This window comes from Notechis scutatus, chromosome 15 (genome assembly GCF_049901735.1).
Source record: "Notechis scutatus isolate UNSWTSFEM ecotype Mainland chromosome 15, rNotScu1.2, whole genome shotgun sequence".
NCBI lineage: Eukaryota > Metazoa > Chordata > Lepidosauria > Squamata > Elapidae > Notechis > Notechis scutatus.
This window is the reverse complement of record NC_142023.1, coordinates 162,576-272,890: the sequence shown is the minus strand read 5'-3', so window position 1 is coordinate 272,890 and position 110,315 is coordinate 162,576. Positions and strand designations below refer to the sequence as shown.

General features: G+C 44.0%; 1 protein-coding gene across 5 annotated transcripts; it reads right to left on the bottom strand.

The window, feature by feature from the left end:
* Positions 1 to 6,190: 6,190 nt before the first annotated feature.
* On the bottom strand, positions 6,191 to 74,107 carry ADAMTSL2 (ADAMTS like 2). 5 transcript variants are annotated; one of them, XM_026688660.2, is made up of 19 exons: positions 73,981 to 74,103; positions 67,423 to 67,537; positions 63,093 to 63,235; positions 60,387 to 60,462; positions 59,228 to 59,330; positions 47,111 to 47,256; positions 46,893 to 47,016; positions 46,670 to 46,750; positions 46,052 to 46,227; positions 40,603 to 40,942; positions 35,743 to 36,127; positions 15,809 to 15,912; positions 13,148 to 13,274; positions 11,896 to 12,109; positions 10,652 to 10,807; positions 9,608 to 9,778; positions 9,352 to 9,528; positions 7,928 to 8,072; positions 6,191 to 7,175 (listed from the first exon to the last, which is right to left on the bottom strand). In XM_026688660.2, the coding sequence occupies exons 2-19, from the start codon at positions 67,534 to 67,536 to the stop codon at positions 7,057 to 7,059; spliced, it is 2,901 nt and encodes a 966-aa protein (XP_026544445.1). In that variant the 5' UTR covers position 67,537; positions 73,981 to 74,103; the 3' UTR covers positions 6,191 to 7,056. The 5 variants fall into 5 exon arrangements, with proteins under 5 accessions (XP_026544445.1, XP_087800317.1, XP_087800318.1 ...); XM_087944190.1 differs by having other exon boundaries at positions 6,985 to 7,207; positions 73,981 to 74,107; XM_087944191.1 differs by lacking the exon at positions 67,423 to 67,537 and having other exon boundaries at positions 6,937 to 7,175; positions 73,981 to 74,055.
* Positions 74,108 to 110,315: the final 36,208 nt, after the last annotated feature.

Below are 110,315 nucleotides of genomic sequence, written 5' to 3'. Positions count from 1 at the left end.
TGGCCCTCCTCGACATTTACTTTTGGACACTCGCATATTCTTGCAATCTTGGAAGGAGGGAATCCCTGCCGTGGCACTGGTGGATTTCAGGGGCTACGACTAGCTTTATGGATTATGATTTTGTAAAACATTTCAAAGTTCCTTTAGTGCCTGTGAATCCCCCCATGCAGGTGGAAACCGTAGATGGGCGCGAACTCAAGTCGGGAACTATTCGCTTTGCCACCCAACCACTGCGTATGCGTATTGGGGATCACGAGGAGGCGATAAGTTTTTATATCACTTCGAACCTCCATCTTCCTTTGGTGCTCGGAGTATCCTGGCTGCGTCTACACGATCCGTTGGTGGCTTGGGCGCAGAACGCTGTTTCTTTTCCAAGCCTGCAATGTGTGGACCACCTGAGACATGTCTGCGCAGGCCAACATATTGTCGCTTCTGCTGCCTCGATTCCTTCAGAGCTGTCGGATTTCCCCGATGTTTTCAGTGAACAGGAGGCAGATCAATTACCACCACATCGTGTTTACGACTGTCCCGTGGATTTGATACCGGACGCTCCATTACCAAAGGGGAGGTTGTATTCTTTGTCTGAGCCTGAACTAGTTGCACTTCGAGAATTTTTTGAATAAAAATCTAGCTCGGGGATTTATTCGACCTTCGTCATCCCCTCTTTCAGCACCCGTTCTCTTTGTCAAGAAGAAGTCGGGAGAACTTCGTCTTTGTTGTGACTATAGACGCTTAAATGCTATCACTGTGAGAAATAGCTATCCTTTACCGCTCATCTCCGAATTGTTGGAGCGGTTACGGGAAGCTACAATTTTCATGAAACTTGACTTACGTGGAGCTTACAATTTGGTTCGGATGCGTAAGGGAGACGAGTGGAAGACGGCTTTTGGCACTCGTTATGGTCATTTCGAGTACACCGTTATGCCATTTGGTTTGACCAATGCTCCTGCTGTATTTCAACATTTAATGAACGATATCTTTCAAGACATGTTGGATAAGTTTGTTGTCATATATTTGGACGACATTTTGATTTATTCAAAATCTAAAGAGCAACATCTTCAGCAGGTGCGTCAAGTGCTTCAGCGTCTTCGGGAACATAAACTTTATGCTAAATTAGAAAAATGTTTCTTTTTTCAGTCGTCTATCGAATTCTTGGGACACATTATTTCTCCTGTGGGCATTGCTATGGACCCCAAAAAGGTTGAGGCGTTGTGTAGTTGGGAAGCTCCTTGTCGGGTTAAAGATGTGCAACGACTTTTAGGATTTGCCAACTATTATCGGACTTTCATTCCAGGTTTTGCGAAGATAATGGATCCCATAACCCAGCTTCTTTGTAAGAAGGTTCCATTTGTGTGGGGGGCCTCCACAACAACAGGCTTTTGACACTTTGAAAAAGCATTTATAACTGAACCCATATTGAAGCATCCTGATCCGGATCGCCCATTTGTGGTCGAGACAGATGCTTCTAATGTCGCTATCGGAGCAGTGCTGTTACAAGCTTCGGAGGATGGCGCTCTTTTTGTTTCCTTGCGCTTATTATTCTAGGAAGCTTACAGCTTCGGAACGCAACTATACCATTTGGGAAAAAGAGTTGTTAGCTATTAAGGTTGCTTTTGAGACTTGGAGACATCATTTGGAGGGAGCTCGACACAAAGTGGAGGTTCGGACAGATCATAGGAACCTGGAACATTTGACCACGGCTAGGAAATTGAATCAAAGGCAGATTCGTTGGTCGTTATTTTTTGCCAGATTTAATTTCTCAGTTACTTACGTTCCAAGTGGTCAGAACCGGAGGGCGGATGCATTATCTCGGAAACCGGAGTATACTTGTGCGAAGATCCTCTTCCTTTACGGACAGTGTTACCACCGGAATCTCTAGCCGTACTGCAGGAACCGGTAGATTTACGGGCCCAACTACGAGAGGCGCAACGTTTGGATGCGTGGACGCAGCAGAGACGGGAGGACATTGGCCCAACTTCTCCATGGTCTTTTGAAGACGATCTGCTTCGATATCGGGGTTTATTATATGTGCCTACCAGACCGTTGAGGGCTCTCATCATGACACAATGTCATGATAACCCAGCCGCTGGTCATTTTGGATTACACAAGACCTTGCATTTGGTCACTCGGACTTTTTGGTGGCCTCGAGTTCGTCATGATGTGTCTTCTTACGTCGCTTCTTGCGTTCAATGTAGGCAAGCGAAAGCAGCATCCGGTGCACCTCCTGGACTTTTGCAACCCTTGCCGACTCCAAGTAGACCATGGGGAGCGATCTCTATGGACTTTCTGACACATTTACCGTCTTCATCGGGGTTCACAACAGTGCTTGTGGTAGTGGATATGTTGACTAAAATGGCCCATTTCATTCCCTGTCGGAAATTACCATCGTCCCGCACTCACGGCTCAGTTATTTTTGCAACATATCTTCCGTCTACATGGACTGCCTGATAGAGTGGTTTCTGATCGTGGGGTCCAGTTTACGGCAGAATTTTGGAAACAGTTAATGGCGGCTTTGCAAGTGAAAGTATGTTTAGCGTCAGCGCACCATCCGGAAACTGATGGCGGGACGGAGAAGGTGATTGGGATTCTTACTCAATATTTGAGATGTTTTGTTAATTTGCGACAAAACGATTGGGTGAAATACCTCCCGTTAGCAGAATTCGCGTTTAACAACTCGCAGCATACCTCCACCCGTGTCACGCCATTTTTTGCAAATATGGGTTATCATCCGCGTTTCTTCCCATTAACTATGATGGATTCCCGGTTCCTGAGACCCGAGAGTTTTTGGAAGAACTACACGCAGTTCGCCGTCTACTGATACAACAATTGAACAAGGCAAAAGAAGATTATAAGCGGTTTGCAGATCGGTCCCGTCGAGATACACCTCCGTTAGTTGTGGGTGATAAAGTGTGGCTATCTACAAAACATCTGAAGGTCGATCGCCCTATTAGAAAACTTGATCATCGGTTTATTGGTCCGTTCCCGATTGAGGCAGTTATTAATCCCGTGGCATACCGCCTCACTTTGCCACGATCCATGCGTATTCACCCGTCTTTCATCGATCTCTTTTGATTCCTGATTCTTCTGTTTGTCGATTACGTGATTCTGCTGAACCGGGTCCGTTATCATTGCCTTCTGAGGAGCCTGCTGTTGACGATACGGTGGTCGACGTCCTTGATTCCCGTTGGCTCAAAGGTCGCTTCCAGTATTTGGTCAGGAGGAGGGTAGATGACTCGGAGGTTTGTTCCTGGACGGATGCGTCTACACTTCATGCTTCGGATCTGCTTCGAGACTTTCATGCACGCTTCCCTTCGAAACCGCATCCGGATCGCCAGACCCGGGGGAAGGGCCCTGCGGTGAGGGATAGTGTTGTGATTCCGGCATCTGCTACAGGTTTTTTGAATGACAGCTCCAGCGAGGAGGACTTATATGAATCAGCAAGTTCTAACGATGAGGAGGAGATGAATGCATTTGATTTGCAAGATCGGCTTGAACCTTCAAACTCCTCCACCCTTCAATTAGGTGGTCAGCCAGGAACGGGTGATAATGAGGAACCAATGATATCTTCAGGTGAAGAAGATGATAATTTGGATGATTACTGGGTAGATGTCAGGACAAGACGTCTCCTGACAAGGAGGAACCAACGAGGATACAGTAGGAGAGCAGACCAGCAATTAGACTAATTAGTTACTCTATAAAGGGAGAGATATGACTTTGCACTTTGTCCGGAACAAAGTGTCTATTTGCAAGGAGAACTGAAGAGCACAGTTTGGAGGATTTTGATCTGAAATATCTTGTTGGGATTTGGATTTAATTCGTTGGAACTTCTACTTATTGGAATTATTTTGTGAAGGATTTTGATCTGAAGAATCTTGTTGAGTCTTGGATTTAGTTCGTTGGAACTTTTACTTATTGGAGCTATCTGTGAAAATTCCTGTTTGCTGCCTTTCTTTACAGGGACTGTTGCTTTCAGCCTTATCTGTTTACTTTAAAAGGTGGGACATAACATTTTCCTGTTTGCTGCCTTTCTTTACAAGGACTGCTGCTTTCAGCCTTAACTGTTTATTTTAGAAGGTGGGACATAACAGCCACCTATGCAAAGAAGCTGAAGAAACCTTGGTAAGCTGCTGCAAGAAGATTGCACAAACTGACTACAAGCAGCAGCATGACAAAGTAGCAACAATGGTGCATTGGAAGATCTGCAAGAAATATCAGTTGCCTGTAAGCAAGAACTGGTGGGACCATAAAATACATAGAAGAAGTTATAGAAAATGAAAAAGTTAAATTGCTCTGGGACTTCAGAATCCAGACAGACAGGCACCTTCCACATAACACCCCAGACTTAACAGTTGTCAATAAGAAAGACAAAAAAGTCTGGATAGTGGACATGGCAGTGCCTGGAGACAGCAGAAGAGAAGAGAAAGAACTGGAGGAGATAACAAAGTACAAAGACTTACAAATAGAAATAGAACGACTATGGCAAAGGCAAGCAAGGGTGGTGCCAATAGTAATAGATGCCTTGGGTGCAGTCCCAAAACAACTGGAGCAGCACTTGAACACCACAGGCATTGACAAATTTGCCATCAGTCAATTGCAGAAGGCAGCTTGACTTGGAACAGCTTCCATCCTGTGGCGATCTCTGTAACACCATCAAACATCCAGATTTGCCTATCTCAAGCGGTAAGGACTCAATAGGTAGACAAAAATGCCAAACCCAGCCCAGATGGCTGACTGTGCAATGAAGAGTAATAATAAAAAAATACAGCCCTACTACATGGGTAAATAGACATAGACCAGTGATGGCTAACCTATGACACGCGTGTCACTTGTGACACGCCGAGGCACTTTGACTGACACGCCTGTTGGTGTGGGGAAAACCTGCACATTTAGAGGCTGCCTGTGCTCTGCTCCAATCCCTGCTCCCTGCTTGTTGCGTGGAGGCGTGGTGTCACTGCTGCCGCGAGATCTTTGCAGAAGAGAACCAGTTTTAACCGCCATAAACTGAGGTTTGTCAGTTTCATTACCTCAGGAACGCTACAGGAGGAAAGGAGATCCATGAGGTTCACAGCCCTGTAAGGTGGCCTTCCGATCCCCACATCCTGCACCTGCAGCCCTGAGACCAGGGAGACGAGTTTCACAGCCCTGTGTGATCACCCCAGCCCAGTCCATCATAAACCAAATTATTGATATTTCTTGAAGTGACACATGACCCGAGGAAGGCTACACTTTTTCCCGATTTTCGACATACCAAGCTGAAAAGGTTAGCCATCACTGACATAGACATTAGACAGCACTGAGAATTAGGTGTTCAGCAGAGTGATATCATGAGAGGAAAAAACTGTCCTTGTGTCTAGTTGTTTTGGCATGAAACACCCTATAGCGCCATCCCAAGGCGGTTTATGTTCAGAATGTGAGGGGTCTGTCGATATTTTCTCAGCCCCCTTCCTGACACCAGGATTCTATGGGAGGCAGCAGGGGTGGTATTCAGCCGGTTCGGACCAGTTCTGGAGAACCGGTAGCGGAAAGTTTGAGTCGTTCAGAGAACCAGAGTTCAGAGAACTCTGACTGGCCCTGCCAACCCCATCTATTTTCTGCCTCCCATTGAGTCCCAGCTGATTGGCTGGGTCTTCTTTGGTTGCCCTGCACAGGAGAACGGAGCTGGAAAGCAGGTTAGTGGGATGGGGAGGGAAGGGGGATTTTGCAGTATCCTTCCCCTGCCACGCCCACCAAGCCACGCCCACAGAACTGGTAGCAAAAAAATTTGAATCCCAAATTGCAGGAGACAGCCTGCATTTTTTTTTCCTGCCTTCCTCTGTGGAGTCTTTCCCTGTCCTGTTTGGTTGCTGTATCAAACCAGACAGTTTTAGAAGCACAAGTGAGACTCAACCATTCCTCTGTAGAACTGGATCAGCAGCTCCTGGGGCAGCCTGAACTTCCTGAGTTGACGCAGGAGGAACATTCTTTGTGGTGTCTTTTTAATGATGGTTCTAATGTTAGGTGTCCATTTCAAGTCCTGGGAGATTATAGAACCAAAAGCTTGAAGGACTCTACTGCTGATACTCTGCTGTCTAATATAATCAGAGATGGTACAATAGTTTCCATTTGCCAAAACAAATAAAAAGTGTACAGAGCTGTCACCATAAATATCAGAAACCTTATTTAAAGTACACCTTCAAGTGCCATTCAACAGTAAAAGGAATAAAGTTTATTGTTTTGTAAACAAATACATTAAAAAAAGAGTCCAAGGCCCCTTTGAGTTATAAAGTGCAACTATGTTTTCCTTATCCTATACAATATGCTGGCATTATGTATTTAAGAGTTTGATTACGAGATAAAATATTTTTGCCAGATGTGCACTTACACCTTATATTTAGTGGACTTTACTATCTGCCCTTTGTTAACTTATATTTACTACTGAGTGTGAATAAAGACAAAGTGCCTACGCCTGAAATGGGCAGGGTTCTTCTGCCTTTAGTGACTTTATTGCCATTTTCGTTATCTAAAGCTGATGCAAACGTCATTCCCACCAATTCCCACCAAAATGGATGTGAGTCCTGAAATATCCTTCATTACAATACATGGGGCAATTATTAACTGCAGGACTGGAGAGAAGGGTTCAGCATCTCTTTTATTTGGGGTGTTTCTTACTTAAAGCCCCACCCCTGCCTCGAGGGAACCATGAGACAGACTCTTAAGGCAGAGAGGTGGAAGGGAAGGTGGGGGGGGCATTCTGACTAGGCCCCAGTCCTGCAACAGGCAACGTACCATTACAAGGAAAGCCAAGCCAGTCTGGCAAGATGTCAATGGATGCGGAGGAGGCAGACAGGAAGGAGCAGCTAGACAGACACGCACAAAATCACTTGCAGGTAGAGAGTCACGTATAGGTAGATCAAAACTTTGCTAAGTGAATTAAAAGAAAAATCCAGAATTCTGCAGGCGATGTTGGTGGTCAAGTGGAGTCCCCATCATGGCTGGAGGAAAAGAGGTGAGAAGGGGATGCCGGATGGCGCTAAGCTCTGGTTGCTTCTCCTCGGACACGGAGGCCGTGGCTCCCCTCTAGGAACGGGGCACTCGGCAGGACCGGCAGCAGGCCTTGCTGTAGTACCAGTGGCCGCAGAGGTTCACCTTAATCGCCAGGGCACAGTTGGTCCCCGCCTGGTCCTGGCAGCTGTCGTCTGTGGGAGGGCCACAAGGTCAGGGGGGCCATCTGAGGCAAGAGGGAGAGCTCAGCCTCCACCTTCTCTGCCCAAGTGCAGCACCACCAGCAGCAGCAATGATGCCTCAGCAAGGGAGGTGGGTCCCCCCCCCCCCACTTCCAGCTCTGGGTCACCAGCACAGAACCAGCCCCACTGTTCTCTTTTGAACGTGGCCTTTGGGGGTGGGGCGGGGCAAAGAACGGGGGGGGGGGGGCTTTCCTGAACCTTTGATCTGCACCCATGCTGGGTCTGACCAAATGGCGCAAATAAAATATTTCCATTAAAACAACATTCCTTGAGGGGAAGAGGTGCTTTCTTCCTGAAAAAGAAAAGCTCACAGGCCACCCTCTTATCGAAGTTGCCCAAAGAATTCCAAGTTCCATGGAGGAGCTGGGCGTTCCCGCTTCTTCCACCGGCTGAGGTGGACATTTGGCTCTTTTGGCTCCCAGCTGAGTCTGCTTCCTTTGAGCTGCTGCCCCCTCGGGGTGACGTGGCACAGCCCCCTCCCGAAACCTCCCTCCACCGCACACTCCCAGGAAATCCTTCTTGGAGGGGGGCAAGGGAAGTCCTCTTCTGGAAAGTTCATCCGGAAGGTTATGGTGTGACCAGAGGACCAGGGCAGAGACAGAAACGGGGCCTCGTAGTGCTGGAGCTCCAACACTGCCGGGCATGGCTCACTCGGGGCCCTTAAGCTATCCCACCCACCCCATCTGCCAGGTATCCCAGCTAACCTGGTGGCTCTGTTGGACAAGGATGGAGGTCACAGGTCTGCTTCGCAACTGGTTTCAGGAGTGCGTCACACCCGCGAACAAGATCCTTCCCTTGATAACACTTCACATCACGCATCCGCACGCCAATTCCGCAGGTTTTTGTGCACTGGGAAGTAGGATCAAAAGCTCTTTTTGGCAACTTAAGACAACCAGAACCATTCAAAAGGACCTCCAGTCCTTCAGAAAAGCCAGCAGACCAAGGTGAGGAGGAGGAGGAAGAGGGGGAGGGGTGAGGAAGAAGAGGAAGAGGGGGAGGAGGAGGAGGAGAGGGAAGAAACTATAGTTTTGCAGCTGTTTTAAATACACTGAAGTTGAGCCAACATCCCCTCTCCTGAGTTCTTGGCTGCAGTTGATGAGCTGTTGCTGCTTTCAAATTGGCACAGTATCCTAATGCAGGAAGCCCAGGAGGCAATTCCACCCCCTACCTGCCCCCCCCCAAGCCCATCCACACCAGCTGGGGGAGGGGAGTTCCACCTCCACATTTCATTTCTCAGGAGTTTCATTTATTTTATGGGTTGGGAATCTAAACATTTTGCTTGCTGCTCTCAGTGTTCTTGACACAGCACCCCAGCTTCCTCCTCTATGTTGTAGACTGGCAGTGGGGTGGGGTGGGGTGACGGTTGTAAGTGCCAAGAGGGACTATTTGCTCCTTTGCCCCACCTATTTATAGCAAGACCTGCTCCGCTTTTGCAGGAGCATCTGCGGCAGAGGAGGCTCCACAGAAGAGGGACATGCCAGGGGGCATCTCCGCTACCAAGAAACCCCACCAGCTCTGGGCAGCCTGGCGAGACCTGCGGGAGCTCCGACTGGTGACCAAGCGAGCCGCCGTGGCTGCTGAGGCCAATGCGAGCCTCTCGCGGTCTGGAGCATTAGGCATAATTGGAACCGGCTTTGCTTTCTTGAAAGCCCCAGAGACGACGGATCTGTTGAGCAGGGAGAGAACATCAGGTTCCGGGCAGGGAGCCGGCCAGTGGTACATTCGTCTTGGAACATGAAGGGCCTTAATTGGGGTGGTCCGTTGTGAACTTTCCCGGTTCTTAAATTCCCATGGCTGCTAAAAATCCCCCCGCTTAACTCTGCCCTGCACGGGACCCTGGAGAGGACGGTTCCCTGGGGTGGGACTGGGGGAAGGACTAGGATCCAGTTGGCTGGTTCAGCCACGGCAGGTCACCACAGCCCACATTTCCTGGAAGCTCCTATTTGGGCTTTGTGTCCCACCAATTGAATGATCACAAGCCAGGCTAGCCCTCCTTCCGCCAAAGAGCCACCACCTCCAGGTTGCTGGGGACATTCTTCCCTCACATGAAGCCTGTGACACGAGCTGTGTGCCCCAGGTAGATTCACAATCCTCCTATCGCCAGGACCAGAAGCCCCCTGGCCCTCACCTCAGACCAAGGGGTGGTGTACCACTTGAAGCAGGGGCGCTCAAAGCATGTGGCTTCCTCAGCCTCCTTCTTGGTGGCATCGCAGGTGGCAGGGGGGCGCGTTTTGATCTTCCCGCTGACAATCTCCAGGCAGAGCACGGTCCGCTTCTTCAACCCTCGGCCGCAGGTGGCGTTGCACTGCCAGAAGAAGGGAGGGAGGATCCAGAGCCAGCCTGGGCAGCCGCAAGCCCGCAGAACCCTCCCGGGGACTCCTTACCCGTTCCCAGTCCTGGGCGAGCCAGCCAGCGGGGCAGTTCTTCTCCCCACAGGGATGGATGGCAAGGGGCTTGGCTTCAGGGTTGCACTGGGACTCCGGCACCACGCGCCCATCGATGCTCTTGCAGTAGACCTGCCGGATCATTCGGCCTGGCCCACAGCCACCACTGCACTGCAAGGGAGAGAGAAGGGCAGGTGTCTATGCAGGCCCGTGTCTGTCATGGCCTCCGCCTAGGCCTTCTCTTGTGGCCTGCATTTGGCCCCTGCCTCACTAGGGTTTTGGAACGGCTTCTTTTCTGAGACCTGCTTCTTGTCCTGACTGCCCTTGCCTCGTACCTGGACTCTGCCTGGTGGGTTAAAACCTGGACTTTGCCCTGTGAGCAGGCTCCCATTTGATGGGCTTTCTTTTGTACCACAGAGGCTGTGTTTTGGAGTCTGAGAGTGGCTACCTGCAGGGTGGAGCCTCTACTGGTTGTTGGAGGGCCTTTGGCTGAAATATGCGTTCAGGGGGATAAAGAACTCTCTAGAGCAGTGGTCCCCAACCTTTTTTATGCCGCGGCCCGGTACCGGCATCAGCTGGGCGCCGCCATCTTGTTTTGATGAAAAAGTGCTTCCGGTGAGCTTTCTACCCGGAAAAGCTCACCGGAAGCACTTTTTCATCAAAACAAGATGGCGGCGCCCAGCAAACCAGCGGCCCGGTAGGATTTGTTCCACGGACCGGTACCGGTCCGCGGACCGGTGGTTGGGGACCCCTGCTCTAGAGGCCTACTTTGTCTTCACCACCTGGGTCATAACAGTGTCTTGTGAGGGCAGCCACCATCAGCTGTGCCTTGGCAAACAGGCAAAAGGAACAACTCAAGGTCCTTTTGGCTACTGAACAAGGTGATTTTACAGTTTTGTAAATTTCCCAAGCCCCCGCTGTCTTTCTCTCTGTCTGTCTGTCTCTCTCTCTCTCTCTCATGACCCACGCCGTATTTGCTTCTGCAAATACCCCAGCCTGCCCCTCTCCTGGTGAGCAAGTTCCTCCTCTGCCCAAGAGACTTACTGGGCCCCAGTCAGAGACTGTCCACTGCCGGTCGCAGGGCGGCCCAGTGCAGTTCTTATCAGCCGCTGGCTTGGTGGTGACATCGCACAGCCTCTCTTCCTCGGAGCAACGGATGTCTCGGCTCACCATACTCCTCTCACCACACCTAGCTGTGCACTGCAGGGGGAAGGGTAGAGAGAGTCAGACGTGGCAACCCCTGGATTCATGGGGGATGGTAGGCCTGAGAGGCTTGACCCTCTGCCCCTAAGGAGAAGCACAAAAAAGCAGCAAGTCCCCCAAAAACTGAACCCCAGGATCGATTTGTGCAATTTGGGTAGGTGGCCTCTGTTCCTGGGGGGGGGGGAGTACCTTTCACAAAGGACAGGAGAGAAGGGCTGAACGCAACAGCCAAAGGGTTAGCTCTGGTTAGCTGGTTAGCTTTAGCTCTCATCATCTTCTTTTAATGACCCCATAATCCCTTGCAAGGTGGAATCTGGGCAACTGAATGGAGCTGAGGGTTTACTGGCTGGATGCCCTTCCTGTCACCAATGCGGAGTTTTATTCGGCAGTTATATTCTCATCGCGCCGAGAGAGAAATATCTGCCTCTACCTAGGATCAAACTCGCAACCTCCTGATTGTGAGGCAAGAACTCCACCATGCCACTCACAGGGCTAGCATTAACCTTGCCTGGAGTAAATCTAGGGCTCTTTGGGAAACCCTCAACCCAGGAGTCCTGTGAGCCACGGCCAGCACATCAGAGTACACCATTGTTGGCCGTCTGTATTCAAAACTACATATAGGAACAGCTGTTGGAAAAGACTCCTGGGAATTGGCCACTGCTCCTTCCAACTCCCCCATAAAGCTTGCCCCCACAGCTAGGTCAGGGGTCTGCAACCTTAAACACTCAAAGACCCATTTGGACCCATTTCCCACAGAAAAGAAAACAGCGGGAGTCAATAATTTAACAATCGGTGTGACTGGGTGGGCGTGTGGCCAACTCGATGACACTCCATTCCACCCAGTCACTTCCTGCTCTGGAATATGGATATCCATTCCCTACCATCCCACTTACCTTCTCAAGCCAGGTGAGGAGTGACAGGGAGGGGAGGGGCCAGCCAATGGTGGGATCAGCCAACAGGGAGCCACAGCAGAGGGCTGAAAGAGCCGCATGTGGCTCCAGAGCCGCAGGTTGTAGGCCCCTGGGCTAGGTGATCCACAGAGCTTGCTGGGATCAAAGCACAGAGGCCACTCAGCCAGAATTTACCTCAGACCACTCAGACATTTCCCATTGTGGCCCGCAGGCCGGGTTCTTGCAGACTTTCCTCTCTTCCGGCCGAGCGATGTCGGCTGACTCGCACAGGTTGCTGTAGACGGAGCTGTCCAGGCCCGGTGAGAGCATCTTCCAGCAGCGGACAATTCGGAACTGGTGGCCTTCTCCGCAGGTCCTGGAGCACTCGCTCCAGCTGCTGGTCTCCCACCTGTCCAAGGCAAGGTGGTGTTACAGGATGAGGAACAGTGAGATGAGGATGGCCAGGCCAGGATGACCAGGATTGTGATCAGGTTTGGTTTTGCTATCCTTCATCTCCCAAAAGGGATGGGGGTGTCTTGGCCCATTTAAGTGAGGTTGGCTCAAAATGTCATCTAAAGCAAAAGCCGTTTTTAAAAAAACACTCATGCTCCAACTTCAGAGCATGTTGGCATCATTCAGATGTGCCTGCTTCTGTTGCAAGGTGCACGGATTTGATATCAATTGCCAAAGCTGCCTTTTGACCAGACTCCAATCACAGGCCCCCTCAGTGCCCAGTCCAACACAATACCACTGAAAAAGAAAAACAGGAAATCCAAGAGGAAACCAGCATGGTTGCACAAAGATCTCTCTGATAAACTGAAAGCCAAAAAGGTTAAGTACAAAAAGTGAAAAAAGGGACACATAATTAAGGCAGAATATCAGCAGATAGCCCGAATCTGCAAATCTGGTCAGGAAAGCAAAGAATGACCAAAGACAGTTTTGGTCACCACGTTACAAAAAAAGATGTTGAGACTGGAAAAAGTGCAAAGAAGAGCAATTAACATGATTAAAGGAGGCCTAGAGACTAAAACATAGGAAGAACGGTTGGGATAGCATTTTATTTCTCTAGTTACCTTTGCTTTGCAGTCATGAACTCCAATAATCAACCAAGCTCCCTCCCTCCGTTTCATGGTGGTGCTGTGGCTGTCCAATATTGACACTCCAGAGGGAGAATCTCTTGACTTCATGCAGGAAAGTCTATCCTAGCCATCAACCGGGCTATGTCCTCCTCCCCGAGACCTGCCTCTATGGTCAATCCACCATTCCTGCCAGTGGTCCATCTCTGGCTTCTCATGAGGGGGACAGGCAGAAAGCCTGGCATTGCCGCCGCCTTTCTGTTCACCGGAGGGGCCAGGCAATATTCTAAGCACAGAAAGACTGCTCCTGGGAATAAAAGCTGCCCAGCTGCCTCTGGGCTTTGGTTCCCCAAGCAGGGAAGAAGACAAACCTGGGTTGGCATTCTCTTCCCGCACAGAACTCATGGATGGGCTCAGGCCGCGTGGCTGCGTCGCAGAAAAGGTCCTCCACCTCTGTGCCATCATAGCGGATGCACATGGCATAGGTGGACATCATTCCTGCAGTCAGAAAGACCAAAGCAACCAGCCCTTCACTGCCACGGCTATCTATCTGCACAGATGTCATCCAGAAGCCCCCACACACACACACACAATCACCACTGCACCCTCTGAACCATAGCATCAGTGAAAGTCAAGGCACCTCCTGTCCCCTTTTATCACCTTGCATGACTAGCCCCGGTCCCTCTAACCCCTGCAGAGCAGTGATGGACTCTGAGCTCATTCACCAAGAGGAGATAGTGGGAAAGAGAGCGTTCTGTTTGTTCACACTGGGGGAGAAGAAAACCTTGCCTTGTTTTTCAAGTCAGCCAGCTTGTCTAGTGGTTCGGGCATCAAGGAGTCCCACCTTGGTCATGGAGCCCACTGGGAGGATCTTGGGCCAGCCCCGCTCCTCAGCCCCAGGTAGAAGTAGGCACTGGCAAACCACCTCTGAAAACCATGCCAGAAGGGACCAGTCCAGCCCATTGCCAGGGTCCAAAACTGACTTGAAGACCCCCTCACTCCCAAATCATTTGTCCAGGCATTCACAAGAAATCTTCCTGGGGTGGGGAGCATGGAAGACATAGGAAAGATCTTGGGAAATTTAGGGGCATGGCATACACAACGAGGGAACATTTTTCCTTTAATGTCAGTTATGGGAATTTTTTGGGGCAAGACCACCTTTTTTAATACTTTTGGCAATTTCATCCAAGAAAATAAGAGAAAGGAAAATTGCTCCTGTACTTTATACCCAAAACTCCAACAATAAATTCTGTTATTACTATATTCAATTCACTCACCCACCTCTAGCAGTTCTTTAAAGTTCTTTAAAAAGTTAATCTAACATGATTAGAAGAGTAAATCAACTGATCAACTCTGAATCCCTTTTCCTTACATAGAAAGGACCTTTTCAAGAAATGACCCAGGAATTCATTCATTATAAACGAGCATGTTACAAAATGACCAGAATAATGAGCACATATTCTGTCCAGCACTTATGGAAATGCCTGGTGTTTGTCTCCAATGGGAAGTGAGCTTCCTATAATCATCTCTGTTGTCCTCACCACTCTCCGTAGGGACTTTCTATCTGAGGCACTGCTGCCACCAGACCAAACAGGGATGCAGTAAAAAGTGGCCAGGACAGAAGGAGAAAGAGGTGCTCTCCTCACCCGAAGGAGGAAATGCAAAATCACAGTTTAAATCACAGTTTCAGGGAAAGAAAAGTCCAAAAGAGGCATCCTTGTTTCCTGAGCCTGAAGCATCTGGCAGTTCCCAGACTTAATCTGACTCAGGTGGGCTGTTCTTGAGCTTCTTAACAGGAATTCTTCATTGAAAACAATTATGAGGTTCAGTTTGTACTCTGAGAAAATTTATTCACCATTTCTGGTCTGCAGCATTATTTATGACCTCCATTCTGTCTGAAAACAAAGTAAATCTAACATCTCTTAAGAGAGTTGGTAAAAACTTAAGCTGTTGCAACTTGAGAAAATATTGCCTCTAAGCATGACTACTGTGCTCCTTGCACAGTGAATTATTTCAGATCAGGTGGCTGTGTTGGATCCATTTCCAGCATGCAGACTGTTCTGGTCTGCATAAGGCTTTTAGTAGAAAAACACAATTATATATAAGCGCTTGAGGTCTTTATGCCTGACTCTGGATATGCTTCCTATGCCTCCTATTTGGAGTCTGAGTTTGTCTTCCTTATTTCCTTACATCCCTCCTTACTTTATTATTTGACTTGCTTTCTGGGGGTTTTTGCTTGGAATTAGGTCCTGGAGATCCTAAAAATCGGTCTGCCCCCACCCCCAATTTTAGTTTAAAGCCCTCCTGATAAGTTGAGCCAGTCGTTTTCCGAAAACATTCTTCCCAGTCTTTGTCTTACCAAAAGCCCATCATGGAGATAGTATAGACCATAGTCCAGGAATCCAAAGTATTTTTGGCGACACCAATCCTTTAGCCAATGGTTCACTTCTAGAATCCTCTGTTCTCTTTCTGGATGTTGTCCTTTTGTTGGCAGTATAGATGAAAAACCTACTTGTGCACCTAAGTCCCTGACTTTCTTGCCTAGAAATATTGTTTTCAAGTCTTTGTTTTGTGTCATTTGTCCCTACATGCCCATGATGGCGAACCTATGGCATGTGGCATGCAGAGCCATTTGTGCGGGCACACGAGCCCCAGCCAAACTTACCTGCACTGGCCAGTTTGAGGCCTTTTTCACCCTCCCGGAGGCTTGAGAGAAGCCTCTGCAGGCGTTGGAAAAACGGGCCCATTTCGGCCTCCAAAGGCTGCAGAGGCTTCCCTGAAGCCTCCAAGAGGGCGAAAAAGGCCTCAAACAGGCAAAAAATCAGCTGGGAGGGGCGTGTATGTGCTCCTGTGTGGAAGTGGCTGCTTCCATGCTTGGATTCTGCCATGGCACATCAGCTCTCCTTGAAAGCCTGCACACTAAAGTTGCAGGTTGGACTGTGGGCCCCTTCATGAGGCTAGCTGGGCCTGCTTCCCTTCCCAAGCAGACTGGCCGAGGGTTCCCCCCACAGGCCCTTTGGAGAGCTGCTCACCTGTGGTGCATGTGGAACTGCAGGGCTCGTGGGAAGAGAGCTTCCAGCGGTACATGTCGGCTGGGCTCATATTCTGGCCCTTCCGGAAGAGCTTCAGCCGGTTCCTAAAGAACAAAAAGGCCCAATGAAGCAAGGAGAGCTTTTCTGGCACAGCCAATTTTAGAGAGAGAAAAGTTTGGGGCCAAAAGTTTGAATTTAGGAAGGTATTGTCTTTAAAAATAGTGTTTTGGATTGTTTGGTTGTAATAAAACATACCTGTCCTGTTCCCCCAGCAGAATCCCCAGCCCGGTTATTGGCAGAGCTTCCGCTGTCTAGAAATAGAGAGAATGGGATAAAAATACCCACAAGCAGAAACAGTTCCATTTATACACACACACACGTTAACTGATTTGTCTATTATATGCCCAAAACAGCTGATTTCATGCTCTGATGCCACTTCACATAATGACTCCTTTATGGTCTACCTCAAAGACACCCCTTCCAGTTGGATGGGTCCAGACCAGCTCTATAGAATAACGGAGTTGGAAGGACCCTGAAGATATATTCTAGTCCAACCTCCTACACAAGTAAGAGACCTTATATCATTTCAGACAAATGGCTGCCCAGTCTCTTCTTGAAAATCTCCAGTGATGGAGCACCCACAAGTTCTGATGTTCTGAATAGAGCAGAGGGAGGAGTCCCTGTGGAGGAGGGGTGTCCCAAGGTGGAGACCCCCTCCCAGAAGGTATATTACTGAGAGCTGGAAAAGGGTCTGTTCTAAGCCATTCAACCATTTCTGAGAAAGAACTTAAGCTGAGAAAAGAGCGCATTTTAGGAAGTGAATTCAATTCTGTCCAGTCCCTGAATAAAAACTGGTCATTACACCAAGTGGCTTCATGTCATGAAACGACCTGCCAGTCATGGGGGTTTCTGCTTAGAACCTCCAGGAGTAGTAGTAGTAGTAGTAGTAGTAGTAGTAATGGTAGTAAGAGGAGGAGGGGGAGGGGGAATGAAAGAAGAAGATGAAAAGGAGATAGAGGAGGAGGAGGCATGCACCAGAAGACAAGACCAATGCAACAGCCCTGGTGCCTTCAGGGTGCATCTCCTTCTGCTTTCCTTCATTTAAGGCTCCTCTCACTTCACTGGTTTATATGGTAGATGTGGGGAGGGTAAGCTTGTAGCTGTCTATACACCAGTTCCTCTCTCCTTCTCCTTTGGGGAAGATAGTCAGTTTCTGGTCAGGATGCTATAACATTCTATCAGTGAGGGGTCCTTGGTGCTCTCTGTCTAGCACTGATGATGTTACCTAGTTGGGTAATGAAACATCTGCAAGAAAACAAGCAAGCTCAGAGAGAACCGAGGATCCCTCATGTCAACCCTGAGCTACAAATCTTCTATCAGTCACTGTTGCTTAACTGTGTTGATACAGGCACAACATCCTCACTTTATACGTGTAACTCCAGCCAGTGGTGAACTTGTTGGTACTTTCTAGCGGAATGGACCACATGCTCCTCATGCAACCCTGGTCCTCCCTCCTCTCTGAAAGTTCTGCTCTGAAGGGATGAAAGGCCAATGCTGACCGCTATCTGAGAGATGGCACACAGGTTTTCAAAAGGACAGGAAGCAAATTGGAGAAGCCTGAAGAAACCCAGGTCTTTCCTTTGGATTAGCAAAGCCATAATAAATATACGTAGATGTATATTTGCAGGAGTAAGATAAGGATATTAAGAAAATATGTACAACATGCAGAATGTTACACAATCTGCAGAAGAAGAGTGTGCATGTCCATCCATGTGGACTCTTGTAGGTCTTTGTGTATTACAGTTCTGCTTCATACTCTTTGTTTTAAGCAAAAATAATACGGTATATAGACAGCACAAATTGTGGAGTAGGAATACATTTTGTGGTGGTGTAGACTTTTTTGATGTGTGTGTGTGTGTGTGTGTATACCTGTGTTCCAGATTGTCCACCCACCCCAGCTAATGGGTGGGTCATGGGCTGAAGTCCAAGGGTTCCTCTCCCAGGGCAAGAGCCCTGCACTTTTCCCACAACTGATGTTCACAGATACCCACAGAACTGCTTCACTGCTTGAAAACTGGCCCAGGATGGAGTGCAGAGAAGTCCTGTCTCTGAATTGCCAAATCAGGGCTGATCACATTTCTTGACAGCAGAAGCTCTGGAATAATTCCTTTCCCCTCCACAATGGGGTTCTTCCTTACCCCACCCCTCCCCCAGCCATTGCAAAAGTTGTAACCGTGTTGGATTTCCCCCTCTCAGTCTTGCTTTTTAGGCTTCAATAGCTCGGCTGCATATCTCCCTGGGAGTAAGTCACATGGAACCCTGAGATCAACATCAGAGTAAACATGGATGCAATTTCACTGCATGAAGTTTTTCATATCGGAGTCAAAAACATTCCAGAAGATCCCCCAAAATCTTCAAACTAAAAACTGCCTGAGCATAATCCTGAAAAGCTCCACGATGAACTAAAAACGCAATCAGGATTATACAATCAGCTTATCCAGTCTGCAAACTATCAATGGCAAGAAAATAAAATTTTAGCTATTGAAACACCAGTGAAACAAACACATCCCTGCACAAGGTAGAGAAATTCTTAGAAGAATTCTCCCGCCCCACAATTTTCATTATTTATCCCCAGAGTTAAACCACTGGGTGGGGCCATCTGCCAGCACAAGCTTAAGTACAGTCTGTATGCTGGAGATGACCAGTTACACATCTCTGCTAGCCCTGGCCAACCAAGTGATGCTGTTGAGGTCCTTTCTTGGTGCCTAGAGGAGGACCCAATCCTAGCAAGACCAAGTGGCTTTGGGTTTTAAGGCCCCATGGATCCAGAGTTCTTGATTCATTCTTAGTTCTTGGTCCAGGTACAGCTTGTACAGAATTTGGGGTCTTCCTGGACTCATGGCTCCTGTTGAAGGAACAGGTGGCAGTGTTGGGCAAGAGGACTTTTGCACAGATTTGTTGTGCATCAATTGCAACCTTTAGCAGTAGCATTCAGAGTTATATAACTGCTCCACAGCACTCTCTGAGCAGTTTAGAAATGTCAGCCTATTGCCCACAACAGCCTGGCTTCTCATTTTACAGACCTCGGAAGGATGGAAGGATGAGTCAACCTGAGCCTGTCAAGATCGAACTCCTGGAGCTGGGCAGATTTTGCCTGCAATGCTGGTGAGGCTCCTACAGCCTTTCCTGAATTGGGAGGACTTACTCAGGGTGACTCATGCCTTGGTCACCCCCAAATGGACCCCTGCAATGTGCTGTCCTCGAAGACCACTTGGAACCCCAGCTGGTTCAAAAAGATGTGGACAGTTGTGGATGCAACTCCCATAAGCTACGCTGCTTCCAGTGGGCTTCTGGGTGCAATTAAGATGCTGGTTCCCACCTGAAGCCCTTCAGGGCTCAGGGCAGGGTTATTGTCAGGAATCTCTCCTCTTCTCTCCATTCACCTTCTTCAGATACCTGACTATTGGCACTTGCTTCCTGGAGCACCAGCGACTGAAGGGAGAAAGTCTTTCAGGACTGGTGAGAAAAGGGTGAAAGGCAATGCCATAGGCTCATTCAAGAAAAGCAACAAGGAAAAAGAACAACAAAAAAACTGGAGGCATGTCAGCCCAAGGCTGAACAGAAAAGATGTGGTGGGAGAGGGAAGGCAGTAAGAATGATGGCCTGCACAAAACTCTTGAAGTCTGTAGGGATTCTCCGTCATCCATAGTTGTCCCAAAGGTGCTTTTTCAGGAGGCAACTGGACTTCCTTATTTTTTTCTTTTGAAGATGTTCTGCTTCACATCCAAGAAGCTTCTTCAGTTCTGAAAGGATAATGGGGAATTGAAGGATTTATATTCTTTTTATATGCTGTCAGCAAGGAATATAAATCCTTCCATTCCCCACTATCCTGTCAGAGCTGAAGAAGCTTCTTGGATGAGAAGCATAATGTCTTTAAAAAAAACCAGAAAGTCCAATTGCCTCCTGAAAAAGCATCTTGGGGAAAACTTTTGAAGAGAAGTCAGTCCAGTGTTGCTGCTTTTACACCTTTTCCTGGAAACTGTGAATGCCTTGAATTGTTGAGCTGAGTTACAAGGACTATCTAGCTTAATCCTCTGCAAAGGTCAACAAACCAATCAAGTCATCCTCACCAAGTGTCTATCCAAACATTTCTTAAACTCTCTGGGGAAGGAAAACCCAGAATTGCTATCAATAGATTGAATACCTGCAAGGTTGGGTTGTTTGACTTCTTTGGTTCCAGGGACCCTCCATCATCTACCATATAAGGGTCCTCTTGGACTCACAGCTCCTGCTCAAAGAGCAGATATAGGCTTACCTTGTGCCTCAGTTGCACCCATTCCTGGCCGGAAGGGCCTTCAAGTACTCACTCATACATTGGTCACCTCTCCACTGGATTGCTGCAGTATGGGGCTGTAATATTTCATGGGGCTTGCCCATGAAAATCACTTGGAAGCTATATCGGTCCAGAATGCAGGGGCACAGGGCAGTGATGGGTAGTCTGTGGGATGCACACATATCCCCACTGCTTCATGAGCTGCACTGGTTGCCAATTAGCTGCAGGGCATCAGGCCTGATAATTTGAGGGACCATCAATCTGGCCATCTGATCAGGTCAGCTAGAGTGAACACACTATTGTGCCCCATCTATTGTGGAACCTAAGAAGAGGACCATTCTTGGCGATGGCTCCTGCTCTGTGGAATAATATCACTTTAAGCAATCAGACTAGAGCTGGAAGGGACCTTGGAAGTCTTATAGTCCCTAAACTCAAGGGTCCCTATACGGTTTTAGACTTTCCAGTCTCTTCTTAAAAACCTCCAGTGATGAAGCACTCACAACTTCTGAAGGCAAAGCTGTTCCACTGGTTAATTAACTCACTGTGAGGAAGTTTCTCCTTAGTTCCAGGTTGCTTCTCTCCTTGGTTAGTTTCCATCTGTTGTTTCTTGTCTTGCCCTCTAGTGCTTTGGAGAAAAAGTTGACCTCCTCCTCTTTGTGGCAGCCTCTCAAATACTGGACTATTCATGTTATCCCTAGTCTTTCTTTTCTTTAGACTAGCCATACCCAAATCCTCCAACCGTTCTTCATTCATTTTAGTCTCCAGGCCTTTAATCATCTTACTTTCTCTTCTTTGCACTTTTTCCAAAGTCTCAACATTTTTTTTGTAATGTGATGACCAAAACTGGATGCAGTATTCCAGATGTGGTCTTACTAAGGATTTATAATGTGGTACTAATACTTCATGTGTTTGATACTATGCCTGTTTATACAACCAGCAATTGTATCAGCTTTTTTGGCTGCTGCTGCTTACTACCGTGTTTCTCACAAAATAAGGCTGGGCCTTATTTTTTTTTGACCCCTGAAAAAACCGGTAGGCCGTCTTTTCGGGGGTGACTTTATTTCCTCCCCCACCTAGAGCGGCCCATACGCACGTACCTCGCCGCAAGGCTGCTTCTATCGGCAGATGAAAACTCCCTTGAAGGCAGAGTCCCCAGCCGCTTCGGGGCGAGATGTGGCTGCCCGTGTCCCCTCGTCTTTAGGCAGTCTTTGTCAGGCGATGGAAGGTCCCCAAATGCAGTCACCAGCCACTTCGATCGGCCGGTAGAAGCGGCCTCGCAGCGAGGGGAGTGTGTGTGTGCCATGCCTCGCCCCGAAATGGCTGGTGACTGCATTTGGGGAGCTTTCATTGCCCAAAAAAGACTGCCTAAAAGGCACGGGCAGCCCTGCCTCGCCCTGAAGCGGCTGGGGACTCTGCCTTTAAGGGAGCTTTCGTCTGCCGATAGAAGCAGCCTCGTGGCGAGGGATGTGTGTGTGTGTGTGTGTGCTCGCCCGAGGCCGCTTCTACCGGCCGATCGAAGTGGCCGGTGACTGCATTTGGGGAGTTTCCATTGCCCAAAAGAGACTGCCTAAAGGTGAGGGGACACGGGTAGCCATGCCACGTCCTGTAGCAGCTGGGGACTCTGCCTTCAAGGGAGCTTTCGTCTGCCGATAGAAGCGGCCTCGGGGCGAGCACACACACTCCCCTCGCCACGAGGCTGCTTCTTTTGGCAGATGAAAGCTCCCTTGAAGGCAGAATCCCCAGCCGCTTCAGGGCGAGGCGTGGCTGCCCATGTCCCCTCGCCTTTAGGCAGTCTCTTTTGGGTGATGGAAGCTCCCCAAATGCAGTCACCAGCCACTTCGATCGGCCGGTGGGAGTGTGTTTGTGCCACGCCTCGCCCCGAAATGGCTGGTGACTGCATTTGGGGAGCTTTCATTGCCCAAAAAAGACTGCCTAAAGGCGAGGGAACACGGGTAGCCATGCCACGCCCTGAAGCGGTGTGAGATGTGGCTGCCCGTGTCCCCTCGTCTTTAGGCAGTCTTTGTCGGGCGATGGAAGCTCCCCAAATGCAGTCACCAGCCACTTCGATCGGCCGGTAGAAGCGGCCTCGCAGCGAGGAGTGTGTGTGTGCCACGCCTCGCCCCGAAATGGCTGGTGACTGCATTTGGGGAGCTTCCATTGCCCGAAAAAGACTGCCTAAAGGCGAGAGAACACGGGTAGCCATGCCACGCCCTGAAGCGGCTGGGGACTCTGCCTTCAAGGGAGCTTTCGTCTGCCGATAGAAGCGGCCTCGCGGCGAGGGGAGTGTGTGTGTGCGCTCGCCCCGAGGCCGCTTCTACCAGCCGATCGAAGCTCCCTTGAAGGCAAAGTCCCCAGCCGCTTCGGGGCGAGGTGTGGGACACACACACTCCCCTCGCTGTGAGGCTGCTTCTACCGGCCGATTGAAGTAGCTGGTGACTGCATTTGGGGAGTTTCCATCGCCCGAAAAAGACTGCCCTAAAGGTGAGGGGACTCGGGTAGCCACGCCACGCCCTGAAGCGGCTGGGGACTCTGCCTTCAGGGAGCTTCTATCGGCTATCGGGGTATTCTAGCCTAGGCTACCTGCGGGGCACTCCTAAAGGCATCCCCCATCCCCCCCCGCCCATTTCTCTTCACCTCGTGTAGTTCTAACGAACGATGTGAGAAATGGCGGGGAAAAGCGTGGTTTGAATAGGCCTAAATTTTGGGGGTGGGGCTTTTAATTTCACCTCATGCCTAGAAATTGTGCTGGGCCTTCCTATTGGTGGAGGCCGTATTGTTGGAGAAACACAGTACTAACTCATATTTAAGCTGATCATTCACTAGGACTGCTAAGTCCCTCTCACTGTTTCACTATTTTTGAGCCAGGGTTCACCTAATCTGTGAAGTTTTTAGATATTTTAGATCTTGTCTTCTGGAGTGTTACCTATTCCTGCTAGCTAAGTGTTGTCTGCAAATGTAATGAGTTCCCCTCATCTAAGTTGTTTATGAAGATATTGAAGAGTATTTGGCCTAAGACGGAACCTTGTGGTACCCCGCTGCTTACTTCCCTCCATGTAAGATCCATTAAGTACTCCTCATTGAGTTCGGTTTGTCGGCCAGTTACAAATCCTTCTGGTGGTGATGCTGTCTATCCCACTTTTTTCTACCTTACCAAGAAGTAAGATACTTTGTAAGGTCTACTTTGTCAAATGCCTTGTTGAAATCTAGGTATACTATGTTCACAGCATTTCTACTAATCTACTAATTTAGTCACTTTGTCAAATAATGAAATGAGATTGGTTTGGCATGATCTGTTTTTAACAAACCACTGCTGGCTATTAGTTATAACTTGATTTGTTTCTAGATGTTCATAGATCTTTTCTTTGGTTATTTTTTCTAGTATCTTCCCAGGTATTGATGTTAGATTGATTGGTCTGTAGTTTCCTGGGTCTGTTTTTCTCTCTCCTTTTTTGAAGATGGGAATCACATCAGCTCTTTTCCAACCTTCAGGTACTTTCCCCGTGCTCCAGGATTTTTGAAAGATATGATACAATGGTTCTGAGATAATATCTACCAGCTGCTTCAGAACTCTGGGATGTAATCTGTCAGGTCCCAGTGATTTATATTCACCAAGATCAGACAGGTGTTCTCTTACCACTTTTTTGCTTATTTTAATTTTTATTTCCAGTCTGTCATAGGTCATAGGGCTATAATTTCTTTTTACGTGAAGACTGATGCAAACAAAGAGCTAAGCAGCTCTGTTTTCTCTCTGCTGCCTGTTACTTCTTTGCCATCTTCTCTCTTTAGTGGACCAACAGTTTCCTTTACTTTTTTCTTGTTATTTATATGTTGAAAAAAACTTTTTCTTTGTTTTTTTGTTATCTGAGCCTGTGCTTTCCTGACTTACCTTTGCAGATTGAGCCTATCTGCTGATATTCAGCCTTAGTTATGTGTCCCTCTTTCCATTTTTGTAACTGTCCCTTTTGTCTCTTGTCTCATTTTATGCCTTCGTTATGTGTCCCTCCTTCTATAATTTGTAGTGCTTTTTTGTCCTTTAGTTTCAGTTCACCTGAGCTCTTGGGAGCTGCCTGTTCAACCATGTCTATTTCTTTAGAATTTGCCTTCCTTTTTGTGCATTTTCAAGAAATTCCATTTTAGCTTTTAAGGTTTTCTTAATTGTCTGCAAGCAAAAACAGAGCTCAGGAAGGCCACATGCAGCCCTCCCAAGCTCCATTTTTGCTCACAGGGCACACGGGCCACCACAGATGTCCCCAACATGAGTGTCATTGAACTGGCCACTTTGGCTGCACCCCCCCAGTCCCCCCCAGGTAAAAAAGAACCCTGATGTGGCCCTCAATGAAATTGAGCTTGACACCCCTGTATTGGATTGTCTCTCTCTGCACAGTCTGCCCCTTGGGTCTGGTCCCATCACAAACATGGCATCACTCAGTTGCCTGCATATATAACCCTCTTCTGACTGGTTTCATAGTCTGCAGCAAGACGTATTTTCTATTAGTTCATCCTTTGATCCAGGTAGTTTCAACATTTGTGTTGTCATCAGGTTGATGCATTCCTTCCTACAAGGAAGTTTATTCTTGATATACAGTATGTTCCTCTGAAATAAGGTGGCCCCATCAAAACCAAATCCCTATGCTGTATTTGGACTTGGCAAGATAAACTAGGTGTCATAAAGTATCTGACAAATAAATAGTAGAAAACCTCTTTTAAGAGCCACAGTGAGCAGTGGTTAGAATGCAGGACTGCAGGCTAATTCTGCTGACTGCCAGCAATTTGATCCTGACCAGCTCAAGATTGACTCAGCCTTCCATCCTTCCAAGGTGAGTAAAATGAGGACCCAGATTGTTGAGGGCCATAAGGGGCTATAATTGTGAAGCAGTAAGTCTAAATGCTACTGCTATTTAACTGTCCCTTAGGGCAGGGGTCCCCAACCACCGGTCCGTGGACCGGTACCGGTCCGCGGAACAAGTCCTACCGGGCCGCTGGCTTGCTGGGCGCCATCTTTTTGATGAAAAATTGCTTCGGTGAGCTTTTCCGGGTAGAAAACTCACCGGAAGTACGTTTTCATCAAAAAAGATGGCGGCGCCAGCGCTTCGGTGAGCTTTTCCGGTAGAAAGCTCACCGGAAGCACGTTTTCATCAAAAAGATGGCGGCGCCAGCGCTTCGGTGAGCTTTTCCGGGTGAAAGCCATTTCTACCCGGAAAAGCTCACCGAGCGCTGAGCGGCGCCATCTTGATGAAAAAGTGCTTCGGTGAGTCACCGAAGCACTTTTTCATCAAAAAGATGGTGGCGCCCAGCTGATGCCAGTACCGGCGCGGCGCCCAGCTGATGCCAGTACCGGGCCGCGGCGTAAAAAAGGTTGGGGATCACTGCCTTAGGGTGTTTTCAATTCAGTGTCCCCCCCTCCTTTGGGTTACAAGGGGCCCCTATGGTTTTCTTATAGGTGATAAATGAGGTGCTGCATGAACAACTGTATAAGAGCATGTTGGTCTAACTGAATGACATATTGATCTATATGGAATCTATGGCAGAGCATGTGAAACTAGTTAAGAGTGGTACTCAAAAAAACTTAGGGCTCCTAAACTTTTAAAGTATGTGTTCCATCAGAGCAAAATTGACTTTTTGGGTTACTGCATTTCCTATGAGGGGAGAGAGATGGACCCCGAGAAAGTTAAGGCAGTGCTGGAGTCGGCCCTGCCCTGTATCAAAAAGCAACCTCAAACTTTTTGAGATATGCAAACTTTTACTACCAATTGATCCTGTCATTCACCCAGATCGCCCTCCCCATCACCAATCTGCTAAAGATGAAGGGGAGCGGAAACCCAAATCAAAACCAGCCCTTGAAGTGGTTAATAGAGTGCCAGGCAGAGTTTGAAAAACTCAAATGGTCGTTTGCTGCCATGTTGGTGCTAAAAAAACTCAGTCCCTTATCATTCAGGCAGATGGCAGTGATATGGTGGTGGGGAAGTCCTTCTACAAAATAACAGCCAGCGTGCCCTGTAGTGGTGTGCATACATCTCCAAGAAGCTAACTGATACTGCATGGAGGTAGGCAGTTTGGGAGAAGGAGGCTTATGTGATGCACTGGACACTCTTAAAGTGGAGGCACTTCCTGGAAGGGAGCAAGATCCCTGTTGAGGTGTGGACTGACCACAAGAATCTAGAAGCCCTAAATATGCCCTGGCAGCTATCACCCAAGCAAGTCTGGTAGGCTCAGTACTTTCATCTGTTTAATTTCACCCTCTGCTAATCCTGTGCCACTGGTGGGAATTTTTTAGCTGATGCACTTTCAAGGATGTCCCAATACAACAGCTCCAAACAGGAAATAGTGAGACCAGTTATTCCATCTCGCCAGCTTGCAGCTCTGGTTACCACCCGAAAGCAGGCAAAGCAGAACCTCAGGTGAGAGAAGGAATAGCGAGCACCCTAAAGATGGCATTAGACAAGAACAAATGCACATTGCAAGGAAGTTTAGCTTGGGTGGGGGCAAAGAAAGAAACCTACAAGTTACTAATTCTGGAGAAAAGCCATGACTCAAAAATAGCTGGACATTTTGGCTTTGTAGAAATGCTACACCTGATTAAATGCCAATTCTGATGGCCATCCCTTCAAAAAGACATTCAAAGTTACGTGGCTATCTGCCCAGGTTGTGCTTCAGCCAAACAGCAGCAAGAAAACATCAGGACTCCTCCAACCTGTGGAAGAGCCCAACCTGTGGAAGGAAATTTCTATGGACTTTATAGTGGAGCTCCCAGAAAGTTCCAGAAACACCATAATTTGGGTGAATACTGATTTGTTCTCCAAACAAGTTCATTTTGAGCCCAGCCTATTAGACAGACCTCTTGCCATTTACTGAGGTGGCCTATAATAGTACATAGCAGCACCGGATTCACCCCTTTCAAAATGGCCACAGGAGAAGACTTTGCACCCATGCCTGAGCTGCCCTAACCAACCCCCACATCTCATCCCTAAAGGATTGGGTTGCCCAACTACAAGACTCATGGCATGTTGTCAAGGAAATCATTGGAGGAAGCAAGAGAGATTTATAAAAAAACAGGCAGACAAAAAACGAACAAAGCTCAAAGACTTCAAAATAAGAGACTGGATCTATCTGTCTATCAAATACATACAATCCAGGCAACCTAGAAAACTGGCCCTCAAGCCCTTTCCCCATCAAGAGAATTATCAACCCGGTTGATCTCAAACTGCTGAAGGCCCTTAGGCTCATTCACCCAATTTTCCACTGTAGCCTACTGAAACCAGAAACTCAATCCCTGCGACACCCAATTCAGCCACCACCCTCACCCAAACCCCTCATGATTGAAGGGGACAACATTTTGAAATTAAGAATATTTTAGACTCCCGTAGTCACCGAGGAAATCTTCAGTATTTGGTAGTGTGGAAGGACTTCCCTCCTTCAGAAAATGAATGGGTGGACTTTAAACATATTAAAGCAGCCAAGCTTCTCAAATGCTTCCACAACCAGTATCTCAATAAACCGAAATAGTACCCTACTCTAATTGTATTTCTACCTTATTTCTCTTTTATGTTGTGTCTTTCCATTTGTTTTGCAGGACTAACGTCCCTGTCAAGGGGAGACAGGCTGTCAGAACCATCAGCTTTGGCTTGGCAACTTGCTGGTGCCAGGGAAAGGAAGCGGAGAACAAATGGGCACTTTGCTGTATACCTTTAGGGCAGGAAACTGGGAGGGTGGAATTGCCAGCTGAGGAAGAACAGAGCTGTTTGGAATCTGGTTCATGCTGGTGCATTGGCATCTTCAAGGCTGTTTGCCCTGAGTGTGGAAATTCACCAGCCCAAAACATCTCGGAGCTTCCCTAGGCGATAGTGGATTGGCTACACATTGATGGACCACGGGGGTGTGGGGGGGGGAGGGAAAACCAGGGGTTTTAGTTTTGTACTAGTGCACGGGAATTTTAGTTTCCGCTTGAATCCTGCAAACAGGATTCCTGAGTAAAAGAGCCTTTTCACTTCAAATGGCATCAAGAGTTTTACTTCCCTAAGAGATCAGACTGGAGCAGGTCTGAGAACCACGATCTATATCAGAATAAGACCTGAAAAAGACTTGAAACACCTATTTTTGTGGAAGTTACATTGGCTGCCATCAGGGATCTGGGTATCTATTCAAGGTATTATTTTTTTTACTTCTGATCCCTTATATGGCTTGTAAGATCATCTGTCTACACATTCAAGCAGAAGGTACATACTCAATTTATTGCTGTGGGTGACCACTCAAAAAAATCAAATCAGAGAATCCCCCAAAGGGACATTGCTAGTAGCAGCCTCCCACAAATAAATCACAAGGCTATGTCTTATGTGATATTTCTCAATAATTACACTAGGAGTACACTAGGAGTTAAAAAAGAGATTTCTTTCTAGATTGCTAGATATGCAAATGGTGATAGATAGGCGTCTTCAATGAAAGCCAGCTGGAGTGACCAAGCTAAGCAAGTTCTAGGAAAGAAGACACTAGTCTTATAATGTATGTCTGAACTCAGTCTGGCTTAAGAAGGTCACAGAAGACACCACACCCTCTGTGGTTTTGGTTACAGGGCTGTGGTATAAAAAGCAGACCCTTTAATTTGCTGCTGAGATTATAGGGTAGCCCCACATGAGTCAGACGAGGTCATGCTCCTGCACCACAGACCGCCTGTGACACACCGAGCCACAAAATGCTCACTTCCTTCTCAACTAGGAAGAAGAAGAAGGTACGATGACTCAAGAAGGCAAATGTGAGCTTGGAATGAATGACAGCAGCCCTTTCAAAATCAAGAATTGCATTCTGAGTTGGGCTGAAAAATTGCTGGTAATCATCCCCCAATTTCAAACCAGCATCAGCATATTTTATGCCAAGTTTGGATTATTCTGTCTGTTCCTTATATTCTGTGCCTTCAGGGTCTGACTCAATTGCAATGCAGTCTGCCCCAGGCACACACTTACCCCTCACCCCAGAAATTCCTCCAGGGATCTCTGCACCTCACCAAAGTGTACAATTTGTGAGCAAGCAGCCGGACGCTGAGCAAGGCTAGACTACAGCTGTGTATATTCAGCAGAAAGAAAGTTGTTCTGGAAACAAGGGTGTCTTACTAAGAAGCAATTCCAGCATCTGGCTTGTGTAAATCAACACCAGCATGTTGATTTACTATGACCTTGTCTCCTTTGATTTGGCATGTAAATCTTTGGCTTGACTTTGAACTGCTTGGCTTGGAAATTCGCCTGGCCTAGCTAAGTCTCCTCTGCAATTAATCTTTGCCAGTCTTGCGGTTTTCCCCTTAATACTCCAAATGTCTTAGGAACTATATCCATCTTTTGATGGAGTGCTTAAAAAAGCCAGGATGCAAAACCCAGATTCTGGTTAAGGCCCAGGTTATCTGGGACTGAAAGAGCTTCAATTCCAAATGACTCCAGAACCCCCACCCAACAAAAGAACCTACCTGTTCTCTAGGTTCTGTTCCAGCAAACAACCAGAAAGATCATTAATAGCAGTGTATCTTTCTTGCTTTTTATTTGAAGAAAGATTTGATATTAAAGAACCTCATTGTAATACATTTTCATTTAGGGGGTCCTTAGTGCTCTCTGACTTGGTTGTTTTCTTGCATTTTTCATTTACTTTCAAAATTACCATAATTACCAAAAGGAAGTCTGTTATGTTTGGAGAGTAATGGAGACCAGACATCTGACCAGTGACTTCAACTCTTTATTAACAGTAAATAGAACAGAACAGAGCAAGCTATGGGTAGCAGTAACCCCTTTTATAGGGTTGGCTGCTACCCTATTAACCAATACTAAGTGCATCAAGTTCAAACTAATAACCAATAAGAAGTGTCCTAAGCTTGGCCAATCAGGGGCTTGTTATGAACCAATCCTTGTTCATTGTTTAAGGACCAATCAAATGTGCAGGCTTCCAAAACCTGCTTTGCATTTAGGCTTAGTAATTTTATTCATTCACAACACCCCTCCCCCTTGGGTTCTGTTTGAGGGGAGCTGTAACAAAATCTTCAAGGTAGACAGGCCGTTTGGTCTGTCTGGATGATTTCCGTGGCTCCACCGGGTTTGTTCTCAAGTCCGGTTCCGGTGGAGCATTTGGATGATCTTTATTAAGTTCCGTTTCGCTGCACGGTGATTCCGTGCTGCTTCCGTTGTTGTTGTCTCCGCCAATCAGTGTTTCTTCGGGGTTTCGCAGTTCGGTTTCCCCTGTGTTCAAGTCCCATGGAAAAGTCAACTCCCTCCCCGCTTCAATCCCCGGTACTTCGCTGGGCCGTAGGTTTTCCATTGGCCTGCTATCCGTCATATCGAAGTCAATTTCCTCGATAATTCCTCCCCCCTCAGTTGGTGAACCCGGGGAGCCATGGGCGCTGGGTAGTAATCTCGAACGGAGTTGGTCTATGTGGCGTTTCCACACCCTCCCATCGTCTGTTAGCAGGCGGTAAGATTTAGGCCCAGTGAGGTGGGTAACGGTTGCGGGTATCCATAAAGGGTCGCCGGAGAAGTTTTTGGCAAAGATTAAATCGCCTACCTTAAATTCCGGCATTTGCTGCTGGAGCCGAAAGGCTTTTCGGGTGCGTATGCGGGGTGGAGCCGGTCGAGGTGCGATCGTAGTTTCCGCCCCATAAGAAGTTCGGCGGGCGTTTTGTTGGTAACAGCTGTGGGGCATGATGTGCTGCAACAATAAAATCCGATTGATTTTCTCATCGATGTTTCCGAATTCCATTTTGTGGAGGGTCTTTTTTACAAACTGTACCATGCGCTCTGCACGCCCGTTTGCCGCAGGGTGCGCGGGCGAGGTCAGCGCATGGCAGATGCCCCGGTCAGCAAGATATTGTTCAAATGGTAATGCTGTGAACTGTGGGCCGTTATCCGAGACGAGGACGTCCGGAAAACCATGTGTGGCAAATAACCTGTTTAATTTGTTGATAACTGAGTCCGTTGTAGTTGTGCTCATTCGATGGATCTCGAGCCAATTTGAATAGGCATCGACTGTAATAAGGAAAGTGTGCCCTTTTGTAGGCCCCGCAAAGTCAATATGGATACGGGACCATGGTCCTCTCGGAGTTTCCCATTCGGTTGGGCTTGCTTTAGGTGGGGCGTTGCTGGCGTCTTGGCAACGTTGACAAGTAGCGACCCAGGCCTCGATTCTTTTGTCGATTCCGGCCACCAGGCGTAGCTCGTGCGAGTGCTTTCATCCGCACGATGCCGGATGTCCGTCGTGCAATACCGCTAAAACAGTTCGTTGCAGATTGCTCGGGATTACGACTCTATCGCCCCACAAGATGCAGCCCTTTTGAGAAAACAGTTCGGTTTGGCGTGCTTTAAATGGCGCCCATTCAGGTGATAGCTGTTCTGTTGGCCAACCACGCTCAACCCAGCGTAGGAGGTGTTGCAGGACCGGATCTCATTTTGTCTCGAGGGCAATGTCTCTCGCCGTCAATGACGGTGCGTGTAGAGTCTCAATTTGCAACGTTGTGATGGTTGGGGCTGGATCTTCAACCGATTCTGGAAGCGGTGTTCTGCTCAATGCATCAGCGTGGAGAATTGATTTCCCGGGGCGGTGTTGCAAGGTGTAGTTGTACGCCGCCAAGAATTCAGACCAGCGGGTCATTCTGGGGGACAATATATACGGGGTTGGTTTATTACCCGCAATAATCCCCAGTAGTGGTTTATGATCAGTAATTATTGTAAACGCACGCCCATACACATATTCATGAAACCTTTTAACTGCCGCCACAATAGCTAAAGCTTCTTTATCCAGCTGACTATAATTTCTTTCAGCTTTAGCTAAAGTTCATGAAAAAATGCGACAGGAGCTTCTGCTCCATTCGGTATCGTGGGCCAGGATTGCTTCAACTCCAAAAGGTGAGGCGTCACAAGTAATAGTTAACGGCAGAGTCTCGTTGTACTGCATAAGTACAGAATCAGAAGTTAGCAATTTCTTTACTTGTTGGAAAGCGTTTTGTTCACGTTGTCCCCAAACCCACGTTGCTTTTTTGTCTAAGAGTCTATGTAATGGTTCAGCTACGGTTGCTTTATTGGGTAAAAAGACGTTATAAAAATTGATAAGTCCAAGGCACGCCTGTAGATCTGCCTTGTTCCTTGGAGTGGGGGCCTTCTTAATTGCCTTTAATTTGTCCTCAGTGGGATGGATTCCTTGACTGTCCAGGAGGTATCCCAAAACTCCACCCTTTCGGTACATAACTGGCATTTATTTTTTTTAACTTTGAGGCCTGCGTTTTGGAACCTTTGTAAAACTATGCGGAGTCGTTTTTCTAGAATGTCCCTGTTCGGGAGGCGATGAGCACATCGTCGAAATACGGTACGACCCCTCTTATTCCTTGTAACAGCCTTTCCATTAAGCTCTGAAAAATTCCTGGAGCGACGCTCACCCGAACTGGAGCGGTTGCATTTAAATGCGCCCCTATGCGTGGCGATAGTTTGCGCCTCCGCGGTGGCCGGATCTACAGGCAATTGTTGATATGCCTGTGCTAGGTCTAGTTTAGCGAAAACTTTCCCGCCACCCAGGGAATGGAGCAGGTGTTGCACTACCGGCACTGGATACGCACTTTGCTGAAGTGCGTGGTTTAGTGGCCGGTAGTCTCCGCAAATTCTCAGTGACCCATCAGGCTTGATAGGCGTCACTATTGGGGTTTCCCATCAAGCGTGGTCGGTGGGTTCCAGCACGCCCTGTTCTATTAGCTTATCGAGTTGTTCATCGATTTTAGGTTTCAGAGCGAACGGCACCGGCCAGCGGCTTAAGGCGGATGGGTGCTACCTCGGGTTCAAGTTAAATGAGATCGGGGTCCCCTTGTACTTGCCTAGTCCGTTCGCGAAACGTCTTGGAATTCTTGCACGAGGGCTTCCTCCCAATCGTTGCTCTCGGCACGGTGGACTCCGGCTACAGTGATTCCAAGCGGTCTGAACCATTGAAGGCCTAAAAGACTAGGCCGGTCACGGTCCACGACAGTCAGTGGCAGTGCGACGGTGCGGTCCTTGAAAGAGACCTGGAATCGGCGGGACCCGACAACGGGAATTCGGTAACCCTGGTAATCTTTGAGGATAACCCTTTGAGGGTTTAGGTCTTGGCGGCGAATCGTCGGAATGAGCTGTTGAAGCGTCTTCCAGGACACCATCGAGAGGGATGATCCTGAGTCCACCTCCATTACACAAGGTTTGTTTTCGATAGCGACCTCTACTCGGATTTTCCCGGCATCAAGGTAATTGTTGGTAATTGTTTGGTGGGTCTCTTCCCACCTGGTTTCTTCACGCCTGGTGGAAGTGGTGGACGGTTTGTTTCTGTAGGAGTGGCTTCCCCATTGGTGATTCAGTTTGTTTCGGGTGTGCCGAAGAATTCTGAAGACTGGCATTTGGCCTGTCGGGGTTTGGAGTTTTGTTTGCTTCTGCAAACCTTTGCGATGTGACCTCTTTTCCCGCAAACGCGGCAGAGTGCATCGAGGAATTTGCAGCTGGATCGGGGTGATTCGCCCCACATCCTGCACAAGGTCGAGATGAGGGTTGTGTGAACTGGTCTCGTTCCGTTCGGAGTCGGTTGACCTCTTCCTCATCGCTTTCGGATGGGGATTCTAGGTCTTCGTGGTGAGTCGATACTGGGTGTCTCTCTGAGCGAGGCGAGGTATCTTTGGCGAGTTGACGTAGCGGTGCGTTGGTGCGGCGCATTCGGGCTGCCGACTTTTTGGTCGCCTCCGCTGCAGTGGCTTCTTTGAGGGCATCGGTGAGGCTGATGTCCCCCTTAGCCATAATTTTGCTCTGGATCGTGCCGTCTTCTAGGCCCAGAACCAGGCGGTCTCGGAGGGCTTCTTCTAAATCAGAGAATCCGCAGAGGCCTCCAAGGTTGCGGAGGTCTGCGATGTAGTTGGCAAGGCTTTCACCTTTCCGTTGGTCCCTCTGGTAATATTCGTGTCTTCTGACTAAGGTTGGCACGGTGGGCGCATAGTGAGCCCGTAGCAAAGGCTCGAGGACGTCCCAGTCCATCGCTTTTACTTCGGCTGGCTTGGCAAGTGATTTTGCCATTTTAAACACGGTAGGCCCGCAATGGGTTAGAAATATAGCTCTTTTTTTGCTGGTTGTCACGTCTTTCAAATTGTTGGTCTCCAGAAACATCTGGAACCGATCCATGTATGACTCCCAGTCTTCGGTTTCTGGGTCGAATGGAGCGGATGGTACGGCACCGCTGGTCATGTTGCCGTTGATGGTGCGTGTTCGACCACGTGCTCTGTTGGTTGCTCTGTAGATCAGTCAGCTCTTCGGTCTCCGTATCCCATCCTCGTCGCCAGTGTTATGTTTGGAGAGTAATGGAGACCAGACATCTGACCAGTGACTTCAACTCTTTATTAACAGTAAATAGAACAGAACAGAGCAAGCTATGGGTAGCAGTAACCCCTTTTATAGGGTTGGCTGCTACCCTATTAACCAATACTAAGTGCATCAAGTTCAAACTAATAACCAATAAGAAGTGTCCTAAGCTTGGCCAATCAGGGGCTTGTTATGAACCAATCCTTGTTCATTGTTTAAGGACCAATCAAATGTGCAGGCTTCCAAAACCTGCTTTGCATTTAGGCTTAGTAATTTTATTCATTCACAACAAAGTCAATCCTAAATTTAAGGTGTTCCTCTTCAAACAAAGAAAGAGAAAAACAAAACATAAGAATCCTATGCAATGTTCAATTTTCCAAACGTGTTAACCAATGGTTTGGATCTGTCTTAAACCAAATTAACTGCCTATAAAATAAGGCATTCCATAATGTAAATTTAATCTCCCAGTAATATCTACACATATATTTCATACACAAGTTCCACATACTCAAAGCTACATATGTCTCCTTCCTCCTTCTTGTGGGAACAGAACAGGAAAGAAGAGGGAAGGCTTAGTGCTCAAATAAGAGAAGGAAAAAGAAAAGGAGAAATGAAATGAAATGAAATGAAATGAAAGAAGATAAATTATGTAAAGTTCAAAGATTTGTGTGCTGGGCTCAAGCAAGCATCAGTCCAACAGCTCTTCCTGCCAGATCACCATGTTTAGACCTTTTGAGGTCTGGTGGCCCTTTCCTCCTCTTCCAGGAAAAAAAGTACATGCCCTGTATGTATTAAGATAGAAGAGAAACAAGTCTCTCCTAGGTCTACCCTCCCAGGTAAGCTAGATCGGGAACACGGCCAGATGAGACAATTCTACTTTTTGTAAAGCTACATTAATAGAACCAAGCAAGTCTGTCAGTTGGGGGGAGGTTTGTCCTTCCTAAGCTTCTTCCTCTGAACTGGGGAAGAACCACTGGGGGCTGCTGCCTTGCTTGTCTGATCATTCCCTCCTTCTCTCTTCCTTCAAGGCCATCCTCATGTATCACGACTTCTGCCTCTAAGGAGGGAAGGATGCTCTGAGAACAGAAAAGGTCTTCACTTGGAGTAAGTTTATATGGAGGTAACAATAAATGTGCAACAACCTTCTCTTTTCACACCTGGTTATTTTGGAACTCAACTTTTTTTTTTAAATAACAGTATCCATCCAATTTACTGTACAAGCCTTCATCTTGAAATGCACCAGAAGCAACCTCAGAGCAAAATTTCACTCCCCAAGTTCTTACCTGGCCTTCTGGGTTCTGTTCCCCTGGGCACCAGCATTAGAAATAGTAGCATTGGAGAGCTGGATCTCCGAAGATGTGTTGCTGGCCTCCTCATGGGTCAGCTCCATAAAAGTGCCATTAGCAGCATAAGCCAGCAGCTCATCACTGTCATCGTAGTCAACATACAGGCGGTCTATTTCAGGCCCAAAGGTGTTGATGGGGTTCATGGGAGAAAAAATATTGTTCAGGGTCTTGTTCCAGATGGATTCTTTCGAATCTGATCTCTTATCCCCAAAGCTGTGGATGATGGCATTTTCTGAAAGGAACTCTTCAGAAGAGAGAAGGGAGTCCAGTTCGCTTCCATTCTTTCCTTCCACCTTATAATTGGTTTTAGTTGTGTTTGATTCTGGAATGAAAAGGGGAGGGAAAAAAATCAAAGGCAACTGAAGTGAACAATTGGTCAAATTCAAAAAGTGAAATAAAAAATGTCAGTTGGGCTCACACTCCCATTGTTCTACTGTAGTGATCCACAAAACCCTTGAGGTAAGGATTGTAAATCCAATTTTTATAATTCCACAATGTAGATGGAGACTTCCGAGGTTGAGACATAATGCTGGGTCCACACAGTATATCTGGTTTTGGTCACCACACTATAGAAAAGGATGCTGAGATTCTAGAAAGAGTGCAGAGAAGAGCAACCAGGATGATGAGGGGACTGGAGGCTCAAGCATATGATGAACAGTTGCAGGAACCGGGCATGGTTAGTCTAGGGAAGAGGAGGACCAGGGGAGACAGGAGAGCAGTCTTCCAATAGTTGAGGGGCTGCCACAGAGAGGAGGAAGGGGTCAACCTGTTTTCCAAAGCACCTGAAGGCCAGTCAAAGAATAATGTTAATACCGGAAGAGATGAAACGGGCCTCCCTCAAGCCTGGGAGGCTGAAAAGCCTGGGAGGCCGAAAATCAGCTGGAGGCGCAGTGCAGGTAAGGGGGTGGGGAATTGCACGTGCATGCGCAGGGGTGTGTGTGAGGCACGCACATTGCCTTCTGGGTTCTGGCACATGAGCGCGCGCACAATTTTTGGCACAGGAGCCCAAAAAGCTTAGCCACCACTGCTGTAGGGTCTCCTGCTTGGGTGTATTCTGACCCAACCGGGTTCCCAGAGAGCAAACACAAGACAAAGGCAGCAGCCCCCACATTTTAAGGTTTAATCACGAATTCTGTTCCCTTACAGATAAAAGGCTGCTTTCCACTTTCCACTTTCCAACCAGCTCTGACAAGAAAGAGCCTTGCAAGTTGTTTGTCCGTGCTGCCAAAAACCGAAAAATAAGAACTAATTTATAATATTTTCCAAACACGAACTAAGATATCCACCAAGTTGAGCTTCAGAGCTTCTTTGCTGTCTGCAAAGAATGCTTTTCCAAACTAGGCTTTTATCCTCTTGAGGGAGGGGCCATTACCTTGCAGCCTTACTCCCAAGTCGCCTGTGCTGCTGTAACTGCTCTCTCCTACTATCAATCCTGTGCAGATGCGCACCTGGCACAGGCTCCTCGGGAACCTCCTCATCACTGCTGCCAGCCCCCACAATCTCTGAAGGCAGCAGTCTACTCCCCGATTGTCCTGGCCCCTCATCAGAGTCCTCGGTCTCCTCAGCCATCTGCACCTGCTGCTGGCTAACCACAACAGGGCGAGGGTTTGGACTAGATGACCTACAAGGTCCCTTCCAACTCTGTAAATCTTTATCTGTATCCCATGGTTGTGCTGTAAAAATAAAACTTGATAATCTAGAGTTACTTGGCCCAGAGAATCTGGAGTTCTGGACATGGCCCAATTTGACCCAGTTACTTCAATGTGACTCACCCAGATTTGGAAGAAAATTTAACAGACAGTTCTGTTTCTTGCACAGTACAGGAACAACACAAACAGCAGAATTTTTTTTTCATTTAAACTCTTCAGACTGTTCTAAGGGTGTTCTAAGGGGATAATAAAGCATAAAATTCATGGAAATGCATGCAGATTCCCACATTTGAAAAAGGTGCCCATAATTTGCTCCAACAAAGAATATGATTGTTGTTTGCTATACAATACTAGCCATTAAGATGAAAAATATGTTTGCTAAATATTGTACAAATGGATTGATGACATGGGCAAAGGAATACGGGTTTTTTTTTTTTTTTACAAGGAATACTGTGTCCCTTCCTGAATGAGACGACAAAGATTCTTCTGGGATAGGGTGACATATGAGGAATTTGAACGGCTGCACAAGCCATGGAGGCCCTCAGTAATGGCCACTCGAGTGTAAGAAGAGAAATGTAATGTTATGTGTCCCAAGGATTCCAGAAAGATGCCCAGAATATGGGAGAGAAGCGGGGGGGGGAGTGGAAGGCAGGAGCTGAAGGGTGCACTTTGTTCAAAAGGACGAGGTCACACAGAAGAGAAGGAAGCATGGCGTTACATGTGAAGGAAATGCACTGAGATCAGGAATCTGAGGGTCCAGCCAGAGCACCTAGGTAGGAATAGAAGGAAGGGGAACATATTCTTGGGGTAGAGTTAGATATTGCCAAACTAGGCAGATGACCTGGAGGAAGTCCTCCTGGATTCATTTCCAAATGTTTGTGGAAGGAAGACACAGTAATAACAGTCAACTACTTGGACATCTGTTGAGAAACCAACTCAGCCAAAATGGCAAAGTCCCAAAATGTTCTTCTGTGGCCTTGCTGGCTTTTATTCTGTAAGGAGGCTGGTGAAAAACAAGGAGACAGATTGTCCTAAGATCTGACTGTAACCCCTGGGAAAGAAGTAGGATTCTTGCAAGAAAATGGTTCTCTTTTCTTAGGGTCTTAGAGAAAGGGGAACTGCTCATACCTCCCCCTCAGATTTAGGAGATCCAATTTCAACAGTTTTTAAAAGTACTAAGCAGAATCCCAAGGGCTGCCAGAACTGTAGAGGCTTGGATGGGATGCAGGAGGCTTTGCCTCACCCAAGCAAGACTGAGTGGCTCTGGAAACCTTCTGTCTTTGGTTCAGGATGATGTGGCACACAATCTGGGGATCCACCTGGCCACTTGAGTGTAAGAAGAGAAAGGTAATGTTATGTGACCAGAGCTGAATAAGCTTCTTGGATGAGAAATGAAACGCTTTCAAAGGAAAAACCAGAAAGTCCAGTTGCCTCCTAAAAAAAGCACCTTTGGGACTAGAGATACTTAGTTCCCTCAGCCATTCGTCATATGGTTAGGCTCCGGATCCCTTAACTTCTTGAAGATTATCATACAAAATTATGAGGAAGCAGATTTCAATTGGAGATAGGAGGAATTTCTAAGTGGTAAGAGGCATTCAGTGGAATTAAGTGCCTTGTCAGGAGAGGTGGAGTTTCTGTTGCTTCAATTCATTTTGGCAGATATTGAAGATGCTTTAGAAATGGATCCTGTACTGGGGAGTCGAGGGAGCTCCTAATTTCCAAGGTCTGTCCCATTGCATTCTGTGGCTCCATCTTTATATACTGTAGTCTTATTTCATTTTTAATTGGATAACTTTCTTAATAGATGACGGAATGATTTACATAGATCTGGACTTCACCAAAGCATTTAGTAGTGCATGCTGTGAGAGAGATCTAGGGCTCTAGTGGACAACCATTAAATGTAAGCTAGCAGTGTGCTGCAGCTGCCAAAAAAACCAATTTGGTTCTAGTTACATCAACAAAAGGATCGTTTCAAGATCATGAGAAGTTATAGTACTGCTTTATGCTGCTTTGCTAAGGCCACACTTCAAATTCTGCATCCAGTTTTGGTCACTATGATACAAAAAAGATGTTGAGAGTCTAGAAAGAGTGCAGAGAATAGCAACAAAGATGATTAGGGAGCCTAATCTAACCTAGGCTAAACCTTATGATGAATGGTTGTAGGAACTGGGTACGTCCAGACTAACAAAGAGAAGGCCTATGGGTGACATGATAGCAGTCTTCCAATATTTCTGGAATGAGTGGAACAGCTTGCCTTTATAAGTTGTTGGGGCTCTACATCACTGGAGGTTTTGAAGAAGAGATTGGACAGCCATTTGTCCAGAATAGTATAAATTCTCCTGATTGAACAGAGGGTTGGATGGATGAGAAGACCTCCAAGGTCCCTTCCGACTCTTGTTATGATGACATGTTGATTAGCAAGCAAATTAAATGTGATCTGGATGGCATGATGATTGAATGGGTGGCTCAAGATCTGTACCAAAAGAGTCTTATCAATTGTTTCTCATCAAACTGGGAAGAGGCATCCAGCGAGGTCGCCCAGGGCTCAGGACTACTTTTCAAGCATTAATGATTTGGATAAGGAGGTGGAGGGAATACGTGTTAGATATATAACGGGTAGGAAAGTGAATGGTTGGATTAATACATGGATAGCTTAGAGCAGTGTTTCATGCTAGTTGGGAAATTCTGGAACTCCCCACACAAAATGGCCATAGCTGAGAAACGCTACCTTCGAGAAATGAATTGAAAGCAACAGAACAATGGTTAAATGCTTTCTACTTGAAAAGAGAAATCAAACCCTTGGCTTGCTAATTCATGAAAATCTTGGAACAGTAGTTGATGGCCAAATGAATTGCCAGCTGTGCAATATGGTGGCAAGGAAGGCCAATATACTTTTGGCCACATCAATCCAGACAGTTTCCAAAGCTCTGAAAGTCCCTGTTCCTTTGTCCAAGGGAAGGTTGGACAGGCGTTTGTTTGGGATGCTGTAATTTGGATTCTCTTTTCAAGGGCCATCCAGCTTGAGGGCTCCCTGAAATTTACACCCATGGAAATTAAAAATGCAACTTGTAGAGCTCACAAGAGTTTCAATGGCCATCAGGCAAGACCAGGACAAGAAGAAATCTGCCCTTAGTTGTGGGTTACTCACCTGTGGAGGGCTTATTGGGGAGGGCAGGGCCATACTCAAGAGGGTTCCTGGGGTAAACTTCATTGGTCTGTTGCATCTTGCTCAGCTTCAGTTCATCCCCTCGCCCTTGCTGGCCAAAGAGCAGCTTCTCCAGGTGGCCCTTTTCTTGGGAGAGGGTGGCCAGCAGGCTGGCATTGAGCTGAGCGAGCCCCCAAAGGAATCCTTCTTCGAACTCCGTTTTTTCTTCACTACCTGATTCCGAGAAGCCATAGTAAATTGGCGGCAGCTTTTTCAAATAAGGTCTTGCCTGCAGGATGTATTCGTATGTAATTGATGGTTTTTTACCGTTTTGGTTCCAAACCTGGAGAAAAGGGGGAAAATGGTGCACCCTTGTTATATAAAGCGAAGGAGGGGACACTGCTCTTTAGAAGAAATGTGCCCGCTCCTGTGTACTCCACACTGAACTCAAAAAACATCTAGACAATGGAGAGAAGGACCTGTACATTGACTACTGTGCTGACTATATCAAAAGTAAGTCACACAACCCACAACTCAGCTGTAACCTTCAACCACAACCCTATGTCAACCAATCCACCATCACCCAAGACTAGGCACGCACACCCCTAACTACCTCAATTCCAACTACTGCTGGCCTTAAATGCAAGCTACTCAATGCAAGAAGCCTTGTGAATAAAATACCTGAATTTCTCCTCTTACTAAATATGGCTAAATTCGAGATCATGTTTGTCTGTGAAACATGGCTCAATGCATCTCTCCCTGACTCCATTACCACAGTAAGAGACTATCATGTTTACTGATCAGATCATGAAATTCGTAGAGGAGGTGGTGTTGCTACCTTCTATATTTGTAGAGGAGGTGGTGTTGTTATCTTACATCTAAAAAACATCCAAATTACCCAGGAGCTTGCTCTTCCTGAGACCATCATATGTGAACTATCCTTAAATATCACATTTCAATTCTTACTATGTTACAGAGCATCTGATTATGACATCGAACATGTAAACAAGTTAAATTCACTACTAAATGGGCAACATCCTGCCTACACGCTTTTATCTTTCTTGGTGACTTCAATCTACCTCATATTAACTGGACCCTAAATGAATGTACAACTGAACCCATACACGCAACCTTCTACAATGCTGTTACAAATCTGGGACTGGAACAACTAGTAACCAACAATACTAGACTTAACAACTGCCTCAATCTCATCTTCTGCAATAGTTTGAATTTAATTTACGGAATACAAACTAAAGAACCCTTTTCCAACAGTGACCACAATATGATTGACTTTTGTCTCAACATACGCCCACACAAAAATCATCATAATGACATAATCCCCAATTATAACTTCAAAAAAGGCAACTATGATCTTATAGCCAACAATCTCTCATTCCTTGATTGGCAATTTCTATTCACTGGATGCAATGCTGTTGAAGACCATCACAACATATTTTTACTTGAAGTCAAAAGAGTCATCAAACTATATGCACCAACAACAACTCCCAAAACAAAACAAAAAACAAAAAAACAGATTACCCGTAACAATAAGGAAACTTCAATCCAAAAAGAGATCACTCTGGTGGAAAAACAAATCTGGTCACGTTGCCAATTTCAAAAGCCGATACAAAAATTTATGCCACCAGATAAAGGCTGAATGCACCAATTATCACATTAAACAAGAGGAAAACCTTCTACACACCAATTCCACCCGCGCTTTTTACAATTTTGTAAACAACAAACTAAAAGACTCAAGGTCCATCCCACCCCTGATAGGACCTAATGGTAAAGACTGCAACGACAACACCATTAAAGCCAACATATTTAACACATTCTTTGGCTCAATATTTGTAAACAGCAATGGATCATGCCCACTATTTCCTAGCCGAACCACAGAAAACTACAATGATCTAATACATATCGATTTTACAGAAGACAATGTTGAAAAAGCACTACGCAATCTAAAACCATCTCTATCTATTGGACCGGACGGAATATGTGCCTACCTCTTAAAAAAGCTACCTACTGCCATAGCAGAACCTCTAAGCATAATCTTTGAAAAATCTTTCAGGACCAGCTCCTTGCCTAACCTATGGTCACAAGCCATGGTCATCCCCATCTTCAAAAAGGGAGACCCCAGCCTAGTTGAAAATTACAGACCAATCTCCTTATGTTGCGTCACCTGTAAAGTCATGGAATCAATTATTAACCAATCCGTTATCCTCCACTTAGAGACAAACAACCTACTCCAATAAACAATTTGGTTTCAGAAAAAAAACTATTCTGCAATCTGCAGCTCTTACACTGCAAAAACATATGGACTACACAATTCGATCAGGGCAAAACAATAGACGCAATCTACATAGACTTCTGTAAAGCCTTTGATTCAGTGGTACATGACAAACTACTCCTAAAACTAAAATCTTATGGTGTCTCTGGACACCTGCATAACTGGATAGAAGCATTTCTGTCAAACAGACAACAAATGGTCAAAATTGGGAGTGTCCTATCAAATTCTGTACCTGTCAATAGTGGTGTCCCCCAAGGCAGCGTTCTAGGACCAACTCTCTTCATACTCTACATAAATGACCTCTGTGATCATATTAAGAGCAACTGCATTCTCTTCACTGATGATGTAAAGCTGTTCAATACCACAGACAATACTGCTACCCTTCAAAAAGATCTTGACTATGTATCAGAATGGTCAAACAAATGGCAACTTCAAATCTCAACAAATAAATGCTCTGTTGGCAAAAAAAATATATATTGGCAAAAAAAATATATTGGCAAAAAAAATCAGAAAATAAAATACAAGCTGAATAGTCAAGACCTTGTTGATGATCCAAGCTCTGTAAAGGACCTTGGAGTACTTATTTCTAATGAGCTAAGTGCTAGAGCCCACTGTAACTACATAGCCAAAAAGGCATTAAGAGTTGTTAACCTAATCCTACGTAGCTTTTTCTCTGGTAATATCAAACTATTAACTAGAGCATACAAAACATTTGCTAGACCAATACTCGAATACAGCTCATCAGTCTGGAGCCCACATTACGTATCTGATATTAGCACAGTTGAGAAAGTCCAGAAATATTTCACAAGAAGAGTTCTCCACTCCTCTACTCGTAGAATACCTTGTGCCACCAGACTTGAAATTCTAGACCTAGAAAACCTTGAATTACGCCGTCTTCGGTCTGATCTAAGTATGGTATATAAAATCATACATTGCAATGACTTACCTGTCAATGAATACTTCAGCTTCAACCATAACAACACAAGAGCACACAATAGATACAAACTCAAGGTTAACCGCACCAAACTTGATTGCAGGAAATACGACTTCAGCAAGAGAGTGGTCAATGTCTGGAATACTCTACCTGACTCTGTGGTTTCTTCTCCAAACCCCAAAAACTTTAACCTTAGACTGTCTTCTATTGACCTCACCCCTTTCCTAAGAGATCTGTAGGGGGCATGCATAAGCGCACCAACGTGCCTACCGTCCCTGTCCTATTGTTTCTTTTATTTTTCTTATATGTACCTGTTATGTCTCACCTTTACAAAGGAGGTGAGAAGTCCAAATTCCAACTGAATACAAACAAGCAAGCAAATCCAGTAATTATAGAGTTAAATCCTTGAGCCGATAAAGTTCTTGGCAGTCTCACACATGCTGTCTGCCAAGTCCGACAAGAAAGCAAGAATATAAATCACACAAGCTATCACAACACAGAATAATCCGGAGCTCCTCTGAATAAGTCACACGTTGTCCCGTACGAAACTCTCAGAGCGAACACATCCACTTTTATTCCCTGTGGGGTGTGTCAGTCCCTCAGCTCAGTCTCTGATTCGTCCCTTCCTCCTGCGTTGCAGCTCACACTTTTGCCTGCGACGCTGCCTCGCATCAAGCCAGCATTCCTCTGCTTGATTCTCAGTCAGAGACTCTGATATGCTCTCCTCCTTTTCCTGATTAGCCTCAGGTTTTCCCTCTCGGTTATCTGCCGACACCTGAGACACAATCAGGGAGGAAGGCATTGCCAAAGAGGAAGGTCCTGGGGAGGAAGGCATTTCCAAATCCTCCTCTTCTCCATTGTCCGAGTCTTCATCCTCTAACAATGCAGGCTCAAACCTCAGAGCCACAACATGTACCCATTTCATGTATTCATAACTATGTATATACTTATACCTATTATCTTGTAGGCGATTGACAAATAAAAATAAATAAAAAAATAAAAAGGCAGAAGCTCAAAGGCCCCAAAAGCCACAGACCCAAAAGCCAAACATCGCTCTCATCACTGAGGGATGCAGGGTGACAGGCTTGTCCTGGAGAATGTCCACACTGTAAGGGCTGCCCACCCTTGAAGGGACCCGGGCAGCCCCTTTGGGTAAACCTGTCTTGTCCTCAGCCTTTTCACAAAGTGAACTGGGCTTTATTTTATTGTGTGAAAAGACTATAGAACTGGAGAACCAAGGAAGAGTGGGGTAATTCTCTGCACACTTTCCAGAATCCTAAGGTACATCCTGGGGGTACCTTAGGGGCCACTGTGCTGCAAGGTCTGTTAAAGGCTTTTGGACTGATTGTTTAGTTCTGTTCAGGCTTATATGTCACTGCTGTCCTACTGACTGTGAGTGGCTAACAGCCACACAGAGTAAAACTAGACCAAGCAGTCGATTATAGTAATTAATACCCCATTAATACCCCTTGGTCCTCCAGTGCTCTTCTGAAGAGCCAGGTTTATCCCAGTCTCCAAAGAAATAATAAAGGGGGAGGGATACCAAGGCAGGCTGTTCCACAGGAGTGTGGTGACCCAGGGCATGGCACAGAGAGAACAGTTCAAACTTCCCCTTTATTGCTCCAACTGTGCCCCCAAATGTTCCCACATTCACTACAAGTCCTGGAACAAAGCTCTCATGTGCACCTTCAGAAGCCTCTGGCTGCAAGTAGTCCAGTAAGCCAGGTTAGCCCAAACATTAACCAGAACAAGAAGTTCAGCGAATCAGGCAAACTGGCAAGCCCCATAAGACAGAGCCCAGCAATCTCCAGGCTTTGGTAAGTGCACATGAGGCTCCACAGATTCAACACTTGTTCCCAACAAATGCCCCTCCCACCAGCACCTCCTTACACCTCACTCCCCAGGTGTGCCTTGTGAAGGGGGACGGGGCACTCTCCTCCCTCGTAGCGGCTCAATCTGCGTTGATCATACCATCTCTCTTCCCTCCTTGCTCTCGGATCAGGAGGGGATGGTCCTTGCTCTTCTCCTGAGCTCTCCCTGTCTGCAGGCCTTACTAAGTCAGAAAAGCCTTGCCTGGAAGATTCCTGCCCAGGCCAGGGTGTTTGGGCTAGAGTATCTTCCAACTTTTGTGATTCTACAATGTATTTTCTACATTTACATACTGGTAACAAGACGGGTGACATTCATGCACTGACAAGTATTCATATGTTCCAAGAAACAAAACTCACCATGATGTTTAAGCCCTGGTTGGTAGGTCCTTGTGCAACAATATATTCTATGCCAGTCTCAAAAATGTCCATGGGCCTCCTGTACTTGAAGATAGTCCCTGCAATATTGAAGTTTTGAGGGATGTCTATCCTGTAATCCCCATTGAAGAAGTAAGAGCCACCTTCATCTGCAATGGCTGCAAAATCCAAACAAGAGGCCACGATTTGTACGGTAGGAGTTACTGAAAGACACACTAACACCCACTTCCTTTTCTGGAGTGGTCACAGACTCTTCCATGTTATTCTGTGAAACAGCCACTGGTCAGGCCTGAATGAAATGACACCCCAAATGACACAGCCCACCATGGGCATCTGCACTATGGCCAGGGTATCATGATCAGCGCTAGCAAGAAGAAGTTGGGAGGAAGATTATTATTTTTTGAGGGGAGACCGGATGTGTTGCTAGGAGGAAAAGCCACAGAAATAAGTAAAATGTCAAGCATGGATTTGGAGATTTTATGGTCATGAAGCCAGGGTAAGCTGTAGATTTAAGTTACAAAATGAAAATGAAATTTGCTTCCTAAGCAGAACGCAAGAAATAAATGTTTTATTGGTTATTGTCCCAGGTATAATACCAACCCAAAACGTCAGCAGATTTCTTCCGTTCGACTATCTGGATATCTGTTGCTCCAGCAGGGATGTGAGTCACCAAAGAGTATCCTGCAGAATGGAGCATGGATGAGTAAGAAGCAACTCACCAGGGATGGCTAGAATCACCAGAAGGAGGAGAGGAAATCCTCCCACCACTTGACCTGAACTTGCTCAGGGCCACAGCCGTCCCCGAGGTCCCCTCCTGCCTTACCAAGTGGAGCATTTCCCTTCCGGTAGCTCCCAGTTACGTGCGTGCAGCTGCTGCCATTCCCTTGGCAAACCCCGCATTTATCCAGAACGTGGGGGGAGAACAGAACCCCATCGCATCCGATGGGCTAGAAGCAGCAGAAGAAAGAGCGCCTTGAGAGGCGGCCGGAGGAGCTACAAGAATTCTGCGGGCAAGAGGGTAAAACCAAAATGCTTAACAACCTCACATTTTCCAGACACGCACACTCCTCGGAAAGAAGAGGATTTGCAGGAAGTGCCATCCCGAGCCAGGACCATCAGCTGCCTCTGCCCATCGGTGGTGGTGCAGTGGAGATCACAGGGCTTGCTGGAGATGTGGACATAGTCATCTGAAGGGAGAAGAGGGAGACACGGAGAGGCTAAATAGTCAGGGCAATTATCAATACAATTAAAAAAAAAGAACTCAACCTCCTTTGAGTGATAGATGGAAAATGTATGTAGGGGGAATTTTCCATCAATCAATCCTGTCAGCTTTGTCAGGTACTCCAGACAAGCAGCAGCCAGATGAGCTAATTCTGGGCTATTTTAAAGCCACATAAACAGAATCCTGGAAGTACAATTCTCCTGCTGTCTCCTTTACAGTCTGAGCAACTAAGGGAGGGTCTCTTCTGACCCTTTGGCCTCTCCAGCTGCAGGCTGTGCAGTCTCTTTTCTAGGCAGCCTTTCTTCATCCCGTCTCCCAAGGTCTTTCCCACATACCATTACAGATCTTGAGGATTATGGCAAGATCCTCATTACTGTGACCCATGTGCTGGAGCCATTCCCCCACCGGTTGATCAAGGCCCCCCCAGAAGGATCTTCTAGTTGGGTCCAAGTGACGGTTAATGCCTTTTTGCAGGAAGGAGTGGTTGTGCCTGCCTTGAAGGGGAGAGGGTTCACACCTCCTCCTCAAGAACCATCTTTGGTCCTGACCATATTGGACAACTTCCATTGAGTCCCCACTATTCCCTGTCCAGGATTAGGGTGAGGAAGAGAGTGGTCAGCTTTTAACTCCAGGAAGCCATCGATGAAATGGATTATCTGGGGCCCCTGCAGTTGGGATTCAGGCCAGGCTACCATTTAATCATTGCCCCTGGGAATGATCTCGGGAGAGCTTGGGTGATCCCAGGGTCCTGGCCCTCCAGGTGTCAATTCTGAATCGAACCTGGCTGAAGCCATTTGGTGCTCCTTCATAGTTGCCATGCACTCTGGGGGGAGGATGAGGGGGAATGTCAGATTTGTGTATCTGTCATTCTTCAATGGAAGAAGAAGGGGGGGGGAGTTGGTACAGGTAATCCTTTTTTATGTAACCTGAATATCTTAAGCCTTGTATTGAATCTGTATAACTTGCACATGATATACAACTGGGGGACTGGAGCCAGATGTCTAGAAACTTGTCACCTCTTGGAAAGATAGCAAGAGGAGAAGGGATCATAAAAATTCCAGCTCTGAAAGAAACTTCCTGGGAAACTTTTCTAACATACATTCCCAGAAAAGGGGAACATGTTGTCTCTTTGTTTGACTAAATCCACATCTAAATAAGGGGAGGGGTTCTAACTCCCTTTATTACTGTATGCCTGGAAGCATCTTAGATTCTGCTTTGGCTAGTACCTGGATCACTTCCTTTCAATAAAGAATTCCTAGCTTTCAGAAGTTCATTCTTATTGGTTGAAAGGGAAAAGTCTGGTGCTTACATATAGCAGAATCTGCAATAGAGGTCAACCTGGAGAGGAAATTTTTTTTCTTTGAAAAGAACCTTACTCCACTGAGGGGACCCTGCAAAAAATGTCTGAATATAGCAAGGAGCAAGGGGAAGCTGAATTCTGGGGAGAAACTTCAACAACTACCCAGCCAGACACTGACTTTGTGTACCCCATCAAAGACATTGAAACTGCCTGCGAAAATTCCACAAAGCTCTGATGGTCTATATAGGCATAGGAAACAGAGACACCCGGGATGGAAGAACCAAGGCAGAAACCTCACCCGGGGTAAACCCAGGTGGAAAATGGAGCTGGAGGCCCTTTCTGATCAGGAAGAATGGGTCGAGGAACCACTGGCAGATGACCGACTGAAACGGTACATAAATCGCATCATGATTTATGGAGGGCCTCAATGTGTGGGATGAACCAGGTTGCCAACAAAGGAGAGCAAGTGAACCAGAGATTGAGAGAACCCGAGTCATCACCTCTGATCCAGCTGAGAATGATCGAGCAATGGAACAAGCCGGAGGACCAGCAGCCATACCAGGTACCCAACCCCTTGCCGCTCCAGAGCAGGGGATTGACCCTGGCCAACCCAGAGACATACAACTGCAGAGAAAGGTCTCACCCTTGAGGTAAAATTCGATGGGGACCCCCAGAAACTGGGATTCTTCCTGGCATAAGTCCTCACCTACATGCAAGAATACAGGCAGAATTTCCTGACCCAGGGGACTCGAGTGCGAGTTGTCACCCTGGCCCTAGAAGGGGCAGCAGCTAGATGGATGGTGACCCTCCACAACGTTAATGCCCCAGAACTGAGGAATCTCGATCGATTCATGACAGCCCTACACCACTGCTTCGAAGACCCCCTCGCTGATAGAAAAGCCCGCAACGGCATTAGCATCGTAAAGCAAGGCTGCCAGCCTTCAAGATTTTCTCTTTTTTCTCCCCCTTTGTTTTGCATCTTTCAGCTGTCATAAGTAACGGGGGGAGGAGGGGGGATATGGTTATGGGAACTGAGCTGGAGGTGTTACAAAACAGAACTGCATCAGTTGTGGGGGGGGGAGGTTCTTACTTATGCTTCTATCCTATGCTATGCGCAGCTGCAAGTCTTTATCAAAATATGTCAAATTGGCTCATCCAATGGACAGAGGCCTCATCACCACCTGGAGATGCCCACATGATGATATATGCAACTTTTAATTGGATGAGCCAATTGAACTATTGGGGATGGGAACGTTGCCATCACTTTATATATATGTGATTTACGTGCCCATTTTCTCAGATTCAGAATTCTTTTGTTGCTACCGCTTGATTTCCAGTAAAAGATATCTTTTCTCTAATTAATGGAGTCTAAGTATTTCTTTCTTGGATTTTGAATGGAGCACCAGCTGACATTATTCTGAATCTCCACTTTACCAGCCCACCCGGAGAATTAATACATTTTGTTCCGAGGGGGTCTGAACACAATGTCTAATCCAGCCAGCAACCAAGAAGACCTGGAAGCGACTGGAGGACAAGATTCCCTGCTGTTAGAGGCAGCAGGGGAAGCCGACTTGTTAGCAGAATTAAGTCTTGATGAAAAACCAGCTGTAAAACCCAAATGGTCCCTGGGAGTCGGCTGGAAGGATCCTGAGGAAAAGCCTCCTCCAGGAGTGACCATTACCCATCAGCATGGAAGAGAGGAGCCATGGTAAGAGAAGGAAAGAAAGAATTTTTTACTAACTCAAGCCATGCATCTTCTAAATGAAGCTATCGGAGAACCTCAAACTGATCAAAGGTATGAGGGAGAGGAGGGGGAGGCAGCCCCAGCCAGAAGAATCAGAGCAGCCACCCCCAAAAATCAACCTGGGCTGGCGCAACAGGCAGCAGCAGCCCAGGGCCCCCCGGCAGGGGGAGTAATTGCCAGAAGATGTAGAACTCCAAAGGTGCCTCCTGGGTACACCCAGGAATTTAGAGAGCTGGCGTGTCATATTCGAGGCTGGTCCCAGGGAGCCCTGATAGAAGCTTTTAAGGATGGGTTGAATGAAGATGTATATCAAAGCTGTATTGCCAGAAGAGACCCCAGTGAGCTGCAGCTGTGGTACGTGCTGGCAGCAGAGGTGGAAATTGATCTGACCCGAAACAGACGCCAGGGGGCCTTGGTTGGAGCAAGTTCTCCCCCACCCGCCCTCGAGAAGCCTTAAAGCCTCAAAAGGGAGGAATGGCAGCAAAACCCAAGACCACTGCATGCTTCCGATGTGGGAAGGAAGGTCACCGGGCTGCAGACTGCCGTGCCAAGCTAGAGCCAAAGGGGGTGCCAGGAGGAGGAAAAAACCTGAAAACCCCCCCAGCAAAGCCTTGCGAAACAGCGCTTAAAGCAGAGGAGGTTGTAGAGATCGCCCCTCCAAAAGGAGAGGAGCTGGGAACTCCAACCTCTTCTGAAGAGAGTGAATCCAAATCGGAAGACAACTCAGTAGTAAGTCCAAACAAGGGCCCTATGACCATTCCAGTGAGATTAAGGGTACTCACGTCGGGAGCCAAAGGGGAAATGTTGGCCTTGTTAGACTCTGGGTGCACAAGGTGCATAATCAGCTCGGAGGTCATAGAGAAAATGGGCTTAAGGCTAAAGACTTTAAAAATGCCCATAGCATTTTGCCAACTGGATGGATCGGTAGCTGGGGTGGCCCTGCACATTTCATAATGGAACCAGTAGAAATGACGATGGGGAAGCATAGAGAGACTTTCTGTTTTATTGTGGCTCCTGGGATGGAGCGCCCCCTAATACTGGGCTTGCCCTGGCTCCGGAAATGGAACCCCCACGTTGACTGGAGGAGGGTATCATGCACATATGTACTGACCAACCCCCAGAAGGGGAGGAGCAATCTCAACCGAACCCCAAGAATCCCACTGAGCTGGCCTCCACTGGCACCGAGAATCTGAGGGGGGAGGAGAAAATTCCAGAGGAATATTGGGACTTAAAGGAGGTATTCAGTGAAAAGGCCTCGGACGAGCTCCCCCGCCATCGCTCAACAGATTGCAGCATTGAAATTTTGCCAGGACTGAAACCCCCAAAACTGAAACTGTACACGATGACACCACGGGAGCTAGAAGAGCTGCGGTCATTTATCAATAAAAATTTGGAACGTGGTTTCATCCAAACTGCTAGATCCCGAGTAGCAGCCTCAGTATTGTTCCGTGAGAAGAAAGATGGCTCTCCATGTTTATGCGTGGACTACAGAATCCTCAACGCTATTCCAGTGGAGAACATGTACCCCCTCCCCTTGATAAAGGATATGTTGGCCCACTTGGCCAAAGGGAAATTTTTTTACGAAACTCGACCTGAGAGAAGCATACTACCGAGTTTGAATTAAGGAAGGGGATGAATGGAAAACTGCTTTTAACTGCCCAATGGGCTGTTTCCAATTCAACGTTCTTCCATTTGGCCTACAGGGCCCCCCTGCAGTATTCATGCAAATGATCAATCAGGTGTTGCATGAACATTTATACAAAGGAGTGTTGGTTTATCTTGATGATATTCTTATCTACACAGAGACTTGTGATGAACATGTGAAACTAGTGCGGTCAGTTCTGGAAAAACTTCGAGTTGCTGAGCTGTACGCAAAGTTGTCCAAGTGTGAATTCCACCAGGAAAAAATTGACTATTTGGGCTATTGCATATCACATGATGGCATAGAAATGGATCCGGGGAAAGTTTGTGCCATTTTGGAATGGGCCCCTCCATGCACCAGGAAACAACTTCAAAGTTTCTTGGGATTTGCTAATTTTTACTGTCAATTTATCCCTACTTTTGCAAAGATTGCAATGCCTATCACAAATCTCCTAAAAACCAAAGGGGAGGTGAAACCGAAGCCTAGTAAACCACTGGAGTGGTTCATGGAGTGTCAAGCCACTTTTGAGAAGCTGAAATGACTGTTTGCTGCTGAACCAGTACTCAAGCACCCGGACATAGATGCTCCTTTTGTAATCCAAGCCAATGCGAGTGACGTAGCAGTCGGGGCGGTGTTACTACAAGCAAACGAGATGGGGACTCTGCAACCGTGTGCATATACTTCCCGTAAACTAACTGAAACCAAAAGAAGATGGGCCATCTGGGAAAAAGAAGCTGTTGCAGTTCACTGGGCTCTGTTAACCTGGAGGCATTTCTTAGAAGGGGCAAAACACCCATAAACATTTGGAGGCTTTGAAAACGCCTCGGAAGCTGTCTCCAAAGCAAGTTCATTGGGTGCAGTACTTTAAGCACTTTAATTTTTCATTGAAGTACATTCCAGGGGGGAAGAACTTCATGGCGGATGCTTTATCTAGATTACCTCAATATAATAGTGCTTGCCAAGAAATGATATGACCTATTGTCCCAACCAAATAGTTGGCAGCTCCAGTGGTTACCAGAGCCCAGAAAAAGAAGGAAGTTGATTTATCAAATGATTTAACTGCACAATTAAAAGAAGCTCTAAAACTTGATGATTGGTTCCTTGCTCACTCAAATAACTGTACGGTTAGAGATGGATTGGCATGGGTGGGGTCCGGTAGCTGAGTACACCGAGGAATTTCGAGTCGACTGGCCAGAGGATATCCTAGTCTGTTGGTTCAAAGATGGACTCAACGACGATCTGTACAGTGCCTGCCTGGCCCGTGGGGCCCCAAACCTCCTGCATGAATGCTACCTGATGGCAGAGGAGTCGGAGATAGACATGGCCCATAACCAGTACTGCAGTGGCAGAGTTTGGAGAAGATCCCCACCCCAGGGAAAGCGGGAGTTTTTCAAACCCCAAACCATCATGACCCCAAGACCATCTGGTTGCTTTAAGTGTGAAAAAGAGGGGCACTGTGCAGCAGAATGCCATTCAAAAAACCCTGCCAGAAAGCCAGATCACCCATCAGGGGGAAACCTGGAAAACGAAACCCTTGAGGAAAAGAAACTGGCCTGAGAACCCAAGAAGCTGTGAGGTTCCAGTCCCCCCCCCAACTCAGAGGAAGAATCCCCAACACCCCGAGGAGACCTGAGCCAGTCCGAAAGTGATCCAGAAGATGACCTGCTGGTAAGCAACCCAACTGAACCACTCACTCTACCCCTAAGACTGTTTATCCCCAGCCGAGGGAAGGGGGAGGAAGTAGCAGCGTTACTGGATTCAGGATGCACCCGGTGCCTAATCAACCCCACCCTAGCAGGGAAATTGGGAATCCAACTAAGGAAAATAGAAAATCCCATTGCTTTCTGCCAATTAGATGGAACTATAGCGGGGGGGGGGGGAGCAGGCCAGTTTTGTCATAGAACCATTGAAAATAAGACTAAGGAACCATAGTGAGATGCTCACATTCATTGTAGCCCCAGAAATGGAAGGGCCACTAGTCCTAGGACTCACATGGCTATGGAAATGGAATCCAAAAATAAACTGGAAGAGAGGAACCATACATTTCCAGAAACATGTAGCATTTGCAAACAGCCCAGAGGAAAGAAAAAGAGAACAGAGAACAGAGAACCAGCCATGGCCGGCCAGCTGGCTGAACCCATTAACATCCCCAAAGAGTTCCAGGATTTAGCCCAAGTATTTAGCGAAGAGGCTTCTGATGAACTCCCACCCTATCGCGCTACTGACTGCGCCATTGAAATCCCACCAGGGGCTAAACTTCCAAAACCGAAGTACTGCATGTCCCCCAGAGAACTAAAAGAACTCAGAGCATTTATTGATAAAAATCTAAAAAGGTGTTTCATCGAACCTACCGGACCAAAAATAGCAGCCCCAGTATTATTCCGTGAAAAGAAAGATGGCTCTTTATGCTTATATGTTGATTACCAAAATTTAAATACCATCAGTGTGAAAAATATGTACTCACTCCTCCTCATGAAGGACCTCTCTAAAGGAATTTTTTTTCAAAGTTAGACCTACAAGAGGCATACTACTGCATCAGAATAAGGGAGGGGGATGAGTGGAAGACGGTTTTTAACACCCCACTGGGATGCTACCAATTTAAAGTGCTCCCTTTCGGACTACAAGGAGCACCTGCCATGTTTATGCAATTAATTAATGAGGCTCTCCATGATTTTTTGTACAAAGGGGTTCTAGTTTACCTCAATGATATTTTAATCTACACCAAAACAAAAGAAGAGCACATCAAGTTACTCCGAGCAGTTCTCATAAAACTCCAAAATGCCAAACTACATGCAAAACTCTCTAAATGTTAATTCCATCAAGAAAAAATTGACTACCTGGGATATAGAATATCCCACGAGGGAATAGAGATGGACCCACAAAAAGTAAAAGCTGTCATTGATTGGGAGCCGCCCCATACTCGCAAACAACTGCAAAGCTTCCTGGGTTTTGCAAACTTTTACTGCCAGTTCATTCCAGCTTTTGCGAATATAGCCCTCCCCATCATGAACTTGTTAAAAACAAAAACCCTAACCCAAGCCAAGGCAACCCCTTACCTAGATGATGGAATGCCAAGCGGCATTCAAAAAATTTAAACAACTGTTCTCAGCAGAACCAATGCTGAAACACCCAGACCCTGAACAACCATTTGTCATCCAAGCAGACGCAATTGGAGCAGTTCTACTCCAAAAGAATGAACATGGACAGTTGCAACCATGCGCTTATACTTCCAAGAAACTGACAGGAACTGAGCAAAGATGAGCCATATGGGAGAAAGAGGCATATGCTGTGTGATGGGCACTCCTCACATGGAGACATTTCCTAGAAGGGAACCAAATCCCCTTTGAAGTCTGGACTGATCATAAAAATACAGAAGCCCTGAAAACTCCACAGAAACTCTCAGAAAAACAAGCAAGGTGGGCTCAATATTTTAAACAGTTTAATTTCACTCTCAAATATCTCCTGGGGGAAAAAATTTCTTGGCAGATGCCCTGTCCAGGAAACCCCAATACAACAGCAAAAAGATTGAAGTTATAAAACCCATGATCCAAACCAACCCAACTTGCAGCCAAAGTAATCACCTGAGCACAAGAGAAGAAAGAATAACTGACTGACAATGCAACGACTTCAATATTTAAGGAGGCACTACTTAAAGACGACTGGCTCCAGGCTAACAAAAACATTTGCTTACTCAAAAATGGTCTAGCCTGGGTAGAAAACAAACTTTACGTCCCTGTCAGCCAGAGGATGGACCTCATGAAATGATGCCATGACTCAAAAATAGCGGGACACTTCAGATTTGTAAAAACCCTGCACCTCATCAAAAGACAATTTTGGTGGCCATCTCTCAAAAAGGATATTGAAAACTATGTTGCTAATTGCCCCATCTGTGCTGCTGCAAAAAGAAGACAAGGAAAATCTCCTGGGCCACAAACAGTGGCAGAACCTTCAGCACCCAGGAAAGAGATCTCTATGGACTTTATAGTGCAGCTCCCTGAAAGTACAGGAAATACTGTTATTTGGGTTGTAACTGATGTTTTTTCAAAACAGGTTCATTTTGTACCCTGCCAAAAGATCCCAACAGCCAAGGCCTTGGCAAAGATGTTTTTAATACACATTTATTGCCTCCATGGTCCCCAACGGGTTATCTCAGATTAGGGGTATACAATTCACATCCACATTTTGGCGGGCATTTTTAAACCTATTAGGCTCCACCCAGAGGTTGTCCTCATCCAATCATCCGGAAACTAATGGTTCGACAGAGAGAGCTAATAGCGTATTAGAACAATACTTAAGATGCTTTATTAATTACCAACAGGACAATTGGACAATTCTTCCTTTTGCAGAGGTAGCATACAACAACTCGGTCCACAGCAGCACTGGTTTCACCTCATTCCAGGTAGCCACAGGCCAAGAATTCAACCCCATGCCAGAGCTACTTACCAAGGAACCTGAAATTCCCTCCCTTAAGGAGTGGATAATTAATTTGCAAACCACTTGGCCAATGGTCAGACTAGCCTTACAAGAGGCTAGAACAGCTTTTAAAGTTCAAGCAGACAAAAAATGCTGTGATCCTAAACTATTCAAAGTTGGGGACCGCATATATTTGTCTACAAAATTCTTAAAATCATTGCAACTCTCTAAGAAACTGGGACCTAAATTCATTGGGCCATTTTCCATCTCCAGAATTATTAATCCTGTTACGGTAGAGCTTCTACTTCCCAAGACACTTAGACAGGTTTATCCAGTCTTTCACTGTAGCCTACTCAAACCAGAGATCACTTCAAAACTTAGACACCCACCCCCCTTCCCACACCTCCAACTCTCATTATGGTACATGGGGAACGATGTTTTGAAATTAAAGATATCCTTGATTCACGCACTCACCGTGGATCCACCCAATATTTAGTAGCTTGGAAACATCTTTCTTCCTCAGAAAATGAGTGGGTAGCCAAACGACATGTAAAAGCACCCACATTACTATGGAAGTTCCACCTGAAATACCCTCACAAACCATCCTAAGTTGTAAATGTAACATATGGTTTATGTCTTCCAAGTGGATTTCTCAAATTTTTGAGGACGGCAATTTGTCAGATCCGTGTATCTGCCATTCTTCAATGGAAGAAGAAGGGAGGAGTTGGTACAAGTAATCCTTTTTTATGTAATCTGAATATCTTAAGTCTTGTATTGAATCTGTATAATTTGCACATGATATACAATTGGGGGACTGGAGCCAGATGTCTAGAAACTTGTCACCTCTTGGAGAGATAGCAAGAGGAGAAGGGACCATAAAAATTCCAGCTCTGAAAGAAACTTCCTGGGAAACTTTTCTAAGATACATTCCCAGAAAAAGCGGGGGGGATTAATTTGTTGTCTCTTTGTTTGACTAAATCCACATCAGAATAAGGGGAGGGGTTCTAACTCACTTTATCTATTACTGTATGCCTGGAAGCATCTTAGATTCTACTTTGGCTAGTACCTGGATCACTTCCTTTCAATAAAGAATTCCTTTTGAAGTACTCTTCCCCTGGACAACAGGAGGGGTCCACCCACTTCAGTTTCCTGAAAGTGCATTTCCAGGGGTGGGATTCTACTGCTTCTGCCTGGTTCTATAGAACCAGTAGCTCTGAAGAGCAGAAGACACCGAACCAGTTTTCAGAAGTTCATTCTTCTCAGTTGAAGGGGAAAAGTCTGGTGCTTACAGGGAAATAGACAAAATAAAGAGCTCTCCCATGGGAACCAACAGGAGAAGGAGGCAGAAATGGCCAAGGGAGTGGCCTGTGACACCTGGGGAGGGATTTTTTTTGCTCTTTTAATTACATGGGAACGGTGGGGAACTTTTAGAGTTTGGTTTTCACTGACTGTGCCGATATGTCCAATAAACATGTTCCCTGAGGAAAGTTCCTGCCTTGGGATTCTGATTTCTTTGGATGCATTACTTGGAATGCTGACACTGGGATCTCGCAGCTTTCAGGACCCCTGGCCATCGTAACCTTCCTGACCAGCTGTGAGGTCAGGCACTGCTTTGCAAGGCTTCTCCGCCTTTCTGGCCAGGACTGGTGTAGGGCGGAGGTCTAGTCCTGGGCTCCTAGATGAACATGGGATGCTGCAGGGCTGGGTCTCTTGCTGCTCCTTTTTAAGGTAACAACTATTACTGACACCTCTGTGTCGACTTAACTGGTCTGGGAGGCCTTCCTCATGGACTCTCACATGTCACTTCTTGGGCTGGACTATTACAATGTGTTCCACCTAGGTCTGCCCTTGAAGACCCCCTAGAAATTACAACTGGCCCAAAACGTGGCAGCTGGTGCAGTGCTGGGCACCCCTTGGTTTGCCCAAGTGGTATCACTGCTGTGTGAGATTCTTTCCAGGTGCTGGTTATCAACAAATGGCATGGAGACAGCTTATTTGCAGACCCCCTGCAGACCTTCCTGAGGATACTGGCAATTCCTCCTGACTCTCTTCCCTTAAACATTCCCATCTAAGGGTCCCCAAAAGGCCTATTCTCCCTTGCCACCATTTCCCTGTGGAGGAGACTCTTCCCCTGGACAACAGGAGGGGTCCACCCACTTCAGTTTCCTGAAAGTGCATTTCCAGGGGTGGGATTCTACTGCTTCTGCCTGGTTCTATAGAACCAGTAGCTCTGAAGAGCAGAAGACACCGAACCAGTTCTGTGTTTGTTGCTGTTTGGCCCACCCGCCCACCTGTCCTTACCTGTCTTACCTGTCCTTTATTTCCTGCTTTTTCAACCTCAGCTGCTTTGCGCAGCACAACTGAGGTTGAAAAAGCAGGAAAAAAGAGGCTTTTCAAATGTTGTGCACCTGCGCGCAGCGCTTTTCAGCTGTCCGGGCGGCACAGCGGATGGTTTTTTTACATGTGCATGCAGCGCGTGTCAGGCATGCATGCACGCGTAAAACAGTCACCAAACCAGTAGTAACACTGGTTGAATCCCACCCCTGCACCTTTCCCACCAGGTGCTGGGACAGTAGGTTGGAACCAGGGCATAAAGAAGAATGGAGGGAGATGTGAGTGCCAGTTTCGTCTTACTATTTTGCTGTTGTTGTGAACTAGTCAGTGGTATTTTACAAAATGGGCAGCTATATAAATATTTCAAATAAATAAAACAAGAGAACAAACACACAGCATCTTGCACAGATTTTCTTTTTTCCCAGAGCAGGAAAGAGCCCCATTCATTTTAAACCTTCAACCTTGTTTTGTGCTGCGAAGACCAAAGAGCGCCACTTGCTTACCTGGATACAAAGGTTTCCAGTGGAAGGTGCGCCCGTTGTAGACCCGGGAGTTGAAGGAGGAGCACTGCTCCTCCCGGAAGCTCCTTCCACTTGGAGGACACTGCTGGAAGGAAGAGAAGGTGAGGCCCAGGCAGCCCCTGCCCTGATGGCTCCTCAAGCTGCCCCCTGCCTTCAAAACCAAGCTTGGACATCATAATTAAAGGGGAGGTGCAAGGTGTTTCTCAACTTGTGTGCTCTGCAGCTTCAAAGAATCCATACCTTCCAGGAGAAAGCCAAACGAAGTCTCGAAATAGAGAAGTGTTAGCACAGGTAATCTTTGACATATGACAAATGACCCATTCATTTAATGATCAAAGTTACAACAGAGCAGAAAGTAGGGACTGTCAAATCCACCACCTTCGACTTAGCGCCTTGCTGGCATTCTGCCATCAATTGGGGAAGTGAGAGGGGACAACAAATGGGCAATAAAGCTGTACACCTTTATGGAGGAAAATTGGGAAGGAGAAATTGACATGTGGGAAAGAATAGAGCCGTTTGGAATCTGGTTCGTGCTAGTGCTGGCACCTTCAAGGCCGTCTACCCTGAGAGTGGAATTTCACCAGCACAAACACCTCAGAGTTTCCCAAAACATCTCAGTGGTGCTGGATTGGCTACACATGGGCAGTCCACAAAGGGGGCTGCAGAAATGGGTTCAGTTCTGTATTAGCATGTGGAAAGTTTAGATTCTGCTTGACTTTACTGCAATCAGCATGTCTTAGTAGAAGTGCCTTTTCACTTCAACCGAATGGAGTCGGGAGTTTCACTTCCTTGAGGGATCAGACTGAGGGAGCATTCTGGGATCCCATGATCGCCATCTGTGACCTTCCCAGGGGTCTCCTAACAAGCAACGTCAATGAGGGAAGCCAGATTCGCTTAATAACCATGTGACTCACTTAACAACTGTGACAACTTGCTTAACAACAGCAGCAAAAAAGGTCATTAGACATGACCCACTTAAGAACTGCATCGCTTAATGACAGACATTCTGGCCCCAATGGTGGTTCTAAGTTGAAGATTGACTTTACTCTCACTGATGGAACTTTTGCCAGCCAAGTTTCTTCCTTGTCCAGGCAGATCCCACTTGAGCCCCCCTGCCCGCCCCCCTATTTAACTCTCTTACCTGCACTTCACACAGCTGATATCTTTTGGACATCCCATTGCAGGTTTTATTAAGAAATCCTGTCGCCAACTTCCTTCTAAATATAAAAGGACAGATGGCATGATTTTTCAATTTTCATTAAATCATTTTAAATAAAAAGAGGACAGTGATAACAATTCTCACGCTGCCTGTACCAAATGCATGGGGGCTTATCTCCCATTTTTATCACTTCTAGCAGTTACACACAACTATTTCAGGACTAAAAATACATTCCTGTTAGAGCGTTTTTCAATCTAATTGCCAGTTAGAGAAGATGCCTCGTTTTTATCCTGCAAGCACAGCCCCAGTAAGTGGAGGTTTTCACTGAGAAAGTCGGGATTTAAGGGACTCAGGGGTCCTGCAGGGCTGCTCTCATTCTTAAATAGCAAGATGCAGCACTGTTATTGTTATGTTCTGGGCGAAGAATGGAGGTGAGGCCAGAGCGATTTCTAACAGCTCTTTATTCAAGACTGCCTGTGAGGCAACTTAGTCTCCCTGGCTGACAGAGCTCCTTTTATAGGAAACTGATCAGCCAATCAACCAATCAAGACAGAGTATTTTCCCGCACCAACAGAGGACCAGAATGAGAACTTCATCTGACAACTATTCACTATATCAGTGATGGCTAACCTTTTCGTCGTCACGTGCCAAATAATGCAATGCACACGCGACCCCCTGCTCACTGCACATGCATGCACGATTCCCTTTGCATGCACCCTGCCGTCCTGCGCACGCATGTGCATCTGCTATACCTTCCCCCCTGCATGCGTGGCAGATACCCGACAATCAGATGGCTGGTGGGAGGCACACGCGAATGTGCTGTGGATCTCTTCCGGGCGACAGCTTGTATGCCGGCAAAACTGGCTCTGCATGCCACTTCCGGCACACATGCCATAGGTTCACCATCACGGCACTATATACAATACATAACAGTTATCCAAATTGCTGTATTCAGGAAGAAACACCACAAATATATTAATAACTACAATAAAGGCCAAATTAACATTTTGTTTTCAGAATTTTCTTCCTCTTCCACTGACTAGGATGGGAGGGTTGAGTGGTGATGATGTTTTGGCCTGGTGCCATGTGTGTGTGTGTGTGTGTGTGTGTGTGTGGATATATTTTTAACTATGTTTTATGTTATGAGAGGCTAGAGTCACTGTATGAGATAAGTGGCCATATAAGTCCTGAAAATAAAATTAAAAAACCCCTAAAAGAATGAAAATAAAATACTTCAACCAGAATCTGAAATGTGAGTGGCTGGTTTCTGAGAGGCCCAATCAGGCTTTGATGAAACACCAGGTTTGCAACCCTCGTTCATGAGAAGATCCATGATCAGATCATGGGTGCAAGCAGTCTTGTTGCATTCCTATCTGGCGTTGTGGGAGCAGAAGCCAAGGGCTGGAAAGCATGACAATTTTCAAGCAGTAGACCTGGTGCACATTTCCTGGTGAAGTGATTTCCCTTAACCAGAGGTATCCGAACTTGGCAACTTTAAGACTTGTGGACTTCAACTCCCAGAATTCTCCAGCCAGCTGGAGAATTCTGGGAGTTGAAGTCCACAAGTTTTAAAGTTGCCAAGTTTGGGGACCCCTGCCCTAAACCTAAACCAAGCAGCTCACTATCATTAACCATTCAGCTTTTAAAAATATCATTTGTTTGCTTGCTCTCATTAGTGTGGCCTGAGTTTTTGATTTGGCCCCCTCGTTTTCCTATTTCTCTTTACTTGCCCTTTCTGGCTATGGGGCAGGCTGTGGGTGACCAGAATCTATTTGTGCAGCCAGCAGTTTTAGAGTGCATGGCCACCCCAGATGGTAGGTGGGGTGGATCCAAGGCAACTGGTTCTAATATTTGAGGGGCTGCCACAGAGAGGAGGAGGGCGTCAACCTGTTTTCCAAAGTACCCAAAGGCCAGACAAGGATGGAAACTGATCAAGGAGAGATTCAATGTGGAAACAAGGAGAAATTTCTTATCAGTGAGAACAATCAACTGATGGAACAGAAGTTGCCTTTGGAAGTTGTGGGAGCTTCATCACTGGAAGCTTTCAAGAGATTGGACTGCCATTTGTCAGAAGTGGCATAGGACAGTGGTGGCGAAACTTTTTGGCACTGAGTGCTGAAATGGGAGCGCACGTGCGCCAGAAACTGGAAGAGCAGTTCCCTGGCATGCATGGGCGGGAGCAACAGAAACCGCAAGAGCAGCTCCCCAGAGCACATCTGCATGCTGGGAAGCTGAGCTTCCGGTTTCCGGCACACACATGCACACCGGCCACCTGGTCTTCTGGTTTCTGGTGTGCATGTACACACGAAGACCAGCTGGTTAAGCTGCTCTTCTGGTTTCCGATGCTCCTGTGTGCATGAAGACCAGCTGGCCGCCATGCATACGCGTGTTAGAACCCGGAAGAGCAATGGGCGACAGCTGGCATGCCCACTGAGATGGCTCTGTGTTCCACTTTGCGTGGCATAGGTTTGCCAATACTGACATAGGAGCTCCTGTTTTGGGGGGGTTGATTAGATGACCTACAAGGTCCCTTCCAACTCTGTTAATCTGTTAAAAAAGACCCCACACAGCATCATTCCAGTTGCTTCTGAATGCAAAGATGTTCTGAACCCCAAAACACACTTTCTGGAAGAGACTGCAACATAGCTAGAGTGAGCCACGATGGAGGGACGAAGCCACCAATGTTACCTCTGTTGCAGGCAATGCCTTTCTTGGAAGCGGATTCCTCCACCACACGTCCGAGTGCAGGCTGACCACTTGGTCCACTCGCCCCACCAGTAGGCCATGACATCAGCTCCTTCTTCAAGGCTGTTGGAAGCTGGTGCGTTATCCTGTTTGCCATCAGGAAGCAAAGAAAAAAAAGGTAGGGTTGATGATGCATACTTGAAATATAGAACAAAAATATAACAAAAAAGGAGGAATCTTCAGGGATTCAGGCCAGACTTGGTGAATCCTGTGCGTGGTTGAATCCTACATCACAGCTAACTTGTACTACCTGTGATTCCATAAGAAAAGCCAGAGACTTCAGAAAAGAGCTGAATGGTATCAAGAATGACACAAAAGCCAGAGGGCTTCCATACATGCACAAGCCCAGACACTATTTTTTGCATGTTGTGTTTCCCAGGCCATCACACAATCTATTTGTTTGAGGACAGCCTATTACAGGAAGACAGACAAGTCACTTGGATTGGATATTTTATGTTGCCCCAAGCCATGGTAGATGAGAACTGTGAGGGTGTAACCTCTCTACTGTGGTAGCATTCTGGTTCAGATTGACCTGGACAAGTTTAGGCTGAAACCATGAGGAGGCTCCATCTTTCCTTAAATCTGGTTCCCCTGTTTCTTCTAGAGCAACCATCTCCTAGAGAGCTGAAGTGCCCCTCTGGATGATGGTGGCTTCCATAGAGTCCATAGAACGAAATGAAATTCAGTGTAGAGAAAACTAAAGTCTTACACTTAGGCAAGAAAAACAAAAGGACACATAGACTGGGAGAAACCAGGCTTAATAGCAGTAACTGTGAGAGGGATCCTGGAGTCTGGTCAACCAGTTAAATATGAGCCAGCAGTGTCCGGCAGCAGCCAAAAAAAGCCAACACAATCCTAAGACTCATTAACAGAGGGATACAATCAAGATCAAAGGAGGTACTAATACCACTCTGTAAAGCCACACCTAGAATCCTACGTCCAGTTTTGGTCACCACACTATAAAAAAGATGTTGAGACTCTAGAAAGAGGGCAGAGAAGAGCAACCAGGACAATGAGGGGACTGGGGGCTAAAACATACAATGAACGGTTGATCAGTTGAAAATAAAATATATTTATAGATATGAGTTGTTGGAAAAATTATAACCAAATATTAGATATAATTTATAATTTGTATGCAGTGCCCCTCCTGGGTAAGTTTGCTGACCTTCTAGAAACCTGGTTTTATTTCAGTGAGACTTTGGCCCCAATTGGTTGGGGTCTTGTTTTTTTTCTTATTGCCTGCAATATCCCCTCTCTTTCATTCCATCATCACCAAACTGATTGGAAGATCAGTTAATTGGGTTTAAAAACAAGAGAGGTGTCAGATACCCTCATGGCTTGTTTTTCTACCTTCAAAGGCATTCTTGATGAAAATGTGGCATAACTGTGAGAATGTATGAGAATATAGAGCCAGTTTGGTCTAGTGGTGAGGGCACCAGGCAGAAACTAGGAAAGTGAGTTCTAGCCCCACCTTGGGCATGTAACTTTGGACCAGTCACTCTGTCTCAGCCCAACCCACAGGGTGGTTGTTGTGGGAAAACAGGAGGAAGGTTTTGTTTTATAAAAATAGTAAAGGCAAGATAAAAGAAATCTTTTAAAAAATGGAACAGCATCCATAACATTCAGTTTTTATACCCATTACTAGGCTTTATGTGCAGAACCCCGGGAATTTAGAATCTTCTCTTCAAGAGTTCTTCAATAACTACATACCAAGCGGCTGTTCCCAGAATCGCCTGATAGAGGAATGAGTGTTACTCAAGCTTCCATCTGTGTGGGCAACGTCTCCTTAAGCAGCTCTGTGTGAATTTCCAGGCTTTGGAGGTGAATTTCTCAACTCTGCAGAGTGCTTTGGCTCCCTGAAATCCACTCTCCCAGGTCTCTACTTGCAAGGTTGCTTAAATTATGAAAGCAGACAAATGACTCATCTGAGGCAACAGCCTCTACTAGCGGGAAAAGAGCCCTGGGACAGCCAAGAGGGGAGGCAGAAGCCTCTGCAGGCTCCAGATTGTTGATGGCTGAGTTAAATAGTTCTTGGAAAGGGCTGGATCGCAACCTGGCCCGAGATGACCCCAAGGAACTGACGCGCTTGCAAATCACAATCTTGACATGTATTATAAATATTACGTCAACACCCAAAATAAGTTGTTTTTTTCTTCCCCAGCTCTTGTAACTCTGAAGTATTTGTTTGTTCCCAAATATCTTCTAAAAGAACTTCATCCAGATAAAGGCATTCAGAAATGTTTATTATATTTGCAGGAAAGCCAAAGACAGGCTTAAAGCATCAGTTCTTAGCATTAAGAAATGTTGATTTGGATTTTGTGCAATGGAAATCCGTTCCTTGGGCCTTCTGTCTTGCAGAATGAACGTTACAGGTCTTCCTTTGCATTCTGCTAGGTGTAGAAGACTCAGAGGCAGAACAAGGCCTCCTTCAGCATTTCTTTACCCTTGTGCTTTCTCCTCATCCTGCAATAAAAACCTGGTGTTCAACTTTGGTGCTTTGTGGGTTTTCTTCTTTGCCCTTTACCATTTCTTTCATCTTTTACATCTGCTTTCCCTGAGTTATTTCTTGTTTTTTTACATGATGAACGAGACTTTTAAAATTGTTTTTGGCATGGTTGCAATTTCTGAGCTTTAGCTTTCCAGATTTCATCCTTACAGATTTGCACTATTTGCTGGTATTCTGTTTTAGTTATACAGTATGTGTCCCTCTTTCCACTTGACTTTTTTTGTCTCTCAGTTGATCAGAGTATTCTTTATATAATCCTGCTAGTTTAATCTTGGGGCACTTGTTTTTCTTCTCAGTAATATTGTGTTAGACTGTGCTTTTATAATTTCATTTTTCAGAGTTTCCCAAGTGTTTTGAGTTATTTGCCTCTTTAAAGACTTCCATCTATGGAATCCTTCTTAAAATCTTTGTAAGTTTGTCAGCTGCCTTAAAGTCTAAGACATACATTTGATTTTGATTGATTATATGTGCTGTATTATGTTGAATTATAGTATCATATGGTCATGTTCCCCAATGTTTCTGCATCCTCAACCCCTTCTATCATATCATCTCTATTACTAGGAATTAAGTCTAGTATAACTGATTGTCAGGTCCAGCATCTTAGGCTTGGTGCAGCACTGGCATCCTGCCATCAAAGGGCTGGGGAAGGGAGGCAGCAATAAACCTGTATGCATTCTTGTGTGGGGATTAGGAAGGGGGATGATAACTGAAGACAAGGAGATCACCATGGGATCAGTTTGTGCTGTCTTCAAGGCTGTTTGCCTGGAGTGTGGAAAGTTACCAGCCAAAGCACCTCAGAGTTCCCAAAACATCCAGGTGGCACCACATTGGCTGAATTTGGACTGGCTAAGAGTGGAACCCTCTGCCTAGCTTAGGAACCCTGAATTCAAACACCCAGGTAGAGGGCTGTTCAGCCTCCACTTGAACACAACACAGGAAAGACACACACATTCAACTGCTCTTCCTGCTAAGATTTTTTTCTATCAAGTGGGAACTGTCTTCATGCTACTGGCATGATTCACCTCCAAGAGCTTCCCATAAGGGACCTTCAGGGATCTGTAGGGCCGCAATGGCGCAGTGGTTAGAGTGCAGTACTGCAGGCAGGCTATTCCTGCTACCTGCCGGCTGCCTGCAATTTGGCAGTTCAAATCTTACCAGGCTCAAGGTTGACTCATCCTTCCATCCTTCCGGGGTGGGTCAAATGAGGAGCCAGATTGTTGGTGATAATAGGCTGACTCTGTAGACCACTTAGAGAGAGAGCTGTAAAAGCCCTGTGAAGCAGTGTATAAGTCTGAGTGCTAGTGCTATTGCTATCTGAAGAGAGTGCATCTCTTTGCTCTCCCTAAGGTTTGTCTGTCCTCAGTCTTTTCCCCTGGACTTTCCTTTGTGCCAAAGCTGAGTGAATGAAGGTATAAAAAAGGTTGCTCTTCCCACTGCAATGGCCAGGAATTGTGTTCCTTTCCCTTCCCAGATGTGGGTGAAAGTGTGAAGCAGCCCTACCCACAGCAGTGGGGATATTCTCTGACCAGTCGCAGATCCCATTATTGGAAAGCTCAAAATGGGAGAGCAATTTACAGACAAGGGCCGAGGGCGAAATACTTTTCTACTATTCAGACAACTGACAATGCAATAAAGTTCAACCATTGAAAGTTAACAAATAAACCTTTCTCGAGAAATATAGGACAAAAAAGGAGGAGGAAGGAGTTGTGCATGAAAGATAAATGAAAGAGAACTTGTGCATGAAATCGCCCAGAAGAAAATATTCACCTGTGAAAATGCCAGAGCAGCATTCACCACGAACAACGCAAGCACAAGAGTCCTCTGGAGGTGGGAACAGCCACGAGGAACTCGGTGGTCCCAGCTGCGTTTGACTTTCCTCATCCTAACAAAGCAAGTAGCAAAACCTGATCATTATAGAAGGATTGCAAAGATCGCTTCAATCTGGAGGCCTTGAAGACCTGAAGAGGGATCCTTCTCAATATGTTTATTGGAAGTATTGAGCTGAGAAGCAAAGTGAAGGCATCACTGATCACTTCCAGCCCAACACGAGCCACTGGCAGGGGTGGTTAATTTAGCCAAATATTCAAAATACCCCCTCAGTAAAGAGCCTCTGGGTATTTTGGAATAAATATCTGACATTCAAGCAAATAATCTTGCACACAGTTAAAGTAATGAATAAAGGGGAAATTATTTCACACACACGCACACACGCACACACACACACAAATGTCCAATTTCAGTTGACTGAGCAGCATTTGGAGTGGTCGGCAGTTCAGGACAATTCTTCTTCCTTCTACTAGACTAAAGTAAGGTTTCACTCGAGTGCTAACTTACTTTTTATTGGTTATTCTAACTCGTTTTTCATGTCTGATTATTATTTTATGTTAGTGCTATTAGTCACCCCAAAGATGATTTGTAACAGGAAATGGAGCAGAAATGTTAATACATAAAAATGTGGTGAGCTGTATCTTACCACAGCTCTGGCCCTGGGAAATGCCCTCCCCTCCCTTCCAGAAAGTGGTAAAGAGATGTGGGGAGAGGGCGAATCTGGGGTTTGGAGAAGAGCTGAGTGGCAATGGGAAGGTTGCTGTAAAGTCGCTTTTTTCTGTTTCTGTTTCGCTTTTTGTATGATACTGTTTTATCCTGTGGTTGTAAGCTGTCTCGAGTTCTGGTTCTAGGATGGGTGGGTCATGTAAATATTGCAAATCAATATTTTAAAAAGGTATGACGTGTAATGTAATGAGCGTCGTGAAGGAGTCCAAAGAGGCCTTCCGCAAAGGGCCCTTCCTTAAAGGTCTCAAAGGTGCTTTTTTTTTTTTTCAAGAGGCAACTGGACTTTCTAGTTTTGTGGAGAAGGGAAGGATTTATACTCCTTGCAGACAGCTGGTCATTTGCATCCTTTTAGCGGGTTGTTAAGGTCACCTGGAAGTTTATCTGTGTCATCAAGGTCAAATTGATGCATCAGGGACAATTTGCACTGAGTGGTGCAAATTGGTGTAGATATCTTCTTGGAACCGCTTTGTTGTTGTTGTTGTTGGTTGCAAAGTCTGGTCCGACCCATCGCGATTCCATGGACAACATTCCTCCAGGCCTCCCTGTCCTCTACCATCTTCTGAAGTCCATTTAAGCTCACACCTACTGCTTCAGTGACTCCATCCAGCCCCCTCATTCTCTGTCTTCCCCTTCTTCTATTGCCCTCAATCTTTCCCAGCAGGCTCTTCTCCAGGTAGTCCTTCCTTCTCATTAGGTACTTGAGTTTCCTCTTCAGGATCTGGCCTTCTAAAGAGCAGTCAGGGTTGAGCTCTAGGTCTGACCGGTTGGATCGCTTTGCAGTCCAAGGGACTCACAGGAGTCTTCTCCAGCCCTAGAGTTCAAAGACCTCCATTCTTTGGCGCTCAACCATCCTTATGGTCCAACTTTCGCAGCCATACATTGCGACTGGGAAAACCAAAGCCTTGGCTCTATGCACTTTTGTTGGCAGGGGATGTCTCTGCTTTTTAGTATGCTGTCTAGATTTGCCATAGCTTTCCTCCCCAGGAACAAGCGTCTTTTGATTTCTTGGCTGTAGTCCCCATCTGCAGTGATCTTGGAGGCCAGGAAGATAATTGGGTGACTACCTCAATTTCTTTCCCATCTATTTGCCAGGAATTGAGAGGGGCGGATGCCATGATCTTAGTTTTCTTAATGTTGAGTTTCAAGCCAACTTTTGCACTCTCCTTCTTCACCTGTATCAAGAGGCTCTTTAGTTCCTCTTCACTTTCTGCCATTAGAGTGGTATCATTTGCATACCTGAGGTTATTGATATTTCCCCCGGCAATCTTCGTTCCAACTTGTGATTCATCTAGCCCTGCCTTTCTCATGATGTGCTCTGCATATAAATTAAATAGGCAGGGCAACAGTATACAGGCTTGCCGGACTCCTTTCCCAATTTTGAACCAATCAGTAGTTCCGTGTCCAGTTCTCACTGTTGCTTCTTGACCCACATATAGGTTTCTCAAGAGACAAATCAGATGGTCTGGTACTCCCATCTCTTTAAGAACTTGCCACAATTTGTTGTGATCCACACAATTAAAGGCTTTAGCATAGTCAATGAAGCAGAAGCAGATGTATTTTTGGAGCTCCCTAGCTTTCTCCATGATCCAGCGTATGTTGGCAATTTGATCTCTAGTTCCTCTGCCTCTTCAAAATCCTGCCTGTACTTCTGGTAGTTCTCGATCCACATACTGTTGGAGTCTAGCTTGTAGGATTTTAAGCATAACTTTACTAGCCTGTGAAATGAGTACAATGGTGCAACAGTTTGAACATTCTTTGGCATTGCCATTCTTTGGAATGGGAATGTAAACTGGCCTTTTCCAATCCTGTGGCCACTGTTGAGTTTTCCAAATTTGCTGGCAAATTGAGTGTAGCACTTTTATTGCATCATCTTTTAAAAGTTTGAATAGCTCAGCTGGAATACTGTCACTTCCACTAGCTTTGTTGTTGCTCAGACTTCCTAAGGCCCATTTCACTTCACATTCTAGGATGTCTGGCTCAAGGTCAGTGACCACCCCATCATAGTTATCAGGGACGTTAAGTTCATTCTTGTATCATTCTTCTGTGTAATTTTGCCACCTCTTCTTAATCTTTTCTGCCTCTGTTAGGTCCCTGCCAATTTGGGCCTTTATCAAGCCCATCTTTGCATGAAACGTTCCCTTCATATCTCCAATTTTCTTGAAGAGATCTTTGGTCCTTCCTATTCTGTTGTTTTCTTCTATTTCTTTGCACTGTTCGTTTAAGAAGGCATTCTTATCTCTTCTAGCTATTCTCTGGAATTCTGCATTCACTTGGGTGTATTTTTCTCTTTCTCCCTTGCCTTTTGCTTCCCTTCTTTCCTTAGCTATTTTCCTCAGACAGCCATTTTGCTTGCTTGCATTTCTTTTTTTTGTGGGGGATGGTTTTAGTTGCTACCTCTTGTACAATCTTGTGAACCTCCATCCATAGTTCTTCAGGCACTCTCTGTCTATCAGATCTAATTCCTTAAATCTATTTGTCACCTCTACTGTATATTCATCAGGGATATGATTTAGTTCATACCTGAGTGGCCTAGTGCTTTTCCATACTTTCTTTAATTTAAGCCTAAATGTTGCAACAAGAAGCTCATGATCTGAGTCACAGTCGGCTCCTGGTCTTGTTTTTACTATCTGTATAGAGCTTCTCCATCTTTGGCTGCAGAGCACATAATCAATCTGGTTTCTGTGTTGACTATCTGGTGATGTCCATGTGTAGAGCCATCTCTTGGGTTTTTGGAAAAGAGGGTTTGCTATGACCATCATATTCTCTTGACAAAATTCTATCACCCTGCTTCATTTTGTACTCCAAGGCCAAACTTGCCTCTTATTCCAGTTATCTTTTGGCTTCCTACTTTAGTATATTGGATACCTTCTGACCTGAGGGGCTCATCTTCCAGAGTCATATCTTTTTGCTTTTTGGTGTTGTCCATGGGGTTTTCATGGCAAAGATACTGGAGTGGGTTGCCATTTCCTTCTTTAGTGGATCACATTTTGTCAGAACTCTCTGCTATGACCGGTCCATCTTGGATGGCCCTGCACAGCATAGCTCATAGCTTCATTGAGCTATGCAAGTCCCTTCGCCACAACAAGGCAGTAACCCATAGCTGAAGGCAGTAAACCATGGAACCGCTAAAAGGATGCAAATGACCAGATTTCTGCAAAGGAGTATAAATCTTTCCATTCTCCACCATCCAGTCAGAGCTGAAGAAGCTCCTTGAATGAGAAGCAAAATGTCTTTAAGGAAAAACCAGAAAGTCCAGTTGCCTCTTGGGGAAAAAAAGTGCCTTTAGGACGACCATGACCTGGAGGACTGAGAAACTCCATAGACATTCCTTAAAGGGTTCCCCAAAGGCTTCGGCCAGTGGCTTTCACAGGTGCACAAACAGCTGTGCTCACCTGGGTTGAGACTAGTAGGGATAGTCCAGATGCTTCCAGAGCATTTCTTTTCAATGCTCCATGCAGCCCTAGCAGTCAACGTAAATAGAGAAAAATAATATTCTCAACCAAGATTAAAACGTAATTTTTTACTGATGATGATGGACCTCTGATTCTGCCCACTCGTCACGCCCTTCCACTCCACTCTGAGGCATCTAATGATATGCTCTTCTGGACCATGAAAACGGTACTGGCTGACCAGTGGACATAGCATTGGCTTGGCAAACACTTTGCTCTCCATTTGTTAAAATACTTTAACAAGCCTAGCTCCCAAATCCTTTCCAGAGATACTTAACTACAACTGAATCAGCAGTGCTGAACATTATCGGCTTACTTTTGTATAAGTATATACTCTTTAAAAGGAGAACAACCCAACAGGCTCCCATACGTTGACCTCCTCTGTTCCACAGCCCAAAATTGAGGATTTACTCATAGCCACTTAAAGAAGATCAGGTTCCTCCTCCTCTTGATCCCTCCCCCCACCCCATCGCTTCTTGCTGCCAAGAGACTGAACTTCCTAAAACTCTGCTCATCTCTGGCTGTCGCCACCAGCAGCAAAGACGCTGCACATTCCAAACTGCACAGATTTGGTCTGTGGTCTGGACTGGCTGCCAGCAAAGAGCCTGGGGCGATGTGACCCAGACGCGCCTCCTCCATGGGCAGCCCTAGGGAGATTTGCCTGCGTCTCTCCTGGAGGAGCTCTTGAGGCACGGAAAAGCAACACCCCGCCATCGACCCTTCTTCTCCCAGGGGGCCTACCTGGTGGGTGATACCAGGGGAGCTTTGCCCATTTAAAGGAGCAGTGTCCGAGCACTGTGGAAGCTCCTCTACTGAACGACATTCTGAAAATGGGCCAGTTCCTATTCTGGCCCCTCCCACCCACCCAGGCACTGTAGATCTGGGGCAGCACCTTCTCCCCCATACAGAAGTCTACCTAGCAAGGTCGGCCAGTGGGTGGGGAGGCAAAGGGTATGGGGTGGGATGGGCTTCAGGGGCATCCTCAGAAAAGTCATTCCCCCTCCCATAAATACCTCCCAAAGGTGGTTTTTTTTTTCAGGAGGGAACTGGACTGCCTTGTTATTTCTTTTGAAGACATTTTGCTTCTCATCCCAGAAGCTGCTTCAGCTCTGACTGGATGGTGGGGAATGGAAGGGTTTATATTCCTTGCAGACAGCTGGCCATTTGCATCCTTTTAGAGGGTCATTGAGGCAGCTTGGAGGTTTATCTATGTCCTCTCAGGGTTACCTGCAATGCAAATAGTTCCTGTAGTCTGCAATTTTCTTTTCTTTTCTCTAGAAATCCATTCCTATTCCTACAGGGGTGTTCATCCCAAATTGTATAGCTAGAAGTCTGTAGGAATGGATTTCCAGAGAGGAAAAAAATGCAGACTACGGGAACCAGGAGCACCACTCAGGTGACCATGATGAAACAGATAAACCTCCAGGTGGCCTCAACTACCTTCTAAAAGGATGCAAATGACCAGCTGTCTGCAAGGAGTATAAATCCTTCCCCACCATCCAGTCAGAGCTGAAGAAGCTTCTTGGATGAGAAGCAAAACATCCTCAAAGGGAAAAACCAAGAAAGTTTGAAAGTGCCTGCTGAAAAAACACCTTTGGGACAAGCCACATATGCAACTCTCGGCTTTCGTTCCATTTTGTGTAGACCTAACACAGGTGCTGTTTTTTTAAGGGGAGAATATTGAACTCTTACTTAGAAAATGGCTATTTAAGTTGGGACCAGAGTGCTCCTACTTGGTGAACAAGGGACGCCCAAGCGGCGTGCAACCCACTTGTGCGTTTGTCACCGCATGAGCAGCAACTCGACCTTCCAGCGCAGCGGTGAGCTTGCGTGGAGCCTGGGAGTCCTGAGTTCGAGTCCTGCTCCGCCGCATAGCGGATCTCTTCGCCAACCTGCCCCACAGGGGCGCCGTTGCCGTGACCGCCGCCTTGGTCGTGAGGCGCAAAGGGGGGCGGTGTACCCCTCAACCGCCGGGCGCTTTGGTGCCCCCGAGCCGGAGCCCCCCCCCCGTTTCCTCAGCCTGAGCAGCGGACCTCCGGGGAATGTCTGGGGGAGGGATGCCAGCAGGCCCCCTCAGGCTTCCAGGGCGAGGGAAGCGCTGACCCGCCACTCAGCCAGAGCCTCCAGCCCGCCGGTTACGTAACCACCCACCTCCCGCCTCAGAGCGCCCTGCGCGGGCCAGACGGCGCCCTGCGCGGGCCAGACGGCGCCCCGCCAGCCAGCGGGAAGGGGTCCTTTCGACGCCTCCTCGGAGCCCTTCCCCCCTCCGACCGCCGCCCCCGTCCCCCTTGCAAGTTGGCGGCGGGCGAGAGAGCGAGCGTACCTCCCGTCAGCCGCCTCAGCGAGATTCAGCGCCGGGCTGGTCCGCGGCTGCCCGTCTGTCTGCGGAGGCCGGGAGCGGCGGCGAGAGGAGGAGGAGGAGGAAGCGCAGACGCCTCGCCCCCTCGCCCCGGCCTGTCTCCCCCACACACACACACACCTCGCCTCCGACTTCAAAGGCGTCCCGCCAGGAGGAGCGACTTTGTTGCTACCGCCGCCGCCGCTGCCAGGCTCCAAGCCGGCGGGAAGACGGGAGAGGCAGGCGGCCGCCCGTTTCCTCCCGCGTTGCCCCGCCAGCTGCGTCCCCGGCCAAGGCCGAGGGAGAAAGCGTCCGAGCGGGGCCCGGCGGCGAGAGGGAAAACCGCTGCCGCCCACCCGGCATCTGCAACGGCTTCGGAGCGTAGCGCTTCCCCCGCTCCCCGCCTGGGCGTCCGGGCAGGAACCGGGCTCCGGAGCTGCCCAGCCCCATCCGGGCATGGAGGGCCGCCGCCCGCTCCGCTCCGCCAGTTCGGAGGCTCCGGCTGCCCCGAGCGCCCGGCCCGAGGGCAAGAGGGCATGGGAAGGGGGAGGCGCTCGGGACTTCTCCCTCTTCCTCCGGTATTACCGTGTGCGGAGCCAGCGCCCGCCGAGGTAGAAGGGGGAGAGATGAGGATGAGGGCTCGTTTGGATGCCCCTTTCTGTCCAGGGGCCTTTCCGGATGGGACTTTCAGCGACCATTTCCCAAGCCGCAGGTCCCATTCGGAGAGGCTCCAGAAACAGGGCAGAGAATAGCAACCAAGATGATTGAGGGGACTGGAGACTAAAACATACCGGTTGCAGGAATTGGGTCTGGCTAGTCTAGTGAAGAGAAGGACCAGGGGAGACATGATAGCAGTCTTCCAATACTTGAGGAGGAGGGGATCAAGCTGTTTTCCAAGGAACCCGAAGGCCAGACAAGGAACAGTGGATGGAAACTGATCAAGGAGAGATTCAACCTGGAAATAAGGAGGAATTTTCTGACAGTGAGAACAATCAACCAATGGAACAGAAGTTGCCTTCAGAGGTTGTGGAAGCTTCATCCCTGGAGGCTTTCAATAAGAGACTGGACTGCCATCTATCAGAAATGGGGTAGGGTCTCCTGCTTGGGGGGGGGCTGGACTGGATGACCCACAAGGTCCCTTCCAACTCTATGAATCTGTTAAAAAGGCTGTGGCAAGCCAGCCCTGTCTGGGCCCAAGCAGATGATATGCAACTTCTCCATGCCGCTTTGTGTGCAGTGGAATCATGCAGCCTAGGACTGAGTTGGCTTTTTTGACAGCTGGATCATATTTCAATTATTGTCCTCTAGGACTTGTAGTTACTACTCTTGATCAGGTACCACCTGTTCTGTACATTACATGTGCATTTGGGCTTTACCTACATCTACCTAAGGGTAAGACCTTACTTTTCTCACCACTGAATTGCATTTTGTTGGATTAGGGAGCAATAGTCAAGTCTATCGAGAACTTCTGAGTATTGAGTCTATTGGCTATTCCCCCCAGTTTGGTGTCATCTGCAAATTTGATGAGCTCCCCTTTTATTCCCTCATTTAAATCATTTATGAAGGTATGGACCCTATTTGGGGCAGTCTGTTGACATTGACACTCAAGGTTGAGCTGTTGGCTTCTTGGGCGCTCTCTGAGCTTGGCTGCTGCTTGATGGGAGACATCATCAGAGCAGGGAATCTACTCCCAAAGGCTTTCTGAAAAAGCAATTGTACTAGGAAGCCCCCCCCATTAACATATTTGTTATTCTTAATGTTAAAAAGAGGCAGGGTAGAATGTGTCCCAGAAAGGAGAAATGGAGAAAAATCTTAACAAAAGCAGAAAGCAGCCCTGGTCTTCCTGCCATAGGAAAACAGCCTCAAGCAGAAGCTTGAAGAGGCTGGATTTTTTGAATGGAGATTTTTGTATCCATTCAGAAAGGCTGGGCCAATCAATTCATAAGCAAAGAGACTCCAAACAAGCAGCACAATTAGGCAAGCCAGAACTGACAATATTTGCTCAGACAAACACCAAGATTTGCATTTCCCTTTTTGCCTGTAGAGCCAGCCATGACCCCTACATGACCCCCTAGGAATCTGGCAACAGCCGTTAAAATATTGGACACATTCTTGCACAGGAACAGGCATTTCAAATCCCTAAAGAATGTATAAAAACCCACTTGCTCTCAACCCCGTTTTGTCAGCCCTCCCCCTCCCCAAACATGCTGCTGTCACTGAAGTTTCTGGCATCCAAATAAACAGAGTCCTCCTTTCCTGCAGCATTTCCAGTGTCTTTCTCCTGGCTTGGAACTGGACTGGATTTTTCTTCCGACACAAGCCTTTGGCAGTTGCAGGGGGCAAACTCTCCCAAAGAAAGGAATACCTGCATCTACAGCAAGGAGTCCCTGGTCACCTGGATTCAGTGGGCTGACTCCTCCTAGGCTCTTAGAGACTCAGGCCCTGAACCACGCTGGGCTTTACAGGGGTAGCTGGTTCCCTGGACTACATTTGGAAAAAGACTAGTGACCAATACAAGCGTCACAGCAATGGCACGACACTGACATGCCTCAGGCTGCCTACTCTGTGATTATAGAGTAGGAAATAAGGAGGAATTTCCTGACAGGAAGAGCAGTCAACCCATGGAACAGAAGTTGCCTTCAGAAGCTGTGGGAGCTTCATCCCTGGAGGCTTTCAAGAAGAGACTGAGCTGCCATTGGTCAGAAACGGTGTAGGGGGTTGGACTAAATGACGTACAAAGTCCCTTCCAACTCTAACAATCTGTATCTGTATCTACTCAGCACCTCCTGTGGCACTTGGGGCGAGCAAAGGTTTCCAGGGCCTCCTCAAGGGCAGCCCACAGACAGTAGGTGATAGTCCTGGAGTTGCAAGTTGACCTGGCTGTAGTCAGCTGCCACCTTCCATGCATCCTGTTCCAGATCCACTTGCAATAAGCTGGGCAAAGGCCCTCCCAGCCCCAGCTTGCTGCTGGCCTTCCAGCAGGAGTGGCAAGCCTGGAAGAACTTGTCCCCTCTATGGTGGGGTGGGTGTGCTGTCTCAGAGAGGGGGATCCACACCCTGTTTGAGAGCCACCAGACCACCACAAACATGGCCAGCACCTGCATCCAGCATCCAGCCGGAAGTCCCTCCTTGTCTCTCTCCCCTGCTCAGACCCCAGACAGAGAGCTCTTCCCAACAAGGACAGTCCAAAAGGCACAGGGGCTGTCAGTTGTCCGGCTTCACAGCCCCAGTTTGAGCCTGGAGCCCTGTGTGGTTGTATCTTTCTGGGTCGCCTGGCACAAGGGTTCTCTCTGCTCACCCAGGAGCAGCCAGCAATGAGAGGGTGCCCAGGAGGAACCCGAGATGCCCCCTCCCCCGGGGCTCCTCTAACCCTGCTTCCTTGGCGTACACTTTCAGAAAATAAACTTTTGGAAATAGAAATTGGACCTGTATAGAAGCTATGCTGCCCCTCCTGCCAAGCCTGCTCTGGAAAACAGCTGCTCTACGTTTGTGGCAGCAATGTGGAGGCTGAACATTGTACTGCATTTCACATTATGGGAGGAAGTTTCAAAGTATTTCTAGCAAGACTTCCAGATTCTGTAACAGCTTTGTTCCCTATTTGCAAGATTTGTTTCTCTCTCCATGTGCATGTATATATCCGGACTAGACTGTCTTGTTTCTCCATGTCATATAATATATGGGGGTACACACATAATTTTGTATTTATTTACTTATCTTGTCATTTTATGTTTATATTAGAGGTTGAGACCCTTTGAGAGCTGTATGCAATGTAATTTCATTTTAATGTATGCCAATTAGTGTACATTCAAAGTGACAATAAAGTTATTCCATTTCATTCTTTATTCCATTCATTATTTCATTCCATTCGCTGTTGATCCACCATCCTTACTGAATTAAGAAAGGCCCCAGGAGGGTTTTTTTTTTAAATTATTAAACATTACTGTTAGGGATAACATTGGTTACCTAACTTAGTTTGGGTAAAATAATATATATAAACTATGTTAGTGAGTTTAAGTGTATGTATCACTTTAAACTGTAAACCAAGTATTTTGGGTGCGGTTGTAAAATCACCATAAGAGGGAGCAAGATAGCTCACTGTTTGCCGGCTTTTACTGAATTGCTGACAATGATGGATTGATGGTGATAACTGCGTGTTTGCTGAGAGAAGAAAAGGGGTTTGATTTTCCTTCATATCTCTGACTGCAAAAGAGATATATCACTGGACTGATTGATTGTAAGTTTACTGACCTCTTTTTCGACACTGGACTTTGCAAACTGAATAATCCCCGGACTGACTGAACTTAGTGTATGACATATGGACTGTTTTGACTATACTCTTGCTGGAATAAAAACTATTTAACTTGCACAGTGTATCTGTCTTACTGAGTGTAAGCTACTACAACATTTTGTCTCACATATCTGCCTGCCTGCTAGACTGCCGTTGCACGTTCTGCTAGGGTGTATATCCCTAACACTGGTTATGGGCCCAGGCTGCACAGTCAGACTAACCAGGATATAACAGGCTTATTTAAAGTGAGAGTTTGTGTAGCAACACAATACTGTAAACAGACAGCTGTGTTTTATTAATTACAGTTTCATATCAAGAGAAAGATCGCACAAGTCAATTTACAAAGTTTGTCTCTCATATCCAAACTGGATGGAACAAACTATGTTTCATGGTCTATGAAATGCAGCCTACTTCTACGCAGAGAAGGTTTGTGGAGTATAATACAAAACCCACCAGAAGTAGATGCATGGGATCCAGAAGATGAGGATGATGCCCAGAAAATACAAGAATATCAATGAAGAATGAGCAAGCTCTCTGTATAATAGGACTGACACTCTCTGACCAACAGCTTGTCCATATTCGTGGAGAAGAAACAGCTGCGAAATGTTGGGAGAATTTAAAGAAGATTTATGTTCGAGACAGCGTAGGAGCACATATAAATCTTACACGGAAACTGTTTAGAACACATCTTCAAAAGAATGGAGACATGCTGAATCATATAAACTCTATGAAGAGAATTTTTCAAGAACTGCATGAAAAAGAAATTATCTTCACTGAATTACACCAAGTTTATATCATTTTGTCTTCTTTAGATGAGAGCTACGATGACTACGTAACTTCACTTGAAGTTCTGCCAAAAGATAACCTCACATTAACTGACATTACTGGCAGATTAATTGAAGAAGCCAGGAGAAGGCTTGAAAGGGATCAACTCAGAAGGGAACAACCACAATGTGAAGAAGAAAAAATATCTTCGTCAGCGTATACAATTAGAAAATGTTTTAATTGTGGAGGAAAAGGACATTTGGCTAGATTCTGCAAGAAAGCAAAAAAGCCAAAAAGCCAAAAAGCCAGCCAGAATGCTAAAATGCATCAAAAGGATAAAAAATGCTTAGAGTTAGCCATGTATAGCAACGAAACTGTGAATAATAATTTATGGGTGGTAGATAGTGGAGCATCACACTGCATAACGAATGATAAGAAAAGATTTGTTAAGATGTCCATGAGTTCACAGCAGATACCGTTAGCTAATGGATGGAAACTTAAGGCTAAAGGTGAAGGTATAGCATATTGTTCTTGCATAAAAGAAAATGTAAAAATGTTATATGTACCACAACTTAAGTTTAATTTGCTTTCGGTTAGAGTTTTGGTTAAACTAGGTTATGTAATTACCTTTAGGGGAGACAATTGCATAATTGAAAAAGAAGGTAAAAAAGTGACTGCAACTTTAAAAGGTGAATTGTATGTGTTAAATGATAATTTAGAGGTGGCTAACACAGTTTATAATAATGTTAAACCTCATGATGAGTGCATACATTTGTTACACAGACGTTTAGGGCATATAAATTTTAAAATGCTTAAACAAACGGTAGAACTATCTAAGGGTATAAAACTGAAACCTTGCAGTAAGTATTTGCACTGCAATTCTTGTAGTCAAGAGAAAAGCAAGGTGATACCAGCAAATAGAGTTAATGGATTTAAAACAAAAGAGCCTCTAGAGGTCGTATTTGCTGATATTATAGGTCCTAAAAAATCAAGCGTGGGAGGTGCTCGTTATATACCGTGTTTCTCACATAATAAGGCCGGGCCTTATTTTTTTTGACCCCCGAAAAAACGGCTAGGATGTCTTTTCGGGGGTGACTTAATTCTCCCCCTTGCATCCTCGGGTGGGTGGGCGGGCGGTGACAGCTTGGATATTCGGAGACCTTCGGGTTCGGGCCACCGTTGCTTTCCCTTCTCCCTTGCTGCGCGGCGTTTGGTGCAACCATGTGCGGCCAGTCAGGGCTCCTCCCTGCAACCGGAGCCCTGAGGAGACACTTGGCTTCAGGCGCTCCCGTCTTCCCTTTGCTTTGAAGGTAAAGCAAATTATTTTACAAAGCCTCCCCTGCCCGAGAGGGCAGCCCACCCACGTGGGAGGCTAATTTCCGGGGCCTCTTCCGTTCCTCCCTGACCTCCCTACGCTGCGCGCCCTCTGGCCTTACCGCTCCCTTCAGCCCAGCAAGCTCTTCCACCTCAAAGAAAGGCCAGGCGGGCGGCTGCGGAGCAGCAGCAGAGGTCTGAGCCACTCGAGCAGAAACAGCCACCACCCGTAGCCCACGGCGGGGAGAACGAGCGAGGTTAGCGCCCGCCAGCCCGGGCGAGATTTGGGAACGAGGGGCAGGAGGAGGCACGCACACACCCGCGGCTCACTTTCCCAGCTTTGCCCAGCCCTTACGGCTCTGGCACGGCCCTGGCAGGATGAGCGGAGGGTCCAGCGGGAGGCGCTCGCTGCCCGCCAGGGCCGCGCCAGAGCCGTAAGGGCTGGGCAAAGCTGGGAAAGTGAGCCGCGGGTGTGTGCGTGCCTCCTCCTGCCCCTCGTTCCCAAATTCGCCGGGCTGGCGGGCGCTAACCTCGCTCGCTCTCCCTGCGCCAGGGCCACGGGTGGTGGCTGTTTCTGCTGCGAGCGGCTCAGACCTCTGCTGCTGCCCGCAGCCGCCCGCCTGGCCTTTCTTTGAGGTGGAAGAGCTCGCTGGGCTGAAGGAGCGGCGCGTCAGAGGCGCAGCAGCGTAGGGAGGTCGGGGGAGGAATGGAAGAGGCCCCGGAAATTAGCCTCCCCACGTGGCTGGCTGCCCTCTCGGCAGGAGGCTTTGTAAAATAATTCGCTTTACCTTCAAAAGCAAAGGGAAGACGGGAGCGCCTGAAGCCAAGTGTCTCCTCAGGGCCCGGTTGCAGGGAGGAGCCCTGACTGGCCACACATGGCTGCACCAAACGCCGCGGCAGCAAGGGAGAAGGGGCAGCAAGGGAGAAGGGAGAAGCAACGGTGGAAGGTCTCCCGATATGAAGTGCCCCACCAACGCAGGCAGCACCATATCCGGGCATGCAACAAAAGTACTTACTAACGGCAAGCCCCCTCGCTCTTCCCCCATTTCGCATGTTTAATATGGGGCTTAATTTGGGGGGAGGGGCTTAATTTGATTTTATGCCAATAAAACATGGTGGGGCTTCCTATTGGTGGAGGCCGTATTTTTGGAGAAACACGGTACTAAGTATAATGGACCATTATTCCAGATATGGTTTCTGTTATCTAATGAAAAGCAAAATGGAAACATATCAGAATTTCTTTAATTGGCTTAAATTCACTGAAAGAAAAACTAAAAAGAAATTAGTAACTCTTATCACTAATAACGGTACGGAATTTATAAACAATAAATTCCAAAATAAACTGAAGATGGCAGGTGTTGAACATAAAAAGTCTGCACCATATAGGCCACAACATAATGCCTTTATAGAAAGACGAGGCCAAACATTACAAGCAATAGCTCGTACTATGCTGTCAGATTCAGGATTACCTGAAACTTTGTGGGGAGAAGCAATAATGTGTGGAAATCATATATTGAATAATGTTGTTAATTCAACAACTGGTGAATTACCATTCACACGGTGGCATGGCAGAAAACCTGACCTAAGCTACATGCACACATTTGGAGCACCAGCATGGGTGCATATCCCTACACAACTGAGAAAGAAAGGGCAACATAGGGCTAAAAGGTTATTCTTTGTAGGTTATGAATCTAATCACAAATCATACAGATTCTGGGAAAAAGGTACATCTAGAGTTTACTGTAGTGCTAGTGCACAATTCCTAGAACATGTAGAATGGGAAAAACTGGAGCAAGATTCAAGTAAGGAAGTAATTATAGAACCCTACAAAAGACAAAAAGAAAAAATCAGTAATAAGAAGAGTACAATTAAAGAGGAAGTACAGGAAGAGCATATAGGACCAGAACAGGAAGAAGGACCAGAACAGGAAGAAATACCAGAACAGGAAGAAATAGATAATAAGGAACAGGTAGAACATGAAAGTCCACCTGTAAGCCCTGTAATATCTAGACGTTCTACACGTGTAACCAGACCACCTGATAGGTATCAAGCAAGTGTAGTTTGCCAAGTTAGTAAAGTTCCAACTACTGTTGAAGAACTTAGGATGTATCCTGCAAAGGATCAGGAGAATTGGCAAAAGGCAATGGAAAAGGAATTAAATTCATTAAAGGAAATGAAAGTTTATGAAGATGCCAAATTACCTCCAGGTGAAAAGTCCAATGGTTGCAAATGGATATTTAAGTTAAAACTGGTAAAAATGGGACTGTTACCCATAAGGCTAGGTTGGTAGCTCAAGGATTTAATCAAACTGCATATGATTATGATGAAGTATCTGCACCAAATTTAAAGGCAATAACCTTGAGAGCAGCTTTAGTGTGGGCAGCTAAGAAAAATTATATTATAAATCATTTAGATGTAGAAACTGCCTATCTGCATGCACCATTGCAGCACACTATATATTTAAGAAAACCAGTAGGTATTAAAGATAATAAAAATAATAATGACTGTTGGAAACTAAAAAAGAGTCTCTATGGATTGAAACAATCTGGTTATGAATGGAACCAATATATTGTAAAGGAATTAAACAATATAGGATTTAAAGCAGGTTTAGCTGATCCATGTTTATTCAAAAGAGAGACAAATGGAATAGTATCATTATTATTGTTGTTTACAGATGATATTGCTTTAATAATGAAGACTAATAATGAAGCTACTGAGATAATATCATTATTAAGTAAGAGGATAAAATTAAAGCATTTAGGAGAAATAAGACAGTATTTAGGATTGACAATAAACAAAACCAATAGTGGCTTTAAGATATCACAAGAAGATAAAATTTACCAATTGCTAAAAATGTATAAAATGGAACTTTGTAAACCGGCAAAAACTCCAATGAGTCAGGAATTTTGCCACACTGATGCTCAAAGTTCAAAATTTGATAAGACTATTTATCAGTCATTAATAAGTAGTTTATCATATATAAGTAATTGGTCAAGACCAGATATTGCCTATGGCGTTAATCAATTGGCGAGATTTAATGCTGAACCAAATGAACGTCACTGGCAAGCGCTAAAGCGTATATTAAGATATCTTAAAAGGACAATGCACTATGCATTGTATTTAGAGCCAAAAGATTATTTGATTTTAAGTGCATATGCTGATGCAAGTTTTGCAACAGATATAAAAACTAGGAAATCAACTTCAGGCATGGCTATATTATTAGGTAAAACACTGATTGGTTGGAGGTCAATTAGACAGCAACATATAAGTATGTCCACAATGGAAGCAGAATTTTCATGTCTATCTTTATTATGTACTGATTTACTTCTGTATAAACAGTTGTTGTTAGATATGGGAGTAACTGTTAAAGATGCCATTGTAATGTATGAGGACAATCAAGCAGCCATACGGTTGGCTACAGATATTGCTGTAAAGACTAGATCTAAGCACACTGACCTTAGATATTTGAATGTTAGACAATCTGTGAAAAATAGTCTGATAAGATTGGTCTATTGCATGACTGAAGAAAATTTTGCAGATGGATTTACAAAAGCCCAAGGTGCAGTAAAGCACAAGGAAAATTGTGAAAACTATGGGTTGAAATTGTAAATATATATATATATATATATATATATATATATATATATATATATATATATATATATATATATATATATATATATATATATTATATTATATTATATTACCCAAAAGGGGAGAATGTTAGGGATAACATTGGTTACCTAACTTAGTTTGGGTAAAATAATATATATAAACTATGTTAGTGAGTTTAAGTGTATGTATCACTTTAAACTGTAAACCAGGGGTCCCCAACCACCGGTCCCCGGACCAGGACCGGTCCGTGGAACATTTTCTACCGGGCCGCCGGTTTGCTGGGCGCCGCCATCTTGTTTCGATGAGAAGGTTTTTTTTAAAGACTCCAATTTTTCTTCTTTCCTTTCTCCCAAAATGAAAATACGAAAAATGAACTGCATAAAGTTCTGCTACAGCAGGCATTCGTTCCCCCAAAAAGGATCTCACAAATTACAGAACAAAAAAAAAGAGGTAGGACCAGGATATAGGCAGACGCAAAACTTTATATGCAAAAAATAGCCAATCTGGGCGGTTAGCCCTGAGGGAAATGTGTGGGGGGGGCGGGGAATGGTAACAGCCGGGCATGCATTTTTCTAAAAGAACCACACAGGCTGCTGAGCCCTGGACAGAAAGAGTGAGCCAAGTAACATTTTGTTGCTTCCTGATTGACTAATTTCAAGCTCCCGGCTGCACTAATCGGGCAGGGCCGTGTCGCTCACATGACCTCCAGGCGTGAGATTAAATTCAAACGGCCGTGTAGGAGGATATCAGGGAGTCGGTTGCGCCGCTTCTGCGGGAGAATCTTTTCATTGCAAGGCAAGCGGGTGGGTAAGCGCCGTGAGGTGGGGGGGGTCAGATGGGGTGCCGCTGTTAAAAAAAAACTGAGCGAAAACAAATTTAATTTGGATTTAGTGGAAGGACAAGGTTTCCACTTTGTTGGATGGGTTCTAGTTGAACAAATGAAGCCGAAAAAGGGGGCTCTTGCTTTGGGGTCGCTCGGCTCGCCCTGCCTTGTCATGTGTGCTGATGCCGGTACCGGGCCGCGGATCATTTTGTGATGCCGGTACCGGGCCGTGGCACAAAAAAGGTTGGGGGCCACTGCTGTAAACCAAGTATTTTGGGTGCGGTTGTAAAATCACCATAAGAGGGAGCAAGAGAGCTCACTGTTTGCCGGCTTTTACTGGATTGCTGACAATGATGGATTGATGGTGATAACTGCGTGTTTACTGAGAGAAGAAAAGGGGTTTGATTTTTCTTCATATCTCTGACTGCAAAAGAGATATATCACTGGACTGATTGATTGTAAGTTTACTGACCTCTTTTTCGACACTGGACTTTGCAAACTGAATAACCCCCGGACTGACTGAACTTAGTGTATGACATATGGACTGTTTTGACTATGCTATAACTCTTGCTGGAATAAAAACTATTTAACTTGCACAGTGTATCTGTCTTACTGAGTGTAAGTAAGCTACTACAACGTTTTGTCTCACATATCTGCCTGCCTGCTAGACTGCCGTTGCACGTTCTGCTAGGGTGTATATCCCTAACAATTACGAAAAAGAAAGGCAAACAACAGTGGAGGAAAATGGAGAAAAACATGAAGTGAATAAAAAAGGACTTGCAGACATCAGAGAATAAGATTAGAATTCAGTCTATTGATGTAGGCACCAGGCTAGAAATCAGGAGACGGTGAGTTCTAGCCCAGCCTCAGGCATGAAAGCCAGCTGGGTGACCTTGGGTGGGTCCCTCCCTCTCAGTGCAGCCCTCCTCACCTGGTTGTTATTCTGGAGCAACTAGAAGGAGGAAGGAGTATTAGGTATGCTCACCACCTTGTGTTTATAAAAATAATAAAGGAGAGTAAACTAATTAGTTGGTTTTAAGTAAATGAATATATGATAATTATTTTGACAACAAGAAATCAAAGGTAAAATCCTATCAATATATAAATACTAAGAGCAGTAGTCATAAAAAAGATGATAAAAGTTACCGTAAATTAAACCCAAACTACTGAAGACCTATTCCAATTTAATCTGTATTTTTGAGTTAGAATGTCAAGAAATTATGTTAATAGAAACCCCAAGTTTTGATATGGTACAAGTCAAAATATACAATCCAATCCAGAAATGTTTTCCAAATTCTCTTCAATGTCAGATTTATTTTTGATGTCTTCTTAGTATTCTGTTAGGGGCAGTGCGGTGGCTCAGTAGTTAAGACACTGCATTTGTTGGCTGGAAATCTGGCAGCCCAAGTTCGAGGCCTTGAGCTGTGTGATGAGGTATGCTCCCATTTTTGCCCAGCTCCTGTCAACCTAGCAGTTTGAAAGCAAGTGTCAATCAATCAGAATAGAGCTGGAAGGGACCTGGTCCAAATCCCTGCTCAAGCAAGAGACCTTATAACATTTCAGACAAGTAGCTGTCCAATCTCTTCTGAAAGACCTCCAGTAATGGAGCACCCACAACTTCTGGTGGCAAGCTGTTCCACTGGTTACCGTAATTGTCCACAGTTAGGAAGTTTCTCCTTAATTGCTTGTTGCTTCTCTTCTCAATCAGCTTCCAACTATTGTTTTTTGTCCTGCCTTCAGGTGCCCTGGAGAATAATTTGACCAGAGGTGATATTCAGCCTGTTTGGACTGGTTCTGGCATACTGGTAGCGGAAATTTTGACCAGTTTGGAGAACTGGCAAATACCACCTCTGGCTGGCCCCGCCCTCCTGCCCTGCTCTTTCCCATTCTTTATTCCGCTGATTTTTAGCTCTGCTGATTTGCGTGGCAGAGCGGATTGCCACGCCTCAGCTGAGATGAAAAACAGTTCAGGCGATCTTTGAGTGCTGCGCGAACTGGTTGTGCGCAATTTGGAATCCCACCACTGAATTTGACCCCCTCTTCTTTGTGGCATCCCCCGAAATATTGGAATACTACTACCATGTCACCTGTTAGGGATAACATTGTTTACCCTAACTGGTTTGGGTAAAAATAATAAATATGGTATCATGGTTTGTTAGTTAAAGTGTGTGTAACTTTAACAGCAAGAATGTAATTAAGGGTGTGGTTGTAAAAGCACTATATATGAAGCGAGGCAAATGCAGCTCTCTCTCTCTCTGGCTTACTGATCCCTAATTACTGGATGGATTGATAACTGCATTCTTGTAGGAGTGTTGATTTTTCTCAACGGAGAGAAGATAAAGATTGGACTGATTTATTGTAAGTGAACTGACATTGGCTATTCAACACGGACTTTGCAAATAGAGTATCCCCGACAAGACTTGACTGAAATTGATATATGACTAATGGACCGTTATATTTGACTATGCTATAATTCTTAAATGGAATAAACAATATTTTTGATAGCACAAGCGTATCTGTATTTTTACTGCGTGTTAACTAGAAAACTTATCTCACACATTTACCTGTCTTCCTATCTGACTTCGCTGCACATTCTGTTTAGTTTGTTTTCCTTAACACCCGTTGGGGAATCCAGGCTTAACATCACCCCAATTCTTCTTTTCTCTAGACTACCCATACTCTAGACTTTCTCTACACTACCAGCACTCAATTCCTGCAATTAAGCAATTTCTTAATCATCTTAGTTGCTCTTCTCTGCACTTTTCCCAAAGTCACAATATCTTTTTTGTAATGTGGTAACCAAAACTGGATGCAGAATTCCAGGCGTGGTCTTTATTAAGCTTTTATAAAGCAGTATTAATACTTCACATGATTTTAATTCTATATTAAAATTCTATACCTTTGTTTATACAACCAAGGATTATACTAGATTTTTTGGCTGCCGCCACACATTGCTGGCTCATTTAAGTGATCATCCACCAGGACTCCAAGATCCCTTTCACAATTACTGTTTTTGAGCTAGATTTTTGCCTAATCTATACTTAACACCTTTGGTTTTTCTTGCTAGAGTGCTTTTCTCTACATTAAATTTCATTTTGTTGGATAAGGCCCATTGTTCAAGTCTGTCAAGATCCATTTGGATCCTGTAAATTTCTATGTAAATATAAGTAGATAAATAGGCACCACCTTGGTGGGAAATTAAAAGTGTTCTATGATGTTGGTCACATGACCATGGAAATGTTTTCGGACAATGCTCAATGACCTTAAACAGAGATGACCACCGCCTATGTAGTCAGCAACAATTAGTGGAGTAAAATCCGTAGGGATTCCTTTACCAGTTACTTTTAGAATCCTATTAGGTTTTTTTTCCAGAGGGAATTGAATGTACTTTCCAGCAGGAGATAAATTGTATCCTGGCAGCTGTTATCATATACCGTATTAGTCAGGATATATTGTAGGAAAATAGTTTAATAATATTTAAGAAAGGGAATTGAACTATTTAAAATTTGCTTCATTCTGACATAGAATACAGAACATAGAATAATAGGGACCTTAGAGGTCTTCTAGTCCAACCCCTTCCTCAAGCAGGAGACCAATGGACCATTTCAGACCAATGGTTGTCCAATCTCCTTTTGAAAACCTCCAGTGATGGAGCATCCACAACGTCTGGTGGCAAGTTGTTCCATTGGCTGCTTTTTTAGTTGTTGGTTCCATATGCTGGAAAATATCAATCATTTTCAATGCCTTGTTTTCAGTTTTTATTGGAGTCATTTCGGACCAGAGGATAAAGAAAACTTTGGTGAATATTCATGTTTATGGCTGCAATTCTTCCCAAACAAGGTTTGTTTGTTTAATTTTGTCTCCCCATCTCACCACAAGGAGACTCTGGGCAGCTTACAAATACAAAGATGTATTTTACTTCCTTCATTTTAAAATACGTGCTGTAATATTTTTATTATTTTGTTATTAAATAGATTCTTCAATGTTTTTTAAAACATTTTTATTTGATACTTTTGCCTTTCTTCCTCCATTAAATTCCATGTGTCAACATTTGAGTTTCATCCTGACAATCAGAGCCTGAAGAAGTGGTGGTCTTGAGGGGAGGAATTAGCTAGTTTCAGTCTCATTGACTATGTGGAAAATATTAAGTGGAATTAAGTGTCGGAAACCACGTGAATGCTACCCATATTAATTTCTCACCCTGGTCGATCTTTGTGTGCAAAAGTCTGCTTGGGAATTGATCTAGATGTCAACTAGCCAGGTTCCAAGTCTTCTGCGTGTCTTTGCTGCCATCTAGTGGCTATCTAGAGTTTGCAGTTCAAGGATGCTCACATTAAATTCCAGCCCACTCCTAAGATTTAGGGGAGGGCTCTAGTCTGCTCCAGGCCTGGAGTTCTTTGAGGAAAAGTGAGGGTGCAGTAAATTTACACCCTTGGCTCTGTTTATACAACCAATGTATAAACAATAAGCAATGTCTCCCCTCTAAAACGCTATATTAGGCTGAAGGTTTGCAACCTTGGATACTGGAGTTCTCGCCCACCTGCCTTCCCTGGACCAGCAATATTTTTTTTTTTTTTTAAAACAAGTTTTATTAATTTTTAAAACACACAAATTATCATTATTCATTACATGTTTAAACTTTTTCCCTTGTAAATTTAACAAGTCAGATAAATTATGATTCTGTTTTAAACCATTTCCATATAATATACCAAAACCTCTTATTCAATTTCTCTTTACTTCTCTTTACTCTTATTCAATATCATTATTATTATTTCATCTGTTTCTTTCTGACTTAGTTACCATTATTCTCATTCTATATTTCTACAAGTTTTTACCAATTCTCCCCCCAAAAAAGACATATACACACAACACACAAAACATAAAAAAAAATATCTTTTTGAAAGTAACTTGGACCCAGGTGTCTCTCTCTTCATGGACTTCAATTATATTCATGCTCATCTTACATATCATTACTTATTTTATTTACCATTCTAAGCCTTCTATATTAACTTCTCCACATATTTCACACTTCTTAATTCTACCTTAATTAATCATCTTAGTTTAAATCATTATATTTGTATCTTTTGTCCATTTTTTATCATCCCTTTGTCTCATCCCTTATAAAAAAAAAGAAAATCAGTTTCTCCTGAAATCATTAATCAGAGTATGATGCCTTTCTATCTCCCCCCTAAGTTAATCAAATTAATCTTTAAAATAATATCTAATACCCAATCAGATTTTGCTTGGTACATTCTATCTAACTAATACATCCAACACAATTAAGTGCATAATTAGAGAATAAATCCAAATATTAAAAAGAAATACTATAATAAAAATTTCATAATAACATCAATACCATAATTTTATTAAACTCTTTAATTAAAACAATATTCTAAACCCCTCCTATTATTAAGTTTTAAAACCAATCATTTTTAAACATTTTAACATTTTAATCTCTTATCAACTCTTAAACCATTGCAATACTACCATCTCATCTTATGTACCTTGCAAAATCTTTTTACTTTATCCATTATCCATAAAAAATTCCTTTTTTCCATTTAATTTCAAAACGTTGTAGCTTTTCTCCACCTTTTCCCTTTCTTTCTTTTCCCAACAAACCTTTCTACCCCCCCTTCTTCTAGCCTCTGCCTTACCGGCTTCCCTTCTCTGTCGTATTTCTTTTCCCCTTTGTTTACAATCATCATATTGGTTTTGCACTTTATTTTTCCCTTTCTTAAATGTTTTTTAGATCTTAAGTCCTTAAATCCTTTAGTTTTCTTCTTTTCTCTTCTTTTCTTTTCTTTCTCTCTTCTTTTTTTCTGGATCAAATTCTGAAATTCATTAAAGATGGCTCCTTCCTTTCTTTCTTGTTCCTCTGCTGTCTTCATCTGTTGTAATTTTTGTTGATAATTAGTAAGCGCCATTTCTAAGAAAAGGAAAGCTTCTTCCACCCATTTCTTAGTTCCTCAACAGAAAGAGCCATTATAAATCTTTTCTTTTCTTTTCTCCTTCTTTCTTCTTACAACAACCAGAATATTCAAAAGAAAATAAAAAAGATAAAACAGTCCCAAAGTTATCAATCAGTCCAAACCAAGGCAGAGTTCTCACTTTCTCCTTCTGGGGTGATATCAATCAAAGAGAAAGAAAGTCCAAATCTGTTTAAAGTCTTGTTACAGTATATTCTAGTCTTCAAATCCTTAAGGCATCTGCTCCAACAAATCTTAGCATACAAATATTTTCTTTTTAATCCTCTCTCTTCCCACTCATCGCTTAAAACCAATTTCCACCTAAAAAAATAGGTTTCTTAATATCCAGTTATTTATTCCGTAGGAAAAGAGGGAAAGCTATCCTTTCAGCACCTTCAAGCAGCCGCTTTTTTTCTCTTCTGGCAGGTATTATTCAGAAAGTCATACTTTTCAGGAATTTTATTAAATATGTCTTAAAGTCCTAGGAGCCAAGAAAAACTTTCTCCTCTCAATCACTTTCTCCACTTCCTCCTGCGCATTCTTACCCGGCTGCCAGCTTCTTTGTGGCGGCCATTACGGACCGCCGCTGCACCGTCCTGGGAAAAGGGGGTTCTGCCGGCCAGGGAGGGGGTCTGCAGCACCCCCAAACCCTTCTCCGGATCCCCCCTACCTTCAGCTGCCCCTGCAGGGCAGCCTAGCTCCGTACCCGGCTGGGTCGGAGCCCCAAAACGGCTAGCGCGGCAGGGATCGCGCAGCTTCGCAAATCCCTGCCGCTCGCGAAGCCGACAAACCGGAAGTCCCCTGGACCAGCAATATTTTAAGGGCCTAATTCACAATGATTGCTAGAGCTTAAAAGTCTGCAGAGATGCTCAGTCCTCCGGATCATGGTTCTCCCAAAGGTGCTTTTTCAGGAGGCAACTGGACTTCGTGGTTTTTTCTCTTGAAGATGTTTTGCTTCTCATCCAAGAAGCTTCTTCAGCTCTGACAGGGGCTCCATTCCCCACTATCCTATGTTAGAAGGCAAAGATCAGGGCTCACTTTTCAGCCGGGAGATCGCTTGGCAAAGAAGAGGGGGGGAAACAAGACGCTGTTGCTTTAAATTGAAAAGCCAAGAAGCAGCTGCTAGGAAGTAGTTTTTTAATTGCAGAAGGGAGGTGACATTCAGCAGTTTGTTTCTGGGTCAGCTGAACAACAAACTGGAGAAGAGGAAGGATTCTTATATAGTTTTAAGTTTTTGGGTTTGTGCAATATGGGCTTTGTATTTCTAAAAGGGTTTGGGTGATTCCTATTGTGGCGAAATGACTTCTGTCCTGTGCCAGGCCTTGAGTGTGGGGGCTGCCTATTCTGATTCTCCTCTTCTGTTTTGTTAGCTGCCAAATCTGGCCACAGGGAGATTTGGAAGAATCCTGTCCTGTATGGTCCTCTAGCGCAGGAGTCTCCAATCTTGGCAACTTTAAGACTTGTGGACTTCAACTCCCAGAATTCCTCAGTAAGGTTGGAGACCCCCTGTTCTAGCAATCTGTTTGCCTACTTGTGAATAGAGCCAAAAAGTCTTTCTATAGGCTCATTATCTCTAAAGGCCAGTAACTGTTTTCTGGTTAAAAAGTTTCCTTTAGGCAGCTGGCTGGAATGTGGAATGAACCTCAGGCAGGTTTCTTTGTTAGCAGATTGATTTTTCTTGCTTTTCTGGGAGCCTTTTCTTATAATTAATATTTTATTTGAGAAATGAAAGGAAGAAGGGTCAATTCTTTCCCACACCTGTCCAAGCTGAAGAAGCTTCTTGGATGAGAGTGAAACATCCTCAGATAATTCAGTTGCCTTTTGAAAAAAAAAAGCACCTTTGGGACTTTTCTAAGTTAGGTTTTTTTTTTCTTAGGATTTGAACAAATGCAGAGCAGACAGCTTTATATCTAAAGACCATTTGATGAAGAGGGGTAGCATCTAATGTGCAGATGCACTGATCTAATAGTTTTGTAAAGCATTTTTTCAGCTGGATGGGGACACTACTGGACAGCAGTATATGCAAAAAGGTTTTAAATGTCTTGGTGGATCACAAGCTGGACAGTTGTGATGCAGCTGCAAAGTCAAAAAAACAACCAAGCCATAAATGCAATCCAAGGCTGCATTAACAGAAGCATAATATCAGGATCAAGTGAGGTTGCGATTGCTCTGAATGCGGGCTGCATTGGTCAGACTGCAGTTGTCAGTTGTGCTCTGAGAACAATTGAGCAAGCAAGAGGGATGGAAGACTTAAGAGGAAGAATTAGACATGCTGGGGTGGACCACAAGGAGATGTAGTTGTGGTGGTTATGTTTCTGAGGAACTGTGCCCCAGAAGACAAGGCAGTTTAGTTGTTCCAGGACACAAAACATTGCATTTAAATCATAACAAACTGGGTTTTTGGTTAGAGTTTGGAGCTTCCAGTGAAGACATGGCCAGCACCTGACATAGCCTGAGAATCTCCTCTCTCTCGACTGTCATTTTCCCAACTCAGCAACAGAAGGAACAGGCTTTCTTTTGTTTATTTGACTCTCGGGGTTAGGGAGAGTTCCAGAATCATCCCCCAAGACCCTCCGATAACAGCAACAGCCTGGAAGCAGTTTTAGAAGCCCTGTGTCAGCCTTCAAGATTTTCTCCCTTTGCTTTGCATCTTTTGGCTGTCATAAGTAACGGGGGAGGAGGGGGAAAACTATGGGAAATGAGCTGGAGGTGTTACAAACCAGAACTGTATAAACTGGGGGGGGGGAGTACATTCTTGCTTAGGTTTCTATTCCTTGCTTAGCTTTCTCTTCTATGCGCAGCTGCAAACCTTTATCAAACTATGCCAAGGTCAACAGACAGAAGCCTCATCACCACCTGGAGATGTCCACATGATGATATTCACAACTTTTAATTGGAAGAACCATTTGAACTATTGGGGGTGGGAACGTTGCCATCACTTTATATATATGTGATTTACGCGCCCATTTTCTCAGATTCAGAATTCTTTTGTTGCTACCGCTTGATTTCCAGTAAAAGATATCTTTTCTCTGATTAACGGAGTCTAAGTATTTCTTTCTTGGATTTTGAATGGAGCACCAGCTGACACCCTGCTTCAAAATAGCTGGTGAGCTGAAGCTGAAGGGGGTTGGACCTGAAACCATGTTGTTGGATAAAAAAGCCATTTTGGAATTTATTTTTCAAACGGGTAATAAGCTGTACCCTTCATTTCTTAATCAATTCATGAGACTATTATCTCTACTAGCTAAGTAGAGATAGTTACAGCCTATCATTCCTTTTTGAAGATCTGAACGGCATTTTTGAGACCTCTTTATGACAAGGAAGAGGGTTGTTGGAAGGTAGCTAAAATAGGGAAGCATATTTTTTTCTTTTGAAATATAAGGATAAAAGTTGTGGTCTTAATTTGCTACTTTTAAAATAATCTCTAGGCCTGTATTGTGTTCTTGTGATGGTTGAAATTTCCCAATTTTCATGAACTCTGATTGGCTAGAAAAAGGAAACAAACAAACAAACAAACATTTTCGTCTACTTGAGGGAGCTACAAAGATGTTTAAGCTGAGCTGGAGTCTGTTATCACGGAAATGTTTGAAAAGTCCACACAAAAAATCATTTATACCATAAATCAGTTAGGGTCCAAAAATACAAATTATACAGACGATATTAAAGAACAAGAGATACAATTAAGTGTAGAAAATTATCAACCCACTGTGTCAACTCTACAAATGCTGGGCAATACTAATGATTTCATTGTACCTTTGGAATATAAATCTGACCCTAGATTACAGATTAACAGAGTTGGAAAGGACCTTGTAGGTCATCTAGTCCAACCCACCACCCAAGCAGGAGACCCTACACCATTTCTGATAAATGGTACTCCAGTCTCTTCTTGAAAGCCTTTAGTGATGATGAAACTCCCACAATTTCTGAAGACAACTTCTGTTCCATTGATTGATTGCTCTGACAGAAAATATCTCATTTCCAGGTTAAATCTCTCCTTGTTCAGTTTCCATCCATTGTTCCTTGTCTGGCCTACAGATACCTTGGAAAATAGCTTGACCCCTTCCTCTCTGTGGAAGCACCTCAAATATTGGAAGACTGCTTTTATTATGATGATGGTTTGAATATAATCCTCCCAGTCCAACTGAAACAAGCATGCCAAGTAAATTCACAACTCTTAAAGGTCAAGTTTGGAACTTTTTCCTCATGGATATTAACAAGGCCAAGAATTCTTTGAGGAAAAAAAGATATGATAGACATCTTAGAGAAGGGAATTTTATTCTATGAGGATTTGCTCCAAGTTAATCTACAACATCTAACAGAACAACCTTGGGACATTTTTTCATGGATATAAATAAGGCTGAAAATTTCTTGAAGAAAAGAGACTTGACAGACACTTCCGAGAAGAAAAAGATTTGATTCTATGAAGACAAGCTGGAGGGAGTAACTTAAATTTAATGACAATTAGGACAGATTTTTTGGAGTTTGATATATGTATTGAAAGAAAACTTTCAGGTAGTTTTGTATGTATAAAATGAGTTTGTAAATGCATGTCTTCTGTCTTTTTAGGTAATGCTGAATAATTCCCAAAGTTTGTAAAGTACTATTGATTAAATTTGAAAACAAGAAAAGAAAAATATTTACTCTATGAGGATGAACTCGAGGGAGATTTGAATTCATGAGCTAATTGAAGTTAATTGACTTATATTGGTGTGATATCTATAATTGAATGAAAGCTCTAATATAGTTTTGTGTTTTGGGTTCTGGGTTTAAAATGAAGGGTTCTCGCCCCCTTATATATAATACTTGAGTATTTTTAAAAGTTAGTAAAATATCCAAAGTAGAAAAAGTGTTTTCTCCCTTTAAGGTTAAAAAAATGAAACAATATAGAGAATTCTCTTAATATGAATTATGATAAAGATTAATGAGTTAACAGAAGCAATATATTATTCCCCAGAGCAAAGAGAAGCAGAGATGGTCAAATTGATTATTTTATCCAAAGAAGAGAATATATCTAATCTTGTTTCTATTTTGAAATTGCTTCTGGATTTGGAGTTTGCAATGAAAAAAAAAATGAAACTTTGATTTTATTTTTGCCAATTAGATAGGTTTATGGCTTGTACACACTGCTGTGTAAAAGTAAAAAGTTTGAGGCTGTAATGTTATCTTCTACTGTGCTAAAGAGAGTCGGAAGTCGGTGCCTTTTTCTTTCCTTTTCTTTACACCATATTTTTTTCCCTTTTCCCTCCCCCTCTTCCTACTTTTCTATTTTTAAATTTCTCTTTGGATTTTATATTTTGATAAACCAGTAAAAATGTTTCCAAAAATAAATAAATAAACAGAAAGACTTCAGAAAGACTTCAAGAAAATTCCAAATAATTATTACGAATAAGAGCTGTCCAGAGTCAGGAGAGCCATCTGTCAGGGACATTTTAGCAATTCCTGCTCTGGGCAGGACAAGGGACTGGATCTTCTCCAAGATCCACCCCAACTCTTACTTTTGAAGAATCTGCCACATGTCTCCTCAGACCTTCTGTGTGCCACCACAGGGTGGAGGGAGATATATACTCTCTAAATAACCCACCAACTGCTCTGAGGGGAAGGAGGCCCAATTCCAGAAATTCTTTGGAAATCCTGGATTATAAGACACTCAGAATCATTGAGTGAGATAGAAATCAGTTGATCAATCAAATAAATAAATCCCAATTCCTCACCAGAGGCCTTGTGGATCAAGAGACATCCCTTTCTCTCTGGGGGACACAGTTCCATCTTAGACCCAGCACTCTTCAACATCTTCATAAATGGTCTTAACCAGCAGCTAGAAGAGGAACTCATCAAATTTGTAGATGACCCAAGCTGGAGGGAATTGCTAACACTTGACAGACTTGAACACAGGGCCCTAGTTAATAAAATGAAATTCAATGTAGATGAAAGTAAAGTTCTACACCCAGGCAAGAAAAACCAAAAGGACACATACAGGCTGGGTGAAACCAGTCTTAATAGTAGTAACTATGAGAGGTATCTTGGAGTCTTAATGGACAATCAGCTAAATAAGAGCCAGCAGAGTGCAGCAGCAGCCCAAAAAGCCAAAGCAATCCTAAGCTGCATTAACAATCAAGAGACAATCAAGATCAAGGGAGGTACTAATACCACTCTATAAAGCCTTAGTAAGGCCACACCTAGAATACTGCATCCAGTTTTCTCACCACATTATAAAAACATGCTGTGACTCTAGAAAGAGTGCAGAGAAGAGCAATCAGGATGATGAGGGGACTGGAGGCTCAAACAGATGACGAACGGTTACAGGAACTGGGCTTGGCTAGTCTGGTGAAGAGAAGGACCAGGGGAGACAGGAGAGCAGCCTTCTGATATTTGAGGGGCTGTCCCAGAGAGGAAGGGGTCAAGCTATTTTCTAAAGCACCCGAAGGCCAGACAAGGAATAATGGATGGAAACTGATCAAGGAGAGATTCAACCTGGAAATAAGGAGAAATGACAGTGAGACCAATCAGCAATGGAATAGAAGTTGCCTTCGGAAGTTGTGTGAGCTCCATCACTGGAAGCTTTCAAGAAGAGACTGGACTGCCATCTGTCAGAAATGGTGTAGGGTCTCCTGCTTGAGTGGGGTGACCTAAAGATGACCTAAAAGGTCCCTTCCAATTCTGTTAATTTGTAGAGTGGTATTAGTACCTCACATGATCTTGATTGTATCCCTCTGTTAATGTAATTTAGGACTGCATTGGCTTTTTTGGCTGCCACCGTACACTGCTGGCTCACATTTAATTGGTTGTCCACTAAGGCTCCAAGATCCCGCTCAGTTACTGCTATTAAGCCTGGTTTCACTCAATCTATATGTGTACTTTTGGTTTTTCTTGCCTTCTTTTCTCTACATTGAATTTCATTTTGTTAGATAGGGCCCAGTGTTCACATCTGTCAAGGTCTGGATCTTGAGCTTATCATCCAGGGTGTTGGCTATTCCTGCCAGCTTAGATGATGAACAGTCTGGAGGGTAAACCGTATGATGAATGATTGTGGGTACTGAGTATGTCTTGCCTAACAAAGAGAAGGACTAGGGATGACGATAACAGTCTTCCAATATTTGTCATGGGGAAGAGATTGACCTTTTTCTGCCTTCTGCACAGAGGTGGATTTGAAGCTGTACAGATGCAGATAGATAACTCAACAAGACATCCATAACAAATTACATTTATTGGTTCATCAGGTATCCTCATAACTCACGTTTGTGACGAAGTTCTTCTTTAATGACCAATCCTTTGTATATCTGCCTTGTAGTAAAAGATGGTTATCTCCTAACCCATTTCGTAGTGAAAGAAAGAAGGTGCCATGAGTCTGAACTCTCTAGTTCAGACAAAGAATGAGGAAAACTCCCCCAACCCATCAAGGATCAAACTAGTGACCAATCAGGATTACAGATGTGGCCACATGACATGAACTACATTTCTCAGGATACCTTTAACTACATTTACCATGATGCATTCCCTTAAGGGGATAGCTCATAATTCCTAAGTAACTATCCAATTCCCATAGACTGGCTGGGACAGAACAGAGCTACTTGCCAAAGCTCCTGAGGGCAGGACAAGAGGTAATGGATGGAAACTTATCGAGAGAACCAATCAGAAATTAGGAAGAATTTTCCTGACAATGAATCAGTGGAATGGCTTGCCTTCAGAACTTATGGGTATTCCATCACTGGAAATGGAAAAATTTACAACTCTCACTGATTGGAAGAATAGTCACAATTAAAATGAATATTTTACCAAAAATTCTATTTTTATTCCAAGTAATTCCGATAAAACTAGGTAATTTTTTTTTGAAGAGTTAATTAGAACAACAAAATTTATCTGGCAAGGAAAGAAACCAAGAATCAAATTAAAACTGCTACAGGACACTAAAAATAAGGGAGGATTTGGGTTACCAATGTCAGGTGGTGCTCCATTCAAAATCCAAGAAAGAAACATGTAGACTCCATTAATTAGAGAAAAGATATCTTTTTACTGGAAATCAAGGGGTAGCATCAAACAAATTCTGAATCTGAGGAATTGCGTGCGAAAACCACATATACAAAGTGATGGCAACGTTCCCACCCACAATAGTTCAAACTGTCTATCCAATTAATGTTGTATATAATGTCATGTGGGGTATCTTCAGGCGGTGATGCAGGCATCTCTCTGTTGACCTTGGCCTATTTTGATAAAGAGTTGTGCCTGTGCATAGCACAGCAAAGAAGCATAAATAAGAAACTTTTCCCCCAACTTATACAGTTTATTCTCAAAGCCTCCAGCCCATTTCCCACACCCTCAAAGCCCAATTATTTCACCCCTCCCCCGTTACTATGGCAGCCAAAAGATGCAAAGCAAAGAAATCTTGAAGGCTGACAACCAGACTGGGAGCTATATTATCAAGCTTCAGTGCTTACATGGCTAAAAGAGTTGTTAAACCTAAAGAATAAAAGGATGCTGCAATAGAGGGACATGACTTACAATTGGGATAGCATGCATTTATATGGGATGGGAAATATAAAGCACACAGCTACTTCCAAAGACACCAGGTTAGAAACGCCCTGTTGTTAGTATGGGGAAAAATTAAACAGAATCACTATATGAAAATACTGGTCTGGTTATCCACAATGGAAGCACTAATATACTCTAATATGTTCGATCTGGATAAAAAAGTAAGATAAAAAGATATATTAAATGAACAAGGGAAATTAAAAACAAAACAGGAACTAAAAAAAAAACAGGGAATTGACATGGACTGGTGGCCTTATATGCAAATAAAGATGAGATATAAGGATACAGATAAATATGGCTTCTATAGTGAACCATAAGAATTGGATAAGATATTGCAGGAAATGAATGAAAAACTGATAAAGAAGTACTACAACTACCTATTGAATTTCAAAATGGAACAAGAAAGGAAACTATGATAACATGGGCAAAAAACTTTTGAGTATACTATAGAACTAGATAATTGGCAAAAACTGTGGGAAAGTTATTATAGATTAACAATGTCAGTATCATATAAAGAAAATATGTACAAAATGTTCTATAGATGGCATCTACCACCAGCAAGACTGGCAAAAATATTTCAAAACATGTCACCAGAGTGTTGGAAATGCAAACAGGCACAGGGATCTTATTATCACACATGGTGGACCTGTCCATGGGTGAAAAAATATTGGGCAAAGATAAAAAAGTGGTTAGAGGAGATGGTAACTCAACAAATAGACCTAAAATCAGAACTGTTTTTTTAAAAAAGTTTTATTGTTTTTTTAAGACAAACATAAACAAACACAACATAAAAACATCAAACTATCTTCCATATATGTACATACAGTGTGTCGGTTGGTTTACAAATTGTTTTGTGCTTCCACTTCATAGTCTTCAATTAGAATTACATTGTATATGTTCTCATATTGTCAATCAAATATTCCTAAATACATTAATATCATTATTAATCAATCATTTGACTATACTATTATTCATTCATGTTTTACGAAATAATCCATATTTTACTTATGTTATGACAGTTCATATTTCCATCTCAAATCTATCCTATGATCATTTTGTAGATATAATAAAAAAATACATCTTTATATTCATTATGTTCTAAAAATCTACATATTTCATTACCATTTTTATTGTTCTAACCATTGATAGGATCCCAAATTTGATAAAATTGTTTATCTTCTTGTTCTCTGATTTCAAATGTCAATCTACTCATTTCAGCACATTCCATTATTTTCTTAATAACTTCCTCCTGTGTTGGTATTTTCTCATTTTTCCAGTTTTTAGCAAATATGATCCTAGCCGCTGTTAATACATTTACAATCAAATATTTCAATTCTTTACTATATATTTCAGGTAAAATTCCCAATAAAAATATCTCTGGTTTCAAGTCTATATGCTTTTTTGTCATTTTTTCCAACCATGTGTAGATTTTAGTCCAATATTTTTTGGCATCCGTGCACGTCCACCACATGTGGCAATATGAGCCAGGTATCTGATGACATTTCCAACATTTTTCAGACTTGTTCTTGAACATTCTTGCTATTCTTGTTGGGGAAAAATACCACCTGTAAAACATCTTTTACAAATTTTCTTTATATGCTGTTGACATTGTCATTTTATAATTTTGAGACCACAATTTTTGCCATTTCTCTAAATCAATCCCATATCCAAAATTCTTCCCCCAAGCAATCATTGTTTCTTTAACTTGTTCTTCTTCTAGTTTAATTTCTAATAAATATCCATACAGTTTTTTAATCACCTTTTCATCAGTACCTGTCAAAAACTTATCTAAATCAGTTAATTTATCATAGAGACCTTCTGTTTTAGAATCTTTATCATACCTAGAATGTATTTGCGCATATGAAAACCAATTCATCTTTACACCGTTCCTCTAGTTTTTGCATAGATTTAAGTTTACCCTTTTCATTCAATATTTCACCATATCTAACTGTTGGTTCCTTTTTATATATTATAGGATAAGAAAATGCTTCAATAGTCGATAGCCAGACTGGAATTTTCAAATAACATTGTCTTTTAATCTTCTCCCAATTTAACTACAGAGAATATAATGTCTTCTAAAATACCCCTGTGTTTTAGTTCTTTTATACCATAAAAAAGCATGCCACCCCAACAACAGATCATGTCCTTCTAGTGTCAACAATCTAGCATTTCTTAATGTTATCCATTCCTTGACCCACATCACATTTGTAGCATGGTAGTACAACTTCCAATTAGGCAAACCAAATCCTCCTCTTATTCTAGCATCTTGCAAAAGTTTTAATTTTATTCTTGCTTTCTTACCTTGCTATATATATTTCAACACGGTTTTATTTAAATCTTCAAAATAGTCTTTTCCAAGCCTAATTGGAATTGTTTGAAACAAATATAAAATTCTGGGTAATATATTCATCTTGATTGTTGATATTCTCCCTATTAATGACAGTTGTAAATTTTCCCATTTCGCCAAATCTAGCGCTATCTGCTGCTTAAGTTTAATATAGTTATTCTCTTTTAGTGTACTACATCTTGCTGTCAAATGTATCCCCAAGTACTTGATCTTATTTGTGACCTGGATTTTCAATGCATCCGCCAATTCTTCCTTTTGTCTTGATAACATATTCTTTGTCAAAATCTTTGTTTTGTCTTTATTTATTTTCAAACCAGCCATCTTCTCATATACCTCTATCTTTTCTATCAATTTTAATGCTGTTTCTAGTGGGTCTTCTAAAATAAAAACCAGATCATCTGCGAATGCTTGCAACTTAAATTTTTCCTTTTTAATTTTCATCCCTTTTATATCCTTTTCTTCTCTAATATTTCTGTTTAGCACTTCCAAGGTTAACACAAACAACAAAGGTGACAGTAGGCACCCTTGTCTTGTTCCTTTTCTTATATCAATTGAGTCTGTCAGTTCTCCCTCTATCATTACCTTTGCCGTTTGGTTACGATATATAGCTTCTATTGCTTGGATGAATTTTTTACCAAAGCCCATCTGTTCCAGCTGTAATAACATGAATTGCCAATTCACATTGTCAAATGCCTTCTGTGCATCTAAAAATATCAAAGCCATTTGTTTTTCAGGGTGTGCCTCATAGTATTCCAAAGTGTCCAAGATTACTCTCATATTGTCTTTAATTTGTCTCTTTGGCAGAAATCCATTTTGGTCAGGATGAATAAAATTATTTAGGTATTTTTTAAGTCTTTCTGCCAATATTGAAGCAAAAATTTTATAATCTGCGTTTAGTAGGGAAATAGGTCTATAGTTCTTGATTTGTAATAGGTTGGCCTCCTCTTTTGGGACAAGTGTAATATAAGCTTCTGACCATGATTTAGGTATCTTCTTTAACATAACTTCATAACATCTAGCAATGGAAGATTCAATGATTCTTGTAGTGTTTTGTAAAATTCCGCCGGAAGTCCATCTGGGCCTGGTGCCTTTCCATTGTTTTGCTTCTTAAGTGCTTCAGTTAACTCCATCATCGTTATATTGCTTTCTAACATTATTTCAATCTCTTTAGGTATCTGGAGTAGATTAGCATTCTGTAAGTACTGTTTAACTCTTTCATCATCAATATTCTCTCGTGTGTATAGTTTCCCATAATAGTCTCATATAATTTCCTTTACTTCCATAGCAAACTTGGCCTTGATCATCTATTAATTGCAATATTTTCCTTGATTCTTTCTCCTTTCTCAGTTTATATGCTAATCATCTACCTGGTTCATTTGCATCTTCAAAATAGTTCTGTTTCACACCTCTGATTTTCTGTGCTAATTCTTCTTTTTTCATTAATCCCATTTTATGTTTAATTATGTCAATTTTTAACTTAATGTCCTTTTTCTGTAGCATTTTCTGTAAGTCTTTTTCAAATCCTTTATACTCATCCTCTAATGCCTTAGAGGCTAATCTTTTCGTGGTATTTATTTTCCTTATATAGTCTATTATCAAGCCTCTGGCATATGCCTTCATTGTATCCCATACGTTCTGCATTGATGTGTCTTCTTTTTTATTTTCTTTAAAGAAAAAAGCCAGTTCTTTCTCCATCCTCTGTATGAAGTCTTTTTCTTTTAGTATAGTATTATTTAACGTCCATCTAGATCTTCTTCTTTGTCTTTTCCATTTAATTGTCATTGGATGATGATCTGCCCAAGTACTTGTTTCAATATTTATCTCTTGGATATTAGCTAACAATTCTGTTGACATCCATATCATATCTATTCTGGACCATGATAAATATCTGTTTGAATAGAAGGTGTATTTTTTAGTCTTTCTCATTAGCATTTCTTTCTCTCTGTGTATCTTTTAAATTTATTTCATCTATCATTTTAAAAAAGGATTTAGGGAGAGTCTTTCTGTTTTGCTTTGTTGTTTTCTGTGTTGTATAGTCCAATTTATTATCTACAATTCCATTAAAGTATCCCATCATAACTATATTAGCATAGTCCAGTTCAATTATGTTCATATGTAGTTTTCTATAAAATTCTTCTTGATTGTCGTTCGGGGCATAGATTGCAATCAGGAGTGTTTTCATATTATTTCCATTATTTCCACCATTAGTAATCTTCCATCGTCATCGGTATAAATCAATTTCGCTGGGATAATATCTTTAACTCCTCTTTTCTTGCATTGTGTCAAAGAAGTAAATATTTTTCCTAACTTTGGCTGTATCAACAGTTGTTCATGTTGCTTTTTAATATGTACTTCTTGTAGGCAGATTATATCAAATTTTAATTTCCCTAATTTATGGAAAGTTTTCCTTCTTTTAACAGCTGAGTTAAGTCCATTTATGTTAATTGTAATCAGTTTTGTTTTCTTCTATGATTATACTTTATAGGTAGGTTTGGCAGCTCTCGTAGATCTTGGTTCACGTTTTTCTTTAACTTCCACCTTTCCACCTACTGCACCTTCTTCTTTTTCAGTCGCTATTTAGCAGTCCTCTTGGAATTCAATTAGTGACATTTCTTTTTCTGTCTCCTCCTCTTTCCCTCCAAAATATTCTGTATAAAATAATTCAGCTTTCTCAATTGAGTCAATTCTGTGTCTCTGTTCTTGCCATATGAACATTAAACCTTCTGGAATCAGCCATCTATAATTCACCTCTTTTTAAAGTAGCAATTTGGTCAAGAATCTGTATTCTCTTCTCATCTCTCTCACTCTTCTGGGTACTTGTTTCAAGACCACAATCTCCTTGTCTTTATATTTCAATGTTTTCTCTCTTGCCACTTGCAATATTTGCGTTTTAATGGGTTTCTTTGTAAATCTGATGTGAACTTCTCTTGGTAAGCTATTTCTCATTGCATATCTTGTGAAGATTCAAAAAACCTCATCTATTCCATCCATCATCTTCTCTTAGGTTATTTCCAGAGCTTCACCCAAGATTTCTATCATTATCTCAGCTAGCTTTTGTCCCTTTTCTTCCTCTATGTTTTGGAATCTGAGATAAAATTCTGATCTGTCCATCTCCCATCTCAGCATCCCACTTTTATCTTGTTCAACCAAAGTTAATCTGCTATCAATATCTCCAATCATATCTCTTTGTTTATCTTCTTCAATTTTTTGGAATCTCTCGTCATATTTCATCATCATTTGTTGAACGTTCTCCACCTTTTCATCAGTTTTTCCTGTTCTTTGTTCAATGTTCTCTGTTCTCTTTTCAATATTCTCTGTTCTTGTTTGTATATTTTGAATTCCTTGCATAATCATCTGCAGCGTCACCTTTTCCTGTTCTTTTTCTTGTTGTAACATCGTCTGTATTGAGCTTTGTCCTCCAGATGGTGAAGAGGAAGAAGTAGAAGTTGAAGAACCAGCCGCTGTTAGTTTCCTGCTCATTTCAAACAATTCAAAATCTTCAGGTTCTTCTAGACCTTAATCCACTTGTGAGATAATCAACTGTAATTCCAAGTAAAAATAGTGGGGAAAAAGAAGCCAAATAATAATAATAAAAAATATATAAAAAAATTCTTCAGGCTCTTGTATACCTTAATCCAATCGATTAGTTAAATAGCAGTAAAAACTCAAAAAAGGAAGAAAAAACCATAAACAGAAAAAGGAAAAAATTGTTAAATCTTGCAGGAGGTGGAAAAATAGAAAGTAAAAAACTGAAGAAATAAAAAAAGGAGTTCTTCAACACCTTAATCCAATTAAAAAGTCTCAGGTATGAAAAGATATACAAAAAAGGAAGCCACAAAAAAACCCAATATGGAAAGTAAATAAAAAAATACAGGGTAGGGAGAGAGAAAAAAGAAAAAAGACTACTCCCTTAAAAAAAAGAAGAAAACATTAATACTAAGACTTTTCCTTTAAAATAAAATGCAAACGTAAAAATTAAGCTTCAAAAACAAAAAAAGACAAAAACAAGTTCCAAAAAACCAAAGATCCAAATAGCTATTACAAAAATTAAGCTAATAAGGAGGGGGTTTGTTAAAGTAAGAAATAGCCCAGCTTAAAAAAAGTAAAAAGAGCACACTGCATCTTATTTAGTTATCCAAGGCTTTTGTTAAATTTTATAACTCTCTTCTCTAGAGTCTTATCGTCTTTTTTCTCGGTAAACTTCAACACCAGACTCCAGCTACTGATAGAAACCCAGAAGAGTACATGCAATAATACTCTCCCATGCTCTTCCCTCTATCTTATCAAACAGGCTCAAAGTCCTTGAAAAGAAGTCTCAGTTCTTCCCCAGCTTTGTCTGGTCAAGAGGAAAAAAAAGAGATACAATATTTCCAAGCCTCTAGTTGGCAGTGTTACAGTTTCCTCTGCTTTCACTTTCCCCCTCCTTTTCCAAACAAGATATAATAAAAATTAAAAAAGAAAAAAGATATTTTTTTAAAAAAGACTAAAAGGGAGTCTCTAGCCTAAAATATTATAGAGTCAAAAAGGATAAAAGACAAAAGAGAAAAAATAGGTAGAAAAAAAAACCCAGTCCAGTTTCAAAGTATAAGATCATATATAAAAAGTCCAGCAAAGAAAAAAAAATGACTTCCTGTTTAAAATCACCGCTTAATCACTTCTAAGATTTTACAGATTCTTTCTTTTCCTTAGAGTGTCCTTTCAAATCTTAAAGTTAAGAAAAAATTCTCACCAAACCGGCACACTTTCTCTTTCCATTCTCTTCCGTTTCGGAGCTGTCCCAACTTCAGCAACTTTAATGGCTGCCTCTTTGCCGCTGGTAAAAAGAGCTTCTCCTGGATCTACCAGGGACTTTGTGGTATCCCTGGGATCGACAGGATGCACTCTTTACATTCACTGTCTCTTTGGGACAGTTTAGATCCGTTCAGACCGCCCAGGAGCAAAGATATCGGCAGCGATCTCAGACCTCCAAGATCGCATGCCGTATCGTCGCAATGCCAACTCTGCCCTCCTAATCGGAACTGTTTTTATTAGGCATACTAATGGCAAAATACAATAAAATAATCCAATATTTAATGTTACATGTAAGAACAGCAGCTTGAATTATATATGCACAAAATTGGAAAAATGGAAGTATATCCACAGAGGAAATGGTAATAAAGAAAATATTAGAATGTGCTGAAATGGACAGGTTAACGATGGAAATTAAAGACAAAGGAGAAGCAGAGTATTACTTAATATGGGACCTATGGTACAATTGGCTAGACAATAGATGCAAAGATTAGAAAACAGATGATGAAAGAGGGTCAACAAATTAGAAACAAATACAGGTATAAAGCTGTATAGAATGATACATATTGTAAGCAATATTGGTACTAGATTGTACATAATTGCAAATCAAAATATATAGAGTGATAAATGTATAGAAAAGTATGTTATAACCATGGATACAATAGATATAAGTATGTTGTATAATATCGAGTTTTTATTCTTTTTTCTATGGACTATACTGTATGAAAAAGAGAAAAATGAATTGTAACTAGGATGTATAACATCGTGTATATTTTAAAAAGGCATATCATTGTTGCAAAATTGAAATTGCGATGTACAATGAAGGAAAATGCACAATTAATTATTATTTTTTTAAAAAAAGAACTTGTGGGTGCTCCATCACTGGAGGTTTTCAAGAAAAGACTGGTCAGCCTGAAATGATACAAGGTCTCCTGCTTGACCAGGGGGCTGGACTAGAAGATCTCCAAGGCCCCTCCCAACTCTGCAGTTCTGTAATCTTGTGATGGAATTGCTTACCTTGAGTTGGCAAAGCAGCCCCACAGACCTTGCCAGCAAGAAAGAGGGTAAAAGGAAAGAAATAGAAAAAGGAGGAAAATATAACCTTGAACTCAAAGATAAGAGTTCTGTAATACCATCCTCCTCCTGGCTCTATGCCTGAAATGTGAAACTTGGGAAATGAACCTCACAGGGGCCAAATTTGACATAACCTATTTTTTTTCCAAGAATTTTAATAATTTTTTAAAAAACAAACATATACAAACAAAACACAATACATAAAAACATAAAACATCTTTTTGGAAAGCAGCTTGATCCCGGGTTACATCTTTTTGTACAGACATAAATTCAAGTTCATGCTCATTTTTATATACCATTCCATATCTTATTTACCATTCTACATTTTCTATATAGCTTCTCCCCTCTTTTCACTCTCTTAATTCTATTTTATTCATTTCATCTCAATTTAAATCACTATACTTATATCCTTTGTCTGTTCTGTTTCAGCCATCTATTATCTTTTCTCATTAAAACAAAATTTCTCCTGTAATCACTGATTGGAGTATGATGCCTATATATCTTTCCCCTAAATTTAACACTTAAAATAATACATAATTTTCATTCGGATTCTGCTTAGTACATTCTAAAGCTACACACTGTATTTTAAAATAAGAAAAAATTATAAATATATAATATAATTAAAACAACAATCCATAGCAGTTGAAGTCTATCATTAAAATTAATATTCATTTTAGTCTTAAACATTTTACACATTCCTTTTCAAATAGTTATCATGCTTCTATGGGAACACTTATAGATTTTGCTTAGTTACTTCCCCCCCATTTCACTTATGTTTTAAAGTATTATGTAATTAAGATGTTCCCATTTCTTCTTAGTTCAATTCTCTCATATTTCATTTCATTTATTTTGTTCAAAAAAAAGAGAAAATTTCACTAAATTACATTAAATATTTTATCCCATTTTATAATCATATGTTGTTCCAATTTTCTAACATTATTTCAAACACAAATACAACAATACAGTCTTATGTACCTTTGCAGAATCTCTTTTTCAGTTATATTTTTACCCATTATCTCTAAATAAATCCTGTTTCTTTACATCTTGTTTCAAACCTTTGTAGCTTCTCTTCCCTTTCTTCCTCCCTTGCTTCTCCACTCTACCCTTTTTACCCCCTTGTCTCTTGATCTCCACCCTCTTCTGTATTTCTCTTTTCTGTTGCTTTCTAACATTGTATCCACTTTTCACCTTATTTTTCCCTTTTTTGGTTGTTTTTTTAAGTCTTAAATTCTCTATTCTCTTTCCCCCCCTTTCCCCTTTCTTCCCCAGATAAAGTTGCTTGTTCATTAAAGATGGCTTCTTCTTCATCCCTTCTTGTTCTTGTAGTTTCTCATAAGTAGAAATCGCCATTTCTAAAAAATGAAAAACGGAGCCAAAAGAGCCCTTCCCTTCTTGTTCCTCTTCTTTATATTTTTTAAATTCCATTTTCAGTTCATCAACAAATAATGCCATTGTAAAAAGTTTTTTAAACAACCCAAATGTTTTTAATCATTCAAATAATAATTTCCAAAAGTCCCAAAGTCACCAAGCAGTCCAAATACACACAGGCTGTTTCATTTAACACTTTCTTCTTTTTCACTTTCTCTTCCTGGGGTTACAATTCAATTACAAAGTTCCAATTAAAATGTATTTTTTAGAAGTCTTGTTACAATTTAGCTCTAGTCTTTTAAATTCCAAGCAGTCTCCTCCAGCCAAATCTTAATCTTAATTCTTTTCCTCTCCCTTCCCACTTGCAGCAAAAAAAAGTTTTTTCAGTGTTCAGAAATCTTTATTGTCCCCTTGGCTTTAATTTTCCAGTTTAATTACCTGCTGTTGCCAAAGCGGGTTTTTCCAATTTCTCATTCATCTGGTGTCAACGTAAGGAAGGAAAGTGAGAAAAAACAAACTTTCTGTGGTAATATAATCTATTGATCATTTTATCATTTTCTGTAAGGCCTTTGAATAACTAGCAATAGGTCTAGGGTATGTAGGCATTCTTGGTGGGGGTAGGAGTACCTTTGCTCATGAGTGTCTCATCCTGTTTTGATCTGCAAGTTTAGAAGGAACAGGAAAATAGGTAAAAGTTCAAGATACACAGTTGTGCTTTCTCATGGGACTTTCCAGACTTTCCCATGAGACTTTCCGTGGCTGTATGATCTCATCCTAGTAAGGTAACATCTGGGACTTTCCAAGATTGTATGTTCTCATGCTGGTGAAGTAATCTCCTGTAGAGGTCATTGTTTCTGAATATGCATACTGTATTTTTGCTTGTGTTTTTTCTCAATAAATACTGCTACCTGAGTTCACTCAGGGCTGGCATTTTCTCAGACATTTTCCCTGTGTCTCATTGTCGAATGTCAGACCACCATAACTTTCCCTTTTCACTTTCATTCGCTGCTTCCAGATCTTCTTTGGGAGCGATGTATCTTTGATAAACTTTAAATTCCAGGATATCTTGAATGTTGCTTGTTATCCCAGACAGCCAAAACTTTCACTTCTTAGCTTCCTCCTGCACATTCTTTTCCAGATGAGTGCTTCTTTGTGGAGGCCATTTCTGACCGCCACTCTTACAGCTTTCAGAAAAGGGAGTTAAGCCAGCTGAGGAGGGGAGGTGCAGCTCCCCTCGACCCCTGCCGGATCTCCCCTATCTTCAGTTACCTCTATTGGGTAACTATAGCCCGGAAGCCGGCTGGCTCGGGGCACTCCAGCGGCGAGCGCAAGCAGATCGCAGATTCCTGCCGCCGCCAAAGCGCTGTAAACCGGAAGACCGACATAACCTATTTTTATTCTTAGAAAATAAGAAAACTTAAACATTCCCTCCAGTGGTGGGATTCA

What these genes read in the sequence shown, in the direction of transcription:
- ADAMTSL2 (XM_026688660.2), bottom strand. Translation starts at nt 67,536, where the DNA reads ATGAGGAAAGTCAAACGCAGCTGGGACCACCGAGTTCCTCGTGGCTGT. An exon ending in AACAGAACCCAGAAGGCCAG is followed by an intron (nt 15,913 to 35,742) that starts GTAAGAACTTGG and finishes TTTGTTCTTTAG; the next exon opens with GAACCGGCTGAAGCTCTTCC. An exon ending in CAGTTCCACATGCACCACAG is followed by an intron (nt 13,275 to 15,808) that starts GTGAGCAGCTCT and finishes TTCTGACTGCAG; the next exon opens with GAATGATGTCCACCTATGCC.